The sequence below is a fragment of the Pygocentrus nattereri genome, chromosome 18, assembly GCF_015220715.1.
Source record: "Pygocentrus nattereri isolate fPygNat1 chromosome 18, fPygNat1.pri, whole genome shotgun sequence".
Taxonomy (NCBI): Eukaryota; Metazoa; Chordata; class Actinopteri; order Characiformes; family Serrasalmidae; genus Pygocentrus; species Pygocentrus nattereri.
Genome location: NC_051228.1, coordinates 6,215,097 through 6,357,238, shown reverse-complemented (window position 1 = coordinate 6,357,238; position 142,142 = coordinate 6,215,097). Strand labels below are relative to the sequence as shown.

Sequence of the window (142,142 nt, the reverse complement as noted above, 5' to 3'; positions counted from 1 at the left end):
CTCTCCGGCCCTGGGTACACAACCCTTTCCAGCCTCGACCTAAGCAACAACCTCATCTCCGTTGTGAACGGCAGCATGTTTTCCAAGCTGCGCTATCTTCAGACGCTAGATTTGAGCCGGAACTCTGTTGAGGTCCTCATGGAGGGCTGTTTCACTGGCCTGCCTCTTGCTGAGGTAGATCTGAGCTACAACCAGATTCATGAAGTTAACCTGAACGCGTTCACCGTCAGGAACCAAGGAAGACCCCTGAGTGTGGATCTGTCCCATAATTTGTTAAGGGCTATTACAAGGATTCCACATCTACAGCTTCCCAACATTCAGAGTCTTGATTTGGCAGGAAATCAGCTGAATTCAGTACCAGAACTCCAGGATGTCTCGCTTAGGTCCTTGAACCTGGATGATAACCCCATTTCTGTCATTGATAAACAGAGTTTTGCTGGACTGAAGGATCTAGTCCACCTCTCTCTGTCTGAGATGCCTGAATTGCACACAATCGAACCTGAAGGTTTGCAGGATCTTCAGAACCTCCAAGTGCTTGACCTGTCGCATAACAGCAAACTGAAATCATTGAGTACAGAAGTTTTCAGTGGCCTTAAACTGCTGCAGGAGCTCAATTTGTCAGACTCTGGAGTTGTGTCTTTACCCACAAATATCCTACAGCTCCTCCCGAGCATCAGGGCGATTGTTCTGAGGGATAAAGTGAACTGTTGGAAGGTCCACAAACAGGAACCATTTCGTAGACATGCCAGACAGAGTAACACCATGGAGACGTTGACCTGTGATGTGACTGGCGTTGTTCAGTGATCTAGCCTGGAAATTAATTGATTATCAACGTTCTCGAATGTAACACGTGCCTTTCTTTTTAAACAGTCACTTTGCAGTATTAAGGCTTTGGTTCACTGTTGGCATCCAGTGTAATGCTCGATAAGATGTTGAGCTATCTTTGTAGCTGTTCAGTTTTAAGCTTCATGAGCATGCTCCTCTTTAAATGGACCTCTGAAGTCCTGTTATTATTCAGTAGTTGGCATTATGCCCTTATTAGGAACTCCAAGTCTAAGCTCAATTTTCTATGGGGGAAAAAAATAAGTAGCCTTTTTGGAAATCACTGCCATCGCACCCAATCCTAAACAGAATTGTTCCAAAGCCAATACGTTTTGTTCAGTATACATACATGGAACTGATTAGACTGGCAGCCTCACCAGAATACCCCACACAAACCAGGAAGCTGTGTCAAGTGTGGTAGTTTGCTAGTGTTGGCTTGCTTGTGGCATATATGTAACATGTATTCATATTCTGACGGCTAAATAAGATTTCCCGTCATTTTGGCTGTAAAAACGGGTTCCGCGTAGCTATTTTCTTCTCCGTGGGATAACGTCTTCCTCTGCAGCTTCCAATGTAACTATGCCACTACACATGCACGTCTGCACACTTCTGCCCATGCAAGTTTAAGTGTAATACAGGGGCTTTTAACAGCATCAACTATCTTCATTACACCAGAGTTCCCAATATGGGTGTGATGCTGAGTACAGAATGACTGACAACTTCAGAGGTCTGTGTGTAACATAGTGCAACTCTAACTTTGGCTTTTTAAATTGCTCACTGTTTAAGTTGCTGGCTTGCTGCTTGACGGTTAGTCTTTGTAGAGATGTAGCAAATCACAATTAAATTCATCATTTGATCCAACATATTCGCATGTTAATGGTTCCAGTTACAGTTTTTGGAGCATTGAATATTACAAAAGTTAACCATAATACAACAATACAGCGGCTTCTGTTGTTACACTCCTAGTAATTTGATCCCAACCATTGATCCTGTCATGCTTTAAGCTTGTACTACAACACATAGGGTTGGTTTCCCAGGCAGGGATTAAGCCTAGTCCTTAATCCCCGGAGAACCTCCAGCCCAGCACTAAGCTTAATTCCTGTTTGGGAAACATGGCCCATTAAAAGTAAACTCTGGTCAAAATGATGAATCTTACCATTGCTACATGTGTTGTAGGGAGGCTTAGTCTCTAGAGTGAGAGGTTTTGGTTTAAAACTAGGAAATGGCGCTGGAGGATTCATCGTTTTTATATCAAAATTGCAGTTTTCACATTGCAGGAGCTTTTTTTTATTACTATAGATCACATTATCAACATTTTTCGCTGGCTAAACGAGTTCTAAATGGAGAAATTTTAGCCTAACAGCACTGAGCCTGTGTACTACCTGTAGATGTGTTCACCAATGAGAGGCAGCAAAACACCCATGTTCTTTATATGTGACATCACAGCCAGTTTGATGAACTCAACATTCAAGCTTCATGCCAGAAAAGGAAAATCTTCTGGTCTTCTTGGCCAAAAAAACAGGCCTGCAAATAAATTGATAGAAAATGCATTTAAATCACAACCACAATGTTTGGTCATAAAAACTTGGATATTTCCCCCAAATCGTTCAGCCCTACTAAGGAAACCTCTCTTCCGATGGTGCATCTTGAAGGTGGAATGATCTCTTAAAAAGTTGGTTTGTTTAATTTTCCAATAGCTGGCTAATGCAGAAGGAATCCAGATACATGAGTGGATTCCATCACTGTGGGGGGATTCCCAATGCCATCACACTGGGAATCAAATACTTATGTAATGCATTCTGGGCATTGTAGTGAAAGAACATTGATGGAAGAAGATGCAAGAAGTGCACAAAATCACAAATTTAGTTGGCTGAAGAGGCCGACAGACGCAACGCTGTGCTATAGGATGCTGCATAACCTGGATGAAATATTAACAGCTAGTTTTAGGCCTCATTAATTTTTGTAAAACAAGGATTTGTGAGCAGGTTTGCCTTTTATTGTATTTTGCTTAATCTAGGAATGTTGACCTTAATTTAACCTGCAGTCACCTATGAAACTGTGCTGGTATTTTAATATGTGAAATGTTTGATTTGTCTGTGCTTCAGATGTAAATAGTTTGCGTGTTAATAATTCAGGCAAAGGCTCTTCTGCAGGCAGAAATGTGCTGTTTTTATTTTATGACGAATGGTGCTATGTTCGACAGTATTTGTACATGTCTTTCCACCTGTATGTGGTTACTAAAACACGACACTAAATATCAGGTAACTTTTGTTTCATTTGTATTTGTGTGTATGTATCATATGCCAAAGAAAGTATTATTCTGTGCTGGAAATAAAAACAGTGCACATCTGCCTGGCGTCTGTTTCTTTTTTCCCTCTGTTTTAAATACTGTGAATTCTTTCATCGTCTGTGAATTTGTCTGCCAGCCTCGGGCTCTCGAGGCATTTGGCCCACCACTTCATTCCTTTGGCCTCTTGGTATGTCTTTTGATGAAAGATATGCAAGTAGTCAAAAGAGATCGCCATCCATCAGAGAAATGGGGGCCTCGGTGAGGAACGAAGCAGGTTCCTTACTCAACCCTAGAGGTGTCAGGGCGACTGTGAGATCATTAGAATGAACATGTGACTTGTTTTTTTTTTTCTGTTGTTTAAGCTGTTTAACCATCAATTCTGAAAAATCAGTGGAGTTTCCCTTTAAGTCCTCACCCCTGCATTTTTACTAGCCTAGGGCTACTGTTAACCAGAGCCATGGCTCTGACCTGTACTGAGCCTACTGTGCTCTGATTGGGTGGAGCCCCGAGTCCGTTACTAGGGAGACCGAAGTCCCGCCCTCCAGCGGACCCGGTCCCTCCTTCTTTCCCATCATGGCTCCTGCGGCGGACAGGCTCGGTTACTGGGGAAGACCGACCTCAACGCTGGACTGGTGCGAAGAGAATTATGTCGTCTCGTTTTACATCGCCGAGTTCTGTAAGTGTAGCCGACTCCATCCGTGTAGTTGTGGGTTTGTGTCGGTTTTGGAGCCGTCAGTGGGCATGTTGTGTGGCGAGAGAGGCCGGCCGACCGTTACGAAGCTGAAAGTCAGCTTCTCATTCCAATTTCCCCGTTCCACCTTAAACAGCGCAGACGTACCAGTGCCTGCTGCACCAATGAAGGTGGAACGGGGGAAAAAGAGCGAGAAGCCGACTAAACTCAGGCGCCAGAACGTAACACCTACTCCATTTAAGGTGGAACGGGAAACTTTGAACAAGAAGCTGGCGAATAAGAATCTCAATTCAGGCGCCTGAATGTAACCGCTGCTCCATTTAAGGTGGAACGGGACAATTGAATAGAAGCTGGCGAATAAGAAGCCAACTTCAGCCTCGTCCGGGCTTGATTTGAGGCTCGGAAGTCATAACAAAGCGAACGAATGACCCAGAAGAGCCACTAACACCAGACAGGGACTGCTTAGTGTCGCAGGGGTGGTCATTTATCGCTGCGTTTGCTCGCAACGTTTCGTTTCGTTGGTGTGAGAAGTCATTCAAACGGGAGCTCGAGCTGTTTGTCCTTACGGGACGTTACACGCTGCTACGACGCGCGTTCACGCACGGTGACGTCACGACGCTTCGCGTGCACGAGTAACGGTGGTCAACGGACTGAAAACAAGTGCGTTTTACCGTAAATAAAGGTGTTTACGTTAAAGACATGCTATATATATCACTGCCACGCCAGGGTTGTTTAAAGGAAAAAGCCTCTGCAGGTTCTTCAAGTGTTCTTAACTCAGGAAAATGGTTCTATATAGAACCACGGACAGGCAAAGAACCCTCTGCATGAGTAAAGGGTTCTTTAAGTTAAGTGATGCTTTTTTAATCCCACAAACGGGGAAATTCCACCTCCGCATTTAACCCATCCGTGAAGTGAAACACCACACACACACTAGGGGGCAATGAGCACACTTGCCCAAAGTGGTGGGCAGCCCTCTCCACGGCGCGGGGGGGTTAGGTGTCTTGCTCGAGGACACCTCAGTCATGGACTGTCGGCACTGGGGATCGAACCGGCAACCTTCCGGTCACAGGGCCAGTTCCCTAACCTCCAGCCCACGACCTTCCCCCATGGTGAAAAGGGTTCCTCAGATTGATGGAGAATGTGTTCTATATGGTTCTTTATAGAATGTATTTGAAAAGGGTTCTCAATAGCACCAAAAAGGGTTACACTGTTGTTACACGCTTGACATCACAACAGAAGAACCCTTTGTGGTGCTATATACCACTTTTATATAGCCCCTTTCAAACAGACACACACACACACACACACACACACATATATATATATATATATATATATATATATATATATATATATATATATATATATATATCTACACACATTTATAGTACATTCTCCATTGGTCTGAAGAACACTTTGATCATGCAAAGGGTTCTTTAAGTGTTTATGCCTCTTTATAGAACCATTATATTTACTAAAGAAGCCTTGTGGAACCATCTTTTTAAAGAGTGAAGCGTTCAGTTACCTCCACTTGTCAATATGTTTGACAGTTCATGCAAAAATCAAGCTTCAATATGTCTAAAGTATTAAAAAGGAGCAAGTTTAGGTGACGCCAGGTTACTGTGCTAAGATGTGCACATTTTATTCAGTGTACCACATATTTAGCCATAGAGAATAACGTTGTATTCCTGTATGATGCAAACATTTCTTGGTAACAATGCATCAATAAAGGTCATATTTCTTTGTAGCTCTAATTTAGGCGCCTCTAGTCACATTTTGATGTGTATGTATCGGCATTGACTGCTGTGCATAAAAAGTATTGGATGTTGGCATCCTCCCACCGTTTTACAGCAGTCAATCCCAACCTTCAGTCAACATTAGAGGCACAACCCCACATACATCCGTCTTAATGTGACCACGCCACTGGCGCTGTCTGTGTGCTTGGTGTTGACTCAACCAGTAGCTGGAGCTGAGGGTGGAATGTGCAGCGTGCAGTAAAAGTGACCACGTAACCCACTGGGACAAAAAAGATGCCCTGGATTCACTCCCTGCATTGTCTTGCACGGGTTAGTGTTGGTACTGCTAGTTTTATTTTCACAAACAGTAGCCAGCTGGGCTTTGGTGGACAGACAGAACTACAATGTTAGTTCTGTTAAAGGGCCCATTTCCTATTTAATGTTTTCCCCTGAGGTTATAATGTTGGTGTGGTAAGACTAGACAAGCCTAGTTTTGCCAGACCGCCAGGTGGCACATTATTTACCAAAAATTGCAGAGGAGACAATGTCCAAACACCAGTCAAAGGTGAGGTGAACACGTGTGTCAGTACATGACACCTCTAAAACCCCAGACTTGTGTGTTCAGTATTACTTTTGTAAAGTCTGTGGCAGTATGTGTGCTTTGTTGTTATTATTATTTATTTTTATTTTTTAATATTTTTTACAGTCAAGTTAACTTGAGTGGTTGGGGCACCAATATACAATCATACCCCATATAGATGTACTACACAAAACTGTGGTTATGCTCCAAAATATGAAGCTGACCCATCACTGACCAGTGGTGGGGTAAGTACTCAAAGTTACAAATGACTAGTTCTGTCAAGCTGTAATGCAGTCACTTTAGTTATTACTTCCAAGGAAAAGTAATCTGTTCCCATTACTTAACGTAGATGGGACTTTCTAAACCCCAGACAATCTGTACCAGCCAATCTCACATCATTTAAAAGGCATCTCACCACCTCATCCAGTAAATCTAGTGCAAGGAAGTAAAAGTAAAACACTGTTATTTGGCAACCCGGTAGGCAAAAAAGGCTACTTAAGTGACCGTTTAAACAAGGAATCCAGCGTCCAACTACCATTCCTTAAAATTTCACTTTACCTTTTAAACTCCTTGAGACCACCAGTGGTTCCAAAACGCACTTTGTCATATTCATGAGACTTTCATATTTCATAAGCTCCATTTAAAAGCTGGGTGTCGTGTGAGGCTGTAGCTCTTCTCTCCAGTCTAATAGACGGTGATGTCATTTTAAACCCTTATAATAAAAGAAGCTGAACTCAGTCGAGAAAAAGTCGAGCCGTTTCCCCCCAAATCTGGGCTCTAAACTATAAACAGACGGCGTCTCTTCAGTGATCTGCTCTGGAAACATGACTTTTATGAAATAACACAAAGAGCGTCGGAGATTTTTGGTTTTCAGCTTTCAGCCATAAATTGTAAGCGCATGGAGATGTTTATGACCATAAAACACATTTTCTGTTAATTTGAGTGGAAAACTTTACAATGAGTAAATAAATAGTGGTTGGTTAGTGTAGTGGTTAACACCTCTGCCTTCTACACTGTAGACTGGGGTTCAATCCCCCACCAGGGTAAGCACCCTACACTATACCAATAAGAGTCCTTGGGCAAGACTCCTAACACCGCCTTGGCCTACCTGTGTAAAATGATCAAATTGTAAGTCGCTCTGGATAAGAGCGTCAGCCAAATGCCGTAAATGTAAATAAATAAAAATGTTCATTTATTTCTTGCAGTTACTGAATAATTGGCCTTACGATTTGGTCATGTAAATTCAGATGGGCAAACCAAAATACACCCTGGAGAATAAGAAGTATAGTAAATAATGAGGCTGCTTTTCTGTTTCTTCTGTGTCGCTTAGTTTAATCAACTCTTTGTGCAGCGGTTTAGATAAAAAGACTTTCTTGTTGATTTTCAGATACTTTCCGCTTGCAAAAAGTTGTAATGCATTTATACGTGGGGATTTTCCAACTACTGTGCTGATATGTAAATGACCTCCATTCTGACTGACCGCTGTATTGGGCTCTGTTCAAAAAGCAGTCTGAGCTGAAATACTCCTAGTAACTTCAGTGTGAATGGGAGGCGCCAAACCGCTGTAGGCTGAATAATTGGTTGTGTGAAAATGTGTTTAGTTTTGTGACACACATGAATTCCCATATATGGACTGGAGAGCGAAGGGTATGTTTTGAAGCTCTGGCAGTGTTTACATACTACAGCAAAAGGCCAAAAAAGAAAAGGTTTCAATCTTTAAATTGTAATGTACATATTTCATGGTGCACGTTTATCCTCTTAAGTAAAGTAGTATGTTAATGTGGACATAGTTACATAAGTACAAGTGTATCTCTCTAATAATTAGAGAGAGGATGAGTTGAATGTACATTGTTTCCAAAAGTATTCGGTCATCTGACTTCACAAGCTTATGAACTTGAGTGACATCCTGTTCTTAATAAATAGGGTTTAATATGATTTCGGCCCACCCTTTGCAGCTATAACAGCTTCAACTCTTCTGGAAAGGCTTTCCACAAGGGTTAGGAGTGTGGAGTTTATTTTTGACCGTTCTTCCAGAAGCACATTTGTGAGGTCAGGCACTGATGTTGGACGAGAAGGCCTGGCTCACAGTCTCCGCTCTAATTCATCCCAAAGGTTTTCTGTCGAGTTGAGGTCAGGACTCTGTGCAGGCCAGTCAAGTTCTTCCACACCAAACTCGTCCATGTGTTTATGGACCTGCTTTGTGCACTGGTGCGCAGTCATGTTCCAGGAAGGGGCCATCCCCAAGTTGGGAGAGTGAAATTGTCCAAAATCTCTTGGAGACTCATCCATCAGATTGCCAGATGGAGAAGCGTGATTGGTCACTCCAGAGTACACGTCTCCACTGCTGTAGAGTCCAGTGGCGGCGCTTTACACCACTGCATTCGATGCTTTGCGTTGTTCTTGGTGATGTAAGGCTTGGATGCAGCTGCTCGGCCATGGAAACCCATTCCATGAAGCTCTGTACGCTGTTCTTGAGCTGATCTGAAGGCCACATGAAGTTTGGAGGTCTGTAGTGATTGACTCTGCAGAAAGTTGGTGACCTCTGCGCACTATGCCCCTCAGCATCCGCTGACCCCACTCTGTCATTTAACGTGGCCAACCGCTTCGTGGCCGAGTTGCTGTCGTTCCCAATCAATTCCACTTTGTTATAATCCCACTGACAGTTGACTGTGGAATATTTAGTCATGAGGAAATTTCATGACTGGACGTGTTGCACAGGTGGCGTCCGATCACGGTACCACGCTGGAACTCACTGAGCTCCTGAGAGCGACCCATTCTTTCACTAATGTCTGTAGAAGCAGTCTGCAGGCCTAGGGGCTCGGCTGTATACACCTGTGGCCATGGAAGTGATTGGAACACCTGAATTCAATGATTTGGATGGGTTTAGACTTAGAAATCTAGTGTAGCATTCTTGATTTGATTTGCACTGATTTATTTATAGCGACACTGTGGATTTTAAAATCTCCAGCAGCTCTGCTGTGTCTGATCCACTCAGACCAGCGCAGCACATCCTAACACACCACCACCACATCAGTGTTACTGCAGTTTTGAGAATGATCCATCACCCAAATATTACCGGTCCTGTGGGGGTCCTGACCACTGAAGAACAGGGTAACAGAGTATCAGAGAAACAGATGGACTACAGTCTGTAACTGTAGAACTACAGAGTGCTCCTGTATGGTTAGTGGATAAAATGGACAGTGAGCGTAGAAACAGGGACGTGTACTTAATGAAGTGGCCGGCCAGTGTTGGTTGTGATCGAATTGCCAATTTGAGAACAATATGAACGTTGCTAAAATATTCCTTGCTCTGTTTCTGTTTTTGTTGTGTTATTTGATCTGTAGGGAACACCGTCAGTAACCTGATTATGATCCTCCCTCCCATTTATGGAGCCCTGCAGACGTTTAAAAGTGGACTTGAAGTCCGTTATATGTGGTCATTTTTAGGACTTGCAGGTAAGCATGAGCAACGCACTAAAACATGCATGAATTCCCACCACATGCTGCTTGATTAGTTGTCCACCAGAGATAGTTATTTACACTGTGTGAGTAGCCCTGCCTCGATATGCATGTATAATCAGAGAATGGCGTAAGATCAGTGTTGCACCTGTGCTGTACTTTTATGCTGTTACTGTTATTGATATAGCTGTTGGCATTGGTTCTTGGTGCTTCCACATGACACTGCAGTACGAAATGCAGGTGAGCCAATCTTTCCTTCACTTCTGCACCCATACTGAAAACGTCTATGAATCTTCTTTATGCACTGGAGAAGGAAATCTCAGATGGATCTTTTTTCCAGTACATAAAAGCACTTTTTATCTTTGATTTTCTTATTTGCTGTTTGTTTTCCAGCCATGTATGCCAAAAGCTTTAACAATAATTCACTGAATTATTAATCAGATCTTCAAGCCTTCAGCATGTTCCCCGTCCTATTGTCTTTTTGCAGTTGCTAGATGAGTTGCCGATGATCTACAGTTGCTGTGTCTTCGTTTACTGTTTGTAAGTGAATTTCTTTCTTGATTAATTTGAATTAGTTTAGGGCTGTACAACCTGATTATAACCAATGAGGTCCAAAAGTCAGAGACATCAGTCTGTGCCGCAATAATGAGCCCTCATGTAATCGCTTGGATCTTTTCCTCTTGCCCTCTTGGTCCAAAGTCTTGGCCTGCTGAAGCATTAAGATTTCCCCTCACTTGGAACTCTTTAGTGAGCGATTCGACAGAAGACAGGCACTGTGCACTTCAGTACATGGTGGCTGTACTCTGTGTTTGTGTTGTCTGCCCTTTTGTGGCTGAGCTATTGTTGTTTCACTATAATAACACTTACGGTTGTCTGGGGCAGATCTAGCAGGACAGGAAATCACTTGTGGCAGAGGTGGCATCTTATGATGGTGGCATGTTTAAAGTCACTGAGCTCATCAGTACGACTCATTCTACTGCCTCTGTTTCTCTGGAAACTGCAGAATGTGCAGAATTTTATCCACCTGTTAGCAGTGGGTGTGCCTGAAATACTCAATAATTGGGAGGGGTGTCCCAATACTTTTGTCCATATAGTGTATAAATATGAATGTACGCTGCTCATACTGGTATACTGTGTCAAACAGGAACTGTATAGTTACTGTACTGCTATTGTGTTCATACAGTGCAGCCCTAATGCACTGTTGGTGTCCTACATTTGGCTGTTCTTCTGATAAGCAAGATTACATTTTTATGATTTCACTTTCTCGTACTCTTCTGAGCTGCTACTGTCGTAATCTGACCTGCTATGTTTCCGGTATTGCAGATATGAGTGCTTCAAGCAAGAAAATGCCATTAACTACTTCCCAATCGCACTTCTCCTTTTCTTCAGTATTATTGTTAGTGTGGTAAGGCCTCCATTCTTTATAGATAATATTATTGTCGTTTTATGCCACATTTATGTATCACAAAAAATAAGTATATATGCATGTTTTGCATGAGCTATTTCCACAGTCTTCGACCTTGCTGTCGACCTTCGTGCAAGTATTTCTTGTTTGTTTAAATGAGCCCTGCCCAGATGTGCAGATTACGCGTATGATACATTTTTCTCTTATCTCTCATGTAGGTGTACTTGCTGTGGAAGGAGCCAGTGTTTCATCAGGTATGGAGTGAATCTGTCATAGTGTATGCTCAGCTTTAATAATTAGTCCTACAGCAACACACAAGGACAAGCGAGGTCACACGCTGTCCCTTTGACTGCAGGGCTGAGTGAGGTCGTTCATATTGTCATAAAGCAGATTAAATGTCTGAATGGGGGGATTTAAGAATCAATAGGACAACACTTTATAGTGTACCGTGTTCCACAAGGTACACGGTGCTTCATATGTTTTCCATTTAGACCAAGCCTTTGAAACACTTAAGGACCAGGGTATTCTGCCCAAACAGAGGAAAGCAGCTAACAGAGCAGAAGTTGTTGACGTTGTGGAGCCAGTTCTGTTTGAGGGCAGAAGCTTCCCCCCCACTCACACTGATGTGGGAGGCTGATATCTGAGTGCAGTCTCATTGCCATTTTGTCAGCCCTGCATCAACAGTGACTAAGCAGAGTGTATATACAGCCCACAGAGTCATTTCCTACTTAATGTGTGCTGGAGCAATGCTGTATTCTGTATTCTTTGCAGGTCATGTATGGCGTGCTGGTGGGTTGCTTAGTGATCCGGTCCGTTTTCATAGTCACATGGTAAGTGAATGTGTGTTTAGGGCTTTTATGATCAATTTGTATTTGATTTTTAATGGAAAACTAGAAGATTGCAACAAAAAAAAAAAATAGGGCAGTAAGTAATAGAACATGCCATTCAATGCCCTTAGATCAAATAGGTATAAAATATTATTTAGGTCAGAAAATATGTAAATATATAAGGACAAAACCAAGGGACAAAATCCACCCTTCTTTTATTTAATTTCATGTCAAAACGGCCATCAAATCCAAGATATAGAAGTTTATATGAGAACGCCGAAGCCTCAACAACTGAATATAAAGTGTTTTTTCTCTGCTTCCATTCTTTTTTAATGAGGCTTGCTTTCAGGCTTTTCAGATAAATCTGCAGGGATATTTTACATGCTACATCTCCAAAGTTCAGTCCTAGAAGTTGGTTTAGCATTTTCTGAAGTGATGAAATACATGCAGTGATGTTGGGCTCTGGGCTCTGGGGTGGCCAGTCCACTGTTCTGAGAACAGCAGCAGCTTCCTTGTTTGATGCGTCTGTCTCCTTTCGTCAGTAAGAGAGCTTCTCGACAGCTACACGTATTTTCAGACCCATAGCGCTGAGTTGTCTTCTCACAGTGGAAACACGGATTGATTTTCTGCTCTCTTTCAAAGATGAAAGCTTTAAGTGCTGTTTATCTGATGGGGACAGTTCTGGTGGTCTTCCAGGTAGTTGTTAGGAGTCGTGTTTTATCTAATCATTTTGTTTTTTCACTTATTTTCTTTTGACTTTCTCCTCCCTTATGCAAGTGAATTACATCTTCCATATGTTCATGAAAAATGGATAACTCGTGTTTATTAACTGTTTTGACTGGAAATGAAATAAGCGACTTGCACGGTACTGTATGGCCTGTTCTGCATTTTCTTGGTCATGTAATTGATTGTAACCTGACCTCCTTGTTGTAGGGTGTATCCATGGCTGAGAGCACTCTGTTACACGTCGTTAAGCATCTTCCTGTTAGGATTCATTTTATGGAACATTGATAATATGTTCTGTGACTCTTTAAGGTGAGAGTGAGATCGTGAACTCATTCCAAAATCTTTCACAGCTTTGCAAGCACTAAAAAAAATAATGTGGAAGAAATATAACGGAATGTGTTTTGGTTTCTTAGAGCCACGAGGCAGAGGCTGCCGCCTGTAATCGGAGCAGTTACCCAGCTGCACGCCTGGTGGCATATTCTAACAGGCCTCGGCTCTTACCTGCACATTCTTCTCAGGTACTTCCCTTCTGCTCTCAGCCCAAAGGAAGAATTGATTGGAATCATATGAAATTCTTTTTTTCAGTAATGAATGAATTATCTATACACATAAGAGATCGTGATGCATATCACTCTTTTTCTGCTGATTTAAAATCTTGGTTAAAAGACCATGTTTGTCCATCGTCTGTAAATTAGAAACAGCTATATTTCAAGTGTCCATCTAATGGAAAACTGAATTTTCTACTGTTCAAAATATTTCTTGCTAACATTTTATTTGGATAGTACATTTAGATGCTCTTTAGATACTTTCAAGTGACATTGAATTAATATTTACCATTGACCATAGCTCCTGCCCCATAATCCTAACCCCAACCTTAACCTCAATCCAAGACCTAAACCTAACCATCACCCTAATCCTAACCCTAACCCCACCACTATTTAGAATCCACAGATCATATATCAGTCTGAACATCTGTAGATAATCTATAGGGGACTATAGCAGACTATGCAAATAAAGTGAGACCCAGTTGTTTATTTTTTATTATATAATGCAGATTTAAGTGCTCTAAAATAGACAATAGAAGTACTTTTAGGCGTTATGTTTAATATTACAAGTAAGTTTCCATCAACAAGAAGTAATTCAGAGAAATATACTACATTTATAATTGTTGTTTTATGGGATATAGATGTGATTTGTGATCTTTTGAAATACCAGGCATTATTAATAAATTATATAACCAGTCATTTTAGAATCATCTACAGCTCTGCTCATGATTCTAGACACATCCACAGTTTCTTTAATAAATCAATTCATTCTTACAGCATCTTGCTGATTACGGCTGATTATGATACAATCAGAACAGAGATAATTTACATAGATGCTGACTGGCCACTTCCTTAGGTACACCTCATTGTATCTACACTCACTGTCCATTTTATCAGCTTTACATACCATATAGGTGCACTTTGTAGTTCTACAGTTACAGACTGAAGTGCACCTATATAGTAAGTGGAGCTGATAAAATGGACAGTGAGCGTAGAAACAAGGAGAACTTAATGGTGGCCCGTCGGGCTGTATATCAGTTTTGAAGGCCGGGAAAGTGTTAATGTAAAAATAAATTAGGACTAATTTGCTACATTAACCCACACAAGCATTACAAGCAAACCCCAGGGGCAATAATATAATATGAGAAACTGGAAATGCCATGTGTTGTTCCTGTAAATCTAAACTGAATATTTAAATAGAAGAGAATCTATTTGGCTTTCAAATCTCATTGCTTTCTTATTTAAAAATATTCTTATCTTTTCTCTCATTTGCAGCCTCCAGATTCGCTCAACCTACCTCAAGTATAGACCTAAAGTAAAGGTACTGCTTCATTCATTCATTCCATACAAGTCCATTCATGCTCTTATCTTGAGCCATAACATGTTTGTTCACAGGGTTGGACTAATGATGTTTTTATCGGTTGCAGTTTCTATGTGGCGTTTGGCCCGTCCTACACATCGAGTCTCAGAAGACGAGTTGAAAGGGCGAGAAGGGGATGATGATGGCAGCCAATCGCAGAACCTTGGACACACTACAAGGTCCAGCCTGTCGCCTCCAGCGCAACCAGGAAGTGACCAGCAGCTGGACGTTTGGTCCTCCCATCCCCATATTTCCCGTGCTTCGGTTTACCAAGTGTAGTTTGGAGAGAGTTTCCCTGCAGTGGAGGGAGGGTCTGTTTTCGTTTGTTTATTCCAGAGTAGATCAGATCATCGTGCTAGACATGTAAGGAGATGGCACACTATTTGTTATGCACTCAGTAGGCCTACATTAACAGCCCTTATGAGGGACTCAATAGGGTTTTGAATATGGTCAAATTGCCGTTTTGGTGGATGATTTTAATTTCCTCTGTGTAGGCGTAGTAAACGTTGCATTAAATATATATTAGCTAATCACATCTACTCATTTTCAGCCTTGATTGCTTTTTAAATCATTAACATATTTCAGCAGCACTACATCCTCAGTATGTACAGTATGTAAAATATTGTATGTCACAAAGATCATCAGTGATTTTTGCTTTTTGGCTTAGAAATCTTTCGCGCTAGCTTTTTAGGATCAAAAAGAGCAATGTAATCAGAATCAAAGGGACGAAATCGACTGTATTGAAATTGTTGACTGAAATTTCATGTTTTAGACGAAGCTGACAAAGATGGTATTAGCCTTTTTTTCTCGTGATGCGAAGGATTGAGTGAATGCAGTTCTGTTGTAGAATGTTACAGAATATTACTGTAAATTCCACAAGCCACTTCGGTGGTTTCCTTTGAATATCTAAGGCCTTTCCTTTCATTTTAACATATACGATGTCTTTGTGTGTCTAATATGCAATAACCAGCATTGATTGCTTTATTTTATTTATTTATGAACAATGAAGAAATGTTGAAGTTAGTTCTCACGTGGCAAGGAAGTATTTAGTGAAGGACTTAGTCAGTGTTGGTTAAGAGATCCAGATTGTCTTATGCTTCAGCATGGCCAGTGGTGATGAAGGCTACCCTTGCATTGGTCTTGTGTGGCCAGATGTGATCTTGTAACGAGAATGCATGTCTGAGAGCAACTTTTTGGTGCTGGATTGTGCCGAAAATACACAAAAAAACAAGGGAATGTGCCCTGAAACCCACCCTGAAGTCCTTTAGTCTTATTTTTCCTGCATGTATTGTGCTCACCACACATTTGACCCATGTACATGCTCATTTGGAGTTTTTTGGGAGACATTTCAGCCGAACTAACTTGCACTGCATCCATGGGCTAACGACAGGGTTACTGGCTCTAAAACAGTGTTGACGAGCACACCAGTGACCTCTAGCTTGAGCTCTGGATTTCTTGAGAAACTTCACACTCACTTTGTTCCCACCTTAATAGGTGTGCATTCCTGCCCAACATTTGTTTCCTGCCTTGCATTTGTTCTTAAAACTCATTTTACTCTCAGACTAGGCTCAGTTTGGATAACCAGGCCTGTGTCTTCCGTATGCCTGCCTGTTGCTGTTCTTTATGTTCTGTTTTCAGTCTGTCATGCCCTACTCATCAGTACATTATATATGCATAGGGCAGAGTACAGAGTCATAGTGCATCGTTGGCATTGTTTCTTTTTGCCGTTTTGTGGTCTCGTATCCTTCTCAGTGAAGCTGGGTACTCCGCATGCACAGAGAGTTACCGGTTTATTAGAAACAGCTGCATATGTACTTTCACTGGCCATTTTATCAGAAACACCTATCATACAGTTGTACTTTATATGGTCACAATTGAAGAGTTTCATTGTAAATGCTGCCCAAATAATTGAAAATATTTTATCTATCTATCTATCTATCTATCTATCTATCTATCTATCTATCTATCTATCTATCTATCTATCTATCTATCTATCTATCTAAACAAAACCTTGTGTCTCCAAACATTACATTTAATGTAAGTCGATGGAGCCACACGTTTTTTTTTTACTAAGTCATTTTTGGCCGTTTCTTTTGGTTCATTCATCATGAACTTCACACACACTGTAAAGGACAACGGGTATTTTCATATTGTCAAAAACTGGAAAATAGCAAAAATGGAGATACAAGGTTTTGTCCCAACGGGAAGCTGTAAAGTCACGCTTTACCCCATCCATCAATGAAAAAAGGACCTCCATTAGCCAGATAGGTTTCTTAAAGGTCAGTAATTATAAATCTGCAAAGCACACCTATATAGTGGGTGTTTCTAATAAACTGGCAACCGATTATAAGCCCCACATATAGAGGGAATCATCATTTTCCCTCTTGTACCATATTTATTAGGGATGCAGAAAGATGGAATCATATCATCTTGGCAGATATTTGCTAAAAATGATCAACATTGGGCAAATGTTTTATGTCAAACCGACATGGTGTATCTGCTTTACTCTGGATAAGCAGAACGTCTAGAAGACGCTGGGCTACTGCGTTAAAATATCTGCACCTCATTCATTCCTCTGCATTTGTAACCCTGTAGAAATGAATATCACATTTCTTTAATGCTAATCCAGGGGAATTTAGTCCCAATTCCTACGTTTTATAAATGTCTGTGTATCAGCATCAGCAGTTATGCACACGAAAAATATCGGATATCGGCATCTGCCTAAAATTCCTGTATCGGTGCATCCCTAGTATTTGTTGTCTTGAATAGCACAAAGCTTTAGAAGCACTGCACAATGCTTGGACCCTCTCGCATACCTCCTGTTGTTGAGTCTTGCGATTTGTGGACTATTGAACTGCCAAAGGACTGCGCTGACCATCAGAAAAGCTGCGATGCTTTGCGTTTCAATATGAGTTGTTTTGTGCATCAAGCGTTTATCAGTGCAGTATCAATATGCGAAGCACAGTTCTAACAGAGCAAGAGGGTTAACAAAGGACACAGACTACATAGAGCATGTTCAGGCTATATTGCTGCTTAGAGTGGCTTAGATGTATCGCTGGTATTGGGGTGCCTTAGGTTTTTTTTTTCCTGGTGGTATATTCCATGTTGCCTTGATGTCCCTCATATCTAATACCCACTTTATCCTCATGCTCATAGCGTACAAGCCAAGTAATAAGCTGTTACCCTTATGTGCCAATATACTGTATAAAGGCAAAAAGAACAAAAGAGGAACTTCCTGAATCTACTGCCAAACGCATTTGTGTTGTTTGATTTGACTCCCTTTCCTGAAAGGACTGCGAATATCCGGCAGAGACTGTGTGAAAACTGTCTGAGATGAAACCATACAACAAGTTCCTGTTTTGATCGGTCATGTGATTCGTCACTGTACTACTATACATTCTGCCATTTCATAATGCACATTTTCTCAGCTGCTTATCCTCCTGGGTCTCGGGAAGTGCTGGAGCCTCTCCCAGCGATCGTTGTGTGGAAAGCAGGAACCACCCTGGACAGGTCGCAAGTCCAGCGCAGGGAAGACACAGACATACATGTTCACACACATTTCATAACAGTTTTGTGTAATTAAAGTTTGTGGAATTGGAGTAGAGAGGTGTTGTGTTGTTCTTGAAGTTTGATCCTTTTTCTTTTACATGTGAAGCTCTTCAGGGACCACCTACCTAGTGACGGACTCAGGCACGCCCAGTAGTATCCAAACGCAGTGCCACCGCTTGAGACGCGCACTTTCAACTAATGAGTACACCTTTACTTTCGAGTTGCGGCCACACTTCCAGCTCATTTACAGGTATGAACAGTGGCATATTCCGGAATTGCAGTTGCACTTCCAAATGGTCCTAGACCCATTTTTGGAATTGTAGATGCACTTTCGGCTCTTTTACGAGTATGTCTCTAGTGGCACAATCCAGAATTGCAGTTGCACTTCCAAATGGTCCTAGACCCAATTTTGGAATTGTAGATGCACTTTCGGCTCTTTTACGAGTATGTCTCTAGTGGCACAATCCAGAATTGCAGCTGCACTTCCAACTCCTTTATGAGTATGCCTTTAGACATATTCCCAGAACAGTAGCTGCACTTTTGGCTCTTTTACAAGTATGCCTCTTGTGGCATATTCCGGAATTGCAGCCATGCTTTCGGCTCCTTTATGAGGTGTGCCTCTAAACATATTCCGGAATTGCAGCCATGCTTTCGGCTCCTTTATGAGGTGTGCCTCTAAACATATTCCGGAATTGTAGCTGCACTTTTGGCTCCTTCACGTGTGCCTCTAGCACAGGCATGTCAAACTGGAGACCTTCCGGGCCAATGTGCTATGGAGATTAGTGTTCATCTTCATCTGAAATCAGTTCATGATGGCCTTGCTGATTAGCTGATGAGCTCAATCAGGTGTGCTTAATGAGGCAGTGTGTTGCAGTCTGCAGTGTTTTGCCCCATGAGGACTGAAGTTTGACGCATGCTCTAGCGGCATGTTTCAGAATTGTAGCCGCTCTTTCACAAGTATGCCTCTAGTGGCATATTCCGAAGTTGCAGCTACCTTTTCAATCCCCTTACAAGCACACTTCTAGCGTCCTATTCCAGAATTGCAGTCACACGTTCTGTTTCCTTATGAATACACATCTAGGGGTATATTCCAGAATTACAATACTTTCAGCTTCCCTACAAGAATGACTCAAGTGGAATATTTCCGAAAAAGAGAAGAACGGAGCCTGACTTCAGGTCTTATGCTGATAGATGCTGAAATCCTGTAATCAGCTTTTGCACTTCTCAAGTTCTCTTTTTGGAAAAGGGTTTTTTCCTACTGTATTAACAATGCATTTTAGTGGAGTACGGGTTAAAGTACTGGCAAATAATGTAAATGTCACGTAAGTGGTGACTGTAGGAGTCAGTATTGTGAAATGTTTTCCTCTTGATCTTGTGATCGCACAAGTTCTTCTTTAGCAGAATGGGCCCATAATATAGATTTGGAATATTTCGGTGGCAAAAAAGCCGATTTCGTGATGAGAACTCTTCTGCTTGCCCTTAAAAACATTGAAAGAACTGATTACAAACATGTCAAATTAGTGCATCTATTGACTTCAATACACACTCCATAAGTCTTACAGATAAATGCTTAAGATGTAAGAAGCTCACGGATTTTGTTCAAATTAGTTTTATTTCTCAATCTTGGAAACAAGAGACACCAGATGTCATTGCGGAATGGAAACTCCTATTAAGTGTAATCTAAAAGTCATTAGGATGTAAATCATTAACACACTTTAACTTCACTACATCCTACATTGCAGAGTTGGGTACACAGGACAAAGCTCAAGTATTCTGGCAAGCCATTTAAGTGAATGATACTTTTTTTTTTTTAAATCCCACAAACGGGGAAATTCCACCTCCGCATTTAACCCATCCGTGAAGTGAAACACCACACACACACTAGGGGGCAATGAGCACACTTGCCCAAAGTGGTGGGCAGCCCTATCCACGACGCCCAGGGAGCAATTGGGGGTTAGGTGTCTTAATCAAGGACACCCCCGTCATGGACTGTCAGTACTGGGGATCGAACCGGCGACCAGTCACAGGGCCAGTTCCCTAACCTCCAGCCCACGACTGCCCCTTTATTTGTCTTTAGTTCAGAAGTTTTGATACGAGCATTTATTTTTGTGATAATTGCTTTAGTACATGTAAAGATGTAGTTCATACTAGTTGCACTTCTATTATACTGAACTGGGAACAGCCCTAAATACTTAATAGTGAGAACTGAAATGAGTTTTTGTGATATCATGAGATGAAGAAAGTCAAATGGTGGCCTCCAAAACACATGTTGACACTTTAACTGTTGGTAAACTTTAAAGAAGTTTGTTAAAAATGAAAGAAGTAGCATTAATGATTCAGGAGATTAAAACTAATTTAAAAGTCAGAGACTTCAGGTCAGATTTCACGAGAGTTTTCTGGGTCATGTATATATTAACACCGCAGAAACTGAGTCAGAAACTTGGCTCAGAGTAGGATTATATATCTACTTCGACCTGGATTTGAACAGGAACAGTGCCAAGATATGTCGTGTTTTATCTTAGCAGCTTCGCAGCTTCATTGTGTTTTGTAAACATTTTAAACAAATGAAATTGTGCTTGATATAAAAGAAGCATCCAGGAAAGGCAGAGGCCTTTATGAGCAGGGATGCATCAAGGCATCAGCAAAAAAATCCAATAGTTTAAAAATAACATCCTTCAGTAATCTCTGTGGGTAAAAGGCAAGGCTGAAAACCACAACTAACTGTGACTTTTGACACTTCAGATGGCACTGCGTTAAAACGGGCATGCCTCTGTGATGGTTATGACCACACGGATTCAGGAATACTTTAACAAACTGTTGTCAATAAACATCTCACGCGTTGTACAGCTAAAACTGCTATTTTTGCAATTTCCCTCTGGGATCAATAAAGGATTCCGATTCTGATTCTATGCAGCAACGCCGCCGACTTCTCTGGGCTCAAGCTTCTTCTTTCATGACAACACCAAGCCACGTTCTGCACGTTACAACTTACATACAAAGTGTTCGTCTGCATGTTGTGTGCCATTACACCTTTCCGTCAAAGAGGTCTCCAAAAGTCTGAAAATGTACATAGTGTATCTTTTGGGGCGGTCGTGGGCTGGAGGATAGAGAGCCAGCCTCGTGACCGGAAGGTCGCCGGTTCGATCCCCAGAGCCGACAGCACATGACTGAGGTGTCCTTGAGCAAGACACCTAACCCCCAACTGCTCCCCGGGCGCTGCGCATTGGGCTGCCCACCGCTCCGGGCATGTGTGCTCACTGCCCCCTAGTGTGTGTGTGCTCACTAGTGTGTATGTGGTGTTTCACTTCACGGATGGCTTAAATGTGGAGGTGAAATTTCCCTGTTGTGGGACTAATAAGGGTCTCTTAATCTTAATCTTTAAATAAATATTTGTTTCAGAGAGAAACACTTCAGCATCAGGCTGATAGTAGATAGTGTTGAGAAAGCCGGGAGAAGATCTCCAACCAGACTGCACTAAAGCTACTGTAAAGCACAGAGGTGGAAAGGTCTGAGCCAGTTTTCTAACAATAGGGTCAGTGAGTTTGTGGTCATTGATGGGATTATGAGCTCAGGTCCCTGCAGAAATCTGCAAAGCAGACTTTTTCAAAAGATATTTGAATGGTCGTTTTAAAATAAATACCACCTGGTTTGATGTATGTTAGCACAATGGACTGAATGCATTGTTGTGTATGGGACAAATATCCGAATACCTTTGGGGGCCTGTATCTCACCACAGCAGAGCTGACGGTGTTATTGGAATCTGGGTGCAGTTGTGCATCAGAACAGCAGAGGGTGCCAAAGCGCAGAAACTCTGCACTGCAGTTACACCTAAGAAATCATTGAGTCGTTTCCCTTCCAGCCAGATAAGAACTCAATCACAGCCAGACAGCTCACCTTACTGCACCTTACAGCTGTTTAAGGTGGGGAACAATGGACGCTCACAGTAATTCAGCTGTTGTGTGGCTGCTGTCTTAAAACTGGACACAGTAATGGCCAGTGTGGTTGCACAACTCAAGACTTAAATAACAGGAATGGCAAAAAAGTTGGTGGTTTCAAAACTGGATCAGTTTGTGTCTCAAATCTCCAAACAATTATTAAGTGTTGTTAAAAGGAAAGGTGATGGAACGCAGTGGTGAATGTGCTCCTGTCCTAATTCTTTTGGAACGTGTTGCTGATATCAAATTTAGAATGAACGTATACTAACAAACCGTTCACAAGGTAAAACATCTAATATAGTGTTTTTTTATACTCCTCAGTTTCATACAGCTCAAACAGAATTTACTGCTCGGTGCTTTCTAATTTTATCAGCATTTCACAAACTGTCCCAACTTTTTTGAAATTGAGTTTGTATGATGACAATAATAGATAATTCACTCACATCCTCAGAATACAACCCACCAAATTCGCTTTCATCACATTCACAGTCATCAGGTTCTTCTGCTGCAGGAAATAGGCCGACGTGCAACCCGTGCACGGAACATGCAATTACACCTTTCCACCAGAGAGGTCTCCAAAACCACTAAAACATACATAGTGTAGCTGTAAATAAATTATACACTTTCAGCATAACATACCCAAACAGTAAGCCTGTATTGTTCCACTGGCTTGATAAGGTCCACAACCCACTGACTGTTTGCCACTGCTGGCCCACCCTTGGACCACCCAGATTATTGTCCTGCATTCAAACTCTAATCTAGATTTTAATCTCCTTAATCAAACAGACTTTAAATGCACACAGCCTTTTATTTTAGGTAATACATTTAGACAAATGTTACAAACAACTTAGAGAAAAAAATGACCTAATTTAAAATGATTTTATAGAAAATGTGGCTGACACTGAGCTAAATTAAAATTATTCACCAAACTCATTTACAAAGCATACCCACAGAAAGCAATGAAGGAAAAACAGGTACATTGGACTAAGTTAAGTGATACTTTTTTAATTCCACAAACGAGGACCGCATTTAACCCATCCGTGAAGTGAAACACCACATACACACTAGCGAATACACACACACTAGGGGCAGTGAGCACACTTGCCCAGAGCGGTGGGCAGCCCTATCAACGGCGCCCGGGGAGTAATTGGGGGTTAGGTGTCTTGCTCAAGGACACCTCAGTCATGGACTGTCGGCACTGGGGATCAAACCAGCAACCAGTCACAGGGCCAGTTCCCTAACCTCCAGCCCACGACTGCCCCAAATATAAGTATAAGACTATAAGTAAATTGCCCAGAAAATGCTGAGCAAAATGCCAGTGGACCACCAGCTTTGCCTTCAGCAGGTCAACAGTGGTCCCCTATCCCCTATCAGAGATCAGACTGTGTGTGGAGAAGATCTCCAGCCAGACTCCTCTAAGGCTACTGTAAAGCATAGAGGTGGAAACATCAAAGTCGGGGGCAGTGTTACTACAGGGTCAGTGAGCCTGTGTTCAGAACAAATGTCACTTGGTTTGACAGTTTGCCTCTTAATACAACGGCATTTTTATGTATGGCACAAATGTCCGAATACTTTTTGGGGCTTGTATCTCACCGCAGTTTCCTGTCACAGCAGAGCTGACCGTGTTTTTGGAATCTGTATGCAATTGTGCATCAGAACAGCAGAGGGCGCCAACGTGTGGAAATTCTGCACTGCAGTTACACCAAATAGACCGCTGAGTCATTTCCCTTCCAGTCAGATAAGATCTCAATCACAGCCAGACAGCTGTGCACCTTACAGCTGTGAGGGAATAGCTGTTTAAGGTGGGGAACAATAGATGCTCGCAGTAATTCAGCTGTTGTATGGCTGCTGTGGGAGTATAACCCCCTCAGTCCCAAGATGCCAAAGAGCATGTTCTCTGTAGTGTACTAAATATCATAATATGTAATATATCTTTTAAAATTTACTTTATTTATCTAATATTCAGTGTCCAGTACACTGGAAAACTGTTCAGAAAGCAATCGCTGAACTTTTCCGCTGTTTACTTAAAGTATAATTGCATGAAAATGTTTCTAAACTCCTGGAACTACCTGGACTTCTGGATGAGGCCTCCTAAAATAAGAAATAATATCCATAGCAATTTATACATCATAATAATATTCACATAATATTCTGAACTTTTCTAACACAAAGCAAATACACTGATTTACATCACATCTGAAATAAACTTGTCCCAAGTTTTTTGGATTATGTTTCAAGCATGATTTTGGAACTGGAAGTGCTCTGCAGGAAAGAGATGCAGACGCGTGCCAGAAGAACACAGTGAGTGAGAGATTTCCTCATTTGAGTGAAATGCCGCTCCGCATTAAGACATCATCAAGATGCATTAAGCTCTTTCGTCCTCTCTGACTTAGATTGGCTAATGTCTCTCAAAAGTCATGCCACCTTCCCTTTCATCTCACTATCTGACTTTAAACACACAAGCCTCAAATTCACTTGATCGGAATGACCACTAGAATTCAGATTCAGGTTCCAGGGAGCTGTATAGAGTGAGATTAGCTCAATAGACAATGTTAGAGAGCATTTCTAATAAGGAGCTGAACGAATGGTCGATTACCTCACAACTGTAAACAATAAAGATAAAATCTCTATGAGCTCATATTCTTCAGTGAAATCCAGTTTTTAAGACATTTATGACATTTTCCCTGATAAACATTGATTGGTTCACATCACAACTTCCTGACAGAGAACTAAACACATGACAGTATTCAGTAAGGTGTTGTACCATGAGGGGTCCTTCACCTGCTTGTGAGGTCTGGGGCTACATGAGGTCATGAGGCACTAGGGGTGAAGTTAAAATCCATAAAACTCAACACAACACAGCCAAGTTCCCTCCAGACTCCAGACTCATTATGCCTGATTTAGTCCACAGTGAAAGAGGTTGTCACATGACTAGCAATCAGCTGAACCAGTGCCTCTAATGCTACTGCACACCGAACAACACACACGGTCCAAAAACCTAAAAGCTGTGTTTGTGATGAAGGTGCTCATGGTGAGACCACCAGTCAGTGACTTCCAGCCCCACCATTTATCATCACTCCATTACCGCCCTCACTTAAACCCAGAACCTGGTACAACATCACCGGGGAAGAAACCCGGCGTCTGATGATGTCTATGAGCTTCAGATTTCAGACATACACTGAATGCAGAAGCTTTGCTATAAAGTATTTTAAAAAGCCAATTTTATTTAATATTATGTTGGTTTGTCCAATTATTTTTGAGCCCCTGAAACAATGGCTTTGTATGAAAATGGTTTTAATTCTTACACTGTCCACCTAATTTAGATGTACATACCCTTAACTTAAAGCTGTTTCAATTTCAATTTGAATTTCAATTTCAACTGCAAAAATAAGAATTGTTTTTGTTGATGCCCAAATATTTATGGACCTGATTGTATATTATCATGTACACGTCTGATACATGTGCATTATTATAACAACACCTTTGCCTTATATGCTGTAGACTGGGGTTCAATCCCCTGCCTGGGTAACTGCCCTTCAGTATACCAATAATAGTCCTTGGGCAAGACTCCTAACACTTCCTTCGCCTTCCTGTGTAAAGCAACCAAATTGTAAGTCGCTCTGGATAAGAGCGTCAGCCAAATGCCAGAAATGTAATGTAAATGTAAACAAATGGCTAAAACTGCTGAGTCACGGATGAAGAAAGTCAGAAAGCATTACATAAGCTATATTACTTCTTACATAGACTTATGTTAAGTTTTAACATTGCATATATATTATGACACATTTAAATGCATGTAAGATTAAACATATATTACATACATTTTATGCGCTAGCCCACCCTCATAGTCAGAAATAACACTTCTGTTGTCTGGTCACTTATCCTGCAGATTGTGTATGTCATAATGTAATAATTCATAAATAACACGTCAGTTTGATTAAAAATCTCAAGTTTAAGTAATTATCCAAGTATCCCTCTGCATTTAGTGGTTTCATAAAGAAAAGCATATCAGGCACAAAAATCAGCTCAAAATGGACATTCCTACCTGGATTTCGGAAACTTTCCTAGTTCTCACCTGGCCAGTAACGCAGCATCGAGTTCTTCAGTCCAGCTCCTGAAGACCTCACCAATGGGAGAACTCGCTTGGTTGTACAAGCCTAGATATCACAAGATAATGAGAGCACTCATTGCACGGGCATTCACTGACATTCACTGGCATCAGCGCCTCGTCCTGTGCCACTCTGGGTTTGTTTACATTTAAACTTGTACATCACTCTTAAATAACGATCTAATTCTAGGATCAAATATGATTCTACGACTGTTTTGTAAATGAGGCCTGATGGCCTTAAGGGCTCTTCAAATCCATCGCAGTTCCACATAATTGAACTAACAGTTGTAAATAAAAATTGAACAGGAGGAACTAAAAACGTGGACACCGTGTCCTGAATTCTACCATTTTTTCAAAATTTCTCCATAATTCAGTGGTTGAGATGTAAATAAAATCCGCCAGAGTGGTTTAATGTATAACTGTTCAATTACAGACTCATTTTTTTCATAAAGATTTCAAGTAATAATTTTCTTTGAAGGACCTTTTAGAGACTTCACACCAGAAAGCTTGAAGCCGGATGTGAGACAGCTTCAAATTAGCAGGAATGCCAGTGCTATGAGTCCCATATGAAATGTAAAATAATATATAAAATATTCAATTTGTGTTTACTTGATTTAATTGAACACTAAAATACACTGTATTTATACTGCTACTACTATCATTATTAACAGTAGCTGTTGTGGTGACAAACCAGTAATACCCATTGCCTAAGATGTTTAAAAGATTAAACATGGACTAAATGCTTAAATGATTGTGTATGTTATGTGGTTAGAATCCACACTTGAAAAATATGGGACATACTAAATCTGTTATTGCTGTTTTTTAAAAATGTTTTTGCATCATTTTAAAACCTTCTGCATTGCATTAAAATCAACAGACCAACAGAAATGGTCCAAAATTACTTGGAAATATTGAACATTAACTTCCATTACAAGTCAAGAATGTTTTTTTCCTTTTCCTGTAACATTTCCTTGGTTGGTGTAGTGTAGTGGTTAATACCTCTGCCTTGTAGACTGGGGTTCAATCCCCACCTGGGTAAGCACCCTACACTATACCAATAAGAGTCCTTGGGCAAGACTCCTAACACCACCTTCGCCTACTTGTGTAAAATGATCAAACTGTAAGTCGCTCTGGATAAGAGCGTCAGCCAAATGCCGTAAATGTAAATTTCCATGTTGGCGACACAATTATATTATTTAGATACAACAATATGTTTTTAAGCAATATTATTAAAACAACAAGACACAAGACTGTACCACTGATAATGGATGTTGTTAGGCACAACATATTCATTGCTTTCTATATTACAGCATTAGTAATTACTTCAGTTCTGTCAGTTCAGTATCTGCCAGGTTGAGTTAATTAGAAACCCCCTTCTACTCACTGGCCATTTTATTAGAAACACCTTCTTTGTACTTCCGCTCACTAGCTACTTTACTGGAAACACCTACCTTGAATTTCCACTCAATGGCCACTTTATTGGAAATACCTACTTTGTACTTCCACTCTCTTACAGTAAGTCTGCTGTAAAGCACAACATTGACTAAGTACTTAAATGATTGTATATGTTATGCGGTTAGAGTCCACACTTGAAACAAAATGTGGGACACTTTTTGGGCCCCCTTTAGACAAGACCATCTGGTTAGCAGCCCTCAGGTAATTTGAGTTTGAGACGCCTTCATTAAACTCATGAGAGATCTGAGTCACTGTGAACAATGCTGATGTGCATCAATGTGATGATACATCAATGCTGACTTAGCAAGAAAGACTGTTGTAAATTAGTTTGTTTACATCTTAGCGATTTAATGATGCTGAGTGTTCTGCAGATCAGTGGAACTCCCCTTTAACACTCATCATGACACACACGAAACACAAAACAACCAATTCCAGATCTCAGCTGTACCTCCGCAGCAGTCGTGAAGGTGATCTGTCAGTATTTGTGTTGATATAGGGTGTGTACGCTCGTCCAGAGGACTCACTCTGGTGATTGCCCGGCTCACGTAAGCCAGATATGAGCGCTGACATGTCCGCACTAGATTAGGTTTGAGTTGGATGCTTGCCCGTCGTTCACGCTCGAGCCTCCAGCGCAGCCAGATTAAGCCAGATTTTCCTCCAATGCTGTGCTGAATGATTTCATGCTCACTCGATCATAATTATGCAAAGAAGGTGAGGTTCAGGTGTGTCTGCTGACTCTCTTTATAAATAATACTGTATAATTTGATGTTGTGATCAAGTTCAGGTGCCAGCTCTCTTATCAGTCTACTCCACTGCAGTTGCACAATCATGTCGGGGTTTGATTTTATTGATAAAATACACAAAAGGCTTTTAGCTCATAGTCTGCTCAGAGGTTGAACTCTTCTAACATGTCCTGCTTATGAAGTCTGTATTGCTAGTTCTGTGCTGAAGGAGAACTTTGCGCAGATACAGCTTCCCTCAAACACAAGTACAATGACTGTCTTACATGAGTGAGAAAAGTGAAGCAGTTCTCTGTATTTACTGCTTGTATCTTATATATTGTAAATACATTGCAATATTGTTGCTGTCGCTCAAAGTACATGTATCTTTATTTTTACAGTTTTTTTAAAAAACTTTTTTGCATAATTTTAGAACCCTTTAGGCCCCTTGCACTGCGTTAAAATTTCAAGATGAAAGAACCAACAGAAATGGTCCAAAATTACTTGGTAAAAATCTTGTTTCGTTAACTTACATTACAAGTTAAGAACGTTTTTTCTTTCTCCTGTAAAGTTACCAATTTAGAGATTTTGAAAAGGATTTGTTCTGAAAGTGACAATATATCCTATTTAGATTAACACAAGGAGACACGAGAGGTTGTGAGTTACATTCATTGTACCACTGATCACGGCTGTTGTTAGGCACAACATATTCTTTACTTTCTATGTTATCAGCCGACAGTACATGACTGAGGTGTCCAAGACATCTAACCCCCAACTGCTCCCCAGGTGCCACGGATAGGGCTGCCCACCGCTCCAGGCATGTGTGCTCACTGCCCCTTAGTGTGAGTGTGCTCACTAGTGCGTATGTGGTGTTTCACTTCACGGATGGGTTTAATGTGGAGGTGAAATTTCCCTGTTGTCGGACTAATAAGGGTCACTTTGTCTTAAGCAATATTCTACATCAATTCAAACCTCAGAAACGTGATTACCAGTCTAGACCAGTTCATTCTTAAAACTTAATGAACTAAAATGACTAAAAACTAAATTCTATGCTAAAATGAATTAGGCAAAAGTGTTTACTTTTTAAACATTTTCTATTCACACTCCTATCATCACTGCTGCTCACACCGACAAGAGTTATGAAGCAACACTTCTCTACTTTTAAATGAGATGATATCAGAGGAGAACCTTTCAAAGAAGGTTTCTGTGAAATAAAAAAAACCCTGTCTGTAAAATAATCATCATGATTGCAAGTATTTTAGTAACACTCCTATTTCATTAAGTCTTGGTTGGAAACAAAAAGGCCAAATTCTTAAAATGCCCAAAAAAACAACTGTCCAACCAGGATTTTTTTCTGCATGGTATTTAGCTGAATATAGCCAAGTGAGTTGTCGTATTGGTTAGGACTTCAGGAGCTGAACTGAAGGCCTAACATGTCAGATTAACCACAAACATACTCAGGAAATTACAGTGGAATTAGCCATGTTTTGATTTACAATGAGTAAGATGAGTTTTGTCTCAGTCTAGGCCTTCGGGAAGTTCTAAATACGCCACTAACTGTGAAAGCAGTCAGAATGCATAGTTGAACCAGGTTTCAGTCAGTTGTTTGTAATGGAAAACAGCAGCAACTTTCTATCTTTCTCTGTATAAAGCCACTATAGGGCTGCTATAATGTAAAATATATGTCGGTTACAAGCTTCAAAAACATGGAATGTACTTTACAAGCTACACATTCATGTTTAGGGCGGCACGGTGGCGTAGTGGGTAGCGCTGTCCAGGGTGTATCCTGCCTTTCGCCCGAAGACTGCTGGGATAGGCTCCAGCTCCCCCCGCGACCCTGACGGAGAAGCGGCTTAGAAAATGGATGGATGGATGGACATTCAATTCTAACCTAGAATAGCCAAGAATTGCGCATGTGAGTTGCCGTTAGCATTAAGGTATTACTAGGGTCCTGTTCATGCATTTTGCGTGACGTCACCCTGTATGGTTAGCGCCATTTCGAGGACTGAATCAGAGGGTAACTGTGCAATGACTTTAATTTGCTGTGCTTTGTGATGATTCATCTTAAAGATGCACCAGTAGCTGAGAGACGATGGACACAGACCTTTAATTCAGTGTTTTCACTCCAGGTTTGGAGCCGCTGCAGTGTTTCTCTCTGCTGTTCACACCTCGTTCAGCTCAAGAAGGGATTATTTAGCAGGTATTTTAACCATGAAACCACAGTTATGCAGTGCAGGGGTTTCAGGACTGGAGCTGAACTCTGAAGTAATTACACCAGCAAACTTATAGAATCACGTCTGTCGAAACACAACGTCGTTTTCCAAGCCACGACATTCAGTCTGATATTTAACATCTACGTTTCTCCATTCAAATGTAATTTAAATCTCTAGGAACGGACAATAAAGTTAAACCAACTGTCTACATCTCCGTTGGGGGGGGGGGGGGTGCGACTGTTCATCTCCTGGCTCATAACATTAGCTAAAGTCATCTAAAGGACAGCATTGTTGACATCTGTGTTAATTAGCTGATGTTGTTTCCCTATGATGACAGAGGTTTTCTCCTCTTTATTCAACAACATGGGATCCTTTACCCACCCTGACGTGAAGAGCCGGTGGGCTTCTGTGCTTTTAAATGCATTAAGAGACTCTCCAGAATACAGAGAGGGGCTGAGTATGAGATAAATATAGATATTGATATATAGCTTTTCCGCCAGTTAAAGTGGGACCAGGAGTTCAGGGTGAAAATGTAAAAGGATCACAGACTATTTTAGCAACTTTGTTGAGGTCACATTTTTCTCTTCCAGAGTAAGGAGAGTAATTTTAGCCGTCTTTCACCTCTAGTTACATTTGTGCAGAGCAGCGAAGCCAGAAAAAATATCACGGCCACAACTGAAAAATCACATGACTGAAACCCTAGGATTGGGGAGCTAGCAGAAAATTAGCAATATTTGTAGCAGTGTTTTTTCTCTTGTTTTATGCCTCAAATAGTTGTATTTGGTTTAGATCACAGTCAACATACAGACAAATTAGTTGAATCTACAACAGCGACGACGAAGGATGCTGTTTTGAAAAGGTAAATACACTATATTTCCAAAAGTTTTCACTCACCCATCCAAATCATTGAATTCAGGTGTTCCAATCACTTCAATGGCCACAGGTGTATAAAGCCGAGCCCCTAGGCCTGCAGACTGCTTCTACAGACATTAGTGAAAGAATGGGTCGCTCTCAGGAGCTCAGTGAATTCCAGCATGGTACCGTGATCGGACGCCACCTGTGCAACAAGTCTAGTTGTGAAATGTCCTCACTACTATATAGTCCACAGTCCACTGTCAGTGGGATTATAACAAAGTGAAAGCGACTGGGAACAACAGCAACTCAGCCACGAAGTGGTAGACCACGTAAAATGACAGAGCAGGGTCAGCGGATGCTGAGGCGCGTAGTGTGCAGAGGTCATCAACTTTCTGCAGAGTCAATCACTACAGACCTCCAAACTTCATGTGGCCTTCAGATCGGCTCAAGAACAGCGTAGAGAGCTTTATGGCCAAGCAGCTGCATCCAAGCCTTACACGACCAAGAACAATGCAAAGCATTGAATGCAGGGGTGTAAAGCACCATCATTGGACTCTAGAGCAGTGGAGATGTGTTCTCTGGAGTGATGAATCATGCTACTCCCTCTGGCAATCTGATGGATGAGTCTGGGTTTGGCGGCTGCCAGGAGACGGTACTTGTCTGACTGCATTGTGCCAAGTGTAAAGTTTGGTGGAGGGGGGATTATGACGTGGGATTGTTTTTCAGGAGTTGGGCTCGGCCCCTTAGTTCCAGTGAAAGGAACTCAATGATTCAGCACTAAGAGATTTTGGAAAATTTCATGCTTCCAAATTTTTGGAAACAGTTTGGGGACGGCCCCTTCCTGTTCCAACATGACTGCACACCAGTGCACAAAGCAGGTCCATAAAGACATGAATGAGCAAGTTTGGTGTGGAAGAACTTGACTGGCCTGCACAGAGTCCTCAACCCAATAGAACACCTTTGGGATGAATTAGAGCGGAGACTGTGAGCCAGGCCTTCCCATCCAACATCAGTGTCTGACCTCACAAGGGTTCTTCTGGAAGAACGGTCAAAAATTCCCATAAACACACTCCTAACCCTTGTGGAAAGCCTTCCCAAAAGAGTTGAAGTTGTTATAGCTGCAAAGGGTGAGCCGACATCATATTAAACCCTATGGATTAAGAATGGGATGTCGCTCAAGTTCATATGTGTGTGAGGGCAGGCAGGCTGATACTTTTGGAAATATAGAGTATGTCATGAATGTTAAAATTGTCCCTCATATCACTAACATTAGCTGGCTAGCTTGTTGGTAACAATACTTGCTTTCACAGAAGGCATCATATTTTTCCCATGTTGTGGCTCCAAAATGGCATGATTCTGAATTCTGACTTCCCACTTTTGATTCAAGTTGAATGAAGCATTTGAAAACAAGATAAATAAAGACTGTTTTAAGCATCTATCCAGTGGTTTCTATTATAATGTGCTCTGTCAAAGAAGCTTTCTGCTGTTTTACTAACTACAGGGAACATTTTTGTACATGGTTGATAAAAGCTAGGTTAAAAATGCTGGAGTAGTTCTCAGAATCACTAACATCATTTTTGATTGTTCACTGTTGGTCTTCATAAGCGCCGCTAACGCACTTAGGTCGAGTTGTGCTGGAAGTGTTTGGAGTGTTACCTCATAAAAGTGTTTATTGACTCAACAGGAAATAAAACAGAATCATGAGAAACTCCAGTGGTGAAATACTGCCTTGCTAAAGCCGATGTGGTCAGTAGTAGACACAACATTTGTGATCATAACAAATCTGTGGCCATTTTTACAGACATTGTTCAGCATTGACTTTGGACCACCAAGAAGAAGATTCAACAACTTCTAAACACATCAGAGCACTGGTGCTATAGAGATTGTAGTATATGTCCAAAAGTATGCAGGTGTTCAAACTGCCCACAAATAGATTGTAAAATCTCCATAGAAAAGCACTGACCACAGAATGGGACTCTGTGGGTCAGCGGGACTGCGTTCCCTGGAGTGATGTAGCTCAATAAGTTGGAGTGATCCAGAACGTGACCTCACTAATGCTCTTGTGGCTGAATGCAATCAAATCCTCATGGCAATCTTCCAACATCTGGTATAAAGCCCTTCCTAGAACAGCAGAGGCTGTTACTGTGGCAAAGGAGGACAAACATCCTATTAATTGCCTTTATTTCAGAAAAAAACATATCTACAAAAATATAATGCATTTGAACAGGCTGCACTAAGACTGAAACATGTAAATTAGCTCAATTCTGATTGGCTGCCCTGCATTGCTCCTTGTTAAAAAAGCATTTCAGGCTGAAACACTTCTTATAACTTCAGTGTGAATGGGTGGAGCTAACCTGCTGTAGGCAGATATATGTAAATAAGCTGTTTTTTGAATATGAACCATTTTGGCAGCTTAGTATCCACCTATGGACTGGAGATGGAACATTTTGGAACTTTAAAAAAGTTTACATACTGTATTAAAGTCTTATAGCTGCAAAATCTGGTTATCCATGATATGAGCCCTTTAGAGAAATATGCAGGAGGTTCATCAGGCAGATTTACATTTACGGCATTTGGCTGACGCTCTTATCCAGAGCGACTTACAATTTGGTCATTTTACACAGGCAGGCCAAGGTGGTGTTAGGAGTCTTGCCCAAGGACCCTTATTGATATAGCCTAGGGTGCTTGCCCTGGTCGGGGATTGAACCCCAGTCTACAGCGTAGAAGGCAAAGGTGTTAACCACTACACTAACCAACTAGGCAGATTATACACTTTGCTAGTAAAAGGTTGGACCCAGTTTCACTGTAGCCCATCTTCTTCAAGGTTGGATGTGTTGTGTGTTCAGAGATGGTATTCTGCATTCCTTGGTTGTAACAAGTGGTTATTTGAGTTCCTGTTGCCTTTCTATCATCTGGAACCAGTCTGCCCATTCTCCTCTGACCTCTCACATCAACAAGGCATTTTCGTCCACACAACTGACCGCTCACTGGATATTTCCTCTTTTTCAGACCGTTCTCTGTAAACCCTAGAGATGGTTGTGCGTGAAAATCCCAGCAGATCAGCAGTTTCTGAAATACTCAGACCAGCCACAACCACGCCACGTTCAAAGTCCCTTAAATCCCCTTTCTTCCCCGTTCTGATGCTCGGTCTGCACTTCAGCAAGTCGTCTTGACCACCTCTACATGCCTAAATGCATTGAGTTGCGGCCATTTGATTGGCTGATTAGCTATTTGTGTTAACAAGCAAATGATCAGGTGTACCCAATAAAGTGGCCGGTGAGTGTATATATCAATAATATATCGCTGTTGTCAGAACGAAACCTCGTATCTCCAAAATGGTAACTTTACAGGAGAAGGAAAAAACCTACTTTACTTTTAATGGAAGTCAATGGAACCAGAAGTATTTCCAAGCAGTTTTGGGCCATTTTATTTGGTTCAATCTTCATGAAATATATACACAATGTAAAAGACATCAGACCTTTTCAAAATATGTAAAAAACTGAAAAACGGCAGAAATGGAGATCCAAGGTTTTGTTTCTGACAACAGCGATATGGAATACAGGGTCAAATAACCATAAGCATTTTTTGGGAATATTTTATATGCTCTACACATTACGACCTTATTTAACCCACTTTTCTGCTTACATAACAGAGTTCTTCTATAAAGAACTTTAATTATACGTTTGTGTCATATTTATTTTGAGTGGTTTATTTTTATGGGTGTTATGCCCCAAGCATAATTATTATGCCATTATTAAATGCATATTTATGCTTATGCTGTAGGTCCTAGGAGGCCTTAGGTGTTTTAGCACAGGCGTTATCTGCACTGTAAACTATCCTCGCAGCTGTTTGTTCTTCAGAACCCATTAAAACATCACAGGGCCTCATATCTCTCCATACAAATGTGCCTTACGATGACTGTCTGCTGTTGAGTGCTGGTAAGCCACACATTAATCACATATTTTTAAGAAGACAGCGCTGAATGAAAGCGTGCTAGGTGACGTCTGTTTCATCTTGAGTGTACATATAATTGACGCTGCACTCCAGGTGTTCCACATTTAGGATGCCATGATAGGTAGAAGAAGGCTCGTCTCACGGAGGAAAGCTCGTGGCAGGCATGGGAAGGCTGTGGTTGAGCCTGTTTGTCCAAGCCGGTGTGTTTTTGGCCTCTCCAGCGTATCCCACAGCGCGGCCCAGTGATGCTGACCTGGAGTTTGCAGAGGTATGTGTCAAATAATCCTGTAGCAGATTACTAGACTAACCTGGATTAAACATGTTTGGATGGACGGATTTTCAGTGGGGGCCAAAAATCTGAGACAACATGGATTTTTTCACTCAAGCTTGGACAGCAAAACATTTTAGAATGAAAAAAGTTTAAGCGAAGAAAAGTTAGGACAAGTAAAATGAAGCAGAAATTTTTTGCAGTATTTCTAGACCACCGTTCAAATTGAACACTGTGACACTGACCATGTTAAGGCCTCTGTACAGAGAGGTCAGGTATTTTGTAAAGTCAAGTCAAGAGGCTTTTATTGTCATTCCGTCTATGTACAAGTGCACAGTGGAGTGAAATTACGTTCCTCCAGGAGCATCACGGAGCAACAAGGAATAAAACGTACAAAGTGTGAACGTGCAGACATGGTGCGCAAACAAAAAATGAAACTAGAAACAATAAATACAATCAATTAAACAGACATTAGACACAGTAAACAGACTGGACAGTGCAGCACCGACACAGCACTCATTCTGGACACGAGGTCGCCACGCAGTCAGACGACATACATAACCACAGCAGTTACTAAGGTAGTAAAACTTGAGTGATCACATCTGACCTCTCTGTACAGAGGCATTAACATGGCCTTCACGTGGTCAGTGTCACAGATAAGCTTCAGTTTGTCAGTAGTCAGTAGAGTGAACAGCAGTGGACTAATTGTAAGCCTTCTCTTCCATCGGAACTCATGTTCAGACGGCCCTCAGGTGGATTGCCAAGGGTCATCAGAGGCTTTTCCATAAACTGATGGGGTCCATTGCCAGCTTTATACATTACTGTATATACAAAACCTTGTATCTCCATTTTTGTCCCATGATTACATGATTTGAAAATGTCTGTTGCCTTTTACTTTGTGTCTAAGCTTCACGATAAGGGGACCAAAAGAAGTGGCCCAAAATTACTTGGACAAAAAGTCTGGTCCCTTTCACTCACATTAAAAGAAAACTTAAAATTAACATTTTGGAGATGCAGGGTTTGTTGTGGTAGCAGCGATATAGAGATGTAATGGAATATAATATAGAAGGGAAAGTTTCTCTGTTCAGGTTGAATCCACTGAGGTCAGGTGTTTCCTTCACATTACGTTATTATAACTACTTACTGTGCTTTTTTGCACAATCATGCGTGACACAACAGATCCATATCATAGTTATTGGTTCGACAGTGATGGAAACCATGCAGTGATTGTTCTACATTTCTGTTATTCAGTCAAGAAAAGGATGTACTGGATTTAAATATAGGCTCAGAATGGATTCACAGAACTTCAGACGTGCCCTGAGGAGCTAATTGTGAACACAGGTAAAGAAATGACCCAGAAACTGTCCATAACACAAAGGAGAACCTTTAGGAACCAAATGAGATGGGCGTGTGTAAGAGAAGAAATTTAAAGAACCTTCCCATCCTGTCGTTTTATATCAGAGGAAGATTTTTTGTACTAGAACCATACATTCAAGCCAAGAACCGTTGAGGAACCTTTATTTTGAAGTGTTTACTGCTAGTCCTCAGTCTTCGTAGGTTATCAGAATATGTTCTGATGGGTATCTGATGGGGACAGTTCACTAGGTGGTTGTTAGGAATCCCGTTTTTAAATAATATTTTTGTTTTTTTTCTCAACTTCTTTTGACTTTCTCCTTCTGTGTGCAAGCGGATTATAATTTTAGTATTTTAATTTAAGATTTTAATTATTTTAATCGAATTTCTTCTAATCACATGAACAACGAATAGCTTGTATTTAATGCTCATCATGAGAGGAACTGAAATAGCTGGTGGTGGCAGTGATCTCAGGCTTTTGCACAGCGCTGTAGATTCCCATCTAAGAGAAAAATGAGGTAATAGTCAATTATGCAATTATATTGCTGCAGCCTGTTTAGCGGGATGTTTCTGCAACACTTCAAACTACTTCTGCATTTCACACCAGCCTGTGACGGAAACTGTGTGAAGGTTTATTTAACAAGTAATAAACAATGACACAAAGTGTTAGGTAACGGTTTGTGGGTTGTGGTGTGTCGTCACTTAAGATCCGTGCAGTCATGTGTGTATAAAGTGGCTTACAACTTCACTGAAACCATTAAATGGCCCATCAACAATATGGTCTGAACTGGATTAATGAAGATACAGCACGATGAGGTCTACTGTAAATCACGCTCAGGACAACTGGCTTGATGTGACTGTAGATTTATGCCCGTGTTTTTCCCACTTGAAGTGCTTTTCTCCCCATATGTTGAAGGGAGTCGCTCAAGACTGTATTTTGGATTTTTAAAGGGGAAAAAGGATGACAGGTGGTGTTTTGGGTGGTGACAACTTGAATGAACACCTACACTAAAGCAGATGGCAGATGGCTCTCAAGGTGGTAACAAAATTCCTGGAATGTTTACTGGCATCTGCTCGGCCTTCCACCACACACAGTCCATTTCAAACAGGCCCGGTCAAATGACGTGTTTTGTTGATTTTCCACACAAAAAGAAGTAAACACATCCTCTACAGAGAACACACTTACATATAGCATTGTTCTGCAAACTTTACTGCACAACTGCCACTGTAACACAATAAAACATGAGTTACAAAGTGTGCCATAACTTTTGCACAGGCCATATTTTTGTTTTGTTTTTTCTCCAATATGTTAAATTGAGTAATTGGGCATTAAAAGTGTGTTGTCTGTAGAGGATGTGTTTTATTATTAATAATACTCGACATAAATAAGCATTCCACCAAGAAACATGGGAGTACGGTGTCACTGCCAAGCAACCATGAACTGCTGAATGAGGAGAACATTTGGTCGCCCATCGCTGTATATTGCGGTCATTTCATTTAACAATGAACGTATGATAACACAGCACTGATTAATGCAAAAGCTTTTGCTGTATAAGTACTTCACGGTCACCAAATTACCACCACGAGTCGTATTTTACAGTTTAATCACCCTGTAAGAACTTTAATTCAAGCCTGTGAGATTAATGATGGCGCTGTTTAGCCTGTTAGCTAACTGACCAGAGATTATTCCATTTACAGCACAAGATTTTTTCCATGCAGTGGTGTAGTAATATACAATTCAGTTGTTGCAAGGTGGTCAGAGGTGTGTGTATATTGTGCATTTTACTACAGCTTCGAACGCAGCTCAATCAGATTTTAGGACCAGAACTATCCGTTTTATAATTTTACTTAGAAAACCAACAAAATCTGTTGTCTGACCATTTGGCATTCGTCTGTAAATGGATAGAATCGTAGTCAAAGTAAATCTACTAAATTAAAATGGTGTGTACATCAAGTTTATTGGAATTCAAATTAATACCAATGTCATGATTGGCCCCTCCCAGTCCTCCATGTGTATTGTTTTAATTTGGTTTTGTCCATGTGATTCCTTTTTTTGTTTCTTCCCGGTCCTGCCCTCTTGTTTCCAGACCCTGCCCCTGATTGTTACCACCTGTGTCTTGTTAACCCTGTTGTATTTAAGCCCTGTGGTTTTCCCTGTTAGGCTGCTGGTCTTTGTTTGGTCTTTGTATTGTATTGTTTAGCGTCGTTCTTCTGGCCTCTGTTGTGTGTTTAGTCTGTGTTCATTTTCGTCATGTCTGTCCCTCATTCCCTCCATGTTGGCTCGTTGACCCTGGACTGTCTAGACCCTGATATTGGATTTGCCCCTAATAAATCTCGCTTCTCTCAGCACATGCGTCCGCCTCATCAACGCTTCCCAGCGTTACAAACAACAGGTTCTCTACTAAATGCATTGATTTTGGACCATTTCTATTGGATTCTTAGTGTATAGGACAGCTGTCATTCCTGAACGGTAAAAAAAGGAAAAAATTATTTTCTGGTTTTGATGATAGCGACCATTGTCAAGATGCAAAACCCAATAAGAACTTCAAAATGTATAAAACTGATCTGTTTTTTTGCTCCCTTACCAACACACATTATCATCGCATTATCATTCTCCACGCTGCCCCGTTTTAGAGCTATCTGGGGAAATTCTACAACGACAGGCTGCAAGCCAGTCATCAGATGGCAGGGTTGGCCTCACACGAGTTTATGGCCAAACCAAAAGGGACGCAACACTTATTTGAATTGGTGGAGAGCGGTGAGCTGGACCAACTGACCCCCGCAGCCACGAGGAGAGGCCGCTGTGGTCTGTCGGATGCTGAGCAGTTTGGGGAAACCATTCGCTGGAGGAACCGCACGCTGACCTATAGGTGGGGACCAGTAACACACTGTAAAAGTGATCTAGATTTTTGCTATTGTAACATTTCTTTTGTCAAGTAAACTCAGAAACTCTTCATGTATCTCAATGCACTTCAGTTATTCATTTTTCAGGAGATATTTCCAAAGAAAATGAATGAAAAAGCAGTTCAAAAATGATTAAAAGATACAGAGAAAATGGGACTCCCATTGGTGTAAAACACCACTCATACCAACGCCACACACAATATCAGCGTTACTGCACTGCTGGAAATGAACCACCCCCAAAATAATATCAGGCCAGTGGTGGGCCCTTTCTGCTGATGAATGGGCTGCTAAATTGTACATCAACACATGCGCTGCAGTCAGTAATTATAAACCTAGGAAGACTACCTATATGATGAGTGTTTCTAATAAAATGTCCAGTGAGTACGAATACAAATGAGCTGTTTCTAATAATCTGCCAATTCAGTGTAGATTCCCTACTACTGTGCAGTCTGGTTTTCTCTTTGTTAACTTACTAGTGGAGTGTTAATAAGCTCAAAATGCTTACTTTTACTAGGTAAACCAACCAATTAAATTTACAACCTGGGCAACTAGCAGGGAAAGGGCATTTCTTCTGATCCCCCACATGTTACTCTGTGCTCAGGATCTCCAACTACACCCCCAAGATGAGACCTTCCCAAATCCGTAGAGTGATCAGGGAAGCCTGGAGGCTCTGGGCCCAGGTAGCACCTTTGACATTCAGAAGACGGAAGAGGAGAGGCGCAGACATCGAGATTTCCTTCAATAACAAAGGTGTGGACGGACGTATTGTCACCTAGATTGACCCTGGAGAGGCTGGCGTGGCACATTAGTCATAGAAGAGTGTACACAAAACTCGGCTGGTCTGGGGAAAACACGTTTAGGAGCCATTAAAAACAAATGAGTCAGAACTAGTTTAAAACAGCCCTGCAGCACGTAGGTCTGGAGAGCACAGTGGTTTTCTTTGCTACATGGTATAATATTTAAGTGAATATATCCCTGAAATAATGTATAGTTTAAAACAGGTGTCATGACTGAATACGACTGAAGTTTAATCAGTGGGTTGTTGGAAACAAACAGTGAGCCAGGCCTCTCTAATGAAAGAGTCACTGTGAAACGGCTACAAAATAAAATATATCATTGCTGTCCAAAGACAAACAAGTACCTCCAAAATCGCACCTTTACAGGAGAGAGCAAAAGTGAGTGATACGTTTTTAATCCCAGAAACGGGGAAATTCCACCTCCGCATTTCACCCATCCGTGAAGTGAAACATCACATACACACTAGTGAATACAGAGCGGTGGGCAGCCCTATCCACAGCGCCCGGGGAACAACTGGGGGTTAGGTGTCTTGCTGAAGGACACCTCAGTCATACACTGCTGGCACTGGGGATTGAACCGGCAACCTTCCGGTCACAGGGCCAGTTCCCTAACCTCCAGCCCAGGACTGCATCATTTCTATTGGTCCAATCATAATATTTTTACACAGTGTAAAGGCTGGCTGCTGAGCCCAAATGATGTAGAAAAACAAAAATCATTTTTAGAGAAGCAAGAAACATTTTTAGACAGCGACAATATGCTAATCTGCCTGGAAAAACATAAAATGTATTTAATCTCAAATGTCAAAAATCTTATTTTAGCGCTAACAAACCATCATAATCCCATAGAGACGCATGCAGAAAACATCATTATCTTAGGGGACTTTTTTCCTTATGCTTTGACAGAGTTCTGACCCAAATTGAAGGCCTGGCTGTAATCACAGTTTGCGACTAACTTAAAGTTCTGTGACCTTTACATTTTAGGGATGTGAAGTAAACTTTACTGAAGTCGAAACATTAAATCATTGCTATACAGTTTGGTAGTTTAGCCACATGGTGGTTCCGAGCACGGAAATTAGCAAACTGAAAATTGTTGCATTCGTGTCATAACAAAGTGGTTCCTGTTTTACTCTAAAGCTCTGTAAAAAAATGAGTTGTTTTGCCTCTAAATGCAAGATGCAAAAACATGGTCAAAGTTCTAGATGCATGAGCTAATGGTCAGTAACTATGCAATATTGAAAAGTCTATGCTGACTGATACTAACTGACAGGAATACTAAACGGATGTGGAACATGTTGAAAGGCATTAAATACTTTTAAATACTGTTTATTACCAATTCAATATTGTCACATTTGTATGTCATAATAATGTTGCATCAGTTTCATGCATGAACCAGTGACCACAGTTTTAGATGCAAGAATAAATTATTAGTAACCCAAAGCCTTATGCATGGAAGCATCACTCATTCCGGAATAATAAATATTATCATTTTTTTGTAAAATGGAAATTTGTTCTGATTCATTTAATTTAAAAATTAAGTTAATAGTATGGTTTTTTCTTGGGTACCACAAATCAGAGGGTGTGAAAACGAAAAAAGTTTATAGAGGTTTATATCTATCTTCTGCTTAATGCTGTAGATCACAAGGATGGTGCACCGTTTGATGGTAAAGGTGGCACTCTGGCCCATGCGTTCCTCCCAGGACCTGGCATTGGTGGTGATGTCCACTTTGATGCTGAAGAGGACTGGACAAACAACGCTACAGGTGATAACCTGCAACTGAAAGGCATCTTCGAGTGCTTTTGGAAGTCCTTGTTTTGCCTTTCGAAGCCTGACTATTGTCATTTTGCTGTAATATTTGAATTATGTATTAAATAATGACATAATGGATTATATTTACATTACATGTACATTGTGTAACAGCAAGTTAGAGTCTGCTGTGTTTCAAGTTGTTGAGACATCAAGAAATGACCAAACCGAGAGTGCACTTGCAACACTTTCTCTGGATGTTTCAATAAGCTAGGAGTGAGAAATCATCAGTCTCGATTTGCTTTTGTTTTTGCTGGCAATAACTGTGATTTCTATGTGCTTAAATAGTGGTCTAGCATTACACAGCAGCAGCACAGAACCCTCCATGATGTTTTTTCACAAGTGACAACAATACATTACAACAAGCAAAAGCTTATGCATTTAAAGAGTGAATTTTCTGGATACATGGAAACATGGACATACACAGATGAGCCAAAACATTATGTTGTTGTTCCTAAATAGCTCCAACCTGCTGAGACATGGACTCAAGACCTTGGTAGGTGCCCTTTAAAGGCCTGTAAATTGCGACCTGCTTTTTTGTTTTGTTATTCCAGCACAGCTGAATTAGACTTTTTAGGTAAACATGCTTGGCTGATTGTTCTAACACACAGTTCAAACATAGTTTTAGCAAAGGTCTTACACACTGGAGATAAAGTTGCCTATAATTGCCAATTCACTAAGCTGTAACCCTAAAGATTGGTGACTGACTGTTGGTCACACAGCAACGCAGACAACAATCTCATCTAGCTAATAGCTAATGAAAAGGCAAAGAGAAAGATTTAAGGCAGACATCAATTTGGAGATGGATGGACTTCTTCTTCTTCTTCTTTCGGCTGCTCCCTTTAGGGGTCGCCACAGCGGATCATCTGCCTCCATCTTGCCCTATCCATTGCCTCCTCTACTTTCATACCAACCATCTCCATGTCCACCTTAACTACATCCATAAACCTTCTCTGAGGTCTACCTCTTCTCCTTCTACCCGGCAGCTCCATCTCCAACATTCTTTGCCCAATATATCCACTATTCCTCCTCAACACATGTCCAAACCATCGCAACCTGGCCTCTCTGGCTTTATCTCCAAACTGCTCCACCTTCACTGTCCCTCTGATCTGCTCAGATGGATGGACTTATTTGCATTTATAATCACTCTAGCTGGTTTTCTTATGTTTAATCTGCAATGAGATTGAAACAGAAATTTTACTGTTTTCTGAGAAATATATGTGCCCATTTTCAATTTAACGCCAAAAACACGTTCCAAAAAAGATGGGACAGGGGGCATGTTTACCACTGTGTTTCATCACCTCTTATTCTAACAACTCTGTAAGTGGAACTGAGGAGACAAATTGCTGTAGTTTTGAAGGTGAAGTGTTTTCCCAATCCTGTTTGATATAGGATTTCAGCTGTTTATTAGTTCGGGGTCTCCTTTGTTGCATTGTTAATTTCATAATGAGCCAAATGTTTTCAGTGGTGACAGGTCTGGACTGCAGCCAGGCCATTTTAACACCCAGACTTTTTTAATACGGGGCAACGCTGTTGTAATACATGCAGAATGTGGCTCATCCTTGTCTTGCTGAAACAATATGTCAAGGTCTTCCCTGAAAAATATGTCGTCTGGATGGCAGCATATGTTGCCAAAACATGTATATATCATTCAACATTAATGATGCCTTCACAGATGTGAACGCCACCCATACCATGTGCAGTAATGCACCCATATACCATATACCATATATCATGAATACTGGCTTTTCAACTGTGTGCATGCTGATAACAAGCCTGATGGTCTTTATCCTGGAGTTGTTGATGAATGTTGATTCATCAGACACAGTGTCCATTCACAGGACACATTTCCACTTCCTCTCAGTCCATTTTAAATGAGCTCGGGCCCAGAGAAGGTGGCAGCATTTCTGGATCCTCTTTATATATGGTTTCTTCTTTGTGTTTTAGAGTTTTAACTTGCATTTGTGGATGCAGTGATGAACTGTTTTCACAGACAGAGTTTTTAGAAGTGTTTGAGTCCATGCAGTAATTTCCACTACAGAATTATGTCTTTTTGATGCAGTGCCTCCTGAACGCCCAAAGTTCATGGCCAGCAAATACTGTTTTTGACCTTGTCCCTTCCATACAGCGATTTCTCGGTTCTCAATACAGTAGATGATGAAATCCCCAAGTTCTTTACTGTTTTATATTGAGAAACGTTGTTCTTGAATTGTTGCACTATTTGATCGTGCAGGCTTTCACAGAGTGGTGGGCCCCTCCCCATCTTTACTTCTGAAAGACTCTGAGATGCTTTTTTTGTACCCAGTCATGTTACTGACCTGTTGCCAGTTAACAACCAAAGTTGGCCCCATCCTAACTTTTTTTGGAACGTGTTGTTTGTATCAAATTCAAAATGGGCATGAAAAACAACAAAATTTCTCAGTTTCAACATTTGATACGTTGATTTTTTAAATATATGGTTTAAATGATTTGCATATCACTGCATTTTGTTTTCCATTTTGTACAGCGTCTAAACTTTTTTGGGAACGGGATTGTACATTAGCACACACTGAGATATATTTACAGCTAAGAGGGTGAAATGTACATAAAATGTGGCTCCCAAGGTGGTTTAGTGTTTGTTTAAAGGACAAAAACGGCTCTTTCTTAACATTGGGGTTGCCGACCCCTGAGATACCCACTACATAATACAAGTAAATATGGTCCAAAACTAGGCTTCATCTGTTGATGATCTCCTCTGACTGGAAAATGCTACTTTAAATAATGATGCTTGTCTAGTTGATTCAGTTTAATGTGTTTGTGCTTCAGCTCCAGGCTGTAACCTCTTTGCCACTGCTGTTCATGAGTTTGGACATGCCCTTGGTCTTGCTCATTCATCTGATCCTGGAGCAGTCATGTTCCCGGCCTATAATTTTGTACCACATGGAGATGTACTGCTGTCCTTCCAGGATGTCAAAGATATCCAAGAACTCTATGGTTCGTAAGTACTGAAATAACATGGATTCAACTATAAGGAATTAATATAACTTCTTTTTACCATAAACATTCACCGGTTATTTGTTTGATTGATTGTTTACAGGTAAGAGCTCCATCAAACTGGATAGACCACCTCCCAAAACACCAGATAAATGTGACCATGATCTTTCATTTGATGCAGTAACAGAACTGCAACAAGAAGTTATCTTTTTCAAGGACAGGTAACCTGGCTATGCTGTTATATGGATCAAATACCCACCAGCCTAAATATTGGATGACTTACAATCAGTTGCCTGAAAGCATGTTCATCCTAGGTTTATGTGGAGAACGCATCCTGACTTTGAAGAAATAGGCATCACACTGATAACAAGCTTGTGGACTGATATTCCCTCGTACATGGATGCTGCTTATGAGAATACAGCTAGTAACACCATTGTCTTTTTCAAGGGTAAGGCTCCTGTATATTAAGATAACTGAATAATTCCTACCAGTTTCTTTGGGGCATTTTGACCAACACAATTCAATATGCAATCATCAGTTCATCTGTATTTGCTATATGATACAGGCTCTCTGTACTGGAAAGTCAAGGTTTTGGAAGTGGAGGATGGCTACCCAAGGAACATCTCTGATTTTGGCTTCCCAGCCAGGATTAAGTCAATTGATGCTGCCCTTCATTTCCGTGAAACCCACCTCACTGAGTTCTTCACTGGGGAAGAATGCTGGAGGTGTGTTATGTTTGGTAGTATCTCTGTGAAAAACTAGGACTGTCACAATTACTATATTATTACTATTATTATTATAAAACTCTAAACCAAAGCTCCCTCATGAACACCAAAAGCTGCAAAAATGCTTATAGCACCACCTTGTGGAGAATCTTCAGCCTGCTAAATGTGAGTGAGTGAACTAGGTCCATGAGGTCCTTCACATAAAATATCTTGACTAACTTGATTAATTGCCGTAATAAAAAGTAAGTTACCACTATAATCGATAATCGATAACTGATGAAAACCTTATAAGAGCTTCTCCAAGCAAGCAATCGGTGTCTATTAAGCCTCTCTTTTTTACATTCATGCTGCAAATGATTTCAATCGACTTGTTTAAAATTTCTTCTGTGTTTTCAGGTATGATGAGGAGCAGAGGCGAATGATGGATGGCTATCCGAAAATGATAACTGATGAGTGGCCAGGAGTCCCTTCTCCCATAGATGCTTCAGTAGCTTATGAGGGTAAATACCCCTTGTAGAAGCTTGAAGGCCAATAACAACTTTTCTGTAGTTTAGCATAACACATTTATCCACCTCTAATCACACTTGGGGTTTGATTTTATGGATCCTGGAGAACAACATCGATCACAACTGCAACATTTTCTGTTGTTTTGCATAATACATTTGCATTCATTTTCAACCCTACCCAAAGAAAACCTCATGCTAATATACTCTAGTGCTGTTACTAGTGTCAGTTCGTCAAGTACAATTGGGGTCAGTTTTCTGGTATTAGGCGTAATCCTTGTGTGAGAAGCCAAGTTATTAACTTATTATTGAGCCTATCGTGACTAACATGATAGCTAGAGCATTCGATCAGGACACTGTAAAGCTCGGCTTTTGTTTTGAAGTTTTGCAGATGGAACAAAACCTTGGATCTACATTTTTCTTTTTTTGACAGAATTTGAAAATACTAGTTACCCTTTAACTTGAACTTTTATAATAAGCGAACAGATTTAACAAATTAACATGAGATGCATTTACAGGCACTCTATTTCTGCTGTATCTGGACACGTATCAAATCGGGACACCACCATATCCCTTCTAATTGTACTATGAACCACTACTCCTTTTCCAGATACAAATATATCCTATAAACCAAACCCGATATCCAGTTCATTAACCCCATTACAGGTAAACAGAGACCAAAATCTGGCTTAGACTGCGTGGGAAACCAAGCAACCTTCTCTTTTCAAGTCTATATCATTTAGATCAATTATTACTATTTACTGAAGGCTGTCAGAATCACCTGTGACTAACTTTGTGCTTCTTCTGTTTGGTTTCTAGGACTCATCTATTTCTTTCTGGGGAATCAGCAGCTGGAATTCGACCCAAGCCTCAGGCGCATCACGAGCAAAACGCCTGCGAACGCATGGCTCAAATGCAGAGGTGGAACAAACATGATCAGTCTGGACTGAAGAACGAAAGAACTTTATGAAGAACGTCATAAAGTCACACGATGGTGACCAAATCATACTGTGGGTTTCCTTTAATAGATATGCGACAAGTCATTTTAGAAAACCAACCTGCAGGACTACCTTGTCTGGCTTGATTTGGTTGTCTTGGTGGACATAAACACTTCTCAAGCCAATTACCACATCTGTGTGGAGCATGCAACACCAGACAGTGAGCGAAGACAGGATATGTCCACACTATGTCTTGTGTCCACACCTTCAGCACAATTTGGGGGGGGATTGTACAATGGTGAAGAAATACATGATCAAGATTTTCTGTTTCAATAGCAACATCAAACCTCTCTGCAGCTCCAGTTCTAATGAAGAACATGATATCAGTGGAGGGGGATTCACGATCAACATGTGCCCAAAAGGCCACAGTGTTCATTGTCAGTGGAGATGTGAGGTTCAGCTCTTTGCACTGAGCAAAGACACACGGCCCAAATTCTACTGAAAGCAAGTTAAAACCTGCTGGGCTTTTTTTTATCAGCCTGGAAATGAGCTCAGTTGTGTTCAGTGACACCTTCATAAGAAACCACAGAATGTAGACAGTAGCTGCTTATTGATGTGTGAAGGATGTCTCATCTCACCATGACAGATGATGAAGGAAGCTGATGTGTGATTTTAAAGCTATGCCAATGTGAATTAGCCAGGGTGAATTAGTGTGACTAGCCACAGTTTACAGAATAATTCACTGCTGTCAGAACGAAACCTTGTATCTCCAAAATGGTAACTTTACAGGAGAAGGAAAAAACTTACATTACTTTCAATATAAGTGAATGGAACCAGATTTTTTTTCAAGTCATTTTTGGCCATTTATTTTGGTACATCCTTCATGAAATTTACACACATTATTAAGGCCAACATGCATTTTCAAATTATGTCAAAAACTGAAAATCGGCAAAAGTGAAGATACGAGGTTTTGTTCTGACAACAGCGAATTTCTTCTGTTTGGTTCATTCTTACAATCAAAATGTAATAAAGCATCTACATTTCCTCAATACATTCTGTCTGGAGTCTTTACCCATCAGAATAATATCAATTTTCTTTCAACAGTTCTGCCTAATTAAAAGGTTAAGATGCAAACAAAGTCATTCACAGTGGTTTGAAGAGAGTTGGGATTGTTCACAGTGGTGGTGATAGGAACTAGACGTCTGAAGCTCCCTCACATTACATTATTACATGAAACGGTTATGAATATGCTATCTGCAAAAAATCCATTCATGGTACAAACCACCCTGTGTTTACTTAATTTCCAGTCAAAACAGCCAATAAAGGGGAAGTCCACTCATTTTTCATAAATTCTACATAATGAAATGGTTGAGATCAACTTATTCATTCACTCAGTGTCAGGAATACAGTAGAAAAAAACATGTTTAACAGAAACCTCAACTAAATATGGTATAGAAACTAAACATCATATCACTCTTTTCTGTGTTTATCCAGTGTGTCTACTCTTTACCTTTATTACAGCTTTCATTCTTTTTAGGAGGTTTGTTTTAAGTTCTTCAAAAACATCTGCAAAGACATTTCTCCACAACTCACAGGTGCAGTCTTCATTGTATGTTTTCTTGGTTGTACTTTCTGCTTCTCACCATCCAAATAATCCAGAACACATTCAATGGTGTTGCGGTCTGGACTCAGAGCGGTGGTCAGTCCATCGTTCAGCTTCTTTGTTTGATGTGTCCGTCTCCTTTTCTCCGTGAGGTTCTTCTTGAATAGATACACATCCTTTCTAACACTAACACTGAGTCGTCTTCTCACAGTGGAAGGATGGACAGAAACACCTGTGGAGGTTTTCAGATCTGAAGCAGCTTGATTTTCTCCTCTCTCTCAGAGATGAAAGCTTTCAGTGCTGCTTATCTGATGGGGGCAGTTTTGGTGTCGACCAGGCATTCCAGGTGGCTATTAGGAGTCCAGTTTTCTTTGCATCATTTAATCACCCACTTTTAGAAACCTTTAGAAATGTTTCACATATTTTACTTTGACTTTGTCCATATGCAAGAGGATTATCCTAGATCTAATCTCCTCAGAAATATCTCGTCAACAATAAATAACGTGGACTTAATGGCCATTTTGACTAATAAATATGCAAATGAAGGGTGGTCTCTGACTTTTGCACAGTATTGTATATGCAGGGTGTAGTAATGAAAACCATCAACATTACATATAACAACTCAGAAGACAAGTGTAGGTTTGGATAGTAAACAAAATGGCTATATTTGTGTTGCAGACATTGTGACGTCTGGTTCCTATCACCACCACAGTAAAGAAATCAGTCTGTAAGTTTCCCTACAATGAACCAGTTCACATCAAACCACTCTAAATGACTTTTTTGCATCTAAACAATGGAATGATGTAGATTTAAAAGAAAAAATCAGTACAGAAATTAATATTTGACCTCTACACTCACTGGAGTCAAAACTGTGAGTTCTGTATAATGAGTCCATTGTGGAGTTACTCTTTAACAGTTTTAAGAGTGTTTAAATGAGGCAGATCAATTCATTTTCGAAAGTGTCATAGATAATCATCATAGCTACATTCAGATTTCACATTAATAAATGTCAGTCTTTAGGAAAAGAACAAGAGTTATTAAATAAAACTGGACTAAAGCTAGAGTCTTGCGCAGGTACTGGAATTCAGTCATCTGGGATTTCTTTCCCCATATTTCATCACTGTGTGACTCGAAGCGTTGCCCAATCTTTAGTCCTTTACCATATAAAAGCAGGCAGCGAACTCCAGACAGCATCAGCTTCTTAAACAAGCAGCAACAATGAAGGCTTTCTATCAGCTCTGCATTCTCATCGGCTTGGTGATCAAGACTCACTCAGGTCCAGTACCACCCTCTATTGGTGAAGAGGAGGAGGACCTGGCAAAGGTAAGAAGATACATTGGCTTATTAACTTAAAAGTACATTTGGCTTTGATTCCGTCAGATTTCTAACTGCAGATCATGTCAATTTCACCAGAATTACTTGAAGAAGTTGTACAACATGAAAGACAGCACAAAGTCCTTTGGGCGCATGGTCAGCGAGATGAGTGAGAAGCTGAGGGAGATGCAAGAGTTTTTTGGGCTGGAAGTGACCGGAACTCTGGACGCTGAGACGCTGGAGGTGATGAAGAAGCCTCGCTGTGGGGTTCCAGACGTGGCTGCGTATGCTGTTGTTCCTGGAAACCTCAAATGGAAAACAAACCAGCTGACCTACAGGTACGTAGCAGGTGTTGCTGAGGGCTGAAAGGTTCCTCTCAGTGTTTCTCTTGGTTCTTCCCAGTGTTTCTCTTGGTTCCTCTCAGTGTTTCTATTGTAATCTGTATATTGTGTATGTAAGACTTAAACTTAAGGATCGACACTGATTATTGCCCAGTGTTTTAGGTGAATGGTGTCTTTATCTTAATGATAGCTCTTCCAAGTACACAATGGTGTTTCTTCCTCAGGCTGTTAGAAGGTTTCTCCTTGCCACAGTCACCCTAGGCCTGGTCATTAGAGAAACAGGCCCAGGTTTCTGTAAAGCTGTTGTTTAAAGGGGTCAGTAAGACTTTGTGATTTCTTTCCACCACAGAATTGAGAACTACACTCCTGACATGTCTCAGGATGAAGTGGACAGCTCTATTAAGAGAGCTTTTAAAGTCTGGGCTGACGTCACTCCCCTCAGGTTCACCCGCATTTACAGTGGTGTAGCTGACATCATGATCTCCTTCGTGGTCAGAGGTCAGTCTCCCGTTTGATCGCCACCAAAGAATTATTATCAGATACCTGTAGCCATTCATATTGGTACCTCAGCACTGAAAAAAAACAGATCCCATGCTGGTCTAAATTGGTTTATGCAGGTCACCCAGCATGATCTTTCTGGCTGAACTGCATCCAAAACACAATATATACTGGTTTTGGTGGTGACCAGCCATGTTGGTCTACGCTGTTCTAGCAGGGCTCTTACAGGCAAGATCACTGTGTTACTGCAGCATCAGACTCTGTTGATCAGGGGAGAATCTCACAAAGCAGGATTTCTGAGTTAGTCGGATAACTAAACCCAAAATTTGAGAACTGTCCAACATGACTGTCCTTCAACTCTCTTTGTTGAGCAGGCTTTACTTTAGGTTTAAGTTGTCTGGCCAAACTGAGATCTTGCTTTGTGATAAACCCCCCAAGTTCTTGTTTGCAGGGTAGATTTAAGATGGTATTAATTTCACAGGCACGTTCTCTTTCAGAACTCATATCCTCAGGTTTCCAGAAATAAACTAAATGTTTTCTTTATCCAGATCATGGGGATGGCTACCCATTTGATGGACCACATGGTTTCTTGGCTCATGCCTTTTTTCCTGGTCCTGGCATTGGTGGAGACGCCCATTTTGATGATGATGAGTCTTTTACCTTCTCATCTTCTAATGGTAAATATGGTCACAGTAATATTCACAGTAAAACATACAATACGATGCCATGTATGCCAACGTTTATTGGTCTGCTACAGGATACAACCTGTTCCTGGTGGCTGCCCATGAGTTCGGACATGCCTTGGGCCTTGAACATTCCAGGGATCCCGGTGCTCTGATGTATCCTTCGTACAGCTTCAGGGATGTCAAGACCTTTGTTCTGCCCCAAGATGATGTCAATGGAATTCAGGCAATCTATGGTAAGCTCTAATTAAAGTCAAACATGTAACTTCAGGTTTTGTCCAATATTTAATTAACAACCTGAATTTTATTCAACAGGGCGAAACACTGAAGTACCTGTTGACCCTGAAGAGCCTAAACCCACAGCTCCAGTCACCCCTAACGCCTGTGACCCGAAGCTGGTCCTGGATGCAGTTACGATGCTGCGGGGAGAGATGATCTTCTTCAAGAACAGGTACAGATTGAACTAAATATATAGTTTGAGATGTTACATGATCTCCTTAAGGATTTAGGCCTTCCAATCTGATACTGAGTTTTTTTTTCAGCCTCTTCTGGCGTAATCAGCCACTCAGTTACCAGTCTGAGCAACATCTGATCAAGAGCTTCTGGCCTGAGGCTCCAGAGAATATTGACGCCGCTTATGAGAGTCCGTCAGATGACTTGGTGTACTTCATTAAGGGTAAGATAACTGGACATGAGGAGAAATGTTGTATTGCTTTTACATAACAGCTTTGAAGTTCTGGCAGCTTAGAGTAAAGCAACCATTGTTGTTATTTAGCAATGGGTAATCAGCAGAAGTACAAAATATTCTGGAAAAAAATTGTGCTTTTTTTTGGCCCAGTATTTTTTTAATGTAATCAGATTGTATGGTCAAAACTAGTTGCTAAATGACTGATATATATTGTATACAGTGAAAGTCTTACTAGTTGAGAGTTAACGTGGATGCCTGGTCTTGATCCTCAGGTCAGAAGGTCTGGGCTTTCTATGGTTACAACATTGCAAAGGGGTATCCCAAGACCCTCAGCAGCATAGGCCTGCCCCCTAAAGTGAAGAAGATCAGCGCCGCCCTTTATGACGAGGAGACTGGAAAGACTCTGTTCTTCGTTAATGACCATTACTACAGGTAGGAAACACCAGAATATTTGGTAATACAAGAGCTTTTTAATAGACTGTTACTAACTAATGGAAACATTTTATAGCTATGATGGCACCACGAAGAAGATGGACGAAGGTTACCCTAAACGTGTGGAAGACGACTTCCCAGGAATGACCGGAAAAGTTACTGCAGCTTTCCAGTACAGGGGTCAGTATTTAACAAATTCAAAGAAAGTCCTGAATAATGTGACTCGTCAAATTGGACTAAAATAAACCCGTTTGTTTTATAGCGGTTTACAATGTTGCTCTCCGTCTTTTTCCAGGTTTCACCTACCTCTACAGCGGACCACGCATGTTTGAGTTCGGCTATGGACGACTCCTACGTGTGCTCAGTAACAACTACTTCTTGCCATGTTAATCATTGAGGTCTATATGCCACGCAGGCAGTGGTGCAGCAGAGCCATGGCAACATCTAAATTATAGAGTAAATTATTCAGTTATATATTTTATTTAACTGATTTAAATTATTTTTCATTTCTCTGACAAGTTTGTTGTCTTACGTGTTCTGTTGTCTCTTTTATTATCATTTTTCTTGTGTTTTGAATGCGTGCAACTCTTTGAGACAGATGTTTAATATTTTAATAAAAAGTTCATGGACCATTTAAAAGAACTGTGAGATTGATCTTTCATGCACATTTCCAAATGCTCTGCTGTGTCACTGTAAACTAAAGGCACTAAGGAAGCCAAAGCAAAACATGCAAAGACAAGAGGAACATCCAACTGTTGTGGAAGCAACAGGGTCCATCTGTTTCATCATTACCTTCATTACTACTTCAACACTTATGTTTCTAGAAACTACATGTCCACTTACCTTGTATCTACACTCGCTGTCCGTTTTATCAGATCCACTTACTGTGTAGATGATCTTTGTATTTCCCCTCAGTGCTCCGCCCCACAAATCCATAGACGCACATTGCTGAGGTGGACAAAATTTGTTTAGGTCTTTGTGGCCATAAAAATGTTTGCAGTCATTGTACAAATACCATGATATACCGTTAGACTGAACAACAACACAGCAAGTAATGTAACTAACATTAGCTAGGACGTGGGCTAGCAGACCTCCGCTACAACTGCTTCTGTGAAGCTAACTAGCTGCTATAACAACCAGTAGCAACCTGGACAAAATACTGAACTACTGGTTCTGTGAAAAAATAAGTTCACGTTACCCACCTGTCAAGCAGGAGCGACCTCCTCATCCCTTTTCATTTCATGGGTAGAGGCTTTCCCTACCACGAGGGAAGACAGTAAATCAGTCTGTACAATGTTGATCAATCACTGGATTCCCCAACAAGTACTAGGCCTATAGCTTCTTAACGGTAAGATATCTGTACATTAGTCACTGCGTGGAAATTGGCTTTGAGAAATAGTCGGATTTGGCTTGATAAAATTTGGGGGACACTCAGGGAATTTGGTAGATAAAGTTAATAAAGAGAAGTGAATGGCGGCGAAAGCGTGCTATAGTAATGTATGCATGGGTCGGCTTTAAGGAAAGTGCTGAGCTCGTTCTGTGTGTGTTGTAAAGTTTTTCGTTCTTAGAGAAAAAAAAGAAAAGAGAAAGGGGGGTTGGTCTCTCTTTCTCTCTCTCTCTCTCTCTCTCTCTCTCTCTCTCTCTCTCTCTCTCTCTCCCTCTCTGTGCGTTGTGTGTCTCAGCTCATTGTGTGTGTGTGTGTGTGTGTGTACACGAAGCTGGACTTCGTCTGTGTGTCAGTCCCTCCTTTTCTGAGTAAGACGTGTGTGTGTGCGCAGATTTGGGTCTGTGTGTGTGTCTGAGCGCCACCCCTCCCTCTTCTCTTTCTGCGGGTGAAGCGCTTATGTTCTCTGACCTGCTGTGTGTCTATAGAGTAACTTTATGAGAGTTGGGGATTGACAAGGAATGATATTTGCGTTATATAGTCAAACTTAAGGAGTCTTTGTATGGCAATTTGCTGAAAAAAATCCATCCATCCATCCATTTTCTAAGCCGCTTCTCCGTCAGGGTCGCGGGGGGGAGCTGGAGGCTGAAAAAAAAAAAAATAAAAAATTAAATAAATCTATGAGCCTCTTTTATGGAGGACAATTAAAGTTAAAATCACTAGTTAAAGTGAGTCTAAGCCCCACAAAGGACTTTGCTAGTTTAAGGGAAACATGTTACACTGAAGATATTAAATAATGTATATTCAAATTTGAATATTATTAATGTGAGGAGGAAAAGTCGTTCTATGTTTTGTTTCAACTTTATATGGTTATAAACAACAATGAGTCTTCTTTGGGAGACAAAAGAGGACTTGATTATATAGTGGACATCCAAGAGTTAAGTAAAATCTATGAACCTCTTTTCAGAGACGTTAAAAAAATTATATATATATATGTATAAATAAATGAGATGAGCTCCCAAGAAAGGACAGAATAGTTGGGGAAGTAAATAACCAGTGTGCTGACAGATAAGTGTATAAATTTGTGCATTGTTATAAGAATGGATTGGGATTAACTCCTTGTTGTGTCATATTCACTTTTGTTTGAATGAGCAGGAGAGAGCCAGATGACTGTGGGCGGAGAGCCAGTGCATTACATAACCTGAGCTCCATTGAAGACATCTGTGGGTGACTAAGAGGCTACTGTTTTATCCACAAACTCTTTCACAAACTTAGGAATTAGTGTTTAGATGTACGTGCATTTAATTCTAGCTAGCACTGTGTATAAGTCCTCAGTGTGTGTTCCTTTATTGATGAATAAAGAAATTAGTAATAAAAGGGTTAATGAACTACACAGGTAGGTTCAAGTGTACCTTATACACAGTGATTTTTACTAGAACTTGGCAACTGATTTATTCATCACCAAAATATTAATTTAGGGTTGATATTTTTATTGTGAATTGTAGAGTTTTTAGTGTTGATACATTGTTATCTTGTCAACAAAGTTCTTAATGTCCTTGAAGTCCACTTCATTTTGTTGACTTGTGGTAAAATAGTGGTTTAATAGGAGTAATTACTAAGTTGTCAAATGTAATTACTCCGGTTGATGTTGTGCAGAAGAGATTAGGGTGGGAACACAGCCTGCCATAGGAGGTATCAGGAGACTAATCTCCTAGGGGTTCCAGCTATGGAAGAGATTCTACAGAAAGCTGGACTTCAGAATCCAGAGCTGTTTTCTGCAGTTTGAGGTCGAATGTAGAGAACATTGAGAGATACATTTCCGACAAATGCGCATCCTGATAATATTCTGATTGAGCCACTGGGACTGGAAGAAAACCTGAGAGCTTATGTGTCAAGAGCCCTTCAAGTGTGGACAGATCATATAGCCCACCAGGTGGGGAAAAGTAGCAAAGACCAGAAAGAAGAGGATCAAGAAGTCCTCAGGAAACTTAAACACAAACAACTGGTGGATGACAAGAAGAAGGAGAAGAAGCAGGCTTTGGTTATATAGAGTCAGGTTCAGCTCTAACTATCTCAGCTATCATTGATACCTCCAGATGTTGCATGTTCTGATGAAGCACATGGGTTAGCTCATGTTGCAAGAGGGGAAGTCAGAAGTAAAATCACAAAGACGTTTGGGTTTTGGGCACCATACTTTCTTGAGCAGATTGATTATGTCATAGGCAGGTGCACAATCTGTCTGAGAAATAATGTTCGGAACGGTATGATAGTTCCTCCTGGTCACATTCCGACTCCAAGGGGTCCTATGCATGAGTTGTTGTGGATTTTTGTTGACATGATAAAACCAGTTGAAGGGAAAAGATATTTATTAGTGGTAGTAGAGAGATTTTCGCGCTGAGAACCGTGAGAGAATTTTTCCTGTCTAAATTGTTTGATGGAAATTTCAGGAAGGTTGGCTGCCTGACAGGTTTTTTCGCTCTCACACTCCAGACAATGTGCAGTTGTTAAGAAAATGGAATGTGTTATATGTGTAAACGCACTTATGTTCATCTTTTGTTTTTCGAGGCTTTGTATAGCCATGAAGGGGGAATATGAGGTGTATAGACGATCAACTATGAACAAAGACCGTTGTATTAGTAGATATGGGGGGAATAGAATTAGACTACGCCCTAGGCAGCTCCACAGCATGGACATTTGATTTGTCATTAACTGCGCAGGTCAGAATTCATCATACAGAGGTTACGATGTTTATCTTTGCTGGGATCTGCAGGTTATGACTAAGTGTGGGTTTGGCTGGGGAATCTGGGATGGAGGACTGTGTGGCTTGTGCACATGCTCATGCCCCGCTGTCCTTAGCCCCAGCACCTTTATTTCCAGACACAGATACGACAGGCTTTAAATGTATGATTGAGCTCACAAAACAAGCGAACCCGATTAACTGCACTACATTAGCTGATATTTTCCCAGTCATAGCCAATACGACGGGTACGGGCCCATTCACTTAGTGGCAATTTCACCTGTTTTACTCGCACTTCCGTTGATGGCACCGGCCGAGGTAAAATAATAGGCCAGATTAACCCTGATTGGTGTCACATTACGTACTCAGGGAGCACCTCCGTAGGCCCATGGGCCAGAGCAGGGCTATATTAATATTGCGGTGGCACTACTCTTTTAGTCAGGATGCCCACTCGTACATTCGGTCTCTGTGCCATGGTCAGGCTGGTGTCTCCAATATTGTTAGTAGGTCAGAGACAGGCTAATCACATTTCCATACATAGGCGAAAACGTGAAACCACAGAGGATCACTTCGACCTCACCAAAAATTCACCCACTTACATAGACACCATAGAGGTCCCACGGGGGGTCCCCGACGAGTATAAGTTAGTTGATCAAATAGCCGCAGGATTTGAAAATATTCCTGTTATCTCTGCCCTCTTCCCCGTCACCCCCAACAAAAATGTAGATCGCATCAATTACGTTAATTACCAGGTCATGCGCCTCACCAGTTTAACCAAGGTAGCCGTTGAGGGCCTCAGCACACAGCTCTCAGCCACGTCTCTGATGACTATACAAAATAGAATGGCCCTAGACACGCTTTTGGCGGAAAAGGGGGTGTCTGTCACATGTTTGGCGATATGTGTTGTACATCCATCCCCAGTAACACCGCCCCGGATGGGTCAGTCACTAAAGCCCTAGAAGGCCTCAAGGCTCTCTCCAAAGAAATGCATGACAACTCGGGGCTGGACAACGTCATCATGGGATGGTTAGATAAGGTGTTTGGCAAATGGAAAGCCATGTTTATTTCGCTATGCACGCCGATCGCTGTATTTTTGGCCATCCTCATTACATGCGGCTGTTGTTGTGTTCCCTGCATTAGGACGTTAGCAGAGAGATTCATCACCTCAATGTTTCACAAGCAGGAGCTAAAGGGGCTATTATAATGCCTCTACTGGGAAAGGGACACGATAGTGGGGACGAAGGCGACGACGATGATCCGGCAGCAGATATTACGCTTAACCTGGGGGGCACGGAATACGTGTGAGGATTGACCTTTCAGAGGAAAGGTCAAAAGGGGGAATTGTGGATTTTTCCATCTTTAGTAGAATACTTTTACGCATTAATATGTTTAGTAGTATACTTTTAAGCATTAATATCAGAAGGCATTAACTCACGCTTAGCATTAAAGAGTTATGACATTCGCATGGCAGGGCAGGCGACGAACAGACAGCATGTGCCAAACATGCAGAGATGTACGCAACAACAGGAAACCGGCCAAGGCCAAAAACTGAAGTAGGTCTGCGCTTATCTGTTAGAACATGAGGTTTTCGTTAGAACATGAGGTTTTCACATCCTTATATGTTAAACCATATGTCCATTGCACCCATTGAACAGGAACATGTACACATTTAGGTTTAGCTTATACGCACACACATATTCAGCTTCAGGGTGTAAAAGGAGTCAGAACACACTGGGAGGTCAGAGCTTACTTGGGAGATACATGATGCATGTTCTCTGTTTGTAACGTCTCCAGAATTCTGTAATAAAACTCTGTTTGTTTCACTTCAGTCTGATCTACTCGTCTCCTTTTTTTTGCATCAACGATCACGCAGGACTGGTTTCGTCCACACTAGTCTGTGAGAGAGAAATACAACCATTTATTACAAGTGATAAACGTTAATAAAGTCATACGATATCAACAAATCATGAAAGAAAAGAAGAGAACCAAACTGCAGAACTACTGAACCCAACCAGGCTATTCAGTGTTGTCAGTTTGCAATACAAACCATTTGTCACTGGATGCTTCAAAAACCAATCACCACATCCATAAACACGAGGCAGCAAGTGAAGACAGGATATACCCAAACATACACTGTGTTTCCAAAAGTTTTCACTCAGCCAACCAAATCATTGAATTCAGGTGTTCCAATCACTTCCATGGCCACAGGTGTATAAAGCCGAGCCCCTAGACCTGCAGACTGCTTCTACAGACATTAGTGAAAGAATGAGTCGCTCTCAGGAGCTCAGTGAATTCCAGCGTGGTGCCGTGATCGGACGCCACCTGTGCAACAACTCCAGTCGTGAAATTTCCTCACTACTAAATATTCCACAGTCCACTGTCAGTGGTATTATAATAAAGTGGAAGTGATTGGGAACGACAGCAACTCGGCCACGAAGTAAAATGACAGAGCGGGGTCAGCGGATGCTGAGGCGCATAGTACGCAGAGGTCACCAACTTTCTGCAGAGTGAATTGCTACAGACCTCCAAACTTCATGTGGACTTCATATCAGCTCAAGAACAGCATGGAGAGCTTCATGGAATGGGTTTCCATGGCCGAGCAGCTGCATCCAAGCCTTACATCACCAAGCGCAATGCAAAGCATTAAATGCCGTGGTATAATGTGCCGCCAATGGACTCAGTGGAGAGCAGTGGAGACGTGTTCTCTGGAGTGATGAATCACGCTTCTCCATCCGGCAATCCGATGGATGAGTCTGTGTTTGGCGGTTGCCAGGAGAACTTGTCTGACTGCATTGTGCCAAGTGTAAAGTGTTGTGGAGGGGGATTACGGTGTGGGGTTGTTTTCCAGGAGTTGGGCTCGGCCCCTTAGTTCCAGTAAAAGGAACTCTTAAAGCTTCAGCACCAAGAGATTTTGGACAATTTCATGCTCCCAACTTTGTGGGAACAGTTTGGGGACGGCCCCTTCCTGTTCCAACATGACTGCGCACCAGTGCACAAAGCAGGTCCATAAAGACATGGATGAGGAAGGTTGGTGTGGAAGAACTTGACTGGCCTGCACAGAGTCTTGACCTCAACCTGATAGAACACCTTTGGGATGAATTAGAGCGGAGACTGCGAGCCAGACCTTCTCATCCAACATCAGTGTCTGACCTCACCAATGTGCTTCTGGAAGAACGGTCCAAAATCCCCATAAACACACTCCTAACCCTTGCGGAAAGCCTTCCCCGAAGAGTTGAAGTTGTTATAGCTGCAAAGGGTGGGCCAACATCATATTAAACCCTATAGATTAAGAATGGGATGTCACTCACTTTCATATGCGTGTGAAGGCAGACAGGTTGATACTTTTGGTAGTATTGTGTATGTAGCAAATATCTTAGGGGATGTATAACCTGAACCAGGAAAAAGTGCTTGATTAGCAGTTCCTCAAAGTTTCAATATGAACATCAAATCTCTTCAAGCTACATTTCTATTGACAAACATGACGTCAGCAGATACAGCGTCAAACTGAAAATGTGTCCAATTGGTCCAAGTCTCTTTGCCTTGAGCAAAGGCTTAAAGTGTAAATGGCTCAACTTAGAAAACAAGTCCAAACCTGCTGAGGGGGACTTCCTTCAGCAGCGTGGATATGAGACCAGCTGTGGTCAGTGACGTCACACTAGAAACCACGGAACGTGCACTGTGAAAGAGAACTGTATGATGGATGTCTCACCTCACCATGACAGATGACGAGGGAAGCTGATGTGTAATTTTAAAGCTATGCCAGTGTGAGTTTCCCAGCCAAACTAGCCACAGTTTATAGGAAAACAAAAGATGTTTGTGCAACTAATTTGTTCTGTTTGGTTGATCATTGTTAGAAGGAAATGAAGCACCCAGACAGTCTGTCTGGAGTCTTTGCCCAGCAGACTGATGTGACATTAAATACATTTTGTGAATTTTTTTGCATAATTAAATCATTTAGCTGTGACAAAGTCCATAGTAGTTTGAAGAGAGTCATTAGTGACCACAGCAGTGGTGAACCAGACGTCTGAAGAGTTTTATACCTCTGAAATCTCCCTCACAGAAAGTTATCACAGGAAATGGTTATGAATTCACTAGTGTGACATAAAGCCCAGTGAAGGTTTTGTGATAAAGGATTGACTAAAAATTTATCTAAATCCATTTATTTTAATCCATTTGTGGTGGAGGGGTACATGCAGGGTGTTGTAAGGCAAAATAGTCCCCAAAGTAAATGTATATTTTTTCAGATTTATGGATGAGTCGCCAGTCCATTGCAGGGCAAACAGACACATTCACGCTCATTCACACCCAGACGCACTTTAGTGTGTCTAACTGGCCTGACTGCATGTGTTAGGACAGTGGGAGGATCATTATGGGGTTATCAGTTTACACATTTATGAGTGGTTAAAGATCATGGAATGACATAAAAATAAACTTTATTATATTATTATATAATAAAAAGTTATAATATTATTAAATATTACTTTAGTCATATCTGACTTATAAAAGAGTTTTAGCACACATTACCATTACTTCTTTCAGCAAAACATAATTCAATCATTTTTTAAAAATACAGTCATAAATGGTCATCATAGTTAGTTCAGATTTGACATTAAAAATATCTCTCATTAAGTTTTTAATTTATTTTCTCTCATCTTCCTAAATGAAATTTTACAAAATTCAAGTAAAGACTGATTTATGAACATCATAGTTATATTTTGACTTCACAATAAATAAATAGAAGAGTTTACATCAAAACAATATTTGTTATGACATGAAATTGGACCAAATTCTGCTGCTTATGCTGATTTATGCTGCTGATTTATGCCCATCAGTCATCTGGGATTTCCTTCCCCATATTTCATCACTGTGTGACTTGAAGCGTTGCCCAATCTTTAGTCCTTTACCATATAAAAGCAGGCAGCGAACTCCAGACAGCATCAGCTTCTCAAACGAGCAGCAACATGAAGGCGTTCTACCAGCTCTGCATTCTCATCGGCCTGGTGATCAAGACTCACTCAGGTCCAGTACCGCCCTCTATTGGTGAAGAGGAGGAGGACCTGGCAAAGGTAAGAAGATACATTGGCTTATTAACTTAAAAGTACATTTGGCTTTGATTCCGTCAGATTTCTAACTGCAGATCATGTCAATTTCACCAGAATTACTTGAAGAAGTTGTACAACATGAAAGAGAGCACAAGATCCTTTGGGCGCATGGTCAGCGAGATGAGTGAGAAGCTGAGGGAGATGCAGGAGTTTTTTGGGCTGGAAGTGACCGGAACTCTGGACGCTGAGACGCTGGAGGTGATGAAGAAGCCTCGCTGTGGGGTTCCAGACGTGGCTGCGTATGCTGTTGTTCCTGGAAACCTCAAATGGAAAACAAACCAGCTGACCTACAGGTACGTAGCAGGTGTGGCTGAGGGTTGAAAGGTTTCTCTGTGTTTCTCTTGGTTCTTCCCAGTGTTTCTCTCGGTTCCTCTCAGTGTTTCTCTTGGTTCCTCTCAATGTTTCTCTTGGTTCCTCTCAGTGTTTCTATTGTAATCTGTATATTGTGGATGTAAGACTTAAACTTAAGTATCAACACTGATTATTGCCCAGTGTTTTAGGTGAATGGTGTCTTTATCTTAATGATAGCTCTTCCAAGTACACAATGGTGTTTCTTCCTCAGGCTGTTAGAAGGTTTCTCCTTGCCACAGTCACCCTAGGCCTGGTCATTAGAGAAACTGGCCCAGGTTTCTGTAAAGCTGTTGTTTAAAGGGGTCAGTAAGACTTTGTGATTTCTTTCCACCACAGAATTGAGAACTACACTCCTGACATGTCTCAGGCTGAAGTGGACAGCTCTATTGAGAGAGCTTTTAAAGTCTGGGCTGACGTCACTCCCCTCAGGTTCACCCGCATTTACAGTGGTGTAGCTGACATCATGATCTCCTTCGTGGTCAGAGGTCAGTCTCCTGTTTGATCGCCACCAAAGAATTATTATCAGATACCTGTAGCCATTCATATTGGTACCTCAGCACTGAAAAAAAACAGATCCCATGCTGGTCTAAATTGGTTTATGCAGGTCACCCAGCATGATCTTTCTGGCTGAACAGCATCCAAAACACAATATATACTGGTTTTGGTGGTGACCAGCCATGTTGGTCTACGCTGTTCTAGCAGGGCTCTTACAGGCAAGATCACTGTGTTACTGCAGCATCAGACTCTGTTGATCAGGGGAGAATCTCACAAAGCAGGATTTCTGAGTTAGTCGGATAACTAAACCCAAAATTTGAGAACTGTCCAACATGACTGTCCTTCAGCTCTCTTTGTTGAGCAGGCTTTACTTTAGGTTTAAGTTGTCTGGCCAAACTGAGATCTTGCTTTGTGATAAACCCCCCAAGTTCTTGTTTGCAGGGTAGATTTAAGATGGTATTAATTTCACAGGCACGTTCTCTTTCAGAACTCATATCCTCAGGTTTCCAGAAATAAACTAAATGTTTTCTTTATCCAGATCATGGGGATGGCTACCCATTTGATGGACCACATGGTTTCTTGGCTCATGCCTTTTTTCCTGGTCCTGGCATTGGTGGAGACGCCCATTTTGATGATGATGAGTCTTTTACCTTCTCATCTTCTAATGGTAAATATGGTCACAGTAATATTCACAGTAAAACATACAATACGATGCCATGTATGCCAACGTTTATTGGTCTGCTACAGGATACAACCTGTTCCTGGTGGCTGCCCATGAGTTCGGACATGCCTTGGGCCTTGAACATTCCGGGGATCCCGGTGCTCTGATGTATCCTTCGTACAGCTTCAGGGATGTCAAGACCTTTGTTCTGCCCCAAGATGATGTCAATGGAATTCAGGCAATCTATGGTAAGCTCTAATTAAAGTCAAACATGTAACTTCAGGTTTTGTCCAATATTTAATTAACAACCTGAATTTTTTTCAACAGGGCGAAACACTGAAGTACCTGTTGACCCTGAAGAGCCTAAACCCACAGCTCCAGTCACCCCTAACGCCTGTGACCCGAAGCTGGTCCTGGATGCAGTTACGCTGCTGCGGGGAGAGATGATCTTCTTCAAGAACAGGTACAGATTGAACTAAATATATAGTTTGAGATGTTACATGATCTCCTTAAGGATTTAGGCCTTCCAATCTGATACTCAGTTTTTTTTTTCAGCCTCTTCTGGCGTAATCAGCCACTCAGTTACCAGTCTGAGCAACATCTGATCAAGAGCTTCTGGCCTGAGGCTCCAGAGAATATTGACGCCGCTTATGAGAGTCCGTCAGATGACTTGGTGTACTTCATTAAGGGTAAGATAACCGGACATGAGGAGAAATGTTGTATTGCTTTTACATAACAGCTTTGAAGTTCTGGCAGCTTAGAGTAAAGCAACCATTGTTGTTATTTAGCAGAAGTACAAAGTATTCTGGAAAAAAATTGTGCTTTTTTTTGGCCCAGTATTTTTTTAATGTAATCAGATTGTATGGTCAAAACTAGTTGCTAAATGACTGATATATATTGTATACAGTGAAAGTCTTACTAGTTGAGAGTTAACGTGGATGCCTGGTCTTGATCCTCAGGTCAGAAGGTCTGGGCTTTCTATGGTTACGACATTGCAAAAGGGTATCCCAAGACCCTCAGCAGCATGGGCCTGCCCCCTAAAGTGAAGAAGATCAGTGCCGCTCTTTATGACCAGGAGTCTGGAAAGACGCTGTTCTTCGTTAATGACCGTTACTACAGGTAGGAAACACCAGAATATTTGGTAATACAAGAGCTTTTTAATAGACTGTTACTAACTAATGGAAACATTTTATAGCTATGATGGCACCACGAAGAAGATGGACGAAGGTTACCCTAAACGTGTGGAAGACGACTTCCCAGGAATGACCGGAAAAGTTACTGCAGCTTTCCAGTACAGGGGTGAGTATTTAACAAATTCAAAGAAAGTCATGAATAATCTGACTCGTCAAATTGGACTAAAATAAACCCGTTTGTTTTATAGCGGTTTACAATGTTGCTCTCCGTCTTTTTCCAGGTTTCACCTACCTCTACAGCGGACCACGCATGTTTGAGTTCGGCTATGGACGACTCCTACGTGTGCTCAGTAACAACTACTTCTTGCCATGTTAATCATTGCGGTTTATATGCCACGCAGGCAGTGGTGCAGCAGAGCCATGGCAACATCTAAATTATAGAGTAAATTATTCAGTTATATATTTTATTTAACTGATTTAAATTATTTTTCATTTCTCTGACAAGTTTGTTGTTTTAGGTGTTCTGTTGTCTCTTTTATTACCATTTCTCTTGTGTTTTGAATGTGTGCAACTCTTTGAGACAGATTTTTAATATTTTAATAAAAAGTTCATGGACCATTTAAAAGAACCGTGTGATTGATCTTTTATGCACATTTCCAAATGCTCTGCTGTGTCACTGTAAACTAAAGGCACTAAGGAAGCCAAAACAAAACATGCAAAGACAAGAGGAACATCCGCCCATCGATCCAACTGTTGTGGGTCATCTTTTTTCACTATCAACTGTTCTTTAAATCAGCGCTCAAGTTTCTGGAAACTACACTCACTACATCCACCCACTTTGTGCCTACACTCACTGTCCATTTTATCAGCTCCACTTACCACTTAAGAATTAAAGACCACAGTCCGTCTCTTTCTCTGCATCATCTAGTCTGTTCATCAGTGGTCAGGATTTCCACTGGACCACCAATGAGCAGATATTATGCGGGTATTGGTCATGCTTTTATGAATTATAATAAGAAAAAACTTATTACGAGGAGCCGTATATTGTTTTGCAGTGTGATTGTTGATAACAACAGAAGAACAAACACAGCTCTTCCTTTAGTAACACACCCATTTGAACCATAAGTGGTTCAATTTAATATACACTCACCGGCCACTTTATTAGGTACAGGTATTAGGGGGGGTTTCCAAGGACTCAGACAATTTGAAGATCAAGTCTAACTAAGATTTACTGAAAAACTCAGAATTCCCTGTAAAGGAATAACAAGTGCCACAAACAGCCTAAAATCCACATGCACTCCTTTCTGATTTTGCCACGCCACAATAATAATATAGTCAAGGTGCTCCTGAAAAACACAAACGCTCTACTACTCTTAAAACTGAAAATGTGGACTGCAGATAAACAAACACCAAACAAAACGCTGCAGCCTGCACTCACACCACAACTAGGCAACAATATATGTAAACACTGCGATGAAAAAGTGTTAATATTTGGATAAACAAAATGTATAGAATATTAATTAACAATGATATATATATATATATATATATATATATATATATATATATATATATAGTAGTGATTTTCTGGATGTTAGTGTGTTTGTTTAACCCTTTCCAAACCTCTCCTCGAGGAAGCCCAGTATTATATGTAGTTTGGTTTGACCAATCAGAAGACACTCATGATGCTGACAAAATCATATGCGACATGACAGATGAGGGAACTACTGTACGTAACCTGGATGCTCAGCTTTCTTAGTAAATATGATGATCCATTTTTCACTGGTCACATCTCCCACCAGTTACCTCATCATTGTGGTACATGCAACACTGGGCAATGAGCCAAGACAGGATATGTCCACACCAAGGTGTCCACACCTTCAGCACAGCTTGGGGGGTCTACAACCTGAACAGTGAAGAAGTACATGATTAGAACTTTCTCAGAGTTTTAATATCAACATCAAACCTCTTGGAGCTTGAGTTCTAATGGTGAACGTGATGCCAGTGGATACAGGTCCAAACTGAGAATGTGCGCAAATAATTGACCAGGCAGTTTGACCGTTTTATTAATGTGCAACTACAATATTGATAAATTATCATGCAAACCTGCACAAATTCTCTTATTTTTGAGCAGTTTTATGCTTAATTTTATGTGATATCTTTTACAAAAATAATTCAATCTTCTTTGATAATTAGTTTCATAGTTATGGAGTTATTTAACTCTCGGGACTCCTGTTCAATAATTCCAAGTGTATTATCTCCATACAACTTCTCCAGCACTCCAAAAGAATTCTCTACTTTATGGATGTCATACCTCAAGGTGTAGTTACACTACTGAAATGTACAGGCAGTAAAGTACAGAATGAACCTTCAACTAGAAATAAAAAATAGTGTCCTTGTTTCAAAATATTAAAGTTATTCCATATTGGGGGGCAGTCGTGGGCTGGAGGTTAGGGAACCAGCCTCGTGACCGGAAGGTCGCAGGTTCGAACCCTAGAGCAGTCCTCAGGGGCACTGCAGTAAAAACAGGCATGATTCTGTACTGGAAATCACTCCACGGGCTCAGGAACACGTCCGGAAATCATTTGTCTTTGGACACAGTTCGCCCTACAGTCCACAAATTCAAGTTAATCATGCAACATGTTTCATGCAACGAAAAAGCGGTATGTCAACACAATGCAGAAACGCTGCCGTCTTCTCTGGGTCAAAGCTCATTTAAAATGAACTGAAGCAAGAAGGAAAACTGTTCTGTGGTCAGATGAATCAAGATTTAAAATTCTTTTTGGAAACTACGGACGCCGTGTCCTCATTTTTCATTACTGTATGACTCAAAGTGTTGCTCAGTCTTTTGTCTTTGATTGTATAAAATCAGGCACTGAACTCCAAACAGCATCAGTTTCTAGAAAGAGCAGCAACATGAAGGCGTTCTACCAGCTCTGCGTTCTCATCGGCCTGGTGATCAAGACTCACTCAGGTCCAGTACTGCCCTCTATTGGTGAAGAGGACGAAGACCTGGCAAAGGTAAGAACTGTAACTCCTGCAGCTCAGAAATGCACTGGCTTTGACTCAGTCAGATTTCTAACTGCAGCTCATGTTAATTTCACCAGAATTACCTGAAGAAGTTTTACAACATGAAAGAGGAGCACACGCGGTCCGCTCGGTCCACTGACCACTCAGTCAGTGAGATGAGTGAGATGAGTTTTTCAGGCTGAAAGTGACCGAAATACGCTCATGATACACTCAGGCATATAGTCCTGACATACCAGTGCCAGCTAGAATACCTTAGAGAGTCTGGGGCAATTGCACGATTGCAATGCGATGTCAGACTGAACCACTTCAAATAAAATAAATGACTTTTATCCTTTTTTACTCAAACATATTGAGCCTTCAGAGAAGTCCTTGAAGAGGGCTCAGGGTGATGATTCACCACTGGGCAAACCTACCAAGCTTGCCTGCTGACAACTAATCAGTTTCATTACTAGCTAAATAATCTAATTTAATTAATTGCCTGAGAAAAGGTAGGCTATTATACACTTGCCATGGGTTCTTGTCAGCTTCTAAGTCAAAGAACTATTTATATTGATATAAACATGATGTTAAATGACTCCTGGCACTTGTAGAAATCCACATAAAAATATATATTGTGAAAAATAACTATACATGTATAGGTCATCTCATACTCAGACTTTCCACCCCCCTCTGTATGGCATTCCTATGTAGTGATCTGCCTGTATACAATATGCAAATGCTACCATAAATCAGACAAAAAGGCTTTCCCACACTCACACAAAGCACAATCATAAAAAAGATTCCTGGCACAGATCAGGCAGGGGCACAAAATGTACATAGCTATTTGGGTGGGTCCTGTTCACAAGAATTTTACAGGGGCTCAGACAGGTCTTGATGTGGGCCTGATGGCAAACAGTCACCTGGCGTCCTTATCTTTCTTAATTGTATGACTCAAAGTGTTGCTCAAGCTTTTATCCTTAATCATATAAAAGCAGACAGCAAAACTTGAACAAGAACAGTTCTGAAGGACAACTAAGATGAAGGCTTTCTATCAGCTCTGCATTCTCATTGGCCTGGTGATCAAGACTCACTCAGGTCCAATACCTGCAAATATTGGCAAGGAGGAGGACGACCTGGCAAAGGTAAGAAATGTAATGACTGCAGCTTTAAAATATGTTTCAAGTTAAGTTCAATTCTTGATGGCAGATCATGTCAATTTCACCAGAATTACCTGAAGAAGTTTTACAACATGAAAGAGGAGCACACGCGGTCCGCTCGGTCCACTGACCACTCAGTCAGTAAGATGGGTGAGAAGCTGAAGGAGATGCAGGAGTTTTTCAGGCTGAAAGTGACTGGAACTCTGGACACTGAGACGCTGGAAGTGATGCATAAGCCTCGCTGTGGGGTTCCAGATGTGGCTGCGTATGTCGATGCTTCTGGAAGCTACAGATGGACTAAAAACGAGCTGACCTACAGGTATGTTAGCCCTTGTAAAGCGCCCAGAGCTTCCTCTCATTGTGTATCATGCAAGAATCCTATTGATGTCTGCTTCTTAACTCTAGTGTGTCTTTAAACTCTTTAGCTTAGGGGTATCAAACTACGTTCCTTCTGGGCGAAGATCAGAGTTTTCCCTCCTCTAATAGATTCAACAAGAGTGCTAAAATCTGCCGAGCTGTAGCCTGGAAGGGACACAGTTTCACACCCCTGCTCTAGCCTATCCTCACTAACTCAAGAAAAGTTAGGCTACAGTGTTTCTTGGATCCAGATTTATGAGTTCTGCTGAATAACTCAAAAACAATTTCAACTGGTAGAAGTAAATAGTGGTCAGTGAAGATAGGATTTGTGGTGTTTTCTCCACAGGATTGAGAACTACACTCCTGACATGTCTCAGGCTGAAGTGGACCATTCCATTAAGAGAGCTTTCCAAGTCTGGGCTGACGTCACTCCCCTCAGGTTCACCCGCATTTATAGCGGTGAAGCCGATATCATGATCTCCTTCGTTGTCGGAGGTCAGTCTCCAGCTTCATCTAGTAATCTCCTCTGAAGAGTCAGCATTAATATTGGTACCCCTTACTGTTTAGATAGAACCCATTTCTTGACAAGGTTATTCTTTCCAGTAGCTTGCTGCAGGACATCCCATGACTTACTATGTGGTAGCCACGAGTTAATTATCTCATCCACATGCCTTAGTACATTGTGGCTACACATTATTTTTTTGTAGAAAATAAATGTTAATTCAGCACAAAATCTCATTTTTCTCTTTAAACACTAAACACTCGTCTTCAGCTTCAGCAAAAATAAGCAGATGTTTCTTGTTTCCAGATCATGGCGATAGGTCCCCACTCGATGGACCCAATGGTATCCTGGCTCATGCCTTTGCCCCTGCTCCTGGCATTGGTGGAGATGCCCATTTTGATGATGATGAGACATTTACCTTCTCTTCTTCTAAAGGTGAGAACGGTCCCATTTGATCAAACCTAAAACATTCACAATGCAATATACAGTTCAAAAGCATGCATGCCATCTATTGGTCTTCTGCAGGCTACAACCTGTTCCTGGTGGCTGCCCATGAATTCGGACACTCCTTGGGGCTTGATCATTCCAGTGATCCTGGTGCTCTGATGTTCTCCATGTACAGCTTCAGAGATGTGAAGAAATTTCTTCTGCCCCAAGACGACATCAGTAGAATTCAGGCTGTCTATGGTGAGCTTCTGAAATTGCTAATTAAATAGTAATCAACTGTGTTAGAAACATCGAGAACTTAGAACCAAAGGAATGCAATTGTCCAATAATTAATAACTTAATTAAAACAGGTCCAAACTCTGATAAACCTGTGGACCCTGAGAAGCCTGTCCCCACACCTCCAGTCACCCCTAATGCCTGCGACCCTAAACTGGTCCTGGATGCAGTTACGATGTTCCGTGGAGAGATGATGTTCTTCAGTAAAGGGTACGCACTGAGACAAGTTTTGGACAATAATTTAAGCTCCTGAAATGAGTCAGGTCTGACCGTCTGATACTGAATTTTATTTTTCAGCTTTTACTGGCGTAATCACCCACAGAGTTCTGAGCCTGAGCAACGTCTGATCAAGAGCTTATGGCCTGAGGCTCCAGATAATATCGACGCTGCTTATGAGAGCCCATTGAATTACTTGGTGTACCTCTTTAAAGGTAACACAGCTTTAACTAAACAGTAGACCATAGAATAGAGTGTGTGTTATGCAGAGAGACACACCGGCTACAATTTGCTGCCAGTGTAGTTCAGGTGGCACACAGCCTTGAGTGTTCTAGTGCTTTTATTCAATGTGGTATGACGTACTATTAAATCAGCTGTTGTATACACATAAGTGACATGTACTCATATAATGACTGAGAACTAATGTGGATGCCTGGTCTTGATCCTCAGGTCAGAAGGTCTGGGCTGTGCATGGTTACGATATTGTACGGGGGTTTCCCAAGACCCTCAGCAGCATGGGCCTGCCCCGTAAATTGAAGAAGATCAGCGCCGCCCTTTATGACCGGGAGACTGGAAAGACGCTGTTCTTCGTTAATAAACGTTACTACAGGTAGGAAACACCAGAATGTTTGGTAATTACTTCAGGCAGGTAATATAAGAACGTTATGTGAAGAAAATAAAAGAGCTTTTTCATAAACTCTTAATAATTAATCAAAACATTTCACAGCTATGATGAGACCACGAAGACGATGGACAAAGGTTACCCTAAATGGGTGGAAGAACGCTTCCCGGGAATGACCGGGAAAGTTACTGCAGCTTTCCAGTACAGGGGTCAGTATTTAGCAAAACTCTTGAATGATCTGACTCATCAAATTGGACTCAAATAAACGACGTTGTTTGAAGATTCTGACGTCTTGTACTCCATCTTTTTCAGATTTCACCTACCTCTTCAGCGGACCACTCGTGTTTGAGTTCGGCTACGGACGACTCCTACAAGTGACTTATAACAGCTACTTATTACCGTGCTAATCATTCTGGGTTATACACCACGCAGGCAGTGGTGCAGTAGAGCTGTAAGAACTTCTAAATTATAGAGTAAATTATTCAGTTACACATTTTATTTAACTGTCTTAAGTTAAATTTCAGTTGTGATGAAATCTTGTTGTTTTTCATGTTCTTTGTCTTTGTAATTGAATGAATTACAACTTAATAAATGAGATGCATGTTTTTAATTTAATAAAATGCTCAATGACACTTTAAAAGTACTGTGAGATTTGTTATTTTTGGTCTGTTCTTTATTTCACCACGTATGCATCTTACCACTGTGCTCATTAGGTACACCTACTTTGGATCTACACTCACTGTCCAATTTAATGCACTTTGTATTTCTACAATTACAAGAAAATACTCAGAAACAGGCTTTAGAAACAGTAAAGAAGCAAGAGAATGACTGAACCTCTGAGTGTACAATGGCTTTTTCACTGCTTAACTTGCTTAACTTCTTAATACACCCACTCAAGGCTGAAATATATTTTTGATCTCATATATTTGCTGGAAAACAATCCTTTATTTTCTGTTTTAGTAGTACTGATTGTTGTCCTGGACACTCTCTGAAATTAACGGTTTAGTTCTTTGGTTCTCTTAAAATATTTTGCCTTATTTTCTCTTTTTTGTATCTTCTGTCACCCACTTTGACATCTTTCTCATTTTCACTGTTCCTAGGTCGTCTTTGTTCCAGCCAAAGCTCCTCTAGATCTTTATCAGTTATGTCCATCATCGGAAATGAGTTATTGATTTTTTCTTTGAAGACAGGTGGCAGGTTCTCCCGGTCATATTTTGGAAGTGTGATGGTTTAATTGTATTTTCTCAGCTTCAGTTGAAGCTTACATATTAGAATATTTGAGATCTGCTCCACAATCAGCTCCAGGCTATGTCTTTGCAATTGAAATGGAGCACTTTCATCTCATGGTGCAACATTTTGAAGAATTCAATTAAGGGATGTCTAGAAATACAGACATTGCTTTGGCTGCATGAAGTTAATCAGCCAATCATTTGTTTGATCCTTGTTTGGAAGACCATGCTCCTTCTCATTTCCAGACTTGGCATGACAGTCTTGTTAGCAGGTCTTGTCCATTTTTGAGCTTCATCGGAAAGCTTTTCCATTTTTCAGTCCACATTTGTTGTTGGGGCCTGAAACTGTATCATTCTGATATTGAATGATTGTGCACAAACGTCAATTGACGTCAGGCTGCCTGTAGATAAAAAAGAGACTCTTGGGCTCTGTTCAGACTGCAGGCACATCAGATTTGTTTCTTAAATCAGGTCTTTTGAGACGACTGTCTATGCTGTAATCTGTAAGTGATCAGATCGGATTTGTGTGTCCAGACATCACCAGCCTATCTGCATGGGTTGATGTGGTAGACATCGGTGTCAATAGCTGCATAGCAATGCTGGTGATGTGGGTTCCAAACACAGATGCAGGAGAAACGGAGGTAAAACATCTCATCCTCCAGGCTCTTAAAAACTGGTGTTTACTGATGTAAGCATAAATGTTTGACACTCTCCTTGAATCCCAGCATCTTTAGCATCTGTAATTTGACATCACTGACATCTTGTGAGTGATACAAATAAACTATGAAATCCGATTTGAGTGTTCAGGCCGTCCAGACTGACATGTATCTGTAAAAATCTGAATTGAAACGTTGGAATGGAGTAGAATGGAATTGGATTTCATGTGGATTTTTGCTATCCAGACTATCAAACATTAATCTGGATATGCCAAAAAGAAAAAGGATTTGGGCTTTCTGAACAAGACCTTATTGCAGTGTGACCAGGATCAACGGGTGTCGTTGGAGTCGTTTTATCCTGTTTAACTAACTTACTGACGGACTTACTGACTAACTAGCCAGCCGAAGCCTGGTCAGTGAATAATCAAAACTGATAATGATGATGAATAATCCAGTATAAGTGTTGTATCATCTGCATGTTCTTCCATCAATCTTGAGTCCGTGATCATCTTCCTCCAGTCCTGCTTCTCTTAGTATACATTCAGCATATTCAGGATAAACCATTACGCTGATAATTGGCAGCCCTGTCTAACTCCTTAGCCAATGTGGAACTGCTCTTATTTTCCATTTCCCTAAATGTTTTCCCTATTCTAAAAGTTCCTCATGATAGAGTATCTGATCACATCTCTTAATGATCTGAACCCACTGAAGCTGACAGTTACTATTGATCCCTCATAGTTTCGGAAAACAGTGATGTTTTCCCATGTTCACTTACAGTTACTTAATCTTTACAGATGTTTTAGTATCAGCCTTTGTCCTTAAAGGGTCTCTGAAATGTAGTTTTGTTGAAAGATCTTCATCCTTCTTTGTTTTGCTTTTCTGTCATTTTTTTTCTCTATTCATGCTTTCCAGGTTCCTCTCTGATTCATCTTTGATGAGCTCTTTGAATTTTATCTTTAGCCTCTCTGAATTTTATCAGTTCAGCATCTGAAACTGGTTCCTGATGTTTTCTTTGAAGACAAGTGGCATTATTCAAGTTATTTTTGAAAGTTGGATGGTTTGATTGTTTTTCCCCAACCCCAAATGGAGCTTGCACATTAGAAGCACAGTCAGCTCTAAGCCACATCCTTGTAGTTAAAATAAAGCTCTTCCATCTCTTGGTTCTCTGATTGGTTTCAGTGAACTCCATTGGTGAGGTCTAGGTGTCCTTTTGGCAGATTGAAGAATGTATTAGCAGTTAAAAAGCCATTGTACTCTCAGAGGTTCAGTCATTCTCTTGCTTCTTTACTGTTTCTAAAGCCTGTTTCTGAGTATTTTCTTGTAATTGTAGAAATACAAAGTGCATTAATTTGGACAGTGAGTGTAGATCCAAAGTAGGTGTACCTAATGAGCACAGTGGTAAGATGCATACGTGGTGAAATAAAGAACAGACCAAAAATAACAAATCTCACAGTACTTTTAAAGTGTCATTGAGCATTTTATTAAATTAAAAACATGCATCTCATTTATTAAATTGTAATTCATTCAATTACAAAGACAAAGAACATGAAACACAACAAGATTTCATCACAACTGAAATTTAACTTAAGACAGTTAAATAAAATGTGTAACTGAATAATTTACTCTATAATTTAGAAGTTCTTACAGCTCTACTGCACCACTGCCTGCGTGGTGTATAACCCAGAATGATTAGCACGGTAATAAGTAGCTGTTATAAGTCACTTGTAGGAGTCGTCCGTAGCCGAACTCAAACACGAGTGGTCCGCTGAAGAGGTAGGTGAAATCTGAAAAAGATGGAGTACAAGACGTCAGAATCATCAAACAACGTCGTTTATTTGAGTCCAATTTGATGAGTCAGATCATTCAAGAGTTTTGCTAAATACTGACCCCTGTACTGGAAAGCTGCAGTAACTTTCCCGGTCATTCCCGGGAAGCGTTCTTCCACCCATTTAGGGTAACCTTTGTCCATCGTCTTCGTGGTCTCATCATAGCTGTGAAATGTTTTGATTAATTATTAAGAGTTTATGAAAAAGCTCTTTTATTTTCTTCACATAACGTTCTTATATTACCTGCCTGAAGCAATTACCAAACATTCTGGTGTTTCCTACCTGTAGTAACGTTTATTAACGAAGAACAGCGTCTTTTCAGTCTCCCGGTCATAAAGGGCGGCGCTGATCTTCTTCAATTTACGGGGCAGGCCCATGCTGCTGAGGGTCTTGGGAAACCCCTGTACAATATCATAACCATTCACAGCCCAGACCTTCTGACCTGAGGATCAAGACCAGGCATCCACATTAATTCTCAGTCATTATATGAGTACATGTCACTTATGTGTATACAACAGCTGATTTAATAGTACGTCATACCACATTGAATAAAAGCACTAGAACACTCAAGGCTGTGTGCCACCTGAACTACACTGGCAGCAAATTGCAGCCGGTGTGTCTCTCTGCATAACACACACTCTATTCTATGGTCTACTGTTTAGTTAAAGCTGTGTTACCTTTAAAGAGGTACACCAAGTAATTCAATGGGCTCTCATAAGCAGCGTCGATATTATCTGGAGCCTCAGGCCATAAGCTCTTGATCAGACGTTGCTCAGGCTCAGAACTCTGTGGGTGATTACGCCAGTAAAAGCTGAAAAATAAAATTCAGTATCAGACGGTCAGACCTGACTCATTTCAGGAGCTTAAATTATTGTCCAAAACTTGTCTCAGTGCGTACCCTTTACTGAAGAACATCATCTCTCCACGGAACATCGTAACTGCATCCAGGACCAGTTTAGGGTCGCAGGCATTAGGGGTGACTGGAGGTGTGGGGACAGGCTTCTCAGGGTCCACAGGTTTATCAGGGTTTGGACCTGTTTTAATTAAGTTATTAATTATTGGACAATTGCATTCCTTTTGGTTCTAAGTTCTCGATGTTTCTAACACAGTTGATTACTATTTAATTAGCAATTTCAGAAGCTCACCATAGACAGCCTGAATTCTACTGATGTCGTCTTGGGGCAGAAGAAATTTCTTCACATCTCTGAAGCTGTACATGGAGAACATCAGAGCACCAGGATCACTGGAATGATCAAGGCCCAAGGAGTGTCCGAATTCATGGGCAGCCACCAGGAACAGGTTGTAGCCTGCAGAAGACCAATAGATGGCATGCATGCTTTTGAATTGTATATTGCATTGTGAATGTTTTAGGTTTGATCAAATGGGACCGTTCTCACCTTTAGAAGAAGAGAAGGTAAATGTCTCATCATCATCAAAATGGGCATCTCCACCAATGCCAGGAGCAGGGGCAAAGGCATGAGCCAGGATACCATTGGGTCCATCGAATGGGGACCTATCGCCATGATCTGGAAACAAGAAACATCTGCTTATTTTTGCTGAAGCTGAAGACGAGTGTTTAGTGTTTAAAGAGAAAAATGAGATTTTGTGCTGAATTAACATTTATTTTCTACAAAAAAATAATGTGTGGCCACAATGTACTAAGGCATGTGGATGAGATAATTAACTCGTGGCTACCACATAGTAAGTCATGGGAACAAGGTAAGTCATAGTAATTAATTAAGTCAGACTTAACAAGATAATTAAGTCATAACCATGAGTCATGGAGACGTGGAGATGAGATAATTTAGTCATTGTTCTGACTTAAACTGTGGCAATTAAGTCATGGCTCTGACTGTGTAAGGCATTGGGATGAGATAACTAGGTCAAAGCCACGGCTCAGTAAGGCACGGAAATGATATAATGAAGTTCTGGCCATGGCTTATTAAGGTGGGAGAATGAGATAATGAAGATGATTAAGTTGTGGACATTCTCATGTCTTTTTTAAGAGCGAGTGTCAACATCCTGTCTCAACAACATCTACATCTTGCCTTGAATTGTGGAAGACAGTGAGGATGATGTAACTGTCTACACTAAACACGGGACTGAAATCTCCCTTCTGAGAGGAACGTAAGCTTATCAGCCACTAATTGTCAGTGTTGTTTTAGATTTTAGTGTCTGGTTTTTATCATTTCTACCCTGTGGACAAGAACCTGTTGAACAGAGCTGTCCACTGTCCTGCAGCAAGCTACTGGAAAGAATAACCTTGTCAAGAAATGGGTTCTATCTAAACAGTAAGGGCTACCAATATTAATGCTGACTCTTCAGAGGAGATTACTAGATGAAGCTGGAGACTGACCTCCGACAACAAAGGAGATCATGATATCGGCTTCACCGCTGTAAATGCGGGTGAACCTGAGGGGAGTGACGTCAGCCCAGACTTGGAAAGCTCTCTTAATGGAATGGTCCACTTCAGCCTGAGACATGTCAGGAGTGTAGTTCTCAATCCTGTGGAGAAAACACCACAAATCTTATCTTCACTGACCACTATTTACTTCTACCAGTTGAAATTGTTTTTGAGTTATTCAGCAGAACTCATAAATCTGGATCCAAGAAACACTGTAGCCTAACTTTTCTTGAGTTAGTGAGGATAGGCTAGAGCAGGGGTGTGAAACTGTGTCCCTTCCAGGCTACAGCTCTGCAGATTTTAGCACTCTTGTTGAATCTATTAGAGGAGGGAAAACTCTGATCTTCGCCCAGAAGGAACGCAGTTTGATACCCCTAAGCTAAAGAGTTTAAAGACACACTAGAGTTAAGAAGCAGACATCAATAGGATTCTTGCATGATACACAATGAGAGGAAGCTCTGGGTGCTTTACAAGGGCTAACATACCTGTAGGTCAGCTCGTTTTTAGTCCATCTGTAGCTTCCAGAAGCATCGACATACGCAGCCACATCTGGAACCCCACAGCGAGGCTTATGCATCACTTCCAGCGTCTCAGTGTCCAGAGTTCCGGTTACTTTCAGCCTGAAAAACTCCTGCATCTCCTTCAGCTTCTCAGTCATCTCACTGACTGAGTGGTCAGTGGACCGAGCGGACCGCGTGTGCTCCTCTTTCATGTTGTAAAACTTCTTCAGGTAATTCTGGTGAAATTAACATGAGCTGCAGTTAGAAATCTGACTGAGTCAAAGCCAGTGCATTTCTGAGCTGCAGGAGTTACAGTTCTTACCTTTGCCAGGTCTTCGTCCTCTTCACCAATAGAGGGTGGTACTGGACCTGAGTGAGTCTTGATCACCAGGCCGATGAGAACGCAGAGCTGGTAGAACGCCTTCATGTTGCTGCTCTTTCTAGAAACTGATGCTGCTTGGAGTTCAGTGCCTGATTTTATACGATCAAAGACAAAAGACTGAGCAACACTTTGAGTCATACAGTAATGAAAAATGAGGAAGGAAGTCTGAGATCACTGGCGTAAATTCCTTTTAATATTCTACGATAACTGAGCAACAGGCTTCAACTTTGGCACATTTTGTTTTTTTACTGACAATATTTACATAGCAGTCGGGATCCCTTGTGTGTTTGATCATTTATTACACACTTCTATCACCTAAGAATGGCTTAGCCAGGTTACACTAAACACTAAACATTGTAAAATAAAAAATGTTTTAAAAATTATGTCATTAAAAAAAAAAGTTATTCCATATTTAATATCTTTCTGGGTTTTTTTTTTAAGATACAATTATTAATTGTGATACGGATCTTAATATTAAATGCTGGTGAAGAAACTATTTATTTTGGAGTATTTTTTGTCCCTATACTTTCAGCTTTTGGAAATCCTTTAATTCAACAAAATATTTGCAATGATTTTTCTTGATTTTGCAAGGATGCCTTACGTATGCTTTGCAATATCTGTAAAGGAGATGAAAAAAAAAAGTATCAACCTTTAAATTCCCAAAAGAAAATGTAAGAAGTAAGAAAAAATTTAAACCTCTTTAAAATTTGTTTTTAATTTGACATTGTAATACTTCTTTATGCCACTGAAGACGTGATGTATGAGAGGCTCTTAATCACCACTTTGCCATGAAGAAGCAACATATATGGTCAACTTTGGTAAGAAACAAACCTGCTGAGTTGGGCTTCTTTCATTAGCACGGAAATGAGATCAATAATTTCTTAGGAAAAGCCTCCAGTAACACCTCATCAGACAGACTGTGCAATAGTTCCAATTAAAGACGAGAAACACAGTAGCAGTCAACTGACCTGTATGATTTACATCATTACACACTAACAGATGATGAAGGAAGCTAAATTTAAAGCACACCAGCCAGCTGGATTTCCCCAGCCAAAATAGCCTCACTATACCAAAAAACATCATCCATAGTAACTCTGTTCAAACTCATCCTTCACAACAAAACACATCATTTTTCCAGTTCTGCAACTGATACTTAGTATATGAACCCCCTAAAATCCCTTGTTACATACTAAGACTTATTATTCTCTACAGGGACTTCAATGGGAAGTGGTTAAGCCAGTCTTAGGAGATAGAAGTGTGTAATAAAACTTTGTTCCTGTCAGCAGGGGTTGTAATTAATCTTTCTCTAAATACCCCAATTCCAAAGTATTTGGGACGCTGTGTAAAATAGAAATAAATGTGGATTAAAACAGAATACAATGATATGAAAAAGTCATAAACTCACATTTTTATTTTACTCACAATAGAACATAGAGCACATATCAGATGTTGAAACTGAGACATTTTACCATTTCATGAAAAACACTAACTCATTTAAAACTTGATGACAGCAATGCATCTCAAAAAAGTTGGGACAAGGAAAAAAAGGCTGGAAAAGTTAACAGTACCCATAGAAAACAGCTGAAGGTATAAAAGCATTATAAGAGCATTTTAGAGATACAGTGTCTCTCAGAAGCAAAGATGGGCAGAGGTTCACCAATCTGTGAAAAAATGTTCCTCAATGTAAAATTGTAAAGACTTTAGAAATCCCGCCATCTACAATACATAATATGATCAAAAGATTCAGAGAACCTGGAGAAATCCCTGCACTCAAGGGACACGGCAGAGGGTCAGTATTGGATGCTTGTGATCTTCCGGCTCTGAGGGGCACTACAGTAAATGCAGGCATGATTCTGTACTGGAAATCACTCCACGGGCTCAGGAACACATCCAGAAATAATTTGTTTTGGACACAGTTCACCCTACAATCCACAAATTCAAGTTAAAACTGTATCATGCAACGAAGAAGCCGTATGTCAACACAATGCAGAAACGCTGCCATCTTCTCTGGGTCAAAGCTCATTTAAAATGAGGAGAGGGACCATCCAGCTTGTTATCAGCACACAGTTGAAAAGCCTGCGTCTCTGATGGTCTGGGGTGGCATTAGTGTCTATGGCGTGGGCAGCTTACACATCTGGAAAGCCTCTATCAATGTTGAACAGTATGTAGAGGTTTCAGAACAACTTGTGCTCCCATCCAGACAACGTCTCTTTCAGGGAAGGCCTTACATAATTCTGGAAATCTATATCAGACAAGAATGAGACAGCATTCCTCTCCTAAATTAGTCTCTTTACTTCCCAGACGTTTACAGACTGCTGTTAAAGAAGAGGGGACAGAATGGTAGTTACGACCCTGTCTGAACTTTTTTGAGATGCGTTGCTGCCGTCAAGTTCTAAATGAGTTAATGTTTTTTATGAAATGGTAAAATGTCTCAGTTTCAACATCTGATATGTGCTCTATGTTCTATTGTGAATAAAATTTGGGCTTATGGGATTTGAAAATCACTGCTTTCTGTTTTTATTTACATTTATTTACATTTTACTCACAATTGGAATTGGGGTTGCATGAATATAAATATAAAATATTTGTAGACGTAGTAAAATATTCCTGTTGTGGGCGTCGTAGGCATGATGTAAAAAATAAATCATTTGTTTAGTGATTCCTAGCCTGTAAAATTTGATCCTTTTTTGGATAAAACACTTCAAAAATATTTATATACGTATGATCTATTAATGATCAAACACACAAGGGATCCCGACTGCTATGTAAATATTGTCAGTAAAAAAAACTGAAGCCTGTTGCTCAGTTATCGTAGAATATTAAAAGGAATTTACGCCAGTGATCTCAGACTTCCTTCCTCATTTTTCATTACTGTATGACTCAAAGTGTTGCTCAGTCTTTTGTCTTTGATTGTATAAAATCAGGCACTGAACTCCAAACAGCATCAGTTTCTAGAAAGAGCAGCAACATGAAGGCGTTCTACCAGCTCTGCGTTCTCATCGGCCTGGTGATCAAGACTCACTCAGGTCCAGTACCACCCTCTATTGGTGAAGAGGACGAAGACCTGGCAAAGGTAAGAACTGTAACTCCTGCAGCTCAGAAATGCACTGGCTTTGACTCAGTCAGATTTCTAACTGCAGCTCATGTTAATTTCACCAGAATTACCTGAAGAAGTTTTACAACATGAAAGAGGAGCACACGCGGTCCGCTCGGTCCACTGACCACTCAGTCAGTGAGATGAGTGAGAAGCTGAAGGAGATGCAGGAGTTTTTCAGGCTGAAAGTGACCGGAACTCTGGACACTGAGACACTGGAAGTGATGCATAAGCCTCGCTGTGGGGTTCCAGATGTGGCTGCGTATGTCGATGCTTCTGGAAGCTACAGATGGACTAAAAACGAGCTGACCTACAGGTATGTTAGCCCTTGTAAAGCGCCCAGAGCTTCCTCTCATTGTGTATCATGCAAGAATCCTATTGATGTCTGCTTCTTAACTCTAGTGTGTCTTTAAACTCTTTAGCTTAGGGGTATCAAACTGCGTTCCTTCTGGGCGAAGATCAGAGTTTTCCCTCCTCTAATAGATTCAACAAGAGTGCTAAAATCTGCAGAGCTGTAGCCTGGAAGGGACACAGTTTCACACCCCTGCTCTAGCCTATCCTCACTAACTCAAGAAAAGTTAGGCTACAGTGTTTCTTGGATCCAGATTTATGAGTTCTGCTGAATAACTCAAAAACAATTTCAACTGGTAGAAGTAAATAGTGGTCAGTGAAGATAAGATTTATGGTGTTTTCTCCACAGGATTGAGAACTACACTCCTGACATGTCTCAGGCTGAAGTGGACCATTCCATTAAGAGAGCTTTCCAAGTCTGGGCTGACGTCACTCCCCTCAGGTTCACCCGCATTTACAGCGGTGAAGCCGATATCATGATCTCCTTCGTTGTCGGAGGTCAGTCTCCAGCTTCATCTAGTAATCTCCTCTGAAGAGTCAGCATTAATATTGGTACCCCTTACTGTTTAGATAGAACCCATTTCTTGACAAGGTTATTCTTTCCAGTAGCTTGCTGCAGGACAGTGGACAGCTCTGTTCAACAGGTTCTTGTCGACAGGGTAGAAATGATAAAAACCAGACACTAAAATCTAAAACAACACTGACAATTAGTGGCTGATAAGCTTACGTTCCTCTCAGAAGGGAGATTTCAGTCCCGTGTTTAGTGTAGACAGTTACATCATCCTCACTGTCTTCCACAATTCAAGGCAAGATGTAGATGTTGTTGAGACAGGATGTTGACACTCGCTCTTAAAAAAGACATGAGAATGTCCACAACTTAATCATCTTCATTATCTCATTCTCCCACCTTAATAAGCCATGGCCAGAACTTCATTATATCATTTCCGTGCCTTACTGAGCCGTGGCTTTGACCTAGTTATCTCATCCCAATGCCTTACACAGTCAGAGCCATGACTTAATTGCCACAGTTTAAGTCAGAACAATGACTAAATTATCTCATCTCCACGTCTCCATGACTCATGGTTATGACTTAATTATCTTGTTAAGTCTGACTTAATTAATTATTATGACTTACCTTGTTCCCATGACTTACTATGTGGTAGCCACGAGTTAATTATCTGATTTTCACTTAAAACACTAAACACTCGTCTTCAGCTTCAGCAAAAATAAGCAGATGTTTCTTGTTTCCAGATCATGGCGATAGGTCTCCATTCGATGGACCAAATGGTATCCTGGCTCATGCCTTTGCCCCTGCTCCTGGCATTGGTGGAGATACCCATTTTGATGATGATGAGACATTTACCTTCTCTTCTTCTAAAGGTGAGAACGGTCCCATTTGATCAAACCTAAAACATTCACAATGCAATATACAGTTCAAAAGCATGCATGCCATCTATTGGTCTTCTGCAGGCTACAACCTGTTCCTGGTGGCTGCCCATGAATTCGGACACTCCTTGGGCCTTGATCATTCCAGTGATCCTGGTGCTCTGATGTTCTCCATGTACAGCTTCAGAGATGTGAAGAAATTTCTTCTGCCCCAAGACGACATCAGTAGAATTCAGGCTGTCTATGGTGAGCTTCTGAAATTGCTAATTAAATAGTAATCAACTGTGTTAGAAACATCGAGAACTTAGAACCAAAAGGAATGCAATTGTCCAATAATTAATAACTTAATTAAAACAGGTCCAAACCCTGATAAACCTGTGGACCCTGAGAAGCCTGTCCCCACACCTCCAGTCACCCCTAATGCCTGCGACCCTAAACTGGTCCTGGATGCAGTTACGATGTTCCGTGGAGAGATGATGTTCTTCAGTAAAGGGTACGCACTGAGACAAGTTTTGGACAATAATTTAAGCTCCTGAAATGAGTCAGGTTTGACCGTCTGATACTGAATTTTATTTTTCAGCTTTTACTGGCGTAATCACCCACAGAGTTCTGAGCCTGAGCAACGTCTGATCAAGAGCTTATGGCCTGAGGCTCCAGATAATATCGACGCTGCTTATGAGAGCCCATTGAATTACTTGGTGTACCTCTTTAAAGGTAACACAGCTTTAACTAAACAGTAGACCATAGAATAGAGTGTGTGTTATGCAGAGAGACACACCGGCTACAATTTGCTGCCAGTGTAGGTCAGGTGGCACACAGCCTTGAGTGTTCTAGTGCTTTTATTCAATGTGGTATGACGTACTATTAAATCAGCTGTTGTATACACATAAGTGACATGTACTCATATAATGACTGAGAATTAATGTGGATGCCTGGTCTTGATCCTCAGGTCAGAAGGTCTGGGCTGTGAATGGTTACGATATTGTACAGGGGTTTCCCAAGACCCTCAGCAGCATGGGCCTGCCCCGTAAAGTGAAGAAGATCAGCGCCGCCCTTTATGACCGGGAGACTGGAAAGACGCTGTTCTTCGTTAATAAACGTTACTACAGGTAGGAAACACCAGAATGTTTGGTAATTACTTCAGGCAGGTAATATAAGAACGTTATGTGAAGAAAATAAAGGAGCTTTTTCATAAACTCTTAATAATTAATCAAAACATTTCACAGCTATGATGAGACCACGAAGACGATGGACAAAGGTTACCCTAAATGGGTGGAAGAACGCTTCCCGGGAATGACCGGGAAAGTTACTGCAGCTTTCCAGTACAGGGGTCAGTATTTAGCAAAACTCTTGAATGATCTGACTCATCAAATTGGACTCAAATAAACGACGTTGTTTGATGATTCTGACGTCTTGTACTCCATCTTTTTCAGATTTCACCTACCTCATCAGCGGACCACTCGTGTTTGAGTTCGGCTACGGACGACTCCTACAAGTGACTTATAACAGCTACTTATTACCGTGCTAATCATTCAGGGTTATACACCACGCAGGCAGTGGTGCAGTAGAGCTGTAAGAACTTCTAAATTATAGAGTAAATAACAGAGTAAATTATACAGTAATATATGTAATTTAAAAGCTTTAAATAATTTTTAACAGTTTAATTATTGGTTTTCTGTTTTTTAGTGGCCCTCTTTTTTTCCTGTCCTTTTAATATTTATAACTCTGTGTTACATTTTGTAATTTTAATAAAATTTTCATGGACGATGCAAAAATACTGTGAGATTATTGTGTCATGCATATTTCCAAATGTCACCGGAAACTAACAAACAAAACAAACTATTAAACAAAAGAACCATCAGGAACAACCATCCAATTTGTTGCGGACAGAACAGAGCATATCACATTATGATCTTAACCCACTTTTACAAAAGCCACAAAGGACTGTTTCCACCAGTTTTGGAGCGCAAACAGTTGAATTGTGCATTGTTTCCTTTACAACGTGGATATATGCAAAAACTAGTAAATAAAGTCTGAGTCTAAAGCTAAAGTGCTGAGTGCAGCAGCAGTGAAAGGGTGTATAGTGGGAGAGAAAGGGATCAGTGAGGTAACAGTCAAATAAGTAGGGTAATATGGCAGGTAAGTGGGGTAACAGTCAGATAAGTGGGGTAATATGGCAGGTAAGTATGGTAACAGTCAGATAAGTGGGGTAATATTGCAGGTAAGTGGGGTAACAGTCAGATAAGTGGGGTAATATTGCAGGTAAGTGGGGTAACAGTCAGATAAGTGGGGTAATATGGCAGGTAAGTTGGATAACAGTCAGATAAGTGGGGTAATATGGCAGGTAAGTATGGTAACAGTCAGATAAGTGGGGTAATATGGCAGGTAAGTGGGGTAACAGTCAGATAAGTGGGGTAATATGGCAGGTAAGTGGGGTAACAGTCAGATAAGTGGGGTAATATGGCAGGTAAGTTGGATAACAGTCAGATAAGTGGGGGGAATATGGCAGATAAGTGGGGTAACAGTCAGATCAGTGGGGTAATATGGCAGGTAAGTAAGATGCTAGAACAAACACTGGTTTGAGACGTCAGCTCTAGAGGATGGAGTTGAGTTGATACTATATACCAATATTTTGTGCAGTATGAAGCTGGAATACTATAGAGAGTAGAAATGGAACAAGTGAGTCAAAGAGGCTGATCAGAAGTTTGAACTTGTGCCTTGAAATAGGGTAGTGTGTCTATAAGAAAAGTATTGAACGGAAATTAAAAGCCTTGTCTTGCATCACTGGGGAAATCACTATATAATGTGTATGTGTATACACTCATTATACAAGCCAAATTATTCCATATATCTTATTACATAAAGGCTTTCATTCATTATAGACCATTGACCATTGTTGGGCTTGTTTCATGTGTAATATATATATTCGCCTAGCTGGTAGCTAACGGAAAGGCAATGAGAAAGATTTAAGACGAACATTGATAATCTGGAGACGGATGGAAAAATTTACATATATAAACATTCAACCTGTTTCCAGATACATTTAGTCTGCAACGAGAAACTGTCAAACACTAAAACATTCCAAAGTTGTACTCATCTTCCACCTTAAATGGTGCGGCTGTCACATTCTGATGCCATTTAAGGTGGATCGGAAATTTTGAATGAGAAGCTGTCAATAAGAAACTGACTTCAGCCTCATAAAACATCAAATTTTGAGAGACATTTTACAAGAAACTCTCTCACTTTTGAGGAAAGTTTTCCTGCCAGAGATGTGAGAAAAGCAGTAGCTGAGCTAAAGATTAAAGCAGAAAAAATCTGTGTTTTCATTTATGTTATATTTATTGAGTATTATGGACTTTACTAGTACATTACATAGTAATACTATTACATACTGAGACATATTTACAGCCAAGATGGTAAAATGAACATAAAGTGTTGTGGCTCCTGAGGCGGTAAGACTTTTCTTAAAAGGACAGAATGGCTTTTCTTAACATTTGGATTAAGACCCCTGGCCTACAGGCAGGGGAAGAGCACTGCAGGTGCCACACCTACCTTGGTTAATACACTTACTAAATACTTGCAGATGGCTCAGATAGTAGATGATTCATAGGTTTTATTATTATATGTCAGTCCAGATTTCATCAGCATACAGATCTTAAAGCAGAGGCTCTCTGATTTTGGTGTGAACATCGCTAGTTCAGGGGTCGGCAGCATGCGGCTCTACGGCTCTTCTACTGCCATCACTTTTCGATGGAAAATCATGAAAAGCTCTTAATCATTGTCTGGTTTGAGTGAAGACTTGAAGCATATATGGCTCGACTTTTGCAGAAAATAGACAAGTTCAGACCAGCAAAGGGTGGGCTTCTTTTGGAAGCGTGGAAACCTAAATTGTTAGGAGCATGGAAATCAGATCAGTTGTGTTGCTTAAGAAAGCTGCCCAATGACACTTTACCAAAAACCACAGAAAAGAGTCAATGTACCATACTAAATAAGATTCCTTAGAGCAAACTCAAATTATTTGGAGCCAATAATCAGGTGGTGTTCATGGAAGGTGCACTGGTTGAGAAAATGCAGGGGAAAAAGTGTTCAGTGTTTTTTTTGTCCAACTTAGAATTTAAACATGCTGCATACATTCATTTTAATGAATCTCAGTCAATGTTTATTAACAATTGTTATTATTAAATGTATTATTTTTATTATTATTATTAGTAGTTGTAGTAGTAGGAGTAGTAGGATTAGTTGGGGAAGGAGCAGTAAAAGTAGTATAATTATAAGCCACTGTGTAATAAGCCACTTTAGGCCATGTGTTACTGCAATTTTATCACAGGGGTGTTATTAGGCTTGACAGGAAGAGGAGTGTAAAATAGCAGAGAACTTGGGGATTTCATTATCTATGGTACATGACGTCAGAAGACACTGAAAATCCTGAGAAATCTCTGCATGCCAGGGACAAGTAGCGGAGGGCTGTGATCTTTGGGCCTTCAGACAGCACTGCATTAAAACAGACAAGATTCGGTAGTAGAAGTCACTGCATAGACTCAGGATCACTTCCGAAAACATTGTCTGTGAACACATTTCGTTGCTGCACCCACAAGTGGAAGTTAAAACTCTACTATGCAACAAAGAAACCATACACAAACAAGATCAAGAAACACTTTCTCTGGGCCCGAGCTATTTTAAGATGGACTGACAAGAAGTGGAAAAGTATCCTGTGGTATGACCGTCTGACTTTTTTGGAAATCATAGATGGCGCATCCTCCTGGCTAAAAAGGAGAGGGACCATCCAGCTTGTTATCAGTGCACAGTTCAAAAGCTAGTATCCATGACGGTATGGGGGTGCACTAGTGCACAAGATATGGGTGACTTTCACATCTATGAAGGCACTATTAATGCTGAAGGACATATGTAGGTTTTGAAGCAACATATGCAGCCATCCAGATGACGTCTTTTTCAGGGAAGGTTTGTGAATACCAGAAAATACCAAACCACACTCAGTGTAGTCTATCTATTTAGGACAAGCTTGGCACACTGGTATGAAGTTTCCTTAACGTAAAAAAAAAAGAAAAATTCTGGGCTCAATATAATGTATAATGAACTTTTATTATAATATTCCACATATTGGGCCATGATTACGCGATTTTATATATATATATATATTAGGCTATAATATATAATATAATATTATCCTAGACAACATACATTATAAAGTCACAGATGAAAGGAACCAGACAACTTCGTAATAGCTGTATTTCAAACACAATGCATAGAAGAATTACAGTATACATAGTTTCATGGTGTTCAACATTACATTCATTGGTGCTGGATATACAGCAAACTCACCCAGCTTCAATTCGCAATGTGCCTGTAACACTACAGTTTAAAACCGGAGGCCACTAAAACTCAAACTGCAGAGACACTTCAAATTCTTTTGATCTTAAATCAGCAGCAGCCATGAATACAGAGAAAGTCAATGTTAGCGGCAAATGTGTTTTTGTTAGCAAAGAGTTTTCATTTGATGCTGTTTGACAACATGGGATGGTTTAATATTCATACTAGCTTATCACATCTTTCATAAATGACCAAATCTTTACCCCTTTGTAAGACAAACTCAGTGGTGGACTGTACTTATTGGGTTTTGGCCTTCACTGGGCAAATTAAAATCACCGCACTGTAAAGATACTTGCATACAATTGTAACATTAGTGGCGTGTAATATGCACAACTACTGCCACATTAACGAATCAAAGACTAAATGCTGCATCATTTACAGTCATACTTACACACAAAGAGCAAAGACCTTGCCCAGGTGTCAACAAATCATTAGTAGTTCAACAGTCTTTCAGAACTGTTAATTATCTATCTAGCAGTCCTGTCACAGTGCCAGCAGTAAAAACAGAGTTCAATCACCAGAGCTGTTCTTTGACTCGATTATCAAGCTGCTTCTTGACTTTCCATTCCAAAAGAAGTGGCTTTTCAACAGCGACTAAAGCCAGTGCAGATAATCGGGTACTAATGTGTACTAAACACATAGGTCTTAATACGTTTGAATGCAGAAAACGTCCTTTTCACAGAAGCAGTTGAAACTGGAATAGTTAGAAGGCTCCCAGTTGATCACTTAAAATGATGAACATACCGTTGCGCTGCCTGAGTAAGAAGCTCACGGTGAAGTGGTAGTGGCCTTTTTCTCACAGTATCTAGTTTTTCCTTCTTGAAAGGGGTATTGTTAATATCAGAGTGTATGTGTTGTTAATATCAGAGATTCTATCGTTTCAACAAAAATACCTTGATACTGCTTGCACACCAAACGCTCATGATACACTCAGGCATATAGTCCTGACATACCAGTGCCAGCTAGAATACCTTAGAGAGTCTGGGGCAATTGCACGATTGCAATGTGATGTCAGACTGAACCACTTCAAATAAAATAAATGACTTTTATCCTTTTTTACTCAAACATATTGAGCCTTCAGAGAAGTCATTGAAGAGGGCTCGGGGCGATGATTCACCACTGGGCAAACTGAACTGTGAAACTATACATGTATAGGTCATCTCATACTCAGGCTTTCCACCCCCCTCTGTATGGCATTCCTATGTAGTGATCTGCCTGTATACAATATGCAAATGCTACCATAAATCAGACAAAAAGGCTTTCCCACACTCACACAAAGCACAATCATAAAAAAGATTCCTGGCACAGATCAGGCAGGGGCACAAAATGTATGTAGCTATTTGGGTGGGTCCTGTTCACAAGAATTTTACAGGGGCTCAGACAGGTCTTGATGTGGGCCTGATGGCAAACAGTCACCTGGCGTCCTTATCTTTCTTAATTGTATGACTCAAAGTGTTGCTCAAGGTTTTATCCTTTATCATATAAAAGCAGACAGCAAAACTTGAACAAGAACAGTTCTGAAGGACAACTAAGATGAAGGCTTTCTATCAGCTCTGCATTCTCATTGGCCTGGTGATCAAGACTCACTCAGGTCCAGTACCTGCAAATATTGGCAAGGAGGAGGACGACCTGGCAAAGGTAAGAAATGTAATGACTGCAGCTTTAAAATATGTTTCAAGTTAAGTTCAATTCTTGATGGCAGATCATGTCAATTTCACCAGAACTACCTGAAGAAGTTGTATAACATGAAAGAGGAGCACACGCGGTCCGCTCGGTCCACTGACCACTCAGTCAGTGAGATGAGTGAGAAGCTGAGTGAGATGCAGGAGTTTTTTGGGCTGAAAGTGACCGGAACTCTGGACGCTGAGACGCTGGAGGTGATGAAGAAGCCTCGCTGTGGGGTTCCAGATGTGGCTGGCTATAATGATGCTACTGGAAGCTACAAATGGACAAAAAAACAGCTGACCTACAGGTACTTAGCAGGTTGTTGAAGGCTCAGATGAGAGTCGGCTCCTGGATTTCTAGAAAAGAAAACGCTCTCTCTGTTTATTGTCTAAATCGGCATCAGCACTGATTTAGCCCTAGCTTATCTATGCTAGAAGGTTCATCCATGCCAGAGTACCCCTCCATTCTTGGATCTGGATTTCTCTTCATTAAATACATTTCAATTTGAATGGAACTGCCAGCTACATTCTGTTTATCACAAGGTAAACGGATTGAATAAGATACTGTGTGCTGTTTTCTCCACAGGATTGAGAACTACACTTCTGACATGACTCAGGAAGAAGTGGACAGCTCTATTGGGAGAGCTTTAAAAGTCTGGGCTGACATTACTCCCCTCAGGTTCAGCCGTATTTACAGCGGTGTAGCCGACATCATGATCTCCTTCCCTGTCAGAGGTCAGTCTCCCACTTCATCCCACCAAATCCCATTTCTTATTTTTACTCATAACCTGTTTCCAAGTGTCACCTTGCCTCTTGGAACTGAGATAAAGAGGTAAAGGTTGAAATCTTTCCCTAAAAAATGGGACAAACCTCAGCAAAGGTTCAGCAAATCTCAGTGAGATTTCGGGAATCATATGGCTTTAAAGAAGAGAAGAATGAGCTTATTGTTTGTTTCACCTTCAATGGTCCATTTAAGGTAAAACAGGGAATTTAGCTAGCTTGCTAATGAAACATCAGCAGTTTTTATGCTTGTTATGAAGAAGACCTGTGATGGACTCGCGACCTATTCAGGGTGCATCCTGCCTTCCACTCGATGACTGCTGGGATAGGCTCCAGCTCCCCCCGCGACCCAGAAGGATAAGCGGATTAGAAGATGACATGAAACTAAGATAATACAGCAGTTATCATATAGCACTCTGTTTTGAGTGTGTCTCAGAAAAACCTGTTTGAGGCCAAGTAGCCCAAAAACTTCACCCTACCCCTCTATCTCAAGTAAAATCAGGACACCCTACTTCTAGGTGTGAACTCATAAAACGGAGGAATAAGGGCTAAGTAGTAGCGGCAAGGGGTGAAATGGGATTGGGTCTTGGTCTTAGCTTTGGCCATGATATTGGTACCTGTTACTGAAGACTACAGCATCAGATTCTGTCAAAAAGGTGCTTGTTGATGAGGTAGACTGGAGAATGTAAATGTAAAAGCCCACCTATAATATTTCACAATTCAAGAATAGATGCAGAAATTATTGTTCAAAAACACTTTCAAAGCTAACACACGAAATGTCAGTTTTCTATAAATACAACAAATGCACGTCTTCCGGTTCCCAGAAATAAATAAAACGTGTTCTTCTTCCAGATCATGGTGATGGTTCCCCATTTGAAGGAGAAGGTGGTTTCTTAGCTCATGCCTTTGTCCCAAGTCCTGCCATTGGTGGAGACGCCCATTTTGATGATGATGAGACATTTACCTTCTCTTCTTCTAAAGGTGAGAACGGTCACATTTGATCAAACCTAAAACATCCACAATATAATATACAATATAAAAGCATGTATGCCATCTATTGCAGGGTACAACCTGTTCTTGGTGGCTGCCCATGAATTCGGACACTCCTTGGGCCTTGATCATTCCAGGGATCCTGGTGCTTTGATGTATCCGATGTACAGCTTCAGAGATGTTGAGAACTTTCTTCTGCCCCAAGATGACGTCAGTGGAATTCAGGCCCTCTATGGTAAGCTTCTGAAATGTCTAAATGAGTAGTAACCAGTTGAAAACTTTTAATGAAAATGAAACATTTCCAATAATTAATTAACAAGGAACCTTAATTAAAACAGGTCCAAACCCTGATAAACCTGAGAGGCCTGTCCCCAAACCTCCAGTCACTCCTAATGCTTGTGATGATACCCTGGTCCTGGATGCAGTTACGATGCTGCGAGGAGAGATAATGTTCTTCAAGAATGCGTAAGCACTGAGAGAAAAAACATGTTTGTGACATCATATTCATCTCCTAAATTGACTTAGATCTGACCACCTGATACTGAATTCTGTTTTTCAGCTTCTTCTGGCGTAAACAACCGCTAAGTTATGAGTCTGAGCAACATCTGATCAAGAGCTTCTGGCCTGAGGCTCCAGATAATATTGATGCTGCTTATGAGAGTCCGTCAGATGACCTGGTGTACCTCTTTAAAGGTAAGAATGAACAATGTTAAGCAGATCATGAGAGAGCATAGATAAGTGGTGAGGTTTTTGTCCTAAAGCTATGGTTTTTTTGACTAAACTGGATTTTGATTGATATTTTTCTGGAATATTTAGCACGATACAGTCAAAATCTCACTACATAAGAATTAATGTGGATGTCTGGTCTTGACCCTCAGGTCAGAAGGTCTGGGCTCTCTACGATTATGATATTGCAAAGGGGTTTCCTAAGACCCTCAGCAGCATAGGCCTGCCCCCTAAAGTGAAGAAGATCAGTGCCGCTCTTTATGACCAGGAGTCTGGAAAAACGCTGTTCTTTGTTAATGACCGTTACTACAGGTAGGAAACACCAGAATATTTGGTAATACAGGAGCTTTTTAATAGACTGTTACTAACTAAGGGAAACATTTCACAGCTATGATGAGACCACAAAGAAGATGGACAAAGGTTACCCTAAACGGGTGGAAGACAGCTTCCCAGGAATGACCGGGAAAGTTACTGCAGCTTTCCAGTACAGGGGTCAGTATTTAATAAACAGTATAAATAATCTGACCAGTCAAATTGGACAAACATAAACCAGCTTGTTTGATAAATCTGACGTCCTTTTCCAGATTTCACGTACCTCTTCAGCGGACCACGCATGTTTGAATTCTCCTACGGAACACTCCTACGTGTGCTTAATAACAACTACTTCTTGCCCTGCTAATCATTGAGGATTGGATGATATGTTAGTGGCGCATGGCAGCACCGAATTGATTTAGCATTATATTTTATTTATAGTATATTTAACTGATTTAAATTATATTTTGGTACTCACACGCTCTTGTTGTTTTATATGTTATTTTATGGAACTATTCACAATTTTTGGACTTGATATTTAATAAAAAACAACTCATGGGCAGTTCTGTGATATTACTCTGTTGTGCACATTTCCACACATTTCACTGTCATTAGAAGCTTTAGCCAAGAAATAATCCAAAGACAACTTTGTGTCTACAATCCCAATTCCAAAAAGTTAGGATGCTGTGTAAAATGTAAATAAATGTAAATAAAAACAGAATGCAATGATTTGCAAATCTCATAAACCCATATTTTATTCACAATACTACACAGAACACATATCATATGTTGAAAGTGAGACAGTTTACCATTTTATGAAAAACACTAACTCATTTAGAATTCAATGGCAGCAACGCTTCTCAAAAAAGTTGGGACAGGGCTGTTTCTACCATTGTGTCGCACTCCCTCTTATTTAACAACAGTCTGAAAATGTCTGGGAATTGAGGAGACCAGTTGCTGGTGTTTTGGGAGAGGAATGTTGTCCCATATATATATATATATATATATACACACACACACAAAACCTTGTATCTCCAAAATGACAACTTCACACTTTTAATGCAACTTTTCAATGGAACCAGACATTTTTCCAAGTAATTTTGGGGCCATTTCTTTTAATCCATTCATCCTGAAATTTACATACAGTGTAAAGGGCAACAGGCAAGTAGCGAAAAGTGAGACCTGTGAGAAACTTACCTAGCTAACATTACTTTGTGGCATACTGACTGGGGTGGGGGTCCTAGGCAGCTACCTAGTGCAATGACTGCCCCTGAATGTGGGACCATGAATGTGTTTTTAGTTACTTTAAAATGATGGCAGACTCAGGAAAATGTACTTCACATGCACTTTACACTCCCTATAGGAAAGTTTAGGTACGTTCTGCACGTGAGTTTGCGTTATTTCAAAAGTTTATAACATTCAAGAAGAGACTAAATTGATGCTTTAATAAACTTTGAATAAAAGTTGGCCGTTTTTCCTCCTGCCATTTTGAACATTATAAACTTTCGCTATGACGGGACGCAGAAGCGCTTAAACGTTCCGATTGGGAATGAAATCAGATACAGGAATGCGTTTACATGGCTATTATTCTTCTATTTAACAAAATATTTACAGGATTGCCCACCTCGTTCAATCGGATAGAAATTGTAATCCGAATGGCCTCAATCGGACTAGATTATTCTGACTGAGGTGTATACTTAAGCAATAGTACATGAGAGGGAGAGTGATATCATGAAATAACATCATAACAGCTGTGATTTGGTTGACATAGATCATCACAGTCGTGATGTTATAGTGGTAACACATGACCTTGAGTGTTCTATTGCTTTTATCATCATCACCATCATTATCGTCATCGTCGTTGACCACTTAGTCCAGATAGGGTCACAGTTATTGCTTTTATACAAGAGTTAAATAAATAAAGTAAGAAACGAATAAACTGGGCAGTGAATGGAGCGTTTAATATATTTTAATGTTGGCATTTCCTTCCGCCAAATTACAGCTGCTTAACAAGCAGCTTGTTGCTACATCAGAGTAATGAGCTCCACCCACTTGCTGCTCAACCGGCAGTTTGTTCTCCAACTCCACACAGACCGACTGACAGTTTGGGAATTTAGTGTCGTCTCATCTGCCAGTCAAATGTGATCTTAAAAGTGTCCCTTTTCTGTTTGTGGCAAACTAAGAAGTAAAAACATTCATACGGCTTGAGCATCTCCTACAGCTGTCAAAGTTGTTGCTTAGCAACAGCATCTCAGCGGAGTGATGTAGTCTTTGTGAAAAACCCATGATATTACGGCGAAACAACAGCGCTGTTAGAACGCTTCTCGACCAATCAGCTTGCGTGGCCGGAACTAACTGTTGTATAAATGGACACATTCTATTGCAATTGAGCTGTTCATCAGCTATCAATGGATTCTCAGGCTGCATGTAAACTCGGCTACTGCTCCCACTCTGGTGACCTTCTCCACACGTCAAGATCCTGCCTCAAATCTGCTGTTTTAGGATGCACTTCTTTTCTTCTCTTCTATCGAAACCTCCTTCATGAAGCTAAGCAGTTAGCAGGGATCCAGAGAGAAATTCACCATGCAGTGTGGAAGTCAATTCACTAGATGGCACCATTGATGAGAAGTTGGATTCAGTTTAGCCATTTCAGTGAATCAAACATCTGATTCAGTGATTCTTTGATTCACAAGTGAATTTCATTCTCCTCCACATAGATTCTTATGCAAACGTTTGGGCACCCCTGCTCAAATAGTTTTTTGATCTTGTAAGGATCAAAACAATGAAATAAACAAACTTCTCATCAGCGGCCGTGTTGGAGGATGTGGGGGACTGAGGAGGCATCTTTTGGAAATGTAACAAACCGCATTCTTTTTGCATTTTGATAATGTGGTTAAAGAAATTCTGGGCTTTTCCGGTCCCAAAGAATGCAAAGTTCTGTACCTTGGAGATATAAACGATCATGACATGGAAAATGACAAGTATAACAAGGACACAACTGATGGCCAGCAAAAAAGCAATAACACAAAATTAGTTTAAGATTGAAGCTCCTTTTATAGAACAGTAGGTGGGAATTGTGAGATACATTCATATACTGAAAAAAAACAACTTACCATTTTTTGAGTGTTTATGAAAAGTGTTTGTTAATAGGGGGAAAAATGGACAATATATGACACCACAGAAATGCATATGGACAACCTGACATGTGCCTCCGATAAGAGTTTTGCAACACAGGCAACTTCCCCACTTTTTGATGTTTTTCTGATTGTGACATTCCCTTTTTGTATATAAAAATGTATATTAAAAACTCTCAACATATACATAAATACACAAACACACATCTTCTAAGCCACTTCTCCTCTGGGTTGCGGGGGGTGCTAGAGCCTATCCCACCTGTCACTGGGCGAAAGGCAGGATACACCCTGGACAGGTCGCCAGGCCATCGCAGGGCAGACAGACAGACACACACATTCTACATAAATATACAATGACTCTAAAATGTAAATGTAAGTAATTAATATGTTAACACATCCTCTACAGAGAACACACTGCTGCACATTTCAAAGCACAACTTAACATATTGGAAAAAAGACCTGCTTAAACACATTTTCTTTTTTTCCCTAATGTGATAAATTCAGCAAATAAATATAAATTGTGCATTAAAAATTGCAAAAATACCATATTTAAGTTTCCTGTAGAACAGAGGTGACTAATAGGTGGACTGCGATCTGATCTATAACCGATAAAATACAGAGAATTCTTTCATTTAATGGGGTGGTCCTATTTTAATTGGCATAGCTGTTCTAGCATTTACAGTATAGCTTTAGTGGCCCGGGAGACTCACAGACCTATCACATGCATTGTAAATATCACACGTGATGCTACTCAGCCAATCGGATCTGTGCATTATGATGAGCTCTGAGACTCGAGTGAGCGGCGCACACAGGGGAGGGACGAGGCGAGACACAGCAGTCGGAGGAGAAAGTAAATCAGAGGGAAGTTATTTCACATGCTGTGATCTAAAAAGAGAAAAATTACAATAAATATTGTTGAAATCGGACTGAACTGTAATTTATTTGATTTGACAGTCATTTGTCGACTGTACAAGATGTTGATATTCCTACTCGGCTACTTCATGATACAAGTTAGACATTATGATGTTCTGGACCTTCGCTTGAGGAATTGTTCTCTAACTGGACCTTATTGAATTTTAATTAAAGACCCCTGCTGTAGACGTGTGCTGTAGATGTGTTAACTTACAACCCCAATTCTGATGAAGTTGGGACGTTGTGTAAAACATAAATAAAAACAGAATACAATGATTTGCAAATCCTTTTCAACCTATATTCAATTGAATACACTACAAATACAAGATACTTAATGTTCAAACTAATAAACTTTATTGTTTTTTGCAAATATTCACTCATTTTGAATTTGATGCCTGCAACACGTTCCAAAGAAGTTGGGACAGGGGCGTGTTTACCACTGTGTTACATCACCTTTCCTTTTAACAACACTCAATAAGCGTTTGGGAACTGAGGACACTAATTGTTGAAGCTTTGTAGGTGGAATTCTTTCCCATTCTTGCTTGATGTACAACTTCAGTTGCTCAGCAGTCCGGGGGATCCGTTGTCGTATTTTGTGCTTAATAATGCGCCACACATTTCCAATGGGAGACGGTCTGGACTGCAGGCAGGCCAGTCTAGTACCCGCACTCTTTTACTACGAAGCCACGCTGTTGTAACACGTGCAGAATGTGGCTCGGCATCGTCTTGCTGAAATAAGCAGGACGTCCCTGAAAAAGACGCTGCTTGGATGGCAGCAGATGTTTCTCCAAAACCTGTATGTACTTTTCAGCATTAATGGTGCCTTCACAGATGTGTAAGTTACCCTTGCCATGGGCACTAACACCCCCCCACACCATCAGAGATGCTGGCTTTTGGACTTTGCACTGATAACAATCCGGACAGTCCTTTTCCTCTTTGGCCTGGAGGACACAACGCCCATGATTTCCAAAATCAATTTGAAATGTGGACGCATCAGACCACAGGACACTTTTCCACTCTGCGTCAGTCCATCTCAGATGAGCTCGGGCCCAGAGAAGCCGGCGGTGTTTCTGGGTGTTGTTGATATCTGGCTTTCGCTTTGCATGGCAGAGTTTTAACTTGCACTCTACAAGCGTCTGAGAGCGCGTCACCACGAGCGACCGAGAGCGCGTCACCACGAGCGACCGAGAGCGCGTCACCACGAGCGACCGAGAGCGCGTCACCACGAGCGACCGAGAGTGCGTCACTGCGGCAACATTTTTTGTGCTATCAGCTTCTAAATTGACAAAAAGCAGTAAGTGGCTGAAATATCATGGCTTCTGCTGGTTGTTTCGTCTGCGCAGAGTGTGGCATGTTTAGTCTAACGCCCTTTTCCGCCTCTAGCGATAGTGATAGTGGCTGTGTTTGTGCTAAGTGCCAGCTAGTTAGCTGTTTGGCGGAGAAAGTGAACCAGCTTGAGGTGCGCATCTGGGGGTTATTAAGGGATAGGCAGCCAGAGGCAGCGTTAGCAGCTCCGGGTGCCCTAGGGAGAGTTAGCACCCCCTCGACTCCAGCGTTAGAGCCCTCACGGTGGGGCGAATGGGTGATGACTCAGCGGTCTAGCTGGAAAGCTAAGGCTAATGCTAACGCTGAGGCCAAAGCTAGCCCACTGGAACACCACGCTCCTCCGATTCGCGTGCCATACAGGTTTGCCCTGCTCAGTGAAGCACCCCCTGTGAAGCCTGTTAAAAGCACTCTGGTTATAGGAGACTCGATTGTCCGACATGAGAAATTAGCTACTCTTAGCTACTATTAGCGCCAGCAGTAACAGTTAGATGTTTATCGGGAGCACCGGACCAGAGCACTGGACATTAGTGGCAACCTTAGACTGTTAGCTGATAAGAGATATTCGAGGATAGTCATTCATGTAGGGGCCAATGATATCCATCTGTGGCAGTCTGAGATAACTAAGGGAAATATTAGAGAGGTGATTAAACAGGCCCAGACGATGTCTGATGTCGTAATCTGCTCTGGTCCCATCCCAACGCGGCGCTGGCGCTGAAGCCTACAGCAGGCTTACAGCGTTAAACTGCTGGATGTCCAAGTGGTGTTCCGAAAATCAAGTGGGCTTTATAGACAATTGGTTGCGTTTTGAGGGCAAGCCTGGTCTTATAGGTAGGGATGGTGTCCACCCCACGCGGGAGGGTGCTGCCTTACTTTCTTGCAGCATAGCTCATAGTCTCTTAGTTAGTCGGCAGAGTAGTGTAAACCGCTGCTGACAGTCCAGAACCGGGACCAGGCCACAGACAGACAGGCTAAACCGACTGTCTGCGATCCGCCTTGAGGCGTTACCCAGGTTCAACTTTATAGAGACTGCGTCTTTGCCCCGAATTAAAACTAAATTTAATCATAGAAAAACTCAATCAGTCTGTTTAAATAACCTAATCAACATATATCCATGTTCTGATGATGGCACTAACACCTTAGATCTAAAACTTGGACTACTTAATATAAGATCACTAAACTCTAAAGCAGTCGTTGTAAATGAAATTATAAGCGATCATAAATTTGACTTTTTTTGTCTTACTGAAACGGGTTAGACCAGATGAATATTTAGCTTTAAATGAAGCCACGCCTGTACGCTATAATTATGCATATAGACCAAGATTATCAGGCAAGGGAGGTGGAGTCTGTATAATATACCAAAATACTCTCGATATTAGTCAGAAACAATGCGACACTTTTACTTCCTTTGAGGTCCTTTCTATTCACGTTACAAATCCAATCACAAAAAAGAAGGCGTTCTCATTATTTAACATTTACAGGCCACCAGGGGGTGACTCTGAATTTATAAAAGAATTTAGTGACTTCGCTGCAAACCTGGCTGTGTGCATCGATAAAGTAATAATTGTAGGAGATTTTAATATTCACTTTGAGAAGGTAGATGACCCACTAAAAAAGGCATTCAATCCTAGACTCTGTTGGTTTTACCCAAAATGTAACAGGGCCTACACACTACTGTAGTCATACGTTAGATTTAGTTTTGACACTAGGTCTTAACATAGATAAGCTTAATATCCTACCGCAAACCACAGCGATCTCCGACCATTACCTAATTTCATATGAACTACATCTTAGCCATAATATACATACGTCCCCTCATTATTCAACAAAGCGCTCAATAAAACCATCTACCGCCCTACAATTTATAGAAAATCTCCCAGAGTTATCAACCCCAGTCTCCACTCCATCAGACCCAATGGAACTAGATTTACTAACCGATTATTTAGAAAATACCTTACGATCTACGATCCACTTTAGAAAGTGTGGCCCCACTTAAAATAAAAAGAATTAGGCAGAAAAAGCCCCGTGGTACAACGATAAAACCCGGACCTTAAAACAAACAGTTCGGAAATTAGAGCGGAAATGGTGTCAAACCAAGCTGGAAGTGTTCCACTCTGCCTGGAAGGACGGCCTTATAGATTATAGAAATGCCCTCACTGAAGCTCGCTCAGCATATCTGGCCTTGCTGATCGAGACCAATAAATATAATCCTAGAATACTGTTTAATGTGATTTCCCAAATCACAAATAATCAGGCAGGTACTGAACCTGAAATTCCAGCAACTCTCACCAGTGAAGTTTTTATGGACTTCTTTAATAATAAAATTGAAAATATTAGACAACAAATTCAACCCACAGTATTAAATCCAACTTGGCTGTCATCTGACATGGCTGATATAGAACAAAACACAGCTGTAGAAAAGAGCCTGGAAACCTTTTACCCACTCCCACAGCTGGAGCTAGAGAAGATTATCTCTTCTGCAAATTGCACAACCTGCACACTCGATGCAATTCCATCAAAATTACTCAAAGAAGTACTGCCAGTTATTATTAACCCTATTTCAACTATAGTAAACTCGTCCTTTAGTCTGGGCCATGTTCCCAAAGCTTTTAAACTAGCAGTTATCAAACCTCTGATCAAGAAACCAAATCTTGATGTCACCGTTTTTTGTCTAATTACAGGCCTGTTTCTAATTTACCGTTTATATCAAAGATCTTAGAAAAAGCTGTGGCCCAACAACTTAGTTCATATCTACACAAGAACCATATATATGAAAAATTCCAATCTGGATTCAGGCCACACCACAGCACTGAGACGGCTCTAGCTAAGATAACTAATGATCTTCTTCTTGCCTCTGATCAAGGCTACGTATCCCTGTTAGTGCTACTTGACCTCAGCGCAGCTTTCGACACAATAGACCACAATATTCTCCTAGAAAGGTTAGAAAACATGGTTGGAGTCACAGGGACGGCCCTATCATGGTTCAGATCTTACCTATCAGAACGTTATCAGTTCGTTAACAATTAAACAATTTATCTTCCAATTATTCAAAAGTGAGATTTGGAGTTCCACAGGGCTCTATATTAGGACCATTATTATTTACACTATACATGTTAGAGTTAGGCACAGTTATAAATAACCATGGCGTAAACTTTCATTGTTATGCAGACGATACTCAACTGTACATATCAGCCAAGCCTGATGACCAATACAGGTTAAAGAAAATGGAGGACTGTGTAAAAGACGTGAAAGGCTGGATGTCACGCAACTTCCTCCTATTAAACAGTAACGAAACAGAGGTTCTCCTTCTGGGTCCAAAATTAGCAAGAAGTAAATCACCAGATTTAATCTTAAATCTCGCCGACTTTCCAGCCACACCCGGCTCAGCAGCAAAAAATCTTGGCGTTATAATAGATTCAGATTTATCAGTCGATCAACACATAGGCAGCATCACTAGAACAGCTTTTCTGCATCTTCGCAACATCGCCAAGATCAGAAATGCCCTGTCCCTGCGTGATGCAGAAACACTAGTACACGCCTTTATTACTTCTAGGCTAGACTACTGTAATGCGCTAGTCAGGATGCACGAGCAGGAATTTAAACAAACTCCAACTAGTCCAAAACGCCGCAGCCGGGTCCTCACTAAAACTAGAAAATCTGATCATATTAGTCCAGTGCTATCATCACTCCACTGGCTGCCTATTAAATTCCGTATTGATTATAAAATTCTTTTATTGACTTATAAAGCCCTACATGGTCTTGCTCCCGAGTACTTACAAGACCTTGTTTCTCATTATGAGCCATCACGACCACTCAGATCACAGAGCGCTGGCTTATTAATAGTCCCCAGAATTCAGAAGGTTTCAGCTGGGGGAGGAGCTTTTTCTTATAAAGCCCCCAAACTCTGGAATGATCTTCCAGAAACTGTTCGGGACTCAGACACAGTCTCAATCTTTAAGACTAGGCTGAAGACTCACTTGTTCAGTTTAGCTTTTGGTAGCTAATGTTCCCCCCTAGATAAAGGCAGCAGATCCAGGGGTCCATGGACACAGGGAATTATAGTAAACTGAGACGCTGGTGCTGTCGTCCCGCTGCTCGCACGCGGTCACTCAGGTTTGTGGACGGTGGAGCGGAGGGATGCCAAACTGTTTCAGAGTGCTGCCGTGTCTGTGTGTCCTTCTGGTTCTCTCCTTTTAGCTAAGCTGTCATAGTCAGATCTGCCGGAGTCGTTAGCCACACTCTGGAAATGTTTACATCCCCTGTTTATGTACAAACGGATAGAATAAAACTAATTAATTCAATGCATTTTTACACTCCTGTTAAAACTTTGTCTTTTCTGAAATTCTGTAAAGCTGCTTTGTGACAACATCCGTTGTAAAAAGTGCTATACAAATAAATTTGATTTGATTTGATTTGATTAGATGGAGCGACGAACTGAGTTCACTGACAATGGTTTTCTGAAGCGTTCCTGAGCCCATGTGGGAATATCCATTACAGAATGATGTGGGTTTTTAATGCAGTGCCGTCTGAGGGGTCGAAGGTCACGGGCATTCAGTGTTGGTTTTCTGCCTCGCTGCTTACTTGCAGAGATTTCTCCAGATTCTCTGAATCTTTTGATGATATTATGGACTGTAGATGATGAAATCCCTAAATTCCTTGCAGTTGCACGTTGAGAAACGTTGTTCTTAAACTGTTGGACTATTTGCTCACGCAGTTGTTCACAAAGTGGTGAACCTCACCCCATCCTTGCTTGTGAACGACTGAGCCTTTCAGGGATGCTCCCTTTATACCCAATCATGACACTCACCTGTCTCCAATTAACCTGTTCACCTGTGGAATATTCCAAACAGGTGTTGTTTGAACATTCCTCAACTTTCCCAGTCTTTTGTTGCCCCTGTGCCAACTTCTTTGGAACGTGTTGCAGGCATCAAATTCAAAATGAGTGAATATTTGCAAAAAACAAAGTTTATCCATTTGAACATTAAATATCTTGTCTTTGTAGTGTATTCAATTGAATATAGGTTGAAAAGGATTTGCAAATCATCGTATTCTGTTTTTATTTATGTTTTGCACAACGTCCCAACTTCATTGGAATTGGGGTTGTGTTTGCAATTAACAAAATGTCATTTGAGTGGGGTGCCTAAACTTTTGCACAAGATTGTGCAGTATAATTTAATTCAGTGAGTGAATTTGATGTAATCACTAAGTTGGAGACTAAAGTTGTATGAATGTGTGAACTAAATGTGTGAATTTACAATGCATTGTTTTATTGTCTTAAGTATAAATTGATCAAAAATGATGTTGAGTTGGGACTCGTGAATCAGTTCCATTGATTTACTGAAAAAAAGGGTTGAAAAGAATGATTCGTTCACAAGCCAGTGGTCTCTTTGTGTCAGTCTGTCCTGGTCTTGAATTCTTCTACGTGATATCGCTTCACGGTTTTAAACCACCAAACTGATTGGTTGCATTTTCACATGCATTTTTATGGGGCCTGGCCTCATCCAGATACGATCCTGACACTCAAGATGCATTAACTGACCAGATGCAAACAGGGTCACTGAGGTGGCTGGCACTCCCATGTGGTCAGTATCTTCTCTTAGCCTATAACTATAACAACAGTATTTATTGTTTTTGTGTGCACTTTGTGTATGCATACCGTTGGTCATCCCACTAGTACTGATGGACTCATGTCTTTGTCATGTTTATGCACCAGAGAAGCAGCTTAAGTGTGTTTTGTTATACTGTGATTTTTAAAACGGTTGAATTGTTTGCTGACACATTTTTTGTGGCAAGACTTGACCCATCCCTACTCAAAAAGGACTTGACATTCCTGGAAGCTTCTGTTGTATCCATCTGTAAAATGTTGGAAGTTGAAGGAGATGAGAAAGCAGTATTCAAGTAAAAAGAAAAGCACAGTGTTTGTATACTGTGGAATTAGGCCTCCCACTGTGGAATTTAACCCATCTCTGCAGTGAAACACCCACATACATTCACACCAGCGAATGCATACACTAGGGGGCAGTGAGGACATTTGCCTGGAGCGGTGGGCAGCCCTATCCACAGCACCCGGGTAGTAGTTGGGGGTTAGGTGCCCTTGCAGCAATTGGGGGTTAGTTGCCTCGCTCAAGGGTACTTCAGTCATGGACTGTCAGCCGAGGGGATTGAACAGGCAACCTTCCGGTCACAGGACTGGTTCCCTAACCTCCAGCCGACGACGGAAAGAACTTAAAAAAAAAGAAAACAACTACCAAAGGCAAAGAACAGAGATCAAAATACATAGGTGTTAACTCTCAAACTAAGAATCAGCAAAACACTACACACTACTACAAACAACACCAAGCAAGGAACAAATGACTGGGGAGGAGAACCAGGGCGGAGACAAAGACCAAAACAACATCAAAAGCACATAGCAAGACACACGAGGAAATAAAAACAGGCAGAAACAGAGAAAGACAAGGACAGGGAAAGACAGGATGTTACAGCATCATCTGTTTAAGATGTTTGTTGCACATTTCTAGTCTTAAACTCTTCCTGTCCCAACTTTTCTGGAACGTGTTGCACTCATCAATTTCAGAAAGAGCATATACACTAAATTTCCGAAAAGTATTCACTCGTCTGCCTTCACATATGAAATCGAGTAAGATGCCATTCTTAATCGGCCCACCCTTTGCAGCTATAACAGCTTCAACTGTTCTGGAAAGGCTTTCCACAGGGTTTAGGAGTTTTAGGAGGAATTTTTGACCGTTCTTCCAGAAGCACATTTGTGAGGTCAGACACTGATGCTGGACGAGAAGGCCTGGCTCACAGTCTCCGCTCTAATTCATCCCAAAGGTGTTCCATCGGGTTGAGGTCAGGACTCTGTGCAAGCCAGTCAAGTTCTTCCATACCAAACTCACTCATCCATGTCTTTATGGACCTGCTTTGTGCACTGGTGTGCAGTCATGTTGGAACAGGAAGGGGCCATCCCCAAACTGTTCCCACAAAGTTGGGAGCATGAAATTGTCCAAAATCTCTTGGTGCTGAAGCTTTAAGAGTTCCTTTCACTGGAACTAAAGGGCCGAGCCCAACTCCTGAAACACAACCCCACACCATGATCCCCCCTCCACCAAACTTTACACTCGGCACAGTGCAGTCAGACAAGTACCATCTTCTGGCCACCACCAAACCCAGACTCGTCCATCAGATTGCCAGATGGAGAAGCGTGATTGGTCACTCTAGAGAACACGTCTCCACTGCTCTAGAGTCCAGTGGCGGCGCTTTACACCACTGCATTCGACGCTTTGCATTGCGCTTGGTGATGCAAGGCTTGGATGCAGCTGCTCAGCCATGGAAACCCATTCCAAGAAGTCTAAATTGTAAACCACTGATTTCTGTTTTTATTAGCATTTAACTACTAACCCAACTGTTTTGGAGTTGGCTTTGCACTGTCTGAAGCGACCAGTGCACTAACACATGCTTTCTAATGGTAATGATGGGAAAAATAGTGATAAATCTGATAAAATAAATTGTCTTTAGGTATTACCTTTTCCTTAGAATGCTCTATATGTGCCTTTCGGCCTTTGATGGGTTAAAATACGTGGATTAAAATTCTTTTGAGTCCCAACTCCTAGCACAAAACTATCATAAAACAATGTCGCAGGCATCATGCAGTGTATTCGTGAACAGGTTGTATGAATAGAAAATTACGTATATTTGGTTCCATTCACAACTACTGTGAACAATTCGAACTTAGCAGGTTTCACTAGAATGGGGCATTTCACACCAATAATAATAATAATAATGCAGAAATTTTTAAAATGTATGTGATTTGCTTTCAAGGGCGTAAACATTTGACTGTAGAATTGAAAACAAAGTAATGGATATAGTGATTAAAAATGTATAACTGTATCAGTGATACCTCCCCATCTTGTAATTCATAGTATTTGATTGTGTCATTAAGAAGACCACATCACTGGCAGGCAAGCTGTAACTCTTACTGGGCTCTGATAGGGCTTGTCTCATCAGTGTTTCTGCAGATACAGCCCTGCAGGTGCTTACAAACCAAGCAAAATAGATCAGATTGACTATGAAAGACACGAAAAGATATGTAGCTTCATCTCCAGAAAAAGCTCTGAGGAGAAGATTAGCTAGATTGGTGGACTGGAGCTGCATAACCGGCATTTCTCCAAAGTTCAGATCAGATTTGACAAAAACGTATAAAAGTGGAGACCACAGCTGCCGAAGCTCTTAAATAATAAACTCATGCATGTATGTAAAGCGGAAGTCAGCTTCTTAGATATTTACTGAGCAGCTAATGAGCATCTGAACGCGTCTCACTGGCCGATCTAACATTGCGTCCAACCCAGGGTGGAGTGACCTTACACAACATGTATTTTTGATCTGAGTTCTCTCTGAGTGCCTTCTTTGCACAATGCCCCGGATCAAAGAAAGTGAGGTGCCCGTCATCGGTGACCTGTCGCATAAAATCCGGGCCAGACCAGTTTGTGTGTGATGTGTGAAGCACATACCTGGACATTCGCTTCAAAGACGTCCTTCTGAGCGTAAAATCCAAATGATACAGTAACTATACATTGGTGACGAACGATTTACCATCACAGCCAGTTGTGAATCAGATCCAAAACAACATAGTGAGTCACTGAATCATTTCCTTAAAGACCTTCCAGCATGTAGGGACTTGTCTGTAAGTTTTCCGAGATTATAGTAATTGGGCTTGTCACACTGAGAACTTTACACTGGGTTTCTTACATAACACAGTTTTTTTATTTGTGCTTTATTTCCTTTATTTGGAAGTGTTTTACTTGTTTGAATAATTCATAAATTGGAAGAAACTGAAAGTCAGAGAAAGCATGTGTTTTATACACACACACACACACACACACACACACACATACATGTATATATATATATATATATATATATATATATAGAGAGAGAGAGAGAGAGAGAGAGAGAGAGAGGGAGGGAGAGAGAGAGAGAGAGAGAGAGATACATCCAGTCTAATAGAAAAAAAATCTGAAAACATATAAACCATAACATGCTTTATAAACCAAGCCAGGTTCCCTACTGGTCATCCAAAGAGAACGTGACACTGACTGAGTGTAACCAATGTGTGAACTAAGACTTTATGAACCAATGAGACTAAATTTGTAAGTGGGATTATTTGGATTCTGAGAACAAAGTAATAATAATAATAATAAGAAGAAGAAGAAGATAAATAAATAAACACAACCAACACAACCAACTTCTTAGACTTAGCTAGATTTCTCTGCACAACTGAAAGTGAGCGTCCTGAAAGGTAAAGGCAGATACACTAAATACGGAAATACTGAAATAGGTTTTCTCCTTTTTTTCTTTTTGATGCTGAGGAATGAATACAACTTATACAACATTTAACTTCAATTATGTGTTTAAATGTTATATAACTGGACAGAAAAGGTATTTTTTAAAGTGTTATATTCAATAGATCATTCAAAAATTCAATCATCATATGATTAGTAATATGCTGTCTTTTCACTTTACACTTTACACTTTAACTCGATTGTTCATCTTAGTACAGGTTTGCACTCATTTTAATCTTTTTATTTCTTATTATATTATTGGAAACTTGAAAACACTACTACTAAATCCAGTAGACCATGTGTTCATACATGATGCCCTTTACAGTGCCTGTAAATTTCATGAAGAATGGACCAAAAGAAACGGCTGAAAATGGCTTGGAACAATGTCTTGAGTGCACTGACCTACATTAAAATTAAAGTATGTTTTTTCCTTCTCCTGTAAAGTTATTATTTTATAGATCGGAGGTTTTGTTTACAGCAGACTTATGTGTCTATATGCATATATATATCGCTGCTGTCAGAACAAAACCTTGTATCTTGTACCTTTGTCGTTTTTTAGTTTTTAACATAATAAGAAAACACCTGTTATTTTTTACATTGTTTGTAAATTTTATGATGAATGGAGCAAAAGAAAGGGCTGAAAATTGGGAAAAAATCTGTTTCCATTGACTTACATTAAAAGTAAAGTATGTTTTTTCTTCTCCTGTAAAGTTACCATTTTGGAGATACAGCAATGTGTATGTGTATATATATACACTCTTAAGTAGTAAGTAGAAATAGGAAATGGATACTTGGATAGCAATGATTACTATGAATCTATCTTCGCTGTCAGATCTGAACCTTGTATCTCCTAAATGAAAAATATTATATGGAAAACATGATAAACATGAATCCTTCAAAAGTTAAAGTCAAAAAGATCTTTAAAAAAATAAGATAAGTATTGGTATTATAAGTGTATATTTAGGGGTTAGGGTCTGGGACAGATATCGCCCAACAGAAAACACCCTATAAATGATCATTTTGTAAATATTTAGTTTATTATCATCTCAATTATCTCTATTTCTATAAACATCTGATGACCTTACTATTAAATTTGATTTGAATTACTTAGCAATAAATACATTATACCTAATATAATATACCTAAATATATCAGGTAATTGGGAAAAGGTAATCGTGGTCTTAAAAGTAAAACGAAATGCATTGCCCCAGCTAGAAACTCCGTATCGTCAGAAATAACGTACTACAAGTTCTTAACACATCTGTTTTGCGAGGATGGCTGGGCTGTAAACCTGTCCGTCAGTTGTGATGTTTCTTGACTAATACACTGATGACTCAGTCTGTTGCTCAACATGCCGCTGTCTTAAGGGTATTTAAGTCACCTTCCGTCTGAGTCCAAGTCGAGCAGCAGCAGAAGGACTGGGAAACATGAAGACTTACTACAGGCTCTGCGTTCTCATTGGCCTAGTGGTCGCCGTCCATTCAGGTCCTATCTCACGCCAAGCTGGGAACAACGATGACTTAGTGCAGGTATTGTAACTTCTACTGAATAAAAAACATTATTTCACATGCAGGATGAAAATCTGTAATTTGCTATAGTAAGAAGGTTAATTTAGCTCATATTATTGTTTGCAGACTTACCTTAAGAAGTTCTACAACTTCACGGAGCCGAGCGGGGCTGCTTCCAAAGGGAGGACCAGTCACATGAGTGTGAAAATAGCCGAGATGCAGAAGTTTTTTGGGCTCGAGGTGACGGGAAGCGTGGATCAAGAGACACTGCAGGTGATGATGAAGCCCCGCTGTGGAGTTCCAGATGTCGCTCAGTATTCCACCTTTGGTGAAGGTCTCAAATGGCAGAAGAACCAGCTGACATACCGGTGAGTGCATGAGTAGCTTATTGCAGAGCACACATACACATGCATGCATATATACATACATACACATATTTATATATTACTGCTGTTGGAACAAAAGCTTGTATCTCCATTTTTGCCATTTTTCAGTTTTTGACATAATTTGAAATGCCTGTTGTCCTTTACATTTGTACATACGTGTACATTTCGTGATGAATGAACCAAAAGAAACAGCCTAAAATTACTTTTAATGACATATGGTTCCATTGACTTACATTAAAAGTAAATGATACTTTTTCTTTCTCCTGTAAATTTGCCGTTTTGGAGACAGCTGCAATATATATATATATATATATATATATGCGTAAGCTTGACCATGATTTCCAATTTCCTACAGGATTGTCAACTACACTCCAGACATGTCTCAGGCTGAAGTGGACGAAGTTATAGAAAAAGCATTGCAAGTCTGGGCTCGCGTCACTCCCCTCAGGTTCACTCGTATCAACAGCGGTGAAGCCGACATCATGGTCTCCTTCGGCACAGGATGTAAGTTCATATTTAAAGGAACACCTTTTAACGTCATATATGATGAAAGAAAGTGTGTTTTTAGGGAAAACGATCAGTCTATTGGTTCAAGACTCATCCACTCTGATTTTCTCAAAGGCATCTGCATATTCTACAGATTCACTTGGGCAGAGTTGTTGAGGGTGACAGATACAGTCAGCAGAACTATTATCTGCTATAACTCAGAGTAATGCGAAGTTGGCTATACTCCAGTGAAATGGATATGAAAGATGATGCGTGAGAGAATGTGAGCGCCACGTAGATGATAAGGCTGATAAGGGGCTCAAAGCACTAAAAAGCATTTTTTCTATTAAAATTGTCTAGTAAACAAAACTGAATGCTGACACAGGAAAGTAAAACATAGGTATCCTAATATAAGCTATGAAAGTGTACTGTCTTATAAGAAATAAAAATATCTTTATACTGTACTTTGTTCCTAAAAAAATCCATCATATAGAGTTTAAAGGTCATTTTCTCATAGGCCAAATTAAATGTCCTTACAGCCCCAAAGTCTTGACCTTTCAGGTCATCATCCAGAGGTTGTGAATTAGATTCCTAGTGATGCCACAGCCATCCGTAAGCGGGAGTCCAAGACAGCATAACTGTCCTTGCTCTCTCTGGGTGGGTACGATGGTCTTCCTTCACTCAGTGTGATGCTAACCTATGTGCTTGTCTGTTACTTTAGTAAAAGAAGCAGCAATTAGTGTTCTCCTCCAATCATTTTAAGCTGTTATTAAATGACACTGTGTTTGCAGCAGTTTGAAAAGCCTTAGCTCTTCCTCTTCCTGCATGATAGCATTGTAGCTAGTGGGCAATGTAGCAGAAAGCCAGGGTAAAAAAGTGGTTTTAAAATTAACTATGAATAAAATAGTCAACAAATATAACTGGAAAAATGTTCTCTTTTTTAGCTCATGGCGATTTCTACCCATTCGATGGACCAGATGGCACTCTGGCTCATGCTTTTGCACCTTCTCCTGGCATTGGTGGAGATGCCCATTTTGATGATGATGAATTTTTCACCTTCCGTTCCACTAACGGTAAGAAGGCTGACCAGACTGAAATGTAACAGTACAACTTACATAAACCTTTAACAAACATAATTAATAAACATCATGTGCTCTTTCCTTAGGATACGTTCTGTTCTTGGTGGCTGCCCATGAATTCGGACACTCTCTGGGCCTCTCTCACTCCAACGACCCCGGTGCTCTGATGTACCCCACATACAGCTACCAGGATCCAAACACGTTTGTTCTGCCCAAGGACGATGTCGATGGAATTCAGTCTCTTTATGGTAGGCACATGCCTTAGCTCTATTGAAATTGCCATCAGACATAAACCCCACCGTTCACTGTGTTTCCTAACAACTTATAACTGAAAATTTCTCTAGGCCCGAACACTGATGTGATCCCTGATAAATCAAACCCCACTCCTCCAGCCACCCCCAATGCCTGCGACCCCAGCCTTGTCCTGGACGCAGTTTCAACACTACGAGGGGAGAATATCTTCTTCAAAAAAAGGTACATCTACATTAAGACTGCTCAGACTTGATGTGGTTTAGGACACAGTCTGACTTACTATAAGCTAGAAAAACTAATATTATTTAATATTATTTGTTTTTGAGAGTCAAAATTCAGCACAACACTACTGTCTAAAATGACTCACTGTCATGTTCAGCTACACTGTAAGGTTCATTTTTATAGCTCACAGCAAGTTATACTGTGTTCCAAACTGTACCTTAATGAAGACCTGCATGCATTTTCTTTAACAGATTTACGGGTAGGATTTGGGTGACTATTGACTTCTAGTGTTTGTTAGCACCATTAGCATCTTGGCTCCAATTTTAAAACTACAGAAGCAAAATCTAGACGTCAACCATGTCTTGGCTAATCAACATCTGGGATAATAATTGTGTTCATTTTGAGACATGAACTCTCAGGAACCAACCATCTCGTACTGAATTCTCTTCTTCAGCTTCTTCTGGCGCATTTCAGGGAGCAGCCAATCCGAGCAACATCTGATCAAGAGCTTCTGGCCTGAGGCTCCGGATAATATCGATGCTGCTTATGAGAACACAGCACAAGACAAAGTGTTCCTTATCAAAGGTAAATATCATTTCTCATGATATAAATAATGCAACCAATCACAATGCAATGTCAGATAAACAAACCTGCTGTGATCCTCAGATCAGAAAGTCTGGGCTCTCTTCGGCTATGACCTTGTGAAGGGGTATCCCAAGAGCCTCAGCAGCATGGGCCTGCCCACTACAGTGAAGAAGATCAGCGCTGCCCTTTATGACCAGAAGACTGGCAAGACGCTGTACTTCACTGACAACAGCTACTACAGGTACACAACATTAGTAACAGATGAACTAATGATCTGTAAAGTGTTGAGAGGACATGACTAAGTGAGTGAAATATGTGTGCAGTTATGATGAACGCAGGAAGACGATGGACAAGGGTTATCCTAAACTGGTGGAACAGGGCTTCCCAGGGGTCAGTGGAAAAATAACTGCAGCTTTCCAGTACAGAGGTCAGTACATGAAAACACACTGATACAATACAGTATTGAACAAGTTTGTTTTAAGATTAACAAAGAGTTTGATGATCCTGACATTCTGTGTATGTTTCAGGTATGACTTACCTCTTCAGTGGAACCCGCGTAATTGAATACAGCCCAACTAGCAAGAAAGTAACACGTGTGCTTAATAACGGCTACTTCTTCCAGTGCTAGATGATCATATCTGTGCAGCACTGACTGCGCTACAGCTGGGTAAATCTACAGCACTGTTATTAAATTAGAGAACTTTCACTTGGCACTGTATTTAATTTATTTAAAATCTTATGTAATCACCTTATACATTTCAGTGTATCATTCTTGTCTATTGAGAAATCGATGTGATTGAGTTCAGAACAGATTATTGAAAAAATAAACGTCTTTTGAAATTTGTGTCTGATGTTCTCTCTGATATATGACTGTATGGCTCCTTCTTCATGGCAATAGACCTCTGAGATCATGCATTGTCATTTGCAGTAAGGGACATGGCCATATAAGGACTCTCAAGGGTCAAATTTTTGTCTGTGGTAAAAATGAACACTGCCCCTTTTGCACCCTGTGGCTAGTACATTTTGTCCTATGTCCATCCATCCATCCATCCATCCATCATCTTTCGCTTTTCCGGGGTTCGGGTCATGGGGGCAGCATCCTAAGCGATAAGTAATTGAAATTACATTAATTTCAATTAAATTTGTGCCCCAAAATTCTGGGGCAAATATTCACCAACTTTGCTGAACTTTAAAATGAGCAGTCTTCAGTGAATAGCACTGCTACATGGCTGAACTGTACTGGGAAGGGCTGGGACTTCATACACATAATACTGATACATCTATTTGCTTGTCTGCCTTCACACTCATATGAACTTGAGTGAGATAGGGTTTCATTTGCAGCTATAAGAGCTTCAACTCTTCTGGGAAGGCTTTCCACAAGCTTTAGGAGTGTGTTGATGGGAATTTTTGACCGTTCTTCCAGAAGCACATTGGTGAGGTCAGACACTGATGCTGGACGAGAAGGCCTGTCTCTCAGTCTCCGCTCTAATTCATCCCAAAGGTGTTCTATGGGGTTGAGGTCAGGACTCTGTGCAGGCCAGTCACGTTCTTCTACACCAAACTCGCTCATTCATGTCTTTATGGACCTGCTTTGTGCACTGGTACATAGTCATGTTGGAACTTTAAGAGTTCCTTTCACTGGAACTAAAGGGCCGAGCCCAACTCCTGAAAAACAACCCCACACCATAATCCCCCCTCCACCAAACTTTACACTCAGCACAGTGCAGTCAGACAAGTACTGTTCTCCTGGCAACCGCCAGATGAAGAAGTGTGATTGGTCACTCCGGAGAACACGTCTCCACTACTCTACAGTCCAGTGGCAGCGCTTTACACCACTGCATTCGATGCTTTGCGTTGTTTTTGGTGATGTAAGGCTTGGATGCAGCTGCTCAGCCATGGAAACCCATTCCATAAAGCTCTCTACGCTGTTCTTGAGCAGATCTGAAGGCCACATGACGTTTGGAGGTCTGTAGTGATTGACTCAGAAAAGTTGGTGACCTCTGCGTACTATGCCCCTCAGCATCCGCTGACCACGCTCTGTCATTTTACGTGGCCGACCACTTCGTGGCTGAGTTGTTGTCGTTCCCAATCGCTTCCACTTTGTTATAACACCACTGACAGTTTACTGTGGAATATTTAGTAGTGAGGAAATTTCACGACTGGACTTGTTGCACAGGTGGCGTCCGATCACGGCACCATGCTGGAGTTCACTGAGCTCCTGAGAGCGACCCATTCTTTCACTAATGGCTGTAGAAGCAGTCTGCAGGCCTAGGGGCTCGGCTTTATACACCTGTGGCCATGGAAGTGACTGGAACACCTGAATTCAATGATTTGGATGGGTGAGTGAATACTTTTGACAATATAGTGTAATTGCACTTCATCATTTACATGAAAATAAATTACAAAAAAAACAAAAATACATTTTAAAAGGCATATTTTATAATTACATATTTTAGAATGAATTATATTTATCATCAACATGTACAGCATATCTTGTTTTTCATGGGGCTTGGCTCATGGGGGCCTTAGGCGGCTGCCTACCCTTGACTAGTGCAAAGACCACCCCTGCTTGTTAATAGATCCACTCATACACAGAAAATGAAGGCATGGAGGTGAATGGCGGAGAATGCATATCCTACACACACACACACACACACATACACACACACACACATATATATATATATATATATATATATATATATATATATATACACACATATATTATGTTCTTCTCCCATCTTCCAGAAATAAACACATGAAAGAGAGATACACAGTCCCCTACTGAAAACAACTGGTACTGGTCTGGTGCTGATTTCGCTGGTCACCAAGCTTGGTCATGCTTGTTGATCAGCATACAAGCATCAAAGCACAACATATGCTAGGTTTGCTGGTGACCAGTCAGGCTCATTCGTGCTGTTTTTTCTCACAAGGTCGGGAGACAGTATTATCTCTACTTTTGTGGTTTTGTGGTAGATGAGTTAACCAGCTTGCCAGCATGGTAGTTCGGCAGGTAACTGCAGATGCTCGTCACCCCACTGCAGCCAACCACATCAGTTATCTATAATTGTTGCCTACAAATCAGTGTTAAGCAATGCTGTGGCACATATATAGGTTTCTGATATAATTATGTTCATTTTTGTATTTCACTGTTTGTGGTAAGCAAGTTAGCCAGCGGGCTAACTACTGTGTTAGTTCTCTGACTAAGCACATCCGTACCCTGCTGTCTCCAACTCCGCCAGTTCTCTACATCTGCTATAGATCAGTGTTTGGCACTGTACTCTCATAAGTACATATTTACGACTTGGAGGATGCATTTCGACAGCTGACACAAACTGCTAATATGTAATGTTACAGCGAATTTAGCATGCTCGCAATGTGCTGGTGTTCAAAATGTGAACAAAGCACACATTTTTGTACATAAAGCAAAGATCCGCTTTCCCACGAATTAAGATACTATAAAGAATTTCTGATAGTGATTCAGTATTTCCACAATTGCAGTTTAGGCAAAGACTGCCCTGCTAGAAAAACCAGCATACACCAGCATTCCGGGTCACCAGCATGTGTTGTGTTTTGGACGCTGGTATGCTGGTCAGCAGCAATCATGCCAGTCACCTGCAAAACAAGCAGATGTGCTTTGGTTGCTGGTATGCCTGTAATCTCAAGCCTGTTGTTCTGCCCATTATACAGCTTCTTAACAGTTGCACCGATTTCTTTTTCAGAAGTAACTTTGTTCCCAATAATTGCCTAGTAATATATAAAAGAAAACCAAGTAAACAAAAAATGACTAACCTACAGTTTTACTCATTGAAGAATTGAAAACTACTATTTTTTCTATTTATTAAGCATTACTCTATATCAAATCCAAATTGCCTTTAATAGAGTCAAAAAGCATTGTAAGGGATGATTTACAAACATAGATATCATGGAAAACAGAAACTCAGATAAGCTTTCAGAAAACTTCACAGGTATGATATAACACTTATCAGTTATGCATATTTCAACAGATACTACCACTGATGCCCTTAGCCATTCATTTCACCATGCTGGGTGATGTTCTGGTTCATGGAGTGGGGCAAGTTTCAAACACAGTTGAAAAAAATTGAGAATCAAATAGATGTAATGGATTCTTTATTCTTATTGTTTGTATGTGGGTAAAGCTATGCCTGGAATCTCATGGATTTCCATCAAAAATCCATTAAAACTCTGAGAAATGTTCATAAAACTTTCCAAAATTGGTGAGGCTCCACGAGGAAGACGGTACAGTACACAGGGAAGACGATGAACCAGGTGGCACTGGGAGCCTGGACCAGCGAGTAGATGGATGCTGGCCAGGAGGTTCAGTCACCTGCCCGTGGATATCCCTACTATGATCAGGCATACTCACGCTGTTATGACCCTCTGGGCTGTCTGGTCTCTTTTGCCCTGATTGTGCTGCGAGTCAAATTGGGAGGCAGAGTTTGGACCTAAACAGCATGTTTGGTCTCCAATGTGGACGACTTTAGCCATTTTTCTTTGTCTTTCACTTCGCAGGTAGACATTTTGGGCCATCTTGGCTAATACTGTTGGTGATCCAGAGTTGGCTTTGCTGGAGAGGGCTTTGACCACTGGTTGGCTCACCTCAGTTGTGCCACCTTTGTTGTTTGCAAACCATTTTTAAGGGTTCAAAATAAGCAGAAAAGCATGTTTTTGTGGAGACTGATTGTAATTGCTGCTGCAGAATGAACGTATTAGTATTAGTATGTAATGTGTAGTTTTTCCAGGACTTACTCTTTGACTGTAGTCCATTTTGTGAGACTTAAGTTTGTGCTCAGGTCCTACTTTGAACATAGAGTTGATTATTGTCTTATTTTTCAATGACTGTTTGATGGACTTTCCGTCACCTAGTGGTTCATATTTGAATGGTTTCAGTCCAAAACACTGTATGTCTATATGTAACCAATTTCAATACAGCAAGTTTTTGAAATGAATTACAGCTGACGTTAATGGAAAACACAAGGTTATTCTTCTAAATATGATACAAATCATATTAAATCATAGATATTTCTTGTATTTGTGAAGCTTCCCTACTCACAATGTACATCATGAAAAAAAAGTCAAAAATTGTTTGTGTGTTTTGCAACGAAACTCTTCATTTGCACTTTTATTTAGAGGTCGCCTGTTTGTTTATTGCTAAAGTGTTTCTGTTTGTTAAGTGTTTGTATAATAAAAGTATAAAATACTTTTTTTCCAATTTTTCTAGACCTACCTGAGCACCTAGTCATTATGTTTACATGGGGCATTGCCATTAACATACATAAATATCACAGATGTGATTTTTCATGGTTTAGTAACTGTTTGATAAAATGTTTGACTTACAAGCAAAAATAATTAATAAAGCATTGAGAACATAAAAAAATGTTGGAATTTGTAGTTGTACTTATAACGCTCCATTAATGAATAATGATATATAATAATAATAATAATAATAAATAATAATAATGCTCCAGGAAGTATTCTTTCTGGAGAGGGCATATTTCTTGTTGCTGGGAATAAAACTGTGGCATCTACTGTACTTATGGTGGCACTGAAGGGGTTTCCCATTGTCAGTGGCTGGCTAGTTTCTTAAAAGACAGAATTTAAGAAGGACAATGGAAACTGAGTCTGCAGAATCAAGACGGGTTTAATTATTTGTGAATTGCAAAGTTTCTACTAGCTTCCTCTCTTATACTTCAGACAACACTTTCAACCAAGTTCATGGACCCAATCTCAGCAATGGAGTTAAAATAAAGGGCCCGCTTCAACTTCAATTTTTAATTCAATTTTTTCTCTTACTATCTTTCATATCTATTCATTTATTTTTTGTTACATAATTTGAAAATGCCAGCTTTTCTTTACATTGTGAATGATGTATTTAATCAAAATTATAAAATCAAAATTTACATTGATATGTAAGAAAGTTACTGTAAAGTTTACTTTTTTGGTATGACAACACATGGCACAGAACAACTGATAAAATGCTAGATTTCATAAATGTTTTCACCTTTATTTTAAAACTTGGAACATTCAAACGAGCACTTGATTATCTTAAAACTCTTTTTGGAACACAGTCTGTCAGGCATTCTGAAGTGTATGAAGGTACTGCCTCATTAAAAAACTTTAAAAATCAGTAGAAGCATTTACGATCCCTTCCAAATGAAACAAGCAGTGCAATGATGTAAAATGCTCTCTCTTTTCATACGTGGTATGCACTCCGACTGTGGCATTGTGAAAGAGCTGCAATCTGTCTATAGGGGTTTAACGTAATCCCGTGAACAATGCACTATAGTAGTCTAGACGTGAAAAAAACAAAAGTATGCATCATGCTTCTTAGTTTCTTGCATTATGAGGAAAGGTCTAACTCATGATTTATTTCATAAATTAAAGAATTTTGTTTGCCACATTTCACAAATTTTTATCCTCAATCCTTCATTTCCAGTAATAAGGATTTTGGTCGCTCTTCTTTTAATTTTAAAATGTGACCACACTGGATTCTGAATAGATATAGTACTCATTTCGTTAAAGCTCTGTTATCATCTACAAAGATATGTAATTTTGTATCACTCACATAGCTATGAATGCTGACTTTGTGCCCTTCAACAATGTGACATAATGGAAGTATAGTAGATGTAAAAGTGGGCCTAGTACAGAACCCTGTGGTACACCACAATCTCCAGAGAAATGCTTGCCTAGACTACGTATTTGAACCTTTAAGATCTATAGCAAAAACACTGTAGGTCTCTTCCCCAAGAAGCTAACACAGTTTCATAACATGTCATGAAAATATCAGGATGTTCTGTATAAAAAAACAAAACTGTTTAAAAGTACTAGAAGTGAAATAAAGGATACATTTCAGTAATGCCAAGAAGAACCAGAGGGTCCTTTGCCATTTTTCCATGCTGATGCTGTGAGCTCTATGGCAGAAAACTTCCTTGATGATGCATTGTGCACACTGTAGAGCGTAAAAGGAAGCTTATTAATGATTAGTCTACACAAAGCAGGGTGTGTTTTGTGCCTGAAACTTTGTTTTTAGTGCCTTCTTTGTTCAATACCCTCACTGCAGTAGATTCTATAGATAAAAAATCCTTCCAATGTGAGGTGGCAGTCATGATGCTGCATAAAGAACTGGCCAGGCAGGTTTGCGTCCTTCAGAGCAAAGTAAATACATCAATGATAACATTGATGAATGATTTACCGTGACTGTGACGTTGGAGGGGAAATTTTCCTTGATCACAGTTGATAACAGTTTGGTTGAAAGCATGTTTTATACAAATACATCACGTTTTCTATAAATATATTTACATTTATGTAAAGCCTGATTATCAGAACAGCTTTTTTGTGAACTTGGTAATAACCAATAAATCAAAATCAAATCAAAAGTCAAATACTTTTGATTTTTTTATCAAACATGCATCTAACAGGTGCTTATTATAATAAAATAAGCATGATAAAAATGCTATGGAATTTACTATTATTGATTTAGCAATGAATATAAATTGATTGAAACTGAAGAAATAAAGGCAGATGAAGAGAACAAAGACATTTAAAAAACATTTCCTTGAAGACATTTCCTTGGGTGTAAACCTGTTCATCAGTCCTAATGTTTCCTAATAGACTAAGACAATGACTAAGTCTCTTGCTCAACGTGCCACTCTACTAAGTTGTATTTAAGCCATTGACCACCTGAATCCAAGCTAAGCAGAAGTGGATCATTGAGGACGAGACAGCATGACTTACTACAGGCTCTGTGTTCTTATTGGACTGGTGGTCATCGTTCACTCAGGTCCAATACCACTCCAACCCGAGAGCGATGAAGTTTTTGCAGAGGTATTCCAACATTTGCATTTTTAAAATGTTTTTCAGAGATCAGATAATGATGCTGGATAGACTAGATTTTAATTCATTTAAAATACTGGTTTCATCTACAAATATATGTAATTGTGTATCATTAGCATAGCCACGAAAGCTGACAGCATGCTCTTTAATAGTATTTATAATGAAAAAAAGTATGTATAATGAAAATAAAAGTGGGTCTAGGACATAACCTTGTGGCACACCATGACAAATGTGTTCTCCAGAGAAATACTTGCCTAGATTAACAAAGTATTTCTACCTATGTGTAGGACTGTCCCTGAGAGTTACTACTTGATGTAACTTTAAACTTTTCACAAAACTTTTGTTATTGATTGCAGGGTTACCTGAAGAAATTCTACAATTTCACTGGGGCCCGTTCCCAAGGGAGGACTAACAAAATGAGTCTGAAAATAGCTGAGATGCAGATGTTTTTTGGACTCAAAGTGACAGGATCTCTGGACCAAGACACAATGAAGGTGATGAAGGAGCCTCGCTGTGGATTTTCAGATGTTGCTCGCTTCTCCACATTTGGTCCTAAATGGCAGAAGACACAGCTAACTTACAGGTGAGAACATGACTAGCTTGTCGCTGAACATAGAAAGGAATCAAAACTGAAAAATAATTAAAGGCCTTTGCACATGCTTAACCATAGGGTACTTTTTCTGCAGGATTGTGAACTACACTCCTGACATGCCTCAGGCTGAAGTGGACAATTCCATTGCTAGAGCTTTCCAAGTCTGGGCTGCCGTCACTCCTCTCAGGTTCACCCCCATCAAGAGTGGTGAAGCCGATATCATGATTTCCTTCACTAGAAGATGTAAGTTCACTCCTAAAACAAACCAGTACATTTATAGATAGTACAGAAATGTAAATATGTAAATATTATCAGTGCATGTATAAACTTTTCAGAGATTTTTTGTTTATTTCATATTTTATTTTTTTGAGCAGTCCTAATTTTTAACACTGTAAATTTGACCAGTTTGGGGAAGCAGTGCACTCAGTGCTCAACGTTCAAATCTGTGCTCTTTTATTACGTAGATTTGAGCATATGCTTTTTTATATGCTCACTTTTGAAGATACAATCTAACTTGTTTACGAGTTTTTAAATGATCCACATTTCCATTTAAGTTTATTGTCAACATCATTTAAGATAATATATGCATAATTCAATTAGCTTCTTGATTGGCTGGATTCAGTGCATTAGTATTGGGTAAGATGATGGCAGCATGTTAGCTGGACGTTGGAACTAAACTATCCACTATGAGGAAAAACTGTAAAAAGAAAAAGAAGTTGAAAGATAATAAATGGTGCATGCTTGAGAGAAAGTCAGGGCCATGGAAACGATAACCCTCAAAGTAGATGTATGTTCAAAGGCGTGTAGAGTTCTGGCATTCTTGTTTTAAATGAATGCTAAAAAAGTATTTCACATAACAAACACTGCAGCCAGATAAAGCACTTACACGTCTAAACATGTAGACCTAACCATCTTATTCCTGCGGTCCATGGTGAGTGAATAATGCACAGTACTCCTGGCAAAGTGAAAGCAAATAATGCGTTGAATGTGTATCTGCAATATTCCTAAAACGCATCGTGCCTTGTGTGAAACGTGTGCAAAATGTCCAGCAGTAAACATGTGTACTAAATATGTACTAAAACATTGACTCACTAACTGCTGAAATGTTGGAGCACACAAACACAACGTTAAAGCAAGGTGGTTTTGTTTTACCTTATCCTTCCATCCAAAGGATGGGATGGGAGGACGATACGAAGAAGAAGCAAATACGGTGGTGTTTTTACACATTTTGTGGAATAATTAGCAAGTGACGGAAAGCCTATAACTAACCTCAAAAGCAATGAGACGGGTTCTAGTCAAGACCATAGATGAATCAGTTTACTGACATCAAGCCTGGTCAGATCCTGAGGAGTCCGTACCATCATGATCGGGTGGCCACTGAAGAGAAAAGAGAGCTTCACACAGTAAGATTGAGGTCATGCAGTCATGGTGCTGCTGTTTTATGGAGGTGTAGCTGACAAATTAGCTAGTTCATTAAATGGGATTAGGCCTAAATCACTTTAGCCATGATTAACTGCAATCATGTTTGTGTTCTGCATCATGTTTATTAGCAGAGCCATTCAATTTCGAAGAAATTCCAGAAGAATACATAAATAAATACTCTTAGTGGGCCACCTTTTGTACGATTGGGAAGCAATAAACTGTCCTGTGGTCTGAAAAATTGCTTCCTCTGCCATTGGGCAGCTGATGGAAGGAGGACAACTGGGAAGTTCTGAACTCTCTAGATCAAAACATTCCATCTACAACCATTGATTCAGCTGTGCTGGGCTGTAGTGGCAGCCAAGCATGTAGTGTCAGAACTTCTTGGCCTATACAGGCTTTGCCAAAACCAAAATCTCTTCCATCCACAGCTGGATGTGCCGCACATATCTTGAAATACAGAGGCCATGTGAGAAATACAGACACCACCATAACATAAGAGAATAAATAAAAACATCAATAATCCTCATTATTGGGATGCTTGAATACTTGTGTTTGCAGCTCAATCGATCAACCTGAACCTGCAGTAGAGAAACACTTAAATCAGAGGATCATATTTAGAGCATACACAAATTATTCATGCTAATAAAGTCATTTAATTTCAACTTTTTAATAGAATTTACCCTGAGAGTCCAGGCTACAGGCTGAAAACCATAAAGCAATGCATTTACACAGGGCTTCAATAACGCTCCTTGTATTCTCACCATGCCTGCTATGTTAGCATCAAGCTAGATGGGTTAGCTCTGCGATTTGTGGGATTTTCATGTCAGCTCTAGTTTTAATATGGACATTTTAAGCTTGTAACAGGCATGTAAGTAACATTCTTCACTTTGTATGTTAAATAATGCTTTATTTAATGACTTAAACTTGAAGTCTGTCTTTTATGATTGGTTAGCTGGTTAGCTGCTACCAGCTCAGCTTCCTAGTGAGGGCAGAATGCAGTTCTAAATGAACATAACTTAAATTAGTTAAACGGGTCTGCTAGTGAAGAGAAACCAGAAGAGGCCAGAAGATATAACACCAAACAAAACAATGCAAACAATGCAATGCAAAGACCAAAAAAAGTCAACTGCACTGCGAGTGGAAACTGAGCGATGATAAGTAAGTGAAATTTTGTCTAAATGTAATATTTAACCACCGGTAGGCTGCCCATAAAACGCTGAGCAAAACACCAGTGGACTTCTAGATTTGCCTTTAGTGGACCAACAGATGCCCCCTATCCTCTTGCTATCAGGGTTATTAGTTTGCTGGGCTAGTTTTAGTGCTCACTTTGTTAATATTGTAATGCTATGTGCCCAATGTTCCCAAAAAATGATCGAAAATGATTATCTGTGAATAGAAATGATTTTATTAAGTTTAACAGTACCTTGAAAATGATTCCCATGTGTAGTTGCACTACTCTTTATGGACAGCATTATGTTGGTCATGGTTCTCTTTGTACCAGATTTTTTATTTTATTTGGAAGGGTGAAAAAAAAACCCCAACAAAATGTATAAACAGCTACACGCTACTAACATACTATCATTAAAAGGCTATATTACTGTTACTGTCATTTTTGGTGTTCAGTATTGAAATGGGCTTCAATTAGCTGAAGAACGCAGATTAACTTGTGTAGGACTTGGAGATCAGGATTTGGGACCCGACTTGAGATTGGGCCTTGGATGTCAAGACTTGAGACTTACTTGTTACTTACAACTTAGTGACTTGTTCCCACCTCTGCTATGTACATTTGGTATGAAATTGACAAATGGACACTCTTGAAATCACTAAGGACTGACCCATCACATCTGAAAGCCTTCGTTCTGCATTCAGTCAACGTCGGAGTCAAATGTGAAATGGTGTGCAAAGAGTTAAGAGCCGCTAAAGTTTCTGCAGCAGTTTTGGAAAGTAGCAAGAAAGATCACGGACCATTTTGACATGAATCATGAGTGAATTTAAGAAGAGTGAAGAAAATGCCCTTAGACTAAAGAGGCCTGGCTGTCACCGCGCTCAGGCTAGGCTATAGTACATTCAAAAAAGTTTAAACTTCTTCAATTTTCTTCCTGTTTTCCTCTTATTTCTTAATTGTGTTAATGTCGTTTCCTTTATTCTCTTTTAAATTTGAAGCTCATGGCGATAATCAACCCTTTGATGGACCGGGTGGCACTCTGGCTCATGCTTTTTCTCCTAGTGTTGGCATCGGTGGAGATGCACATTTTGATGATGATGAGCGCTTCACTTTAGCTTCACCCCAAGGTAAGGCTTGCGCATCATTAACAAATAAATACAATAACCGTATGAGGTAAAGTGTGCATGAACTAACCATGCACTGTCTGTAGGAATCGTTCTGTTCTTGGTGGCTGCTCATGAATTTGGACACTCTCTGGGCCTCTCTCATTCCAATGTCCGCGGTGCCCTGATGTATCCTACCTACTCATTTGTTGATCCAAGTAAATTTGTTCTGTCAAGTGATGATGTCAGCGGAATTCAGTCTCTCTATGGTATGTACATGGTTTTTTTGAAGTCTCTGGTGTGTTTGTTAAACTTGTTGTATATTTCTTCTAATAACTGGCTTATTTTTCCAGGCCCAAACCAAAGAGCCTGACGCCTCCAGCCGCCATAAAGCCTTCACTGAAACACATGGCTTCGAGTACAAAGCGATGAGCAAGAAACTAATAGATGTGCTTAATAATGATTACTTCTTGCAGTGCCGTCCAAGCCTGGTCAAACCTGGAGCATAGCCGAGTATAGAATATATTGTTAAATTATTAATACAAACTACTTTTTATTGATCTCATATTTAATTAAGTAATCATTTTGCACATCTCAATATATCCTGTGTTATTGTCTTATAAGCACTCAAAGTGATTCAGTTGGACAGATTAACCTGCAAATTAAACATCTGTTAGATATGCAAATGGTCTCTGATTGTTCTGTTATATTGACTGCATCAAATATGATTTAAACAAAGTATAATAAATATAAAGAAAGTGGTCATTGTTCCTCTTGAGTTTGTATGGGCCCGAAATCCTGTTTTCCTGGAGGGACAAATAGAGAAACACAATAGCAACAAAATACAAAGCAATTCTTGCCCTCAACACTGAGAGGAATTGAAGCATAATGAAATGGATGAACATTCACAAATAAATCAAACCAATTATAATGTATCTTTTACTAAATCCTGCTCCTAAATGCTGAACGTCCAACTCATAGCTTGGTAAAATCATGCAGATAGCCAAGCAAACCCCATAGAAAAACACTGACAGTAGAATGGGTAACAGTGAAGAGGTAAGTGACTTTAAATGTGGCACTTTCATAGGATGCCACACTGCTAGATCTGCCTCAGTCAACTGTAAGTGTTATTATTGTGAAATGGGGGCCTCTAGGAGCAACAGCAGCTCAGCCATGAAACAGTAGACCACACAAACCCACACAGTACTGAAGTGAGTAGCACACAAACACCACCTATGCTTTTTATTTATGGTTGAACAGCCCCACGCAAGCCTAAGATCACTATGTGCAATGCCAAGAGTCGGCTGGAGTAGTGTAAATCATGCCACCACTGGATGCTGATTTCTGGAGTGACGAATCACACTTTACAATCTGTCAGTCTGATGGACGAGTTCGGGTTTGGTGGACCTCAGGAGAATGCTTGCTACTGGAACACATACTGGAACAGTAAAGTTTGGTCAAGGAGGGATAATCATCTGATGCTGTTTTTCAGGGTTTGGGCTTCTTAGTTCCAGTGAAGGGTGTTGTTAATGTTACAGCATACAAAGACATTTTAGACAATTATATATTTCCAACTTTATGGCAACAAATTGCCTTTCCTGTTCCAGCATGACTGTGCCTCTGTGCATAAAGTGAGGTCTGTAAAGATGCTGTTTGACAAGTTTTGTGTGGAGGAACTCCGGTGGCCTGCACAGACCCTGACTTTAACCCCACTGAAGACCTTTGGGATGAACTGGAACAATGACTGCCTGACTTCATATATGCTCTTTTGACTGAATATGCAAAAAGTCACACTCCAAAATCTTGTGAAAAAGCAATCCCAGAAGAATGGAGGCTGTTATAAGTCGCCAAAGGGGGCAACTCCATATTAAAGCCAATGGCTTTGGAATAGGATGTCCAAGACATTCATTTGGATGTGATGGTCAGGTGGCCACATACCATATAGTCCACATTTATTGTGTATACTCCATAGTGGCCATATAGTTTACATTTAAAAAGAAGTATTTTTGGACGTCAACTCAAAATAAAAACAAATACAGCAAATGGAAGGTTTATCTACCTTTACCAAAGCACTGGACATTCTTTCCCCACAACTCAATGGTTCTGTTTGTTGTAATACACTTACATAATCCATTTAAAGAACCTAAGATAACCTCTCCCTGCATTCCTTCTCTAAATTGTAGTCTTACGTAGTATCTGATCAGCCATCAAGAATGTGCGATGATTTATGTGGAATTACTGAAGGGCAAAAAGCAAAGAATCTATGAAAAATTGCAGCACTTTTTGTTAAAAAAATCAAATTCAACATCTTGAATTTATACAGTCTATGACTCTAAACTACTTTCCATCTTTACTGTAAGCCCAAAATGAAATATCATCAGAAATCTTTCTGGAAGTAAAACATTATTGCCTCATTTGTTATCTTTAGGAACTAAAGCCAAACATGATCTCTTGCCAAGAAACATTAACTCTCGAGTGCATCTCGGTCTGCTTGTTTTCTAGAAATTACAAGGAAATTTTTGGGATGTAGCAAGAACACACACCATGACTCGGCCCGTGCATGAACAGAAATCATTTATTTCTGATGTGTTTTTCAGAAGATTCAGGCATTTCTGATGCTTTTCAGCAAAAAATGTTCACAATGCAGCGCATTTTTAAATCATATATGTGTATCAATATATGAGGAAACTCCTCAAATACTCACCCATTACATAAAAAATATTTCTCACATGTAATTTTTGGGTTTTAGTTATATATTTTCTAGTGAAATGAAATATGAACTTTTCTTCTTTTAATAACCCAGCATTTTTATATGCTTTGTTTAAGGAAATAATGAAATAATGAAATAAGAACCAACCCCTTACAGAAAAGTCACATCTATTTTATGTGTGCAAAAACAAATAATCTCGGCTTTTTTAAATAAAAAAAAAAATTGTATGTGTACAAAACCGACCTGTGTTTATCCACATATGAAGTTTGTGTGACTTTTCTGAGACAAGATGAAACCTGGCTTAAAGGGGCTCCTTGTGCCTTTGAAGATCTTGTCTGTGTTTACAATAAGCAAAATATTATTATTATAAAAAAGGTCCGTTGTATAAATGTAAATATGTAAATGCTCGAACCTCAGAAACATCCTTTAAAGTTGGTGTTAAGTTAATTGACAGATTTGTTTCTTAACACATTATAGAAAGAAAATTACTGCTAAAAACATGTGAAAAGACTGTAAACTGTAGTACTGAATTGTGGAGACTCTTCAACTGTTTATCATTTTTACCACTTCTACCACTTCTTTGTTAGCCTATGCTAGCTACGCCTTGCATGAATGGGAGAAAAATGACCATTATGTTGCAGACTAAGAGGTGCAGGGTTAATTTTTGGATAGGTCAGTGTCCTCTGGCTTTGAAATGGAGTCTGGCTCAGGCAGCCCAAACATATGGCTGTACAATTCAATATAGTGCCAGAAAAATGACACGCAATCCCCCTCATGTTCAGATCAGAGTGACGAAACCTTGCAATTACCCATATATCCCCATGAACTTAGTGAAATTACACCACTGATCACCAACTTCTGTCCTGGACATCTGCCTTCCTGCAAAGTGTAGTCCCAACCACAACCTGCTACACCTGCTCCAGCTGCTTCAGCTCCCAAAAAGCCTTTGATTGGCCGGATCAGATGCTTTAGTGTTAGTTAAGCGCTGCAACTGAACACTGCAGCAAGGTAGATGGTAGGCAAGGTAGATCTCCAGGAGGAATGGCTGGTGACCACTGTCATACACAAAAAGAAACAAGAAAAAAAGCTTAAAAATTTTTTAAAAATGTCATTACCTCTTGTTCTGTGCTGAAGTGACTTCACAGAATAAGAACTTATTCAGGCCAGCCTTGTCCATTTAACTATTTTCTGAAATTGGGCACAATTTGTATCTTTAATGATTAACCTTTTTAAAATTTAGCCCCTTAAAATCTCACGCTAAGACTTCTTTTTCAGTAACTACAGGGACATAAATGCAACCTGGCTGAGATACACTGGTTCTTCAAGGGTTCATTAGTAAAGGAAATGGTTCTATATAGAACCATAAACACTCAAAGAGCCCTTTGCATGATATTAAAGAGTTTTTTGCACGGTGACATTGTTCTTCAGATTGATGGAAAATATGCGTAATTGTGATATAGTCAGTTCAATATAGAACCTGTTTGGACAGGGTTCTATATAGCACCCAAAAGGTTTGTCTATTGTTACAAGCTTGGCATTGTGACAATAGAAGAACCCTTTTCAAAGCAGTTCTATATGGAACCATGTACAGCACAGTCTCCATGAATGTAACTGAGGTGCCCTTGAGCAAGACACCTAACCCCCAAATGCTCCCCCTGTGCTGCGGATAGGGCTGCCCACTGCTCTGGGCAAGTATGCTCACTGCCCCCTAGTGTGTGTCTTCACTAGTGTGTATGTGGTGTTTCACTGGACACACAGGTTAGATTGAGGAGGTGAAATTTGCCCATTGTGGGACTAATAAGGGTCCCACACCATAGAACCCTCAAACCATGCAAGTAGGTTTTGGTATATGAAAGCTTTTACTTCACTGTGTAGCTGAGCACCAAAAGGTGTACAGCTTTTATTGTCTAAAGTCTGTATGACATCCAGGTCTCTACAGAAGTTGCAATAAAGAGCTGGGCTGTGGTTTGAGCAGGTTGAAAGAAGTTTTGAGGACGCATTTACAGAAAAGATTTGGGTGACTATTGACTGCTACTGTTAGCAACGTTAGCCTTGCCAGCTCCAGTTTTAAAATTTCTTGTGTGGAAATTGAGCGTCAATTTGATTTGAACGTGTTAATGTTTGGTTTCTTAAATTGCGTTGCTTCATAGATGAACTGCAAGCCTGCTCTTAGTGGAGAAAATGACTTTCTCCAGGACCTTTTTGACCTAATAATACCAGTCATGTAAAATGAGTGTCACCTTACGCTATTATCATACTTGTTTAACAGCCCTAAACACAATCCTTAAACACAAATGATTCATTTAAATGACAGCCAGCTGGCAGTCACCAGCTTTTGGGACTTTATTGTAATTAAAAGGCTTAAACTTCTTAAGAACGTCAATGAGAATGTAAACATGCATATCTCATTTTATAGGTATGTGAAAGGTGTTCAGTTACGGTGGTATAAGTGTAGAGTATCACTCGATGAATGACCCTGGAGACTACAGAATAGGCTGATAAGGGAATGTGGGCCAAGCAGCAAGAAAACAATTTACTGAAGAATCCACTAATTCACAGGAATTTCACTGGAGATGTTGTTTTAAACTAGGGGAGGAGGGGGAGGATGGTATTATAAAGCTCGCTAGCCAATTCTTCTCGTGTCAGATCTGTTGCCAAAATCTTTGTGAGAACGTGACAAATAAGTAAGTATTGGATTCTACTTTCTTTACGTTATGACATAACAATGTTTAAAATCTTTTATTTTTAAAATATTAATGCCTGTCATTTAATATTGCTGCATTGTACTCGTGATGAACTTCTTTGTGTCAGGTAGAAATCTTCTGTAAACGGGACTTTTATTATTAATTATTGAGGGATTCTCAATAATATACTAATATCCCATTTAAATGTTTGGAATCATTTTCCATATTAACAATTTGTGGATTTAAAAAGTACAAATAACAAACCAAATGGTGCTTAATATTTCAATATTACACAAATTCTGAGAACAAACAGTGACTAATGTGATCTTTTTGCAGTCTTGTACTCCACTTTTGAAGCTTTTCCTCAGTAGATTAACTTATTATACCCTCATTCCCAAAGTTTTACAGCTTTTTCAGTCATTTTACATCATCTACAGCTACATTCCTCATTCTGGACACAAATTTCTTTTCTGTCCTACTAACTACCTGAACGCGATGGCATTAATTACATGAGAGACTGGCTTAATATTATTGAAAATACTGATTCCAAACTTTTGAATGCTAGTGTGTGCAGTCGTATGCAAATGTTGTTGAAAATAAGTTAACACGTTCTGTACAGAGAACACAGTTCTGCACATTTTTAATGCATAAATATTGTTTATTTACTGAATTTGTCATACTGGAAGGGTGAGGGGGGGGCAGTGCCATAAACTTTGCACAGTCCACATTTGATGTTGCTCAGCAAATTTACAGCACTTGTGCATTGAAATGTGCTGAAGTGTGTTCTCTGTAGAGCGGGGCTGTCAAACTCAACAAGTGAAAGGGCCTTATTTTAAAATCTCAATAAATCTGTAGATCAGAGAAAAAAAATTCATTTTCAATTCATATTGTTTTATATATTCATTATATATTCATTTATATTCATATTGTTTGACGCTCGGCCTGCACTTCAGCAAGTTGTCTTGACCACCTCTACATGCCTAAATGCATTGAGTTGCAGCCCTGTGATTGGCTGGTTTAGCTATTTGTGTTAACAAGCAATTGAACAATAAAGTACCTAATAAAGTGGCCGGTGAGTGTATATATAGCTGATGTATGAATAAATGTCACAGTAGCTTAACTGTAAATCATAGATTTTGTACTTGAAAAGCATTGTGGACGTGAGACCAGTTGTGCCTAGGGCTCAACAATTTGGAGAAAATATCTATTTATAATTTTTCAGACCAATATTTTGATTGCGATGTAAATTGAAAGGCCAGGGCCGACCGGTGGTCCCAAAGTTTTATTACACACTTCTATAACCTAAGAATGGCATTGAACTCCCTGTAGTCGCTGAATAATAAGCCTTAGTATGTAATAAGTGTTTATAATGGCTTATTATTATTATTATTATTATTATTATTAGCCTTATTATTCTCTAACTGCAGGGACTTTGGTGCAAACCATCTGAGCTGTTCTTAGGTTATAGAAGTGTGTTATAAACCTTTTAAGAGGTTATGCTGCAGACCTGTTAGAACTTGTATCATACAGTTTAAAACTACAGTATAAAAGTCTTGATTTGAAGAAACTGCACTTTTTCAAATATTATTTCAATATTAAAAAAACCTCCCTCAATGATTACCGCCCTGTAGCACTCACCCCATCATGATGAAGTGTTTCGAGAGGCTGGTAAAGGACCACATTACCTCCAAACTCTCTTCCACATTTGACCCATACCAGATTGCTTACCGCCCTAATCGCTCCAGAGGATACCATCTCCTCTGCACTTCACCTGAGCTTAGAACACCTGGAAGGGTGCGCATGCTGTTTCTGGACTTCAGCTCAGCGTTTAACACAATCATCCCACAACATCTGATAAGCAAACTGGCCCCCCTTGGCTTCAGCACCCACCTGTGTAACTGGCAGCTGGACTTTCTAACAAATAGACCTCAGTCTGTGCGGGAGGGCAACAACGTCTCCAGTGTCATTTCTCTGAGCACCGGCTCCCCTCAGGGCTGCGTCCTGAGCCCACTGCTGTTCACCCTGAAGACCCACGACTGCAGCGCCAGGTCCACCACCAACCACATTGTGAAGTTTGCAGACGACATAACTGTAGTGGGCCTAATCCAGGATGACAGTGACCTGCACTACAGAGAGGAGGTGAACCATCTGGTTGACTGGTGTGAAACCAACAACCTGGTCCTGAATGTTGAGAAAACCAAAGAGATCTCACCACCTTCTACAGAGGCACTGTAGAGAGCGTACTGACCAGCTGCATCTCTCTGGGCAGGAGCCTGCAGCGTCTATGACTGGAAGTCCCTGGAGAGGGTGGTTAGGACAGCAGAGAAAATTACTGGGACTTCACTTCCTCCAATACAGGACATTGCGATAAGCCGCTGATTGACCAGAGATAAGAACATAAACAGAGACCCCTCCCACCCCCACCACGGACTGTTCTCGCTGCTGGTCTCTGGAAGGAGGTTCCGAAGCCATCGAAGCAGAACAGCCAGGTTCAAAATCAGCTTCTTCCCACATGCCATACGACTGCTGAACTCTCAAATAACATGCTGCTCCAATTCTCTTATTTTTGATTACCTTATAAATGGGACCACTAGTGCAATATACTCATGTACATATACGTATTTAAAAATGATTTATCTGCTGATATACAGTGTTAATTTGAATGACAATAAAGTCTGTCTTAGTCTCTAAGTCTAATGAATCTGTCAGTCTAATTTCAGAAAGACTGATGTGTGTGAACAGAATCTTTAGACTTATGACTAAACATTTTTCTCCATGTGACCCTATGTAGAGTGAAAGCAGCAGCAAACTAGAGAATTCTTGAGGAGGGGACAACATGAAGACTTGCGACAAATTCTGCCTTCTCATTGGCCTGGCGATCGCCATCCGTTCAATGCCAATACCCTCACGTTCTAATGAAGATGAATCTGTTGACATTAAACCTGAAGATGAAGCTTTCGCACTGGTAATGTAATACGTCTTCGTAAACTTGTTAAAGGAGAATTTTCAGCATAATTAAACGGTGAAGATGTGGTTTGATGTGAAATGTGCTGTTGTAGAGAGACTTGTTCACAGTGATGGCCATAGGAACCAGACGTCTGAAGAGTTGAATGCCTTCGAGAGCTTCCTTACAGGACGTTATTACATGGAATTGCTACAGATGTGTTGTTTGATGTCTGAGCCACTGTTTAATGATGGTTGTGCAACAAGGCTTTGGCCTAATACATAGTAAAATCTCTTCATGGTGGAGGGATACATGCACAAATGGCAAAATAGTCCCAAATGAAGCATTGTACATATCATGACCCTTGCTTCCTATCACCACCAATATAAGTAAAGAAGTTGTTAAGCTTCTCTGTTATGAGCTATTTTACATCAGACCACTCAATGACATTTCAGTGACTAAATTCTATAAAAATCATAAGAAATCATTGGAATTCTGCTATAAATGAAATAAATGTATCTAAATTAAAATGCTAAATTTCCTTTGGGATCAATAAAGTATCTATCTATCTATCTATCTATCTATCTATCTATCTATCTATCTATCTATCTATCTATCTATCTATCTATCTATATGCACTCTTAACTCTATGCTCTCATGCTTTTTGTAGGCATATCTGGAGAAATACTACAAACCTTTACAGCCAGCTGCATCTCCATCCAGAAAAAGAAGGTCTGATGACATGAGCCAACAATTAGCCCAGATGCAAAGGTTTTTAGGACTCGAAGTGACGCACAAAGTGGACAGAAAGACACTGGGCGTGATGAACATGTCTCGCTGTGGCTTTCCAGATGTTACTCCGTTCTCCACGTATGGTCATGGAGTCAAATGGCCAAGGAACCAGCTGACATACAGGTAAAATCACAGCTGACTTGTTGCAGAGCTCAGAACAACCATTAAGAGTCAACTCACAAGGTTAACCACAGAGGCCAATTTTTCTACAGGATTGTGAGCTACACTCCTTACATGTATAAGAATGAAGTGGACGATGTTTTGAGGAGAGCAGCGCAAGTCTGGGCTGGCGTCACTCCACTCAAGTTCACCCACGTCCACAGTGATAAAGCTGATATCACAATCTCCTTCGTTAGTAGATGTAAGTTCACCACATTTACATTTCCAGGGATTTTTAGGCCTTCAGACAGAGTTGTCTTTCATTTTGAATTCATTTTAAAAAATATAATCAAAATGCTTTTTGCTTTTGAATATATTGTAGTAATATTCTTTTTTATTGATAAGTTTTGGTTGGAAACTAATGGGGTGAAATCTTAAAAAAGGCCAACAGGAACTTATCCAATCTGGATGTTTTCTGCAAGGTATCTTGGTAGATAAAGCCAAGCATGCTCTCCCATTGGGTAGGGCTTCAGGAGCTGAACTTATTCATTTAAAACTGACAATCACTTTTGATTTCCAATGGGTATGAACAACTTTATGAGTAAAACCATTATGCTAGACCTTCTGAAGTTGTAGATACGTTACTGACTGTGAGAACTCTAACCAGGTTTTGTTTAGTTGTTAAGAACTGAAAAAAGTAAAAGCTCTATGTTGGAACTCCTTACTAAAAAAGTCTTGGTAAAACTGCCACTGCTGGGAAAATATATGTTGTCTGTGATAAGCTTCAAACAGCACTTTTGGAATGTCCTTTACAAGCTTAAAAAAAAATAATATTCATGTGAATCGATGTTAGTTTAGCACTAACATACTACCAGAGTCCCATACGTTTTACATTTACGGCATTTGGTTGACGCTTTTATCCACTGCGACTTGCAATTTTGATCAATTTACACAAGAAGGCAAAGGTAGTGTTAGGAGTTTTGCCCAAGGACTCTTATTGATACAGTGTAGGGTGCTTGTCTAAGCAGGGGATTGAACCCCAGGCTACAGCATAGAAGGCAGAGGGGAGCTATAAGAAAAGGGTTTTTTTCCCCTCATTTTCCTTTTTCGACTGATTTTTGAGATTTGGTCTAGTGGAATTTGCATTGTCATTCTAGGGTTCATTATGTACTCTTGAAAATTGTATGATACTAAAATCTGAGAGACCATAAATGGAGTATATGCACTTCTCTTGTAGGTGCATCTTTCAAAAAGTTCAGTATATGATCCACTGCATTTCTGCTAGACAACTAAAGCAAAACATGTCAAGCCTTCATATTAATGCATGCTGACTTATTTTGAGGGCTGGAACAAAATAGTTTCTTTGAAAAAGTACATACCTAAAATTCTGTATTTCTTTCCCATAGCCCATGGCGACTACTTCCCGTTTGATGGACCAAATGGCACTCTGGCTCATGCTTTCCCTCCTTATCCTGAAAGTGGTGACATTGGTGGGGACATACATTTTGATAACGATGAATATTTCACCCTCTATTCACAAAAAGGTAATGATTGCACATTTTCAGCGAGCCTAATGAGTGAAATAAACAAATGATAATGTAGAGTACTGTGCAAAGGTCAGAGACCACCCTTCATTTATTTTACTTCCAGTCAAAATAACCATTAAGTACAAGTTATTCATTTTAAAGTATCAGGAAAAACAGTAGAAAAGATTGATTTGACAGAAAATCGCACAGAAGCTTCAACGACTAAATATAATGTCAGCTATTTCAGTGTTTCATTTGTCCAGGTGGACACATGTGCTGAGAGAAGCGAGATTTATTAGGGGCAAATCCAATATCAGGGTCTAAACAGTCCAGGGTCAATGAGCCAACACAGAGAGATCGGGGTACAGACATGACAAACAGAAACACAGACTAAACACAACAGAGAACAAAAATTACAACAGAGGTTAGAACAAACAGCAAACAATACCATACAGCATGAGAATACAATACAAACAATACACTTAAAAAAAAAGACCAGCAAGAGACAAGGGAAAACACAGGCTTAAATACAGGGACAGGTAACAAGAGACAGGTGGTTGACAAGAGGGTAACAGGTGAAAATAATCAAGGGCAGGGTCTGGAAACAAGGGGGCAGGACGAGGAAGGAATCAAAACAAAAGCACATGGACCAAACCAAAAACTAAAGCACATGGATGACTGGGAGGGGCCAATCGTGACACCATTCTTTTCAGGAGACTCACTTTAAGTTTCTTAAAGAAATCTGCAGCCACACCTCCAAAGTTGGTTGTATTTTATGATTCTCAATATTCAAGTAACCCAAACACTTTCAGTGATGTTGAGGTCTGGATCTGGGAGGGGACAGTCCATTGTTCTGAGAGCACCAGCTTCTTTGTTTGATTTGTCAATTTCATTTTTTTAGTAATGGATTCTATACTGCTACAAGATTGGACCTTAATTTTCTCCACTCTCTCAAAGATGAACGCTTTAATTGATGCTCATCTGATGGGGATAGTTTTGGTGGTCTACCAGGCGTTGCACAGTTGTTAGGAAAAAAATTTGAACCCCTGTAAACTGAGCAACTGGAAATGAAATGAAAGGTGGTCTTCTGACTATAAAGCTTATTTAAACTAACTGCAAACTCTTCTTAGGATTTATTCTGTTCGTGGTGGCTGTTCATGAATTTGGGCACTCATTGGGACTGTTTCACTCCAGCGATCCTAAAGCTGTGATGTATCCCATCTACCAGTATTGGGATCCTGATCACTTTTCTTTGTCTGCTGATGATGTTAAAGGAATACAGAAGCTCTATGGTAAGGATATCATCTGCAAATGAATCAAACAGACATCAATAGTTGTGTTTATCACTGTATATTCATTTACTCTAACTCTACACTTTTAGTATATTCAACTGGTGTACAGTTAATGTATACTCTCAGAAACTGCAGCCCATCTGCTGATGCATAGTTTTGTGTTAGCCCTGCATGAATCCAGAGGACATCAACTACAATCTTGGCCCTGAATTTTGTAATAATTGGTAGGAATGACACCAGGTGGCCAGTGAGTTATGTGGAGAGTTAAATTAACTACCAGTAAACTGGATTCAATGCCTGGAGTTGAAGACCTCTGCTCAGTCACTTTTAACCTAGGAGTAACATAGATACATGTAAAAGAGAATGGTCAACATCAGAATGGTCCACCACCTGGTCAACAGCAATTTTGTGATTAGAAGCTGACCAGTGATGAATAAGGTAAAGAGCCCAGCACCAGATGGGCTAAAGTCTGTAATTGTAAACTTACATAGTGGACTTATGGTGTACAAGTTCATAAAGTGACCAGTAAGTGGAAGAACAAGGTAGATGTTTTGTAATAAAATGAAGGTAAGGACAATATCTAATGTATAACCTGTGAAATGTTATTTTCCAGGGCCAAAGACCGACAATCCATATTTACCTGTCCCAGTTACCAAAGAGCCTCCATTTGTACCTGTCCCAGTTACCAAAGAGCCTCCATTTGTGCCTGTCCCAGTTACCAAAGAGCCTCCATTTGTGCCTGTCCCAGTTACCAAGGAGCCTCCATTTGTGCCTGTCCCAGTTACCAATGAGCCTCCATTTGTGCCTGTCCCAGTTACCAAAGAGCCTCCATTTGTGCCTGACCCAGTTACCAAAGAGCCTCCATTTGTGCCTGTCCCAGTTACCAAGGAGCCTCCATTTGTGTCTGTCCCAGTTACCAAAGAGCCTCCATTTGTGCCTGTCCCAGTTACCAAGGAGCCTCCATTTGTGCCTCGCCCAACTGCTGAACATTCACATTTGCCAGATACTGAAGATAACGCCGTCAAGCCCTTATTTCCAAATGCCTGTGACCATAAGCTGGTTATAGATGCAGTTACCACCCTAAGAGGAGAAAAGCTGTTTTTTAAAGACAGGTGACTCTCATCTTCTCTAATCTCAGATAATTATGGGGCTTCTTGAGTACAAATCTGGGTGTCTCTTTGGAATAGCTTGAGTATCTAACATTTCCATTTTCTGTGCAGTTTCTTGTGGCGTAGTTACATCGACAATGAAAAAGATGGGCCTTACTATATCCGCAGTTTCTGGCCTGACATCCCCAATAACATTGATGCTGCTTATGAGAATAAGCATCAGGACAAAGTGTATATTTTTAAAGGTGGGTGTTATCATTTAATGTTTAGACTCATATAGCTTTATATTTTCTGATATTAAAGAATTTATGTTGTTTCACAGGTACACAAGTTTGGGAAATCTCCCACTATAAAAATGTGAAGCGCTTTTCCAAGAGCCTAAGCAGCCGCTTCGGACTGCCGGATTCTGTGAAGAAAGTCAACGCTGCCCTCTATGACGAGAGAACAGGCAAGACTTTGTTATTCGTGGGCAGCAAGTTGTACAGGTGAGCATTACCTGTTATAAACCACAGACGTGTTTGACCTCACGCAACTTCCATCATTAATGAGCTTGTGTTCATTTTTTTCAGCTACAACGAAAAGAGGAAAACATTGGACTGGAGTCAGCCCACATTAGTGGAGGAGTTGTTTCCAGAGATTACTGGCGAAGTTACAGCAGCCTTTCAGCATAAAGGTGGGAATAAACATACAGTCAGGTTCGATACTAAAAATGAGGGCCTAATAAATGAAAAAGCAAAACAAACTCTAAGCGCAGTTTCAGACTCATGGTATCTCTTAGCAAGCGAACAATGTCTTAAATTTGGTTGTTACATCCAATGTTTCACTTTTTGAGATTGTTTTCAATCGATCTAGTTTACAGGGGATTGCACTCAGAGTCGCGTCAAGAAAAAAAATCAAGCACGTTTGATAAACTCCAACTGGTCTGAAATTCTATCGGGCTGTCACGCCTCAGACCAACTCGCAGTTCGAAATGGACTGCATTTCCCAGACTCCTTTGCCAGAACACCTGACAGCTCAACTTCCCATTGACTTGGAGTCCGAATCGAACTACACTACCCACAATCCCAACAGGGATCACATGACTCCTGACTATGTTAGACCAACCTATCAGCGCTTACAATCACCCAATTACTGACTTGATTCACCTGTGTATGTTTGTCACATGTTCTAGGTAGCTAGAATATAAGCCCAGGCTTTAGAACTAGTCATTGTGAAGTATTGTTTCTCTTGAATTTACTGAGCGGTTTCTCTGATTGCGTTTGCTTGTTTTCTGAACCTTGCTTGATACCCTGTTTTTGGATTTTGCTTGCCCCTTTCTGTACCTCTACCTTGGACTCTTGTTCTGTGTGTACTATGTCTCCTGCCTGCCCCTTTGGTTTTGTTTGCTTTGTGTTATGATCACCTTAGTGGTCCTGCTGCACCTCCTGGCTTTGACCCATGCTGGTACTCTGACTACGCTTTCTTCTGATGAGAATAAACCACATTCTCTTAATCCCCACACGTCTAGATTATCTAGTTATCGGGTTACACGGGTGGCTAAATGTGAGTCTGTGCCCCTGAAACTCTACACAACTAATAGTTTGTAGTTCTTCATGGACATGACAGTTATATACTGTTATATATGGTTGCACAGTTGAAGTAACATTCTCCAGTCTCTCAGTTCTGGTCTGCCATAGACTTTCCTTCATTTCTGCATGTTTATAGTGTCCTTGTTGCTTGTCGTATAAACTTTTGTGCTCTGCCACACACAAGATTACCTGTTCTGCTGCCATCTCGGTGCAGTTGAAGCTGCAACCATGACAACCATGAGGAACTCGGTGTAAAAAGATCTTAATTCAGAGTTTGTGTAAAGCAAACCTACATGTGTGAAAACATCTGAAAAGACATTTTAGGATTAATCTTCTCCTTTTCTCTCCAGGTCTCACCTACCTGTTCAGTGGGCCATACATTTATGAGTACTCTAACAACAAGAGGATATCTGCTGTGTTGAAGAGCAATCACTTTTTTAACTGTAAATAGGAAAATACTAGAATTTCTTCTGTTTTTTGTTCTGAAATTTTATAAATGTTATGAATTTTGTTTATAGCTATATTTAAGTTTATGAAGTTGCTCAGGGCATTTTGTTGAAATGTGAACTTATAGCTATATTTTTGTTTTACTTTTATTAATTGACTTTTATTAATTTTATTAGTTTTTCTTGTCTGTATATGCAGTATCATGTCTAAACTGTAAATATATACTTGAAAAGCTGCTGAATCATTTAAAAATGAACTGTAACACTGAAAAAAAGTCTGTCAAATCTTTTTTTTTTTTTTTTTTCACTGTTTTGTGCAATATTTTTGGAACGTTGGGCGATGATGATGAGGCGGACGCATGTGCTAAGATAAGCAAGACTTATTAAGGGCAAATCCAGAGTCAGGGTCAAAACAGTCCAGGGTCACAGAGCCAACACGGATTGAAGGCGGAACAGACATAACAAAAGAAATGCAGGATAAACAAACAATGGAGGCCAGAAGAAACAAATAACAAACGTAGACCAAACAGCACAAGAATACAATACAAAGACCAGCCAACTCACAGGGGAAAACACAGGGCTTAAATGCAACAGGGATACAATGAGGGTTAACAATACACAGGTGGACAACACCAGTGGTTACAATCTGGGCAGGGTCTGGAAACAAGGGGGCAGGATTGGGAAGAAACAAAACAAAAGCACATAGTCAGGACTGGGAGGGGCCAATCATGGCAATTATACTCTATTTTGGGAAAAAAAAACCTTGCACTATTTTGCAGTATATTTCTATTAAAATGGTTCCTTGTTGTAAGCCTATGCTAATGCATGTACTAGAAGCTTTAGGCTCTGTTTTTATGCCACAACTGCAAAACAAGCAAACGCAGGCAACTGTTGTCCATACCTGTTTAAGCAGAGCTGCACTGACCTCATCAGACACGAAAGGAGATTCCCAGATGCAGAAGAACAGATGCCTGCAGCCATGAAAAGGTCGACTCTATTGTGACTCGACACTGCAGAAGCTGCAGAAAACACTCTGACTCAGCCAGGTTCTCCGTGACTCCTTGGCAATGTGATACATCAGTAGCTTCCATGACAATAATCCCTCAATGACTGTTTTTTAAAATAAAAGTGGAGCTTAGATGATGTGTGGTGACATGATGTAACGGGTAGCACCTTTGCCTTCTACACTGTAGACTGGGGTTCAATCCCTGCCTAGGTAAACACCCTATACTATACCAATAAGAGTCCTGGGGCTAGACTCCTAACACCTTCGCCTACCTGTGTAAATTGATCAAACTGTAAGTCGCTGTGGACAAGAGCGTCTGCTAAATACCATAAATGTATCATGAGGAAGTTGCAAAGTGGCAAGTGCATGTAGGCCAAGTGCATGAGTTAGATCACCGTATCTGAACTGGGCAGCGGTGTATACTTACAGGGGAACTCCACCAATTTTTCAAAAACAGCACATAATTAAATGTCTAAATGTAGAAAGTCATTGTGTGGTTTGATGCGGAATGCTTAGTTCTATTAAAACTCTTCACAGTGGTGGTGTTAAGTATATTTTACTTTATTTGCTTTTATTAACTTTGAAACATCTCCTAATGAACTTTGTAACTTCTCTGGAACCTTCTTCTTTTTCCCTTGCCTACTGTGTTAATATCATTTGCATTTTATATGTCTCTATTGGGTGATGTGTGGGGGCTGTGGAGAGCAGTCCCTTTGTCATATGACAGTCTCCAATGACTAGCCTATTTCACATCTGGTTATCTATAGCTTCGCAATCTAGCAGTGGCATTTGTTGAAGGGATATCTCGGAGACATCCTGGCTCCTAGATGGGAGAGACGGTAAATTCCTGGGTGGGGCTCAACACCTCTGTTTTAATTATAAAGTTTGAGGCAGTCGCCCATCAAGTAGGGGGGTTTCTGGGTTTTAGACAAAAGGACAACAAGGTGAGGTTAACATGGTTGACTAGAAGTCCATCGTTTTGTAAGCTTAGTAAGACTTGCTTGGTTGGGAAAACATGCGGTATTAAGCTTCTTCTTCTCCACTCCTGTTTGTCAAGAAACCAACACTTGCTATCAGAAGTCAACAAACCAGACATTTGAAAAGTTTAATGCCACTTAACCCCTTAAAATCCCAGGCTTGTTACACACTAAGGCTTATTATTCAGTAACTACAGGGACCTGGGTGCAAACTAGTTGAGCGACTTTTAGATTATTGAAGTATATAATGAAAACGTATGCCCGTCGGCAGGTCCTGGCCATTTAAGCGTGTAAAGCTTCCCTGCAGAAAGTCATTACAGGAAATGGTTAATAATACAATACCTGAGAAACTGTTTTACAATAGAGATGAACTTTTGGCCTAACATGTTTATTTTTAAATCTATTTTATTTGTTTTTTCCATTCATGGTACATAAAGGA

General features: G+C 40.4%; 11 protein-coding genes across 16 annotated transcripts in view; 10 read left to right on the top strand and 1 right to left on the bottom strand.

The window, feature by feature from the left end:
• Nucleotides 1-3,171, top strand: part of LOC108433279 (tsukushin) — a 13,598-nt gene extending 10,427 nt beyond the window's left edge. For all 4 annotated transcript variants that reach the window (XM_037547511.1, XM_037547514.1, XM_037547510.1 and 1 more), the window contains one exon: nt 1-3,171. This exon is cut by the window's left edge. In XM_037547511.1, coding sequence (XP_037403408.1) covers nt 1-804 — 804 coding nt within the window. In that variant the 3' untranslated portion in view covers nt 805-3,171.
• Nucleotides 3,172-3,651: 480 nt separating this feature from the next.
• acer3 (alkaline ceramidase 3) lies at nt 3,652-15,692 on the top strand. 3 transcript variants are annotated; one of them, XM_017707739.2, is made up of 11 exons: nt 3,652-3,788; nt 9,464-9,574; nt 9,765-9,817; nt 10,065-10,117; nt 10,901-10,982; nt 11,201-11,236; nt 11,754-11,812; nt 12,743-12,844; nt 12,949-13,053; nt 14,356-14,401; nt 14,508-15,692. In XM_017707739.2, the coding sequence occupies exons 1-11, from the start codon at nt 3,686-3,688 to the stop codon at nt 14,559-14,561; spliced, it is 804 nt and encodes a 267-aa protein (XP_017563228.1). In that variant the 5' UTR covers nt 3,652-3,685; the 3' UTR covers nt 14,562-15,692. The 3 variants fall into 3 exon arrangements, with proteins under 3 accessions (XP_017563228.1, XP_037403512.1, XP_037403513.1); XM_037547615.1 differs by lacking the exon at nt 3,652-3,788 and having other exon boundaries at nt 9,806-9,817; XM_037547616.1 differs by lacking the exons at nt 3,652-3,788; nt 9,765-9,817.
• Nucleotides 15,693-35,188: 19,496 nt separating this feature from the next.
• On the top strand, nt 35,189-48,218 carry LOC108433242 (matrix metalloproteinase-18). The gene is made up of 11 exons (XM_017707683.2): nt 35,189-35,194; nt 35,350-35,496; nt 39,484-39,719; nt 40,355-40,503; nt 42,185-42,310; nt 45,166-45,327; nt 45,431-45,548; nt 45,642-45,775; nt 45,893-46,052; nt 46,449-46,552; nt 47,375-48,218. The coding sequence occupies exons 1-11, from the start codon at nt 35,189-35,191 to the stop codon at nt 47,503-47,505; spliced, it is 1,473 nt and encodes a 490-aa protein (XP_017563172.2). The 3' UTR covers nt 47,506-48,218.
• A 2,086-nt stretch (nt 48,219-50,304) lies between these two features.
• Nucleotides 50,305-53,694, top strand: LOC108433277 (collagenase 3-like). The gene is made up of 10 exons (XM_017707738.1): nt 50,305-50,419; nt 50,510-50,748; nt 51,101-51,249; nt 51,798-51,926; nt 52,007-52,168; nt 52,248-52,383; nt 52,475-52,608; nt 52,893-53,052; nt 53,129-53,232; nt 53,348-53,694. Exons 1-10 carry the CDS (start codon nt 50,315-50,317, stop codon nt 53,440-53,442), a joined length of 1,413 nt encoding a protein of 470 aa, XP_017563227.1. The 5' UTR covers nt 50,305-50,314; the 3' UTR covers nt 53,443-53,694.
• An 8,438-nt stretch (nt 53,695-62,132) lies between these two features.
• Nucleotides 62,133-65,421, top strand: LOC108433252 (collagenase 3-like). The gene is made up of 10 exons (XM_037547044.1): nt 62,133-62,239; nt 62,330-62,568; nt 62,963-63,111; nt 63,660-63,788; nt 63,869-64,030; nt 64,110-64,245; nt 64,338-64,471; nt 64,742-64,901; nt 64,978-65,081; nt 65,197-65,421. Exons 1-10 carry the CDS (start codon nt 62,135-62,137, stop codon nt 65,289-65,291), a joined length of 1,413 nt encoding a protein of 470 aa, XP_037402941.1. The 5' UTR covers nt 62,133-62,134; the 3' UTR covers nt 65,292-65,421.
• A 2,410-nt stretch (nt 65,422-67,831) lies between these two features.
• LOC119266046 (collagenase 3-like) lies at nt 67,832-71,908 on the top strand. Its single transcript, XM_037547542.1, has 10 exons — nt 67,832-67,936; nt 69,150-69,400; nt 69,785-69,933; nt 70,247-70,375; nt 70,466-70,627; nt 70,738-70,873; nt 70,961-71,094; nt 71,330-71,489; nt 71,607-71,710; nt 71,814-71,908. The coding sequence occupies exons 1-10, from the start codon at nt 67,832-67,834 to the stop codon at nt 71,906-71,908; spliced, it is 1,425 nt and encodes a 474-aa protein (XP_037403439.1).
• Nucleotides 71,909-75,075: 3,167 nt separating this feature from the next.
• Nucleotides 75,076-78,543, bottom strand: LOC108417402 (collagenase 3-like). The gene is made up of 10 exons (XM_037547499.1): nt 78,439-78,543; nt 78,102-78,352; nt 77,569-77,717; nt 76,610-76,738; nt 76,358-76,519; nt 76,111-76,246; nt 75,890-76,023; nt 75,495-75,654; nt 75,274-75,377; nt 75,076-75,170 (listed from the first exon to the last, which is right to left on the bottom strand). Exons 1-10 carry the CDS (start codon nt 78,541-78,543, stop codon nt 75,076-75,078), a joined length of 1,425 nt encoding a protein of 474 aa, XP_037403396.1.
• Nucleotides 78,544-81,466: 2,923 nt separating this feature from the next.
• On the top strand, nt 81,467-84,857 carry LOC119266022 (collagenase 3-like). Its single transcript, XM_037547500.1, has 10 exons — nt 81,467-81,571; nt 81,658-81,908; nt 82,293-82,441; nt 83,195-83,323; nt 83,414-83,575; nt 83,687-83,822; nt 83,910-84,043; nt 84,279-84,438; nt 84,556-84,659; nt 84,763-84,857. The coding sequence occupies exons 1-10, from the start codon at nt 81,467-81,469 to the stop codon at nt 84,855-84,857; spliced, it is 1,425 nt and encodes a 474-aa protein (XP_037403397.1).
• A 5,393-nt stretch (nt 84,858-90,250) lies between these two features.
• Nucleotides 90,251-93,610, top strand: LOC108433275 (collagenase 3-like). The gene is made up of 10 exons (XM_037547466.1): nt 90,251-90,355; nt 90,439-90,689; nt 90,968-91,116; nt 92,014-92,142; nt 92,225-92,386; nt 92,472-92,616; nt 92,711-92,844; nt 93,030-93,189; nt 93,266-93,369; nt 93,462-93,610. The coding sequence occupies exons 1-10, from the start codon at nt 90,251-90,253 to the stop codon at nt 93,554-93,556; spliced, it is 1,434 nt and encodes a 477-aa protein (XP_037403363.1). The 3' UTR covers nt 93,557-93,610.
• A 15,711-nt stretch (nt 93,611-109,321) lies between these two features.
• Nucleotides 109,322-113,115, top strand: LOC108433251 (collagenase 3-like). The gene is made up of 10 exons (XM_017707695.2): nt 109,322-109,425; nt 109,531-109,772; nt 110,146-110,294; nt 111,221-111,349; nt 111,442-111,603; nt 111,700-111,829; nt 112,284-112,414; nt 112,496-112,655; nt 112,738-112,841; nt 112,942-113,115. The coding sequence occupies exons 1-10, from the start codon at nt 109,324-109,326 to the stop codon at nt 113,040-113,042; spliced, it is 1,410 nt and encodes a 469-aa protein (XP_017563184.1). The 5' UTR covers nt 109,322-109,323; the 3' UTR covers nt 113,043-113,115.
• Nucleotides 113,116-120,624: 7,509 nt separating this feature from the next.
• Nucleotides 120,625-140,135, top strand: LOC108433274. Its single transcript, XM_037547465.1, has 16 exons — nt 120,625-120,851; nt 120,955-121,103; nt 124,446-124,574; nt 124,658-124,848; nt 124,904-124,968; nt 131,576-132,105; nt 132,773-132,909; nt 133,559-133,803; nt 133,893-134,041; nt 135,186-135,323; nt 136,436-136,597; nt 137,211-137,709; nt 137,818-137,951; nt 138,029-138,191; nt 138,276-138,379; nt 139,625-140,135. Exons 1-16 carry the CDS (start codon nt 120,685-120,687, stop codon nt 139,723-139,725), a joined length of 3,063 nt encoding a protein of 1,020 aa, XP_037403362.1. The 5' UTR covers nt 120,625-120,684; the 3' UTR covers nt 139,726-140,135.
• The last annotated feature ends 2,007 nt before the right edge of the window (nt 140,136-142,142 follow it).

Excerpts from the sequence above, each read along its gene's own strand:
- LOC108433274 (XM_037547465.1), top strand. The coding sequence starts at position 120,685 with ATGAGTCTGAAAATAGCTGAGATGCAGATGTTTTTTGGACTCAAAGTG. Across the intron at positions 120,852-120,954 it reads AAGACACAGCTAACTTACAG|GATTGTGAACTACACTCCTG; the intron begins GTGAGAACATGA and ends CTTTTTCTGCAG. Across the intron at positions 138,192-138,275 it reads GTGGGCAGCAAGTTGTACAG|CTACAACGAAAAGAGGAAAA; the intron begins GTGAGCATTACC and ends CATTTTTTTCAG.
- LOC108433277 (XM_017707738.1), top strand. The coding sequence starts at position 50,315 with ATGAAGGCTTTCTATCAGCTCTGCATTCTCATCGGCTTGGTGATCAAG. Across the intron at positions 52,384-52,474 it reads ATGATCTTCTTCAAGAACAG|CCTCTTCTGGCGTAATCAGC; the intron begins GTACAGATTGAA and ends TTTTTTTTTCAG. Across the intron at positions 52,609-52,892 it reads CTTGGTGTACTTCATTAAGG|GTCAGAAGGTCTGGGCTTTC; the intron begins GTAAGATAACTG and ends CTTGATCCTCAG.
- LOC108433242 (XM_017707683.2), top strand. Across the intron at positions 40,504-42,184 it reads GATTTCCTTCAATAACAAAG|ATCACAAGGATGGTGCACCG; the intron begins GTGTGGACGGAC and ends TTAATGCTGTAG. Across the intron at positions 45,328-45,430 it reads AGATATCCAAGAACTCTATG|GTAAGAGCTCCATCAAACTG; the intron begins GTTCGTAAGTAC and ends GATTGTTTACAG.
- LOC119266046 (XM_037547542.1), top strand. The coding sequence starts at position 67,832 with ATGAAGGCGTTCTACCAGCTCTGCGTTCTCATCGGCCTGGTGATCAAG. Across the intron at positions 67,937-69,149 it reads AGGACGAAGACCTGGCAAAG|AATTACCTGAAGAAGTTTTA; the intron begins GTAAGAACTGTA and ends CAATTTCACCAG. Across the intron at positions 70,376-70,465 it reads TACCTTCTCTTCTTCTAAAG|GCTACAACCTGTTCCTGGTG; the intron begins GTGAGAACGGTC and ends GGTCTTCTGCAG.
- LOC108417402 (XM_037547499.1), bottom strand. The coding sequence starts at position 78,543 with ATGAAGGCGTTCTACCAGCTCTGCGTTCTCATCGGCCTGGTGATCAAG. Across the intron at positions 76,024-76,110 it reads ATGATGTTCTTCAGTAAAGG|CTTTTACTGGCGTAATCACC; the intron begins GTACGCACTGAG and ends TTTATTTTTCAG. Across the intron at positions 75,378-75,494 it reads GTTAATAAACGTTACTACAG|CTATGATGAGACCACGAAGA; the intron begins GTAGGAAACACC and ends AACATTTCACAG.
- LOC108433275 (XM_037547466.1), top strand. The coding sequence starts at position 90,251 with ATGAAGGCTTTCTATCAGCTCTGCATTCTCATTGGCCTGGTGATCAAG. Across the intron at positions 92,143-92,224 it reads TACCTTCTCTTCTTCTAAAG|GGTACAACCTGTTCTTGGTG; the intron begins GTGAGAACGGTC and ends CATCTATTGCAG. Across the intron at positions 92,845-93,029 it reads CCTGGTGTACCTCTTTAAAG|GTCAGAAGGTCTGGGCTCTC; the intron begins GTAAGAATGAAC and ends CTTGACCCTCAG.
- acer3 (XM_017707739.2), top strand. The coding sequence starts at position 3,686 with ATGGCTCCTGCGGCGGACAGGCTCGGTTACTGGGGAAGACCGACCTCA. Across the intron at positions 10,118-10,900 it reads TGTGTCTTCGTTTACTGTTT|ATATGAGTGCTTCAAGCAAG; the intron begins GTAAGTGAATTT and ends CCGGTATTGCAG. Across the intron at positions 11,237-11,753 it reads AGGAGCCAGTGTTTCATCAG|GTCATGTATGGCGTGCTGGT; the intron begins GTATGGAGTGAA and ends TATTCTTTGCAG.
- LOC108433251 (XM_017707695.2), top strand. The coding sequence starts at position 109,324 with ATGAAGACTTACTACAGGCTCTGCGTTCTCATTGGCCTAGTGGTCGCC. Across the intron at positions 111,604-111,699 it reads TGGAATTCAGTCTCTTTATG|GCCCGAACACTGATGTGATC; the intron begins GTAGGCACATGC and ends AAATTTCTCTAG. Across the intron at positions 112,842-112,941 it reads TGCAGCTTTCCAGTACAGAG|GTATGACTTACCTCTTCAGT; the intron begins GTCAGTACATGA and ends TGTATGTTTCAG.
- LOC108433252 (XM_037547044.1), top strand. The coding sequence starts at position 62,135 with ATGAAGGCGTTCTACCAGCTCTGCATTCTCATCGGCCTGGTGATCAAG. Across the intron at positions 63,112-63,659 it reads GATCTCCTTCGTGGTCAGAG|ATCATGGGGATGGCTACCCA; the intron begins GTCAGTCTCCTG and ends TTCTTTATCCAG. Across the intron at positions 64,031-64,109 it reads TGGAATTCAGGCAATCTATG|GGCGAAACACTGAAGTACCT; the intron begins GTAAGCTCTAAT and ends TTTTTTCAACAG.
- LOC119266022 (XM_037547500.1), top strand. The coding sequence starts at position 81,467 with ATGAAGGCGTTCTACCAGCTCTGCGTTCTCATCGGCCTGGTGATCAAG. Across the intron at positions 81,909-82,292 it reads AAAAACGAGCTGACCTACAG|GATTGAGAACTACACTCCTG; the intron begins GTATGTTAGCCC and ends TTTTCTCCACAG. Across the intron at positions 84,044-84,278 it reads CTTGGTGTACCTCTTTAAAG|GTCAGAAGGTCTGGGCTGTG; the intron begins GTAACACAGCTT and ends CTTGATCCTCAG.